Raw genomic sequence first — 144,179 nt, 5'->3', positions numbered from 1 at the left:
GCATATGGAATAGATTTTACATATCTGGGGACAACTTGGTTTTCATAAGCACCTACTATACTAGAAAAAAAAATGATTGACCAAGTCTCATACCCCACATTCTAGTTTATTTTGTTGATAGACTATTAAATCTTGAACTGGATGCAACTAGCATAGAATAAAGACCCTAAACCTGTTACTGAAGGCACAGCTGTCAAATGTGCAAAATGCATAGATATTTTGTCAAATCAAACGTAAAAATGTTGTGAAAGTAACTTTGCCCAACCAGTCTATCAATTTCTTGGGTGATGGAGAAGGAAATGGTCAAAAAAAGATACAATGGTGCATGGCGTAGAAAACAAAACCCAACCGGTAACCTTTCTCTTACATTAGTACTAGCATAACATAATTAGAGTTGCCACCTAGAATTGAAATCAGGGTCCAGGTGTTACGTACCTATATGGGTCCTACTTAGGGTAGAATAAATTAGTTTATATTTTTTATATATTGTGGAATTTTATCTCTAGTTGTTGGAATGGATAGGAGTATTAGAGATACGGATTGTCTAGATTGGCTTTGGTAGGAGTTTTAGAGGAAGTGGTAAAGTGGACTGACGCAGACTTAAGAAATTAATGAAGAATTTTATCCCAAAAATTGGGTCTTTAGCACAAAGGAGGACTGACCCTTCCCTGAGTTAATGTACAGGTTGATCTTCCCTCTAAAAAGATCAATCACGTTGGGAACCGATTCGGGTTCGTAACACTAGGACTCAAATTTTAGCCATATAGAGAACCAAGAATACGTTACCATATGGGTCCGTCCGTTTGTTGGTCACTGGATTTGGAAAGAGTTAGGCACCAAATCAATCCATCCGGAGTCTGTCACTACTTATACATGTGATCCATTTCAAATAGTTTCTTAAGGAGAAAGAAATATGAGTAGCACTTCCAATTTCTCTCAAATGCCCACTGGGCTCATAAGAGTCGAGACTTTGAGGACAAGCAAAATACTATCAATATAGGATGTAGTTCAGACATTTATATCTATGACAATGAATCAAATGAATGAATAAACCAATTCAATTTGTATAGATTTTAGAAGAAAATGGATAATTCCTCTCAGATCGATCAATTAGCAGCTATCCGGATTGATTGGCGAAGTTACAATTTAGTGTTGGCCTACACGTGGCACATGTGTCCCCTCTTTTGGGTTTGGCCATTGCATGTGGATTTTTTATATCAAGGAGGTTTGAACTCAGGACCTTACTCCAAAAGCTTAAGCTAATGGAAAACTTCTTATTTAATCTTTTATACTTTAACAGGTTTGAGCTTCACTTACGGAGAGGAACCGTTCTTAAGAAAAGGTAGAGGAATTAAAGGGTAAATCAACAGGAAAGTGAACCTATCATGCAATTCTACTACTATATCTAAAGAAATAAACTTATCTTAGCATACATTTAACCACTACACAACAATAAACTTGTCAGATTGGCATGGACTATCGAGGAAGAAGAGAATTAAGAGGTCATTCGAATTGTCTAAGGATGTTCTTTCAAAATGTGATCAAACATGACTGTTCTCTCAGATTGGTTCTTTAAATGTTTTTTTGAGCCAGCAAACCTAAGCCCTCTGTACACTATAGGGGGTGATTAGACCTAAGCCAGATGGGGTGCATTTTAGCATCCTAGAAAGTGGAGAGAGAAGTCCTGAAAAGACCATTCCAAGAGGAGAAAATAAACACGACCTACTTTTCTTTAGGGAGGGATAGAGCTCGGGTCCAGATAGCTTTTGCCTAGCTCTATTCCAGACTTGTTGAGATTCTGTGAAGCCAGATATCCTCAAAATTTTCAAGGAATTCTATGATGGCCTCATGTTGGATAAGGGAATGGGAGGCACATTGATCTCCCCAATCCCTAAGGTAAAAAGGCAGTTAGCATTGGCGAGTGTTGGCCAATAAGCCTAGTGGGGTGCTTGTACAAACTACTAGCTAAGGTTTTGGCAGAACGGCTAAAAAAGGTATTGCCAAGCATAAAATCCACTAATCCGCCTACTTTTGTTGGAGTGCGATGGCTTGTTTACTTCCCATTGATTTCTAATGAAGTGGTGGATCTTTACCTTAAAAATGAGAAAAGAAGAATTGTAAATACCCGAATTTACCTCTTCCTTTAAAATTCGTCCCCCCTTTTTAACCAAGGGTATTTCGGTCATGAAGAATTTAATTAGAATTAGGGCTTCTTTAGAAAGCCTATAAATAACCTCTTACGGAGAATTTCACAACCATTAAGAAACCCTAATATCTTCTGTAGCCCTAAAAGAAAGAGAAAACCCAATTGAAGGAGAAGAAGGTCAAGACCAAGAAATTGGAGAAGCAATCGTAGAGCCTTCAACCGCAAATCCGGGTAAGAACTTGGAGTATCCTTCGTTTGATACAAACTAAAAACAAGATTGATAGGTTTTGGTAAAGTTTAAATCGATTAGAACTTGGTGTATGATTGATCTAAATGATGAATTCTTGGATCCCTAAACGAACTTTGATTTTAGAAATATAGTTAGGGTTCAAATCGATCCCTAAAAAGATTTGATTAATTTTTGGTAATTAGATCTGAGAGTTTTCGAGAGTGGAATTGGATTAGATGGATTCCTCTCGTCGATACGAGTCCAACAGATCCAACCACGCGCGAATCGGATGTCAAACGAAGGAGTTACGGCCGTTTTAGTGACAAAAACAGTGAAAAATCGCGTTTCGGGGAAAACTGGGTCTGTGCATGGGGCGGACGTCCTACAAAAATGGCGGACGTCCGTATGTACCAAGTTTGGCAAACAGTAGATTCCAACCCGGACGGCCGGCGCGACAGTTCCCCCCCTAGTTCGAAAACTTCAGAAATTCATAACTTATTCGTTTCTCGTCCGTTTTCGACGCTCTTGTACTCTACGGACATGCCAGAAATAAGTACTTCTGTTAAAAATAGTTCCAAGAGGTTTTGAAAACTTTATAATGATGATAATCCCAAAATACTAAGAATAACCCTAGGACGGTTTTCCCATTCTTTCCCGAAGAGGCACCAAAGGGTCTCGTGTTAGTAGGAATATGCATATGCCTAATATGAGTGAAATTAGCGATATGACTCATGGAAATATTCGTACTTTTGATTGTAGGTGATTATAAAAAGGGAAGTAGTTCGATTTTAAGGTACGCAATTTCGTACTACTTTAGTGTTGTGATTTACCTTTTTGAATACTATATCATTATTGGATTACGAACCCTAAACTCTTTGACTTGTGAAGCCATTAATAAATTTTGATCTTTGTTTGGATCTTGCATGCTCAACCCCTTTATTTTCTCATGTTTTCTCAAATATATGAACCTTTGGAATATTGATTTATCTTTATTATGAAATTATTTTGGAATCAAATTGAAACACTTGCCTTGAACTTTGAACACCTTCTTTCGAACTGTGTGAACTTTGAACACCTATTGAGAGGCTTAGGTTATGTGAACTCAGAAAAGACCCCTGCCAGTGGGGCATAGGCATTAGTCTATATGTGAACTGTGATCCGGCAATGGGGGATAAACGTTGGCCCTGTCGACAGGTATGTGAACCTATGAACTAGTTCCGACACCGTGGGTGGTCGGTGTAAGCAATAACTCGCTTTGAGGACCCGTGGACAATCGGGGTGAAAATAACTTGCCTTGTGGACCCGTTGGCAGTCGGGGTTACAATAACTTGCTTTTTGGACAAAGCCGATGATCTCGGGGTGTTATCGTACCTATATGAGTTTTCCTTCTGTGAACCTCAGAACCTGTGACTCCCTTCGTTGTGACATTATGAGACATCTTTGATGAACTTTGCTTCTAAGCTATTGCTCTTGTGATTAGCCCCTTGTGTAGCTTGTGTCTACTTTATTCATTATTGGCCTTTGATCTTTTGAACAATGTTACTCTTTAGTTGTGACACTTTGATCCGTGCCTTTATGAACCTTACTCCTCAATATTGAACTTGCGTTAATTACTTCACTTGTGGCTTAAATCATTTTCAGTTATTCGTGAACCCTTCCTTTGTAGCATGCAATGACCCCACTTTTGTTGTGCGTTATTATGTACTGAGCTTTTCAGCTGACTGCGGTTACATTATCATTTCAGAGTTTGATCCTCATGGAACCGGCATGGAGTGACCCTGATTTTGATTTTGTTATTTTAGTGCTTTGCATTCTTTAGACAGTGAGTATTGTTAGGATTATTGAGACTGTGTCATTTGATTCCGTTACTTTGATTTTATGGGATATTGGGTTAGATGAGAGATTTGGAAAGAAAGTGAGATGCGATCATTAGATGAATGTAAGACATTTAAATTTGATTATTTAGATTATTACAGGTGGTTTTGAAATTTGCTTTGCTAGCCTTGTACGCTTGTGAAGCTTGCTTTGCAGGTGTACGGCGCTGTCACACCCTTAAGCCTTGTGTTATGAATATGTATGTATATGTGTGTGGCTTGGGGGCGTGACAAGAAAAGTATGTAAGCTAGATATGGAGAAGGCTTATGATCGGGTAGAGTGGAACTGCTTTGATTATCTATTGCAAAGAATGAGATTCGGTGGGTGATGACATGGATGGATTCAAAGATGTGTTTCATCACCCTAGTTTTCAGTTCTAATTAATGGCCACCATAGAGGGTTCTTAGAAGTGTTGAGAGCATTATGACAAGGTGATCCACTATATATCTTTGTTTCTCTTTGTGATAGTGGCAGAGACATTGGGCAAGTTAATTGACAAAGAGAAGGCTTTGGGTTTGATCGAAGGTTTTTGCGTGGGAAGTGAAGGGCTGGAGGTGTCCCATCTTCAATTTGCAAATGATACATTGATCTTTAGTTCAGTAGTGGAGTAAAAGATGTTCAACCTTAAGGTGATCCTGAGATACTAAGAGGTAGTCCACAAGTCAAAAGTCAAACTTCCATAAGTCACAATCCTAGCTTCCCATGTGGAACCACAGGAAATGGAGAGGTTGGCAGGGTTATTGGATTGCATGGTGGATCAGTTCCCTACATCCTATTTGAGTCATCCTTTGGTAGGAGGTAGGCCAAAAAAACATAAATGGAACCAAATAATAGAAGGGTGAAAAAGAGATTAGAAACTTGGAAACGAATGGGGTTTCTTTGCCTAGAAGAATAACATTGATCAAGGGAATCATTACAAATATGCCAATCTATTCGTTATCGGTTTTCAAATGTCCGATGAGTATGGTGAATCGAATAGAACAAATTCAGAGATGATTTCTATGGGGTGGGGCAAAGGATCAGAGGAAGATGCACCTGGTTCATTGAGAGGAGGTGTGCAAGCCTATCAAGTCAGGGGGACTATGGATAAGAAAGTTAAAAGTCGTCAACCAGGTACTTCCAGGGAAGTAGCTTTGGAGGTTTGGAGAAGAAGGCATCCTCTTACAGGTGAATGTTATCGATGGAAAATATGGAGCTCTTCCAGGGGATTGGTCATCGGACTATAAATTAAGGCATGGAGGAGTGACAGTTTGAGGAGACATCTTGAACAAAAAGAGGAATTTTGATGAATTTTTAAGATTTAGAATGTATTCGGGGACATGGTCAAGTTTTGGGAGGATAAGTAGCTCTCTGGGTAATCCTGGACCTGCTGGTTTTGGGGGTTTGATTCGTGATCACACCGGCAGAACTATAATGTCGTATTCCAGCACTGCGGGAACATGCGAGGCCAATGAAGCCGAGACTCGGGGGCTGCTATTTGGTCTCAGATGGTACACTTCTCATCAGCTAGGCCCACTGATAGTGGAGGGGGACTCATCTAATGTGATTGCTTGGGCTGCTAATCTGGGTGGAGGGCCATGGAGATTACATAACATCCTTGATGAAATTCGGGATCTCGTTAGGAGTATCAATCCTCAACTTGTACATTGGAGGAGATCTGCCAATTCTTTGGCAGACGTGCTTGCCAAAGAAGGAGTGCCAATTCTTTGGCAGACGTGCTTGCCAAAGAAGGAGTATTTGTCACGGGTACAAATGTATTTTGTATTGATACCCTGGGATCTGTGTAGGCATTATATTACCATATTAATTTTGACACTTATGTACCGGGGCATCTTGTCCCCATCTTAGATAAAAAAAATCCTTTGTTAATTTTCAAAAAAAAAAAAAAAAGTAGTGTGGGGAGGTTCCTCTAAAAAATTCCTTCCTAGACTTGTTTGCAGTAGGGGTGGATAAAGAGGCTTGGGTTAAGAATTGCCTGGAGAGAGAAAAGCGGATGTGATATCTTGGAATATTTCTTTCATAAGGAACCTCTTTGACAGAGAGATTGAGAGAGTGGCAGGGCTCTTAGAAAGTATGACGTCCTACAACATAAAAAGGTCTGGTGTTGACAAAAGAGTTTGGGTCCGATGCTCTTCTGTGTCGTTCCCTGTCAAGTCATTCTAAACCCTGATTGCATCCAATTTTCCACCCTCGACAGTGGCTAAAGTATGAAGCATTCTTATCACTCCTAGAGTTTGCACCTTTGCTTGGACCACAGTCGTATATAAATCCTTACAGTGGAGCAAGTTCAAAATCAGCACATATGAATTATTGATCACTGTGCACTATGAGTTGACTTAGGTGAAATACTAGATCGCATGTTCCTGCACTGCAGTACAGTAAGGTATATGTGTGTGTGGAGAAAAATCCTAAGTAGATTTGGTATAGCATGGGTGCTTCCATCTAAGATATTTGAGCTTCTAGAGAATTGGTTGTTTTCACCATGGAGAAAAAGAGGTAAAATCTTATGCAAAGTAATTTTGCCCATTACAGTTTGGTTGCTATGGAAATAGAGAAATGGCAGCTCGTAATACCAATCGTCTATGGCATGAGAAAATTCTTAAAGCTTGTTCAGAAAATAAAGGTTCTCTGAATGCCAGTTAACAAAATTCCTAAAACTTCTCCCAAAGAATAGCCCTTACAATTAAATAATCTCCCAAAGTTGATTTGGGTAATAGGAAGAAAACGGTTTGGTTAAAATTCAATGAAAAGATACCAAAAATAAGGTAGCAAATCTTGGAAACTTTTATTCAAAATTCAATCTTCATCTAAAACTACTTTTGATAACAACACCTCATACAAGCTTTAAATACTCATGCCCAGATTATTATAAAGACACCCGTTTAAAAATGAAACTTCCCAAAGGGGTCGGGTATTACAAAGAACACTAGATTACAAACTCTTGACAATCATGTTGAACAAAAATCATATTCACTAGCTAACAATTGAATCAACAAGATAGCTATGAATCATAAAAATAACACCCCCACCCACAACCCCAGAGAGAGAGAGAGAGAGAGAGAGAGAGAGAGAGAGCACTAGCAGGTACAGGATAAATGCTTGATTCTTAAAATTATCAACTCAATTGGGCCCACTACTATATACAGTTGGCATACAGTCATATGATCTTAGATTTCCATTATGGTGGGCCCATCATTGCAGATAGGGCCCTGTACCATAATCACACTAATTAGACTATCATAATTAACTATCTTATTAGTAGATTTTTACCCGTTGAATACGGACCATTTTTAGAATAAAAATCGAAAACAAACAGGGCATGAGGGAACAACACTATGAGAGGCTGCTAATATCAGAAGCTTGAATTGGGCCCACCCATGATCCGAGGGACTCTTCTCCTGGGGTGGCAAATCCTTAAAATTGTACCACTGGAACATTTATGCATTAATTCTAACCATTTGACTACCGAACTTGAATGTGGAACCTTACTCATTTTTTCTTAATCATCTTTTCGGAAGACATGGATTAAATAGGGGGGAACGTCCATTAATGCCTTGTTTGTTTTGGATTTTGAGAACGGATTGTGAGTCCAAAACTAATCAGTGGACTCAAAATTAAGGCCCTATTCGCTTTGGATTCTGAGAATCGATTTTGAGTCCAAAGCACACATATACGACTCAAAATTGCATTTAATTTTATGTAAAATAATGGGTTTTGGACTCAAAATTAATTCTCAAAATCTCAAACAAAGAGGGCTTAAATGAAATTTTGAGTCCAAAAATCAGTTTTTGACTAAAAAAAAAATTAATTCTCAAAATCTAAAATGAACTAGGCCTAAATGTGATTTTGTTGTCATGGCATCTCTATAATAGAACTTAACAAATGGAGGGTCTAGATCACAGTAATATTATGTGGGTGGGCCTCTGATTAGGGTTCTCATAATAAGCCTTCTCATAGTATCATTCCCCTTGTTTTGTTTTCACATTAAAATTAAAAAAAATATGAAAATTTTTACTCAAAATCATCAACATGAAAAATAAAAATAAAAAACGAAAAGCAATTTGCAAGCATTAGATGCCCCTCCCCATTGAAGTTTTCCAATGCCAAAATGGGCCTACTCCTTTTGCTAAGCATATATAAAATGAGCTGGGTAGGGTTGTTGAGAAGCATAAGCCTTTTTCTTTCATTATCTCTTCTAAAACTACATCATTCATGTATCAGTCCCCATCACAAAACCTCCCAGACCAGTCTACAAGAATCCCCTTGAAAATCTCACACTTCCACACCTTTTTCATCTATCATACACAAATAACTTGCACTACTTAGTTGAAGACATGACATAACTAGCTCACCCACCCCTAAAACTGTTGTAATTGGATTTTGTATTTTTGGATTTAGGAGTTTAAGCAATAAAAGTAAAAGGAGGCAGCTTGGATGCAGCATAAAAAAAGCAAACGGAAAAAATTTCTGTAAGGGATCTGTTTCTTTCAACATAAAATGAGCGTAAAACAGATTTAAGCCCACTTTTAAGTGGAAAAACTGGTGTAAAATTTGTTTTACAGCCCATTTTACGTTGAGAGAAATGATGAAAGAAAAAAAATGTACAAAAAAGAATTCCCAAAGTCCAATAGGTTTAAGTTTTTCCTAGAAAATAGAGAATATTTTTAAAAAAATATATGTTTCCCCAAAAAATAAGCTTATCAAACTCATTTTTGAAGAAACTTTAATTTGAAACATGCCCTTAATGATGAAATATTAAAAATTACATATACACTTTAGGGAATCTCCGGCAACTTCCAACCACGAAAAAAAATTTCATGGAATATTTGTGGAGAAGACATGGATGGAAGAGGGAGATTTAGAGTGTAGGTTAAAGTGTTGTGTAGTGTTGAAAATCCAGCCCAAGATTTTTGCGCATTTTTTTTATTTTTTCAAAAATGATATTTTAGTCAAAACTTGGCATATCATATACCGATGGAAAGAATTTTGAGCCTAGTTTCCAACAAAAGAAAACAGATTGTCAATCGGAGTTTTCTATAAAAAGTTATTATCAAAAGAGTGAAGGTCTGTTAAAGTGAACCGTTTTTCTGAAATCCAAATTTTCAATGAAAAAAATTCCTTCATGTAATTGGCTTACGCTAAAACTTTTATGATGATTATGGTCCAAATTTTAAGAGTTTAATGGAGTGGATTGACGAAATGAAAAGATGAGATGCCCCAGGCATCCCCATGTAGAAAGAAGGGTCAAAGGTTTTCTTCCTGTAGCTTTCTTCGTCCCCTTCGTCGTGTGGTGCCTTTTCTTAGAATTTTTTGTTAGAATAGAGAATGATACTCTTCTCTATATCTACTTGGATGTTTCCATTTGATGAGTAGTGCAAATTTCTAGTCGTGTGAAAAAGAGAACAATACTCTTCTCTTATTTCTCAAGATTTGGTTGAACGGACAAGTGTCCTCTTTTGTGTGCCAGGAAGAAGAAGAAATTTCTTTTTATCCCTATGAAGTTGCAAGAAGGTAACGATTATGATTTTTATTTACGCAAAAGTACCTTGAAAACTATTTTTGGCAAAGCTTCATTCAAAGTATTTCTAAATTAAGCTACAGAAAATTTAAATCTCAAGGCAGAGTTTACGGCGTTTGGAAAGAAGGACAAGATCACAAACCAATTTTTAAAGCCTCCGTTGAAGTTGGAAACCATGAGATTTTTCAATGAACTTTTCGAGAATACGGCAAATGCGAAGAAAGAAGTTGAAGAAAGCACAACACATGTGGCTTTTCATTTCTTGCCGGAATGCTACCCTATCGTGTACATGCTGATAAGAGATTTCGCGATTAGAAGTTTCTAATTATTTTTCGGGATTTTGATTTAAGGAAGGGTGTTGGAAATTGTATATCAAAATCAATATGGTTTTGTGAAAAGTCTTTGTAGTCTTCTGGGCAGTTATTATGTGTGGAAAATGTACGTCTTTTGTATTTTCTATAGTCCTTAATGTCTAGACTAGAAAATCAAAGAGTCAATGTGGATTTCCTCTGATGTTGATTAGGATTCCTAAAGGACTCATGGGGACTACAACAAGGTACTTAATGTATTTAGCTATGAGGAAAGTGTTCCTGCAGCGCAGGGAGCTCCCTGCGCTCTAGTGGCTTATAAAGACTCCCATTCGTCACTTTTTGTGGACCCACAAAGGTGGACCCTCTATACGAACCAATGGGAAGCTTTATAAGGCACTAAAGTGCAGGGAAGTTCCCTGCACTGCAGTGCATGAACGCTTTTCTCTTTAGCTATTTTAGTCTTGGGTCTATAAGTATGAAGTGATTTGTGTAGGGTTTGTAAGCTTAAAGAGATGCTTCAAGAGAGAAGAAGTGTAGAGATTCTATGGAAAAGGTGAAAAGAATACCAAATCTCTTGTAACTAGAACTAATTTTCTTTTTCTATCATTTCTCACTTTCTCACTTTCTGATCATTATTTTGGAAGGCCTTGTTATGATCAGACATTTTTTTTAAATGCCTAGACAACCATTGTTGGTATCGTTTCACGGGTCCCACCTTCTTGCCTTTGGTTGAGTCTATGGTAATAGTAATACATCTCTCAATGGCCATTATCTGGTCATTCTATAACAAACCAATCAAAAGTAGGAAGAAAAGAAAAGCTTTCCATCATGTTAGGGTGACCCTAATTGCAAAAGGAATCGTTGCTTTCTGCCCTAATATGCTGTAAACTGTTGAACGATCAATTCCAACCACTATTTGTAAAGTTTGATCAATTCCAACCACCATTTGCAAAGTTTTTATTAGCCAAATGTAATGAACAGAAAGATCATGTGCCCTTGATAGTCAAATGTCACTTTGGATAGCCTAGAACCTATAAATATACATATTAGGGTTAGGGTTGGAGAAATATTTGGTAGCTTTATTCTAACACCACTTTTCATGCCAATCTCTGGTTATGGATTAGGGTTTTGTAACATGAAGAAGAGCCAACAGCATTTGAAAAGAGGCGAAGGACCGCAGAGAAACTCTGGTAGTGGTTCACATGGGAAGAGGGTGGTCAGATATGGAGAGTGCCAGAAAAACCATGCAGCTAACATAGGAGGATTTGCTTTAGATGGGTGTAGGGAATTCATGGCGAGTGTCGGGGAGGGGACGAGTGGTGCACTCAAATGTGCTGCCTGTGGCTGCCATAGGAACTTCCACAGAAGAGAACCCGAAAGCGAGGACACGTCTGAGTGTTCTTCCCCTAGCTCTACTGCGAAATAGAGAGAACACAAGAAGTTCATGTGATGAAATTTACTGGTAGTTTTGCATGTATTTGTGGATATTTTTTAGTTTTGCACTTTTGCATGTATTTGTGGATATTCTTTTGGTTGTGTAATATTATCTTGGTTGTATGTGATACAGATTTTCAGAAAACAAATTGGATGGTTTGCAATTAATATTTGGTCTCTTGTGTGAGAGAGATCTAAAGATAGAGATGGTGAAAGTAGGGTGCTGTTAAATCTCATAGGTTAAGGATTTGGGATGATTGAAATTTCGTTTCCTGATGTGTTTATGAGTACCATACAGGCTGGATTTTTTTATATGTCTTTCATACTTTTACATAGTTCTTTAAGATTTACATAGGGGAAGAGAAAGATTGAGAGCAATTTTAGTTGTATGAAGTTCCTAATGTCCTTGGATTATGTAACATTCTATCATCACTACCAGATATGGGTAATTTAGAGTTATACATGGATCAATTGTGCAACCATTGAACATGAAAAATAGACATTGTGAATTTCTTGAGTAAAATAAGTGGTGTAGAAGGTCAGCAGCGATAAGATTATTGTTTACAAAACTACGGAATTAATAAACCCATCTGTCCACCATCTCCATTGATTTTTGTACCTTGGATGATAGAGATCTACTAATTAGAATCCCATTCAATGTTGAATCTTTAAACCATCTGAATTTTGGTAATTCTCTTGGTGTAGGAGATTAAATCAAATAGAATCACTTACAGCTGCCTCTTCTGGTTAGGAACTCACGAATGCAAGTGGATTTCCTTAATAGACTAGTTGCTTCTCTATTGGGAGACCAATTTGCACTTTAATTTAATCAAGATTTAAATCAGGCTCAAATCATCCATTAAGTATTTTAAGTGATCTTTTTTTTGTTGCTATAGCAAAAGCTTATCTTCAATAATTCATATTATATATCACTAAAGTGTGATTAGAATGGAATAATTGTTGTCATTATAGCTTTACCAGACCAAATCATCGTTCCACAACGTTGTCATTGGATTCCCCTTCTACATATGGTTACAACCAAGGTTTTAAATTTCGACCGAAATCCGAAATTTCAGACCAAAATTTCAGGTTTCGGTCGATACCGAAATCGAAATTGGGTAAACTCAAAACATTACTTTATTTCGACTGAAATTTCATTTTCCTGATTAGGGAGATCATGTTAAAAACTATATTTTATTCACTATTTAATATTTCACTGAAATTTCTGGCGAAAATTTCGGCAGAAATTCAGGTGGGAAAAATATTGGTTTTTTCATTTTGTCAGATTTCGAACGAAATTTCAGCAAAAAATTTCGGTTTTGGTGAGGACCAAAATGCATTCCGAAACCAAAATTTAAAACCTTGGTTACAACTTGGGTCTGGGTCGAGCTTTTGCGGAAGAAACAAACTGGATTCAACCAAAAACTTGACCGGATTGCAAGGTAAATGTCAAATGAACCCGAAAACTCATACCCTATTACTAGATGATTATCTAGTTGATTCTTAATCTTGACATAGATTTATGTTGTTAGACACTAATATTTTCTTGTCACTCCCATGCAACACATGCTAGTCCCATTGTTTGTATAATACGAAAGTCTAGTCAAGTAGTTAACCTAACATGTTGGTTCCCTTCATCCAGAGTAGTGAAACAAGAAATGCGGTCACCGTCCTTATCATGAATGTGGGTAACGCCATAGTGTACTTGAAAGAAGAAAAGATACAATCTGTCCATGACAAGGATTCATGCCTAACTACAAGAGCCAAATAAAAAAGACTACACTAAAGTACAAGTAAAAAGGCTTTATATGTTCCACCATAAAGTATTTTTAGAGAATCCTCATGTTAAATGAACACACCAATGTTATGATTTCCAAATGCAAAAAATGAAGAAAGAAGCTGTTTATGGATCCTAGATATCTATGGCTACCACATATGCATACCTGAGAGACAATACGTGCCATGGTGAGTAGGAAGTCAGTAATTCGTAAGTTTTATAAGTTTATTTGCGTGTTAGGGGGCGTTTATATATATATAATTTTTAATATATTTTTTGCGTAATTTTTTTATTAATTATTTATAGGACAAAATCCGAGAGGTCGAACTGATCCAGTAGCCGAGCCTGTCGGGAGTCTCAAACGGTCGCAGTGTCCGTTGAGACGATCTCATTGCACAGGTATTCGGTCCGGAGACACATGGACGAGTGCGGGGACTTGGAGGAGGAGTTACCTCGACAGCTATCTTCGGTTCCAGTCATGAAGGTACTACGCAAGAATGTAATACTGATGCCTGGGAAGTGGAATTTCTTTGGGCGGAATTTAAAAATAATAAGACTGAATTAGAAAATCATAATACGTGCGGACCTGAGGGCCAAAGTTGAGGTGATGTAGAGGATTATTGAACAAATTAATACGTGTATTTAATATTAATTTTTATTTACATTTAGCATTTATATCATTATACTAATATTTTATTATTTGATTATGTTGCACAGGCAGTAGAATTTTGGTGACCAGCTGGTAATTCTCTTTTTTTTTCTTAAATATATATATAACCATTGTCAATGATTTCATTCTGTCACCATATATTTTTTCTAAAAAATAATAAAATAATTACTGACGGTTAACCTCCATCTTGAATATTAATATTAGATACGGATAGTATAAACCGTCGCTATATTAGATATAGGACATCAAAATACGAGAATCGTATTTTAGAGGATTGATAACTCCATTTAGAGGATAGTATAACCCCATTTAGAGGGTATTAGATACGGATAGAATAACCCCATTTAGAAGATTGATAACCCCCTTTTAGAGACTTGATAACCCCCATTTCCTCCCTCTCTAACAATTTTTCAAAAGTGTGTCCCCTAATACGAGAATCGTATTTTAGAGGATTGATAACTCCATTTAGAGGATAGTATAACCCCATTTAGAGGGTATTAGATACGGATAGAATAACCCCATTTAGAGGATTGATAACCCCTTTTAGAGACTTGATAACCCCCATTTCGTCCCTCTCTAACAATCTTTCAAAAGTGTGTCCCCTGTTGGCAATTCTCGTATTTTGATGTCCCCCACTGGCAATTTTTCCTTAGAGATAAATTGTGATGGTTTTCATCCGACTCAATAAATTATATATTAGCGACAGATTCGTAATCATCCCTACTGTTTAAATGAATTTGTGATGGCCACATCGGTCTCAATAACTACTATTATTAACAACAGCTTTTTGTGGTGATGGATAGGTACTGCCACTAATTTTTTTCATTATTTATTTAAGAAAAAATATTAACTTTCTGCGGCGCTTAATTCCGTTGCCACGGCAAATAATAGGAGACGGCCATGATACCGTCGTGTTCTTGTCGCCGTAATTTTTTAGCGATGGTGAATTCCGGGATGCAATATTAACCGTTGTGATACAATATTAACCGATGCGATAAAGATGTAGCGATGGTTATTTTGTAATTAAAAGGTGTTGAAAATGAGCCATCATCTAGTGCAGGGGCGATGCCAGAAATTTTGCACTGGGAGGGCAAAAATTATAGTAATTTTTTATCTATCTTAAAATTAAGATAGAAAAAATTTCTATCTAAAATTTTGCACAAAGGGGCAAAAATTATAGTAAATTTTGCACAAAGAAGGGAGATAAAAATAGTAACATTAAAATTTTAAACTTATTTTCTATCTTAGGGATGATTGGAAAGGGGGGCATATTTTTTAAAAAGGGGCAAGTATAAAAATATATTAAAAAATTAAAGGTATATATTTTTTTTTTCCAAAAAATAAGGGGGGCAATTGCCCCCCTTTCCTTACAAGTGGCATCGCCCCTGATCTAGTGACTAAAACTACACCTAATGAAAAGTAAAAGACACTATGGAAATTTAAAATAAAGATAACTTATGACATGTTTGATTTTGGTTCTGGGACCTCTTCTCTCGATGAGCCATCATGTAGTAACTAAAACTACAACTAATGAAAAGTAAAAGTAATAAAGATAAATTATGACATGTTTGATCTTGGTTTTGAGACCTCTTCTCTCGATGCAGCCATCTCCTTATATAATTTCTCTCCCAAACTGTTTATGGCAGTTTTTTACAGCAGCAACATCCTCTTTGAATTTTAAATAAAGCCCCTCACAACTACTTACAACTTCCACTTTGAATTTTGAATTTCAAAGGTCACAACTACTTGTAACTTCTATGAAAGGTCGCTACATTTGGAAATAACGACCGTCATTCTTCTGTTAGTTGATAACGGCTAAGTAATTTCAAAAACGGGTGCAAACAACTTAGGGCACATTTGGCTTCCATGAATTTTTTTCATGATAATTTGGGGTTCTCCAAGTGGAGATGAGGGTGAAGTGGCAAAAAATCAAGAAACAAAAAACAGGAAACTAGTGTCTCCGGATAAGAAGTGGCAAAAATCCAGGAAACAGTCTATCGGATTTCGAGTAGTTTTTTTTTCCTGATTTTTAACCCCTTTACATCACTTGGAGACATTATTTCCTGTATATTGTTTCTTGATTTTTAGCCTTTTTACCCACGCAACCCCCCTCTCACCACTTGGAGGCGCTAGTTTATCATGAAAAAAATCTCATGGTCGCCAAACATGCCCTTAATGTTTTTTTGTTAATTTGAAAGACCAAAATCCCATATATGGTTGTGCTTGAAGCTTTTTGTGAAACAACCAATTACTTCAAAAGCTTAAGCTATTAGAGTTGGTGATATTTAATCATTTATTATACCTCAACACTCTCCCTCATGTGTGGCCCTTCTTTTTTTTATTGGCCATACACGTGGATTTTTAATATCAAGGAGTTGTTGGGTTTTGAACCCAAGACCCGCCCTAAGGCTATAGCTCTCATCCCATGTGAAACAACCAATTAATTCAAAAGCTTAAGCTATTAGAGTTGGTGTTACTAAATCATTGTTTCAGGGATTTGCTAGGGTCCATCGCATGTCAGACCAGCCACCTCGTGAATGGAGACCAGCCACCTTGGCTGGCCTTTGTCTCCATTCATGAGGTGGCTGGTCTGACATGCGACAGACCAGCTGTGAAATGCCTTTCGCGATGGACGCTAGCAATTCCCCATTTTTTATACTTCACCCCTTCTTGTATTTGTTTTACTATTTTTTAAACAGCCACTAGTATATTTCTACCTTGATGTCATTACCAATTTCGAGTCAATGTTTGTCAAATCTAGATCTAAAACGTAATGAGAAAACAAAGACTTAAATGATACAAGTTTAAGAGATTTTGCTTACCAAAAAAAATGATATTAAGCAGGCAACAACCCTTGAAAAGTTCCCAAGAAACTTACATAACAGAGTTGAATTTCTTGAAATCTAATCCATGCTGTTTTACAATGAATGGCTAAAGCATATTTGTTGGAGGGAGATTTTCTCACATAACCTTTCAATTTAAGCAATTAGGCAGAGAACCCAGCAGAAAATAAGATCAATGTAATGAAGGAACAATGAGAAGAGCTGAATCTTCAAAAAAAAAAAATGCTTTGAGATGTAAAACAGGTTGGAAACAGAATATTACATCAACCCTTGTCCAACTTTCTTTGAAATCTTTCATTCTTTGAAGCAACCAACATCTAACTATAGTCAATGTACATTAGAAGAGATGTAAAAACTAAAAACTGGAAAAATGAATAGTCCCACTACAATCTGCAAGAACTAAAGTTTCTGATCCAGACAGATTTAATTCCTTTTCCAAATAACCCACTAAACTGTAATTCTTTTAGGAGCCAGCACCATGCACCTATCAGAATCCTTGTCTTAAAACCTCTGTACACATATCTCTCTATTACAAAACCTAAAAATTATTAAATAAAATAGACACAACCAACCAACCCAAATGAAAAACTTCTAAAGCAATAAAACCTCTAAATCTGTGTTTGAGAAGGCTCAACAACCTCTAATATTTCAACACTAGAGATACTGACAAGCAATCTGTTTTGTTTGCTGATCAAATCCTTCCCAATCGACTCCGATAAGAAACATCCAAAAATATCAGCACTTGTTGTGAATGGGATCTGATCCTCTTCGAAATCTTCTTTTGCTTGACTGATTTGGATCCAACACTGGAGACGTGGGTCCCAGTTTCTTCTTGGCGTTCCGGTCCTCGACCGCAACAGAGTTCAGAATTCGCGTTTTCTCTTTTAGCCCATGTTCTAAATCCCATCTTATGGGAAGGCCCATCCTTCTCAAGCCAGAAACTTTTTCTGGTTGAACTGCTATAAACCCAATACAGACAACAATGATAAGGACTCTGTAAGAACACAAAACCATGGTTTCTTCACCCACAGAGACAAGTACAAAATCTCTCTGGTTACAGTAACAACAGAGTAAGTAGCTCTGATACTGTAATCCTTCTCTTCATATGGCTTATTTCTGTAGATATAAGTCTGTTGTTCTCTCTTATGTATGTGGGTCTTAAAAGCACAAAGCCAGTGGGCCCAAAATTCCTAAAGAAGTTAGATTCACTTCAATCATAAGCCTGTTATCCAAGCAAATTAAGGCTGTTTTAGAAGGTTCTGACAGTCTTGAATAAAAAGATTGGAACAACACCCTTGAGAAGCCAAGTATCTTTTCATTGGTTCCCTCACTCTATACCATTTTGCATGCCTACTAAATAAAGGGCAATCTCATCTGGTCCCTTGAACTTGTCACAGGCCGCCATGTCATCAGGCCATGCTTACGTGTACATACACCTCAACATACTATGCTGATGGTTTATCTTAGTGGGATCGGCTAAGCTCCGCTTAGATGAATTTTATGCTAGGCAATTTCGCGGAGAGCCATTTCGCAGCTGACTTTTACAGGAGAGAACAGCCACCTTAGGCAAATTAAATCAATAAGACAAAATTTGCTAAAAGTGAACCAGTGCGACTGTTCTCTCATTCAAAATTGAGCCGCGAAATGGCTTTCCGCGAAATTGCCCAGCAAATCCCATTTAATTAAAGGTCAGTGTGTTTATTCCTTTATCATTCAAAAGAAAAAATGAGTTTATTCTTTTGCTTTATTGGAATATTTACCAAAATCTTTTGATTGCTAACATGTGGAAAAAGGCCAGATGAGCTTGAAGGGAAATGACCAAGACCAAACTCCGCCTGTAAACTCTGTATGTCATTAAAAACTACAACCCAATAAAATCACAGTGCTAATCTGTAATTGCTAAATCAAGCCTAAACAATCGTTGGGGATTGTTGTGCCACATATGCATCAATTTTATAGGTCATTTGATCACTTCCAAGGGTAATAGTAGAAATTTGCAGAATGAATATTATGAGAAGCTCTAATAGGAGAATCCTATCTGGGCCCGCAAAGCTGGCATTACGAGCGATCTGGTCCCTTCATTTTCTAGGCCCTATTTGGAGATTTCATGATCAGAAAAGGTCTCAACCTTCCCACCAGTGTCATACAATTATACAGTATTAAGTGACTTTCACATTACGTCATCTACAAGTCTGGGCCTCAGATGAAGGGCCTAGATCACACATACCTCAGGTGAGTGGGCCCAAGTCAAGCTTCTACTAAGCTTTCCAAAGTAAATCCTTCATAGAGTATATCATTTCCCTGCCTATTAAAAGTGGTTGAGCAACCAAATCCAAGGCATGAGCTATGGTTAGATTGCTACAGTTGCGGCCAAGTGTTAAAGTAGAGATAGAAGAATGGGGAATAGAACCCAAGAAGCCAAATACTTGCTTTATGCCATTCCAAGATCCTCCCATCCCTACTTTAGAATTCACCTTTGAACCCTCAAAGCTCTCAAATCCATGCAAGGAAAAACAAGACTACTTGGTTTCATGTGCTACATGAGTTTCTTTATGCTTTTCTTTGCTCTTCTTGCATCTCTCTTTTCTGATTTTTTTTTTCTCATTTCTCTATGTAGTCTAGCCTCTCCTTTATTTTCTTTTCTTTTCTTTTCTTTTTCTCATTAATATGCATAATCACATGCTACAAAGAAATCCTCCTAAAGTATAAATTCTGCACTTTATGAAAATTAAGGGGTAGAATACTTCATGCCTAATAACCCAACTTGAATTTGCATTAGTAGGTGGGTCCATGCTTTATTACCTTTCAATTAAACTAAAAAAGGAAATTGGGTGTTACTTTCTAATCTTTCTCCTACACCACAAAAGACTCAAATGTTTGAATTGCAACACACATGAAACACGGGTGTAGTATAAATGCATGTGACCATGACCAAACCCATATTATAGAGATGTTATCTGTATACTCTAAAGTACCAAAACTCGGCCGAGTCCACTCAAAACTCAGTTGAATAGTTCGGCTCGGTCATTAATTGGGTCAAGGCGCAATTGTCTAATGAAAATTATATAAATCGTGTACAAATTAATGAAAAATCATGTGCAAACAAAATATTTTTTTTATGAAAGAGGGAGGGAGAGGGGGGATGTTGGGCTTAGGAATGTCTTATCATGCTAGAAGGGATAAGATAATGGAAAGAATAATTCAGTGTATCTGGCTTAGAAGTTAGAAGTAGGAGCCTTGCTTAGTTAGGTACATATATGTACATATACACCCTTTTTAAGGTTGTACTTGATAGATAACCTTCCTTGTAAAGTTCAAGAAGAGGTCTAAAAGACTATGAAATTAGGTTAAAGAATTAAAGTACATCGATGAAATTTTAATCATTTTGGTTCTCTTTGGTGATTCTAAAGAGTTAAAGCTGTGAACTTTTCTTTAAACAAGGCCATCTCAGTGTGGGAAAAGCCTATGGGCCACACCAAGGGCTCAACCACAAGATTAAGGGCTTGACCAGAGCTCAAAAACTTTAGAACTCAACCCAACTTGAAAGTGAGTTCAGTTCACTCATCTAAACGAACTCACTTCAGTTTCAGTGAAAACTAAAAGAATTTTTTTTTAAAGAAATACATAGATTTCATACAATTGTATATATTTACTAGTATATTATATTAAAATTTTATTTCTCAAATCATTTGATGACTCAGTTTTGAATCGACTCGTAGGGTTTTTTTGTATTATGGCTTAACTCCAACTCACCCACCAAAAAAGTAAATGAAGTAAATCAAATGAGGTGTGCTTCATTATAATAGATTTGTGCTTGATTATAATGCATTGGATCATACTTCACTGGATCATTCCTGTATTACTCCTATGCTTTGTTTTTTGCTTTTAGGTGTTGGTAGGCTCTGTTCACTTGCGTTCCTAGGAAAGCAAATCCCTGGAAAACAGCCTCTTTCTTCCTTGACAAGACCTTGACAAGATAGAATTCTGGTGTTCATTTGCTTTCCTGAAAAAGTAACAAGCCTAGGTGGAAAATGTCAAATAATGACATGAAAATTGCCAAAAATGATACGTAAATGTCTCTTTTCTCACAAGTGTGAGAAACCAAATCCCACTATTTTGGTGGGAAACCAAATCCCACTATTTTGGTCGGATTTGTTTTCCCGGGAAAACAAGTGAAAAAAGGTGGGCAAGCAATTTCTCGGGAAACTTTTTCCGACACAGTTCCTCCGCACGTGAACAGGCGCGAGAAACCTTTTCCTACACAGTTTCCCTGGATTTCTTTTCCTAATGCCACGTCAGATTCCCGGAAAACCTTTTCTTTTCCTTTCCCGGGAAAACAAGTGAACAGAGCCTATATGAAAACAAACATAAACAGAGAGTACATTGATTTCTAATGCCTATTGGATTGGGTGCCTCTCTAAATCAAAGATTATAAATAAACATCTCACCATACCTAAGGTACTAAGTGAGCTTCTTGCATTCTTTCTTCAACCTTTTCATGGTGAGTGAAACCATATAACCATAGGTAGAGAAAATCAACCTGAACAAATTGAATTTCGAAGCCTTATTTTCAGCAGAACGTGAAGAAATAATAAACCTTCTAAGAGAATTCAAACATTTCACTGCTTGATCTTATAAAGAAATTCCAGGACTAAGCATAGGAATCACCCAACACAGATTTCCATTCCTCCTAGATTCAAAATCCAAAAGGCAAAAATCTCCCAAAACTGAGGACTAATTGGACACTCAAAATCAAGGAGGAAATCATCAAGTATGATGGGGCTATGTTCTCAATATAGTACAGATAGATGGATTAATATATTTAAAGTTTTTGTATGCACATTCAAGTATTTTTTAAAAGCACTGTGAGGGACATATTATTGGATAATCCAAACCAATCATTTGTTAGGCTCCAACTTAAATAGGTCATGTGTTTAAAATCATCTCTATAAGATGACCTCAACCCTTCAATTTGTACAATGACAACACAGATTAGAAACCTCTACAGATAGTAGGGTTAAGAATTAAGATGATCCTGCTGAGATATCTTATGGGCATGGCCTAGTTAAGTTGGGGCCCTACAAATGAATGGTCTGGATCATCAAATAATGAGGACTCACTATATTTTTTAAAATTACTATCAACTGACTGATTTAGATCATCAAATAAGGTGAGCCCCACTTTATTTTGTAAAAAAACACCTGCGCATAGCATGCATTTTTCGCATGAATAATTTTAATTTTACACATACCGCATGTCAAGTTGCCATTCACCTTAACATTTATATAATACAAATTTTCTGAATTACACTTGAAATTCAAAATTATTTAAAAAGAAATTATAATGAGAATCTTTCCACATTATAATCTAACCAAACAGATGCAGTCAACCTTCCATGCTTTCATCTCAACCATCAATTTTGTCAGCCAATATGATCAATAAGAAACAATCGTTCGATTCATAACATTAATCGAGATTTAGCCTGAAAAATACCTATTTCGTATCAGGTAGGGACCGAGATAAAGATGCATGACATTAATCTCTTCAATTGATTTTTGTGAAATCTTGAGAAACAACATTATTCCATTGATTTTTTTACCTCTTCTAATGGAGCAGGAAGCCAGAGGTTGTTGAGTTTAACATATAGCTCAGCTGTTACTATTGAAGTGGGTCCTCATGGGGAGTCGGGGTGGGCCCGGGTGCTATGGTAAACTGTAGACCTCTTCTTTGCCCCGCCTGCAACACAAAAGCAACTTCTGCTCCTGCCAGTGCGGCTGCTTCCTGATTAAAAGAAGCAGCGATAATGAGAACAGTTTTTTTTTTTTTTTTTGAATGCTAAGCAATTTATTAGAAAAGGGAAAGGGGAAAACCCCACGACTTAGATGGTCGGGGAAACAACGATGCAACAACAAGCTGCCATTCAAAAACAAATCAACAACAAGCCAAGAAAAGGAAAGCATAACATAAATATAAGAGTAGCCAAGGGAGGAGAGTCAAAGACTCAAAATCCCAAATCTTGCCCTACTGATTCTTTAGAGGACAAAACGATCCGCCTCTCCATTGGCGGATCTCAGAACACGCTGAAAACAAACTGGATGCCCACCATTAAATAAAAATAAATTGGATGCCTCTCTATGATGTGAAACAACAAAAACTCATGTTACATCATTTTCCAGCAAGTTGCAAGAGAATTATATAGGGAAGGACTACAAATAACGGTTGAACACAGTGATGTGGATCTAGAGAGCGGCAGCGAAAGAGTTTTCACACTAGAAAATACGCAGATATACATGATATTTCATGGAGAAAAATTCAAGAACAAGCAGAAAAATGACAGGGAATGATATATTTAATGAGAAAGAAAGGGAAGTTGCTTCATTTCTACTATGAACTTCACTAATAGAGTGGAAAGAACATAAGAAGACTTACACAATTTCAAGGCTCCCTTTATTCCCCATGAAGAATTTCCCAAGAAATTCCAACAAGAACTAGACCCTAAATTCCCTCCCAAAACGTTTCAAAAGCTCATATTCTCCAAAACTACCTAAATCATAGCCCTATGGTCTATTTATAGAGAAAATGGGTTCTAGAATCTTCCACATGACATGTGGCCCACCTCTATGTGGCCCCATGTGATTCTCCAACTACCACTCCACACCATCACCCCCAATCTTTCTCCTTATTACAAATTTAACCTCACTACAAAAAGACCACTCAAACACTCAACATACTTCTATTACAAAGAGAAGACACTATTAAACTACTAGTAAGCCCCAAGTGTTTTGACCGGGACCCAGTCCACATCATTCTCTCCCCCGCGCCCCCTCCCCCCCTAGAAACCTCAAGCTCAATACTGTTGTGACGGAGGCGTAGACCAAAGTCGGGGCATGCAGGGATGTCGTCCCTCGCTAACCGGCCAAAGGCAACGTGATGTCGATGTTGGGGTCGAAGACGAAAGTGTCCAAAGGAAGGCCCTTCACCAGGAACCCATCGGCCTGCCATGATGAATGTCTAGGTACACGTGTCCACCACCGACTCAAGCTGAATGGTGATGGCTCATATCTGTCTCTGCCACTATATAATCTGCTAATTCCTGTGTTATAATCTCCATATGCCCATAGGGCCTCTGCTGTAATAATGTCCACTCAATAAACGGGTCCACCACTGGCATGGTGAATATCAAAAGATTTACTACCGGACTACAGTCATCCACTTCGATCTTTGTCGCGTGCACATCCTGATCAATCTGCTCAAACTGATCATCTGATTGGCTAGGAATAGGATCACAAATATCCACACAATCCTCTGTATCCAAATTCTCAACAACCATTGCCTCTACAACTGGGCTGTCAAGAGAAAGCTCAGCATTCTCCGGCTCACTGACTACCACTGGCTCATCATCAATTAGCTCCTCTGTCGGCTCAACACTCTTTATCACTACCTCATCTGCTTCCTCCTCACCACCGTCATCACCAACAAGAGATGGAGGAGAAGAAGGTACTCTCTGCCTCCACTGTTTGTCTAGCCGATCAATAAGAAGTTCCAACTCCTTCATCGAAGCCTTATATCGAGCGTTCCATGGTGGTGAAAAATTTCCCTGTTGAGGCTCCCATGGCGGTGCCTCTTTTTGGAACTTACCAATTAGTGCATCAGTCAACAATATAGAGTCATCTAGCTTCCCAAATGCTTTTCATATTCTCAGATCAGTTGGAAAGGGCCCTTGGATTTTCCCATATGGATCTTGATAGTGCCACAATTTATCCATCTCACCAACTTCTTCTCGCAAAATAGATCTTGACACAGGCTGACTATTCCAAGCAACACCCTCTGAAGAAGCTGTAATGGCTTGGTTTATTGGAGTCTCCATATTCGGGTCAGCATATAGTTCAGGAAGTTCTTGTAATCCGCAAGAGGGCTCCTCGGATGTGTTCAAGGGACGCAGTTTTCTAAAGCTCTTTTCTAAGACCTGTTTCACTTGCTCGATCACGAAGTTGACTGAACCGCAACAACGCTGTTTCCTACCAAGACTTGAAACGAATCCAACACGTTATATGCAAAGTTTGATCACTAACCTCTGGAATTCTTGATTCTTGCTGATGTGGCTCACGTGTGAAGAGAACACATAAGTCACTAAGATGTTGTAGCTACTGTCAAAAACCACCAAGCTGAGCAATATGTGCTAGAACTTTTTCCCTTGCTGGTATATACTTATGCCCCATTCCCAGTTTTACCAAACAATGCCTACGTTTCACCAATAGCACACTCACCGAAAGATGAAAATTCCTTTATGGCTTTCAAATGAGAATTTGATGTGGACTATGAAGCAATTATAGCTTGAATATTTGCAAGGTCTAAGACCAATTCAAGTTCAGGCCATTAATACACTCCAATCAATCTTCATATAGATGGCTGCAACCTTCTTTTTTTTATAGATAGAATGCAATTCAACCAATAAAGGGAACTTGAAATATTCAATACAGTTACCAAATCAAGATGAATTAGTGACTCATTTTCCACTCAATTGCGGTGCTAGCTGCATGCAAACTAAATGAAATAGGAAGTTTCTGCTTCTTGAGGGACATTCATCAAACATCACATGTGCTACCTTTTAAGGCTAGAGAACTATCCACAAACTTAAGTCAAATGCAGTCCACTAGGCTCTAAAGTGAGAATCCTTTAGGAATAATTCTCAATGTAGGAAATGTCGACAAATTTTCAAATAAAACTGATAGAATCGGTTTCAATTTTATTCAACTCCGTGTCACGAGCAATAATACAAAGATCCACCTAAACCAGAGGATGCACTCTTGAATATGAACTTGATTGGACGAACCAGTTATACCATTTCAAATGCATACGATCGGCTAGTTCATTTGGAATTTAATGATGCATGCAGGTAGGACTTTAATCCTCAAGATAAATTTGATGGAAAATTATCAAACCTCCTTTGGTACCACTGCTCTTGCACGAATTCAGGGAGTGGGTGGGTTGCAAATCAAGCTACTCAATAAGAAGATTCGATTCCCACAAAGCTCAAATTGGACAACATGTAAAAGTGACTTTCATCCCAAATCCTTCTCAAAAATCATTATTAGCAAGTAGGACGAGACACAACCAAGGTGATCTTGGACCTGCTTTGTTTTGTTTAGGAGCAACACAGGACACTTCCCCTTAGTTCTGAGTTTAGGGGATCTAAATGTTTGGCTTGCAGAAAGAACCCTCGCTTATGTTGCTCCGAAAAGCCATGCTCCAACCGAGGATGTAGATCAGATGAGTCACAGTAAGATGAAGATCAGTCAGATTTTCAATGTGTCTACAACAAAATTGTAGCTCATCTCCAATTTTTGCAACAGATCTGGACTCCTCATTTCATCAACAACAAGATATCTTGACGGGAGACATTTTAAACAAAACGAAATCAAATTTAGCCAGAAAATAAACTTTTGACAAAGATCTGAATTCAAATTCCAGGATTGCGGAAGAACGGAATTTCCGCAAGACTCAGCTCTGATACCAATTTTGATGTGGATCTAGAGAGCGGCAGCGAAAGAGTTTTCACACCAGAAAATTACGCAGATATACATGATTTTTCATGGAGAAAAATTCAAGAACAAGCAGAAAAATGACAGGGAATGACATATTTAATGAGAAAGAAAGGGAATTTGCTTCATTTCTACTATGAACTTCACTAGTAGAGTGGAAAGAACAGAAGAAGACTTACACAATTTCAAGGCTCCCTCTATTCTCCATGAAGAATTTCCCAAGAAACTCCAACAAGAACAAGCAAGAACTAGACCCTAAATTCCCTCCCAAAATATTTCAAAAGCTCATATTCTCTAAAACTACATAAAAAATACCCCTATGGTCTATTTATAGAGAAAATGAGTTCTAGAATCTTCCACATGACATGTGGCCCACCTCTATGTGGCCCCATGTGATTCTCCAACCACCACTCCACATCATCACCACCAATCTTTCTCCTTATTACAAATTTAACCTCACTACAAAAAGACTACTCAAACACTCAACATCTTAGATATAAATTCCGTTCCGTTCCGGCCGGAACAGACCGGATTCCGGAACGGAATGGGCATATTTTCCGTTCCGGCTGGAATTCCGGTCCGTTCCGGTCGGAATTCCGGTTTCCGGCAGAATTCCGTCCCTGTTCAGGCCGGAACGGTCTGGAAATGCGGAAAAATTCAAAAATAATTCAAAAATAATTACAAAAATGCCATTAAGGCCGTTGGGGAGTGTATTTTACAGATTTGCCCTTGTTTTATGACCATTTTATAGTTGATGGGAGGGCATTTTTCGTCTTTTTCCAAAAAATTCGAAATAAAATATATAAAAAATCCAAAAAATTACATAAATTCATTTATGGCTGTTGGGGACTATATTTTACACATTTGCCCTCATTTTGTGACCGTTTTATAGTTGTTAGGAGGGCATTTTTCGTCATTTTGCAAAAAAAATTGAAAAAAATAAAATAAAAATCTCAAAAATTACAGAAATGCCATTATAGCGGTTGGGGACTGTTTTTTACACTTCTACCCTCATTTTATGACCGTTTTATAGCTGTTGGGAGGGCATTTTGCGTCATTTTTCACCCCAAAAGCTATAAATAGCCCTCTAACCATTGTTTTTTCACAATTCTTTTTTCACAACTCATTTCCTCTTCAAATCTTCCCCTACAACTACAACTCTTTTATCTCCTACACTACACTACATACAACTATATCTACTTCTCCTACAACAACAAAGATCATCTCAAAGGCTTTTATTATTCCAATTCCACTACAAGCTCAAGAAGATCAAAGGCTTTTTTTATCTCCCTACAACAACAAGCTCTACCATACTAAAGACAAGAGCTTCTCTTCTACAACCTAAGGGTGGAGGTATTTGATTTAATTTCCTTTCATTCCTTATTCTCTCCATTTCAACTTTAAAAATGAGTTCTTCTGGAGGAGCCTCATCTATTGGTTCCGCACCCGCTAGATCGGATGACCCGGATGGGCTTATGGCCTAGTAATTCCGGGTCAAAAAAACTGTGTTAAATGCACCTTTTGTGAAAAAACTCATAAAGGGTGGAGGTATAACTCGGTTTAAAGAACATCTAGCTGGTTTTCCTGGAGATGTAGTGGCATGTAAAAAAGTCAATGCCGATGTAAAATGGAGAATGGCACAAATGTTAGGCGAAATGAGAAAAAAAAGGGCTAGGAAAAGTGTATCAAGGGCAGAGGCGGGTAGTTTTTATGCCGCACCAGAAGAAGAAGATGTGGACGAGGGGGAGAGGGATGAGGACGACGAACCGATGGGACCACCTCAGCCTAGGAATAAGGGGAAAGCAGTTGTTGTAGAACCGAGTGAGGCAAAGAGGAAAAAGAAGGGTCTTGTAGGGGGATTAAGAGATTTCTTTGCACCACGAACAACCCCTGAATCCCAGCCAAGCATTAAGAGTGCTTTGGCAACAAAAGAAACACTTGATCGGGCAGATATGGCAGTTGGCATGCTTTGCTATGATGCCAACCTGCCTTTCAATGTTGCTAATTCACCATATTGGCAGCCAATGTTTGATGCCATAAATGCAGTAGGCTCAGGTTATAAGGCGCCTTCTTTTCACGATTTACGAGGGGGGGGATATTGAAGAAAACTGTAGAAGATGTACACAACTACTTGGGGGAAGTTAAGAATTCATGGAAAACTAGTGGTTGTAGCATTATGGCCGATGGATGGACAGACACCAAACAACGTGCCTTAATTAACTTTTTGGTGTACTGTCCTAAAGGAGTAGTTTTCCTTAAATCTGTTAATGCATCTGGCGTAGTGAAGAATGCTGAGGCATTGTTTGCAATTTTTGATGAAATTGTTTTGGAGGTAGGTCCGGAAAATGTGGTGCAGTTTATAACTGATAGTGAGCCACGTTATAAAGCTGCTGGGAAGAAGTTAGAAATCAAATATGCCACATTCTTCTGGACTCTGTGTGCAGCCCATTGTTTAGACTTGATTTTAGCACTTGGGCAAACCAGATGTGTTTCCTCTCATAGGAAGCACAATTGACAGGGCTCGGAAGATTACGAGGTTTATCTACAACCACGTAGCTCTATTGAACTTGATGAGACAGAAATTCACGGGTGGGAGGGACTTGCGTCGTCCTGCGTGGACTAGATTTGCTACCAATTTCATTAGTATACAGAGTCTGGTGCTTCATAGGAAAGCCCTACAACATATGTTCGTGTCTGGTGAGTATGCTGCTAGTAGGTACATTCGACATGGATTGAGTGAAGAGATCATGAGTACAGTGTTGGATATACAATTTTGGGACAACTGTAAGCATATTCTAAACATCAGCGAGCCATTGGTGAGGGTGCTGCGTTTGGTAGACCGGCAAGACAAACCAGCAATGGGTTACATATATGAGGCCATGGATAGGGCCAAAGAAAACATCAAGGCTAGGCTAAAGAACAAGAAGTCATATTATGCTCCCATCTGGAGGATTGTTGATCAAAGATGGGACAAACAGCTTCACAGTCCCCTCCATGCAGCGGGATACTTTCTTAACCCTGCTCTCTTTTTCAGTCCTACATTCTCCAAGCATCATGAAGTCACCCGAGGTTTGATTGAATGTATTAATCGACTAGTACCTGATGAAGTTACATAGGACACCATCACCAGTCAAATTGAGAACTATTGGGAGTCCACTGGCATGTTTGCAATGAAGATGGCAATCCGCAACCGAGGCAGATTGGGACCAGGTATATTGGTTTGTTCATTTAATTAAGTATATTTTATTTAAAATTTCCACAAGTAAATGCTTAACTATTATTGTTTCCTTTACAGTTGTATGGTGGAACCAGTTTGGAAATGACGTCCCAGACTTACAGAGTTTCGCCGTCAGAATTCTCAGCCAAACCTGTAGTGCTACTGGATGTGAAAGGAACTGGAGCACTTTCGAGCACATCCACTCGGCAAAAAAGAAACAGGTTGGAGCACCAGAGGTTGAATGACTTCGTATTTGTCCATTACAACCTCAAGTTTCGAGAAAGGTATGCTACTTAATTGAATTAGAATTAATTTTCTCATATTTCACCACGTGCCTTTAAATTTTAAGTATTACTTATTAATTTATGTTGGACATTCTTTTCAGGGACTTAAACAGAAGATCTTCTACCACTAGCAACCCACTGAGTATAGATCACCTAGATGTTATGATGGATTGGGTTGCGGAAGATGAAGATGTCATTCTGACACCAGACGGCATTGGATGGGAAAATATTGAAGCGCCTTCTAGAGTTGATGCGGCCAACGACGAGGATGCAAACCTTGAGGACACTCCTCCAAGAGGTGGTGGTGACGGCGATGATGAGGGCTACCAGTCGGTTGAGTATGATGATCCTCAACCAGATTCACCACCATTTTGATTTAGATTTAAAGATGATATGAGATGTGGCTGGCAGCTGGCACTATGTATTTGGCTTTTGTTCTTCTATGTTCTACTTTTTTATGTCTTAGTTGTATTAAACTTTGGTTTTTAAGTAATAAATGTCTTTTAGTTCATTTAAGGGCTTCTTATATTTGTCTAACAATTTCTAATTTTTTAAGATTTTTTTCATATTTTTAACTATTTTTTTCGACCGGAACGAAAAGTTTCAACCGGAATGCCGAACGAAACGGCCGGAACACCGGAACGGAACGTTCCGGTAGCCAAAACGGAACGGCGACCGGAACGGAATTTATAACTAAGCTCAACATACTTCTATTACAAAGAGAAGACACACTATTAAACTACTAGTAAACCCCAAGTGTTTTGACCGGGACCCAATCCAAATCACACAGCTAAGAGTTTCACAGATTATTTCACGCTTGCGTTTATAGAAGCATATGAGATCTCTAGACAGAATGACAGGTGCAAACTGAACAAAATCATGGTTGCATGTGTAAAAAGTATATGGGATATCTCCAAACAGAAATGACCACTGCAAACTAATCGAAATCAGTTGAGGAGAGAAAATGCGACTTTGATCATGGTCATTGTGTCTAGTGAGAGAATAAAAAAGGAGTTGGGGAAACAGCAATGGAAAGAAGAACGGGTGCCGGAGTGAGACTCCATAGTGGGAGGAGTCTTTCAATAAAAATACCTGCTACCAAGGTTGAGATTGCATACAAGTGTGATTGCATCCAAGTGTGATCACCCCCGCATGACCAAACTAAAAGATTCCCACCAGACAACACCACGCCTAGGAAAAAAACTCAATAACCATAAGCTATGTTACAGGGATTCTTTTGAATGGGCGATGTACCTGTGTCAAACATGTGTGAGATTCCGGTAGTTCAGGATTCACTATGATACTTCTAGGTCTTTTTTATCTATTTTTTTTTCTAAATACTATTACAACAAATTTACAGTTATGGTAGGTAAGCTGGGATTGAACCTGTGATCCAGTGTTGCATGGATTCGGATTCGCGTGTCGGGATCCGACACGGATTCGAGGTGACAGATTCGGCAAACCCCCAAAAGTAGGATTCGGATTCGGTAATTTTTAAATAAAATAAAATTTTCAAAATTTAATATATATATATATATATATATATATATATTCATAAAAAATTTGAGGGTAGAGGGTGGAGGTGAGTTTTGTATTAAGAGAGTTGAAGGAGGAAGGGAGTCGATGTTCGAGGGTCGAGGTGTTAGAGTTTTTATTAAAAGAGTATGGGTTGTGCTTTCGTATAAAAAAAAGTTACGAAGAAAATACGTTTAAAGGGAAAAATACAGGATTTGCATTTCAAAAGAGACAACGATGAATTGGATTCGCCCGAGAAAAACAGGATTCGTGTGAGACACGACTACAACAAGAATCCGGGTGTGTCCCACGTGAATCCATGTTCGATTCGGAGACATGTCGACACAGATTTGGCATAGGGGGGCAAAGAATCCATGCAACATAGCTGTGATCTCAAGGTTGAGTTACAAAGCCTCAACCATTGAGCTACAGCCCCAACCCCTTAGTTATAAGTTTTTATATGAAAATAAAATATTATATTTATTTAACCTACCAAAATTCCTGAAATATTAGCTTTTATATTAAGGAAAAATGGGTAAAAGAGACAGAAACATATAAGTGTATTTGATGTTAATGGTTTTAATCTAAGTTAATTTATTTATGACATTTATATTTTGATGATGTAATTTGTTTTGCAGGCTCTATATGTCCCAACACGTTGTTCTCCTTCATGTTTTAAAATGCTAATAGATAGAATAAAGTTAGAGAAAGTCCATTATGATGGTCTAGTGAAGACTCCTTTTGCGGATTTGATCATCCTCAATGACATTGTGATGCACAAGCCTCTAATAAGAGCACTCCATAATAAGTGAGATCCTGCAACAAAGACTTCCACAATAGGGAGTATCTCAGTCCCCTTTCGGGCCGCCGATGTTGCTTTAAGATTAGGCCTGCCACTTAGGGGAGAAAGAATGGAGGTGGTGAGGAACTATCAACCGACAAGAGAAACCCTCCTCCTAAAGTGGCTGGTAGGCCATTTCTTAAAGCCTCTGTCATGGTATCCGTTCTTGAGGAGGAAATTTTAACATTAGTTCGAGTATATGAGCAACCCTCCATAAAGAAAGCCGTCAAATATGTACTCTTACACCTTTTTGCGACCGTCCTTTCCACCCAAAGTGCACATCGAGCTGATCAATTGTTCTGGCCCTTTACATACAATTTAGAAAAGATTGCTAACTACAACTAGGGAAAGACAATATATGTCTGGTTAGTAGATTATTTAAACAAAGTCAGCAAGGGTGACAAATATTTTGGCGGCTGCTCGTTGGCAATTCAGGTATGATGGACTCAGCCTGTTTAATAATTTAACTGTCTTATTTATATTACGACTGACACAGTGTGTCCTATGTTTGCAGGGGTGGTTATACGAGCATACCAAATTTTTGAATTCCCACTAATCCAAATGCCCGTCCACGTCTACTGAAGTGAGATTGGAAAGCAAAGGAATCGAGGAAATATCAATTAGTTGAGCATAAGCGGATAGAGAAATATGAGGTGAGACATAAAATTAGATATTGTATCATATCAATTCTAATATCTTGTGAACTATCTTCTCGAATCATCAGGTGGTGGTCACATTGACGCTACAAGTGGAGGAGTTAGATTACATAAATGATCAGGTAATGCAGTAGAGTACGCCTATGTTCTGTTATTTTACTTCTTAATCATTACAATTTGATTAATTTTGCCCTGTTTATATGTTAGGATCCTGAGGAAACAGTGGGAGAAGAGAGGGAAGGGGACGAAATTGAAGAAGATTTGGTAGAAGAGATGGAGGAATCACAAAATCAGTAGGAGAATTAGAAGGATGTGACACAATGCCCGGAGTCGTTGAAATATTATCCCAATTCTCCTATGAAATTGAGAGCTTTAAAGAAGCGTCACCATCTGTTGTCAATATACTTGATAGTCCTGAGCTTAAGAAGAAGAGGAATAATCAGATGACACCTAAATTAGGGAGCATGGAAAGGGGGGTGAAGAATGAGGGAAGGACTAGGAAAGCTAGCTACGTCAAACAAAGCCCCTACTTACCAAAACCACTCCAAAAGAAGAAACTAGATCGGGAGAAGAAGAAAGAGGAGGACCTCAACTAACCAAAACCACCCTCGAACGAACCTAATAGTGGACTACCACTATCCAAACCTTACGACCTAGATGAAAAGTCGATTGAGCCGAGACCGTTCCCAGAGGACTGACAGACCCGCCTAGTGGACTACGAACCTAATAGTGGACTACCACTATCCAAACCCTAACTCCTCTTTCTTTACCAATCCTAAGTTAAGGTCCTCCTCTTTCTTCTTCCCCCGATCTACTTTCTTCTTTGTGAGTGGTAATGGTAAGAGGGGCTTTGTTTGACGTAGCTAGCTTTCCTACTCCTTCCCTCATTCTTCACACCCCTTTCAATGCTCCCTAATTTAATTAGCACCCGGTTATTCCTCTTCTTTTTAAGCTCGGGACTATCAAGTATGTTGACAACAGATGATGACGCTTCTTTAAAGCCCTCCATTCATAAGAGAATTGTGATGATATTTCGACCACTTCAGGTATTATGTCACATCTTTCGCCTTCATCTAAGCCCTCAATTTCGTCGGGAAATTGAGATGATACTTCTATGGTGTAGTTGCTGCATCTATGTCGCATCCAACTACATCTAATCCCGTCATATCCTCGGGGAGTTGGAATGTTAATTCTACGACTTCAGATGTATTTCCATCTTTCAGCCCTTCCACCCCCTCCCTCTTTTCCCCTGATCCTTCTCTTTTCTACAACATTCCCATTATTTTTCCAATCCCTCCTCTTTCTTTCCAATTTCTTCATCTCTTCTTTTTATTGCATCCCAGGCTTCTCTTATCTTCTCCCATTGTATTTTAACTTCCACTCTGTCTTTTGCCAAAATTCTTATCTTCTCCCACTGATTTTGTGATTCCTCCATCGCTTCTCCCAAATCTTCTTCCTCCCTCTCTTCTCCCAAATCTTCCTCCTCAAATTTCAGCCCCTTCCCTCTCTTATCCCAATATTTCCTCAGGATCTCAACATATAAACCGAGCAAAAATTAATTAAACTGTAAAGATTAAGAAGTAAAATAACATAACATGGGCGTGCTCTATTGCATTACTTGATTATTTACGTACTCTAACTCTTCCACTTGTGGCGTCAATGTGGCCACCACTTAATGATTCGTGAAGATAATTAGTTCACAAGATATTAGAATTGATATTATACAATATCAATTCTAATATTAGATTTTGTGATTCCTCCATCGCTTCTCCCAAATCTTCTTCCTCCCTCTCTTCTCCCAAATCTTCCTCCTCAAATTTCAGCCCCTTCCCTCTCTTATCCCAATATTTCCTCAGGATCTCAACATATAAACCGAGCAAAAATTAATTAAACTGTAAAGATTAAGAAGTAAAATAACATAACATGGGCGTGCTCTATTGCATTACTTGATTATTTACGTACTCTAACTCTTCCACTTGTGGCGTCAATGTGGCCACCACTTAATGATTCGTGAAGATAATTAGTTCACAAGATATTAGAATTGATATTATACAATATCTAGTTTTATGTCTCATCTTAGATTTCTCTATCCGCTTATGCCCAACTAATTGATACTTCCTCGATTCTTTTGCTTTCCACTCCCATTTCAGCAGACATGGACGAACATTTGGATTAGTGGGAATTCGAAATTTTGTATGCTCGTATAATCACACCTGCAAACATAGGACACACCGTGTCAATCGTAATATAAATAAGACAGTTAGACAGGCTGAGTCCATCATACCTGGATTGCCAATGAGCAGCAGCCAAGATATTTGCAACCCTTGCTGACTTTGTTTAAATAATCTACTAACCGGACATATATTGTCTTTCCTCAATTGTAGTTGGCAATCTTTTCTAAATCGTTTGTAAAGGGCCAGAACAATTGATCAGCTCGATATGCACTTTGGGTGAAAATGACGGTCGCAAAAAGGTGTAAAAGTATATATTTGACGATTTTGTTTATGGAGGGTTGCTCATGTACTCGAACTATTGTCATAATTTCCTCCTTAAGAACGGATGCCATGACAGAGACTTTAAGAAATGGCTTACCAGCCACTTAGGATGAGGGTTTCTCTTGTCGGTTAATAGAACCCTCACCACCTCCATTCTTTCTCCCCTAAGAGGCAGGCCTAATCCCAAAGCAACATCGGCGGCCCGAAAGGGGACTGAGATACTCCCTAATGTGAAAGTCTTTATTGCAGGATCCCACTTATTATGGAGTGCTCTTATTAGAGGCTTGTGCATCACAATGTCATTGAGGAGGATCAAATCCCCAAAAGGAGTCGTCGCTAAAACATCATAATGGACTTTCTCCAACTTTATTCTATCTATATTAGCATTTTAAAACATGAAGGAGAATAACGTGTTGGGACATATATAGCCTGCAAAACAAATTACATCATCAAAATATAAATGCCATAAATAAATTAACTTAGATTGAAACCATTAACATCAAATACACTTACACGTCTGTCTATTTTTCCCCACTTTATTTTTTCCCTTCTCTCTTTTTAAATCTTTTTCGTTCTTTCATCGAGTCTTTCGAGTCACCTTCTTTGAAGGCTTTGCCATTTTACAAATCAGAAGGGGTTACCCACCAGGCACTATAAAAATGAATCACAAGTTTCTAGAAGGGGGTTATCAAGTCTCTAAGCGTTCTTAACTCCTAACAAGGAGGGGTTATCAAATCCTAAAGTGGAGGGTTTCCAGGCATCTGGAAGGGGTTTATCATGTCGCTATAAAGGACTTATCAAATGAGCTACTCAACTCCTAATTAGGGATGCCTATCAAATGGGAGTTTTCAAGCCTCTAGAAGGGGGTTATCATGTCGCTATGAAGTAGCTAAATGGGCTGCTTATCAAATCCTAAATAGGAATTTTAATGTCTCTAGAAAGGGGCTATCGAGTCTCCCGAAAGGGGCTATCGAGTCTCTAGAAATGGGCTATCGAGCCTCCAAAGAGGGTTATCTAAGTAGGGTTACTAAACTCCACAAAAAGGGCTTCTTAAATAGTTAGGGGGTTATCAATTTGTGAAGATGAGGTTTTTAAGGGGGTAACAAGTATCTAAACAGGGTGATCTAAGAGGGTTCTCAAGTACACAAGAAAAGCTTATGAAGTACCTAAATGGGGGTTATCAATTCATATCGGGTGGGGTTATCAATTCCTATAATAGGGTTTTTAAATTCTCTAGAGAGGGGTTATCGAGTCTATAAAGAGGGTTATCTAAACAGCAGTTTTCAACTCCACAAAAAAGGCTTATTAAGTACCTAAATGTGGTTATCTATTTGGAAAGAGGGGGTTTTGAAGGAGGTTATCAAAGAGGGGTTTTGAAGTCCACAAGACGGGCTTATGTAGTATCTAAACTGGGGTTATCAATTCATACAGAGAGGGTTATCAATTCGTACAGAAGGGGTTATCAATCCAAAAAGAGCTTACAAAGTAGCTAAAAGGAGGTTATCATTCCCTAAAGTGGGGTTTTGAATATATTAGAAGGGGTTTTTCAAGAACTAAAAATTAGGTTATCATGCACTAATAGAGGGGTTTACCAAGTCTCTAAAATGGGGTAATCAACCCTCTAAATGGGGCTTTTCAAATCTCTAAGGGTGTTTCAAAGTCTCTCGAAGGGGTTTTCAAGTATCTCGAAGGGGTTTTCACGTTTCTCAGAAGGGGTTTTCAAGTCTCTAAATAAGGTTATCAACCGAAATCTACCCTCGAAGGGGTTTTCAAGTATCTCGAAGGGGTTTTCACGTCTCTCAAAGAGGGTTTTCAAGTCTCTAAACAAGGTTGTCAACCGAAATCTGCCGAAAAAATACATAACCCGATACACTCTCTTCTTCTTCCTCCGACATAAACCACATAAACCCTAAATGAGATCACACACACACACACAGAGATATGAACGAAAAACGAGTGCAAAACCTTAAGAAAGAAAAGCTAAACTAAACCTAGATACAGAGAGAGAGAGGAAAGAACTCGCTTTTGTGATTTTGGCGCTGAACCCGTGCTTTCTGCGAACTTTCCGTCAACGACGCTGGCAACAATGGCGGATTGCCGGAGGAGGAAGGACGGTAGGGTTTGAAAAAAAAGGTGAAAAGTGAAAAGTAAATAATGTGTTACCTTTGCAAACAGGCATTTTGGTAATCTTTTCTGTCAGAATCTGTAAATCATCCTTCGTTGGTAACCTTTTAAATTGCTGGGACCCGTTGAAAATTCAATAGAAAATATGTCCCCCATCGGTCATTTTTCCTTATTCGTGTAAAAGAACTAAAATTAGAATTAATAAAAAATATTAGTGAATCTAAGGATCCATTTTTCTGAGGTTAGCTGAATATGACACTTGCTACTCGTTTTTCTAAATACTACTTACAACAAATGTACAATTACCTCTCTTGACCATCTCGGTCTCCTTTTTAATAAATATGCTACCTTTCAATAAAAATGTAAGTTTTTATATGAAAATAAAACATTCTATTTATTAAACCTACAAAAATTCCTGAAATATTAGCCTTTATAGTCATATTAATGTAAAAGAACTAAAATTAAAATTAATAAAAAAATATTGGTGAATCTACTAATCCATTTTTCCATTTTCCTTAGGTTTGCAGAATCTGAAAAGTTGCTACCCGTTTTTATAAATACTGCTACAAGAAATTTACAATTACCATATGTTTTGAGTTTTATATATTCTAATTGCAAGTTTTAATAAAACACTATATTTATTTAACCTACCAAAAATCCAGAAATATTAGCTTTTATAGTCATATTCATGTGAAATAACTAAAATTAGAATTAATGAAAAAATATTGGTGAATCAAATAATCCATTTTTATGAGGTTAGCTGACTCTGACACTTGCTACCCGTGTCAGGATTCCGATGCTCAAACCCATACCCATGCAAAGAGAAGAAGCTGCATATGGCCATACTAGAAAACTATGGATACCTTCCCTATGCAATCAGTTAAATTATTCATAGAAAAAGATGTTGAAAAATAGTAGAAAACTGGTTAATAACCTGTCTTTGCCTTCGACGCAGCAATATACTGATGGCCCATGCCATGATGTAGCACGGTAATAGAAACCCAGCGGCACGAAGCAAGAAAATCTGTTCATAATAGAAAATTTCATCATGAACTGGAATCACTGAGATAGATAAGTAGAAATAACGAAAAACAAATAAGAGAAAGAAAGACACATGACGTTGAAGGGCTGGGTTTCATAATCCCACTTACAGAGATGAAAGTGGAAGGATCCTCATTCTCATCAGCATTGGTGATGCTCAATGCATGCCTCAGGAGCAGAAGGGCCATTAACTGCAACAAAGAAAAACCAGTAAACATATTAGACCAGCCCACAAGGAATGATAAAATTATAACAAAACACCTCCAAAAGTCCATTCTTTTTCAATCAAAGTGTTCAATTTTTATTTGATAATTCAAATAAAAAAGTAACAACATTATCTGTGCATCCAAAAAGAGAAGTGAAGAAACCAATTCCTGCAAAGTAGGAATTGTTGCCATTTCATGAGTCTTGGTGATGCAGATAGTAGGCCAAATAAGTGGCATATTTGCCCATTAGGATTTATTTCCATGTTATTTAGTTTTTAGGCTTTTATTTTCCATGTTATTTAAAATTAGGAAGTTTAGTCTTTTAGGAATTCTTATTTTGGTAGGTTTCTATCTTTTAGGTTGTTAATTGCCTATTTATAGGCCTCTTTACATCTTTATTGGGAACTATGATGATTAATTGAATTGATTGAGAGATTCTCCCCCAGATTTCTATTCTTCCCTCTCTTCTTCTACTTTTCTTCCCCTATTCTTCCCTCTATTCTCCTCTTCTCTTATTCTTCTTCTACTTCTCCCTAATTTCGTCTCTTCTTCTCTACTTATTATTCTTCTCTCTTCTTCTTCTTCTTCCCCTATTCTTCTTCTATTCTCTTCTCTTCTTTTCTCATCTATTCTCTTCTTCTTCTCTCTTATCCCCTTTCTTCTATTTCTCTTCCCGGTCCTACATCAAATTTGGTATCAAAAATTTTTGCATCACTTGAGTACTATGCAAGCGGAAGAGATGTACATTCTTATTTTTCTAACTTTAATCCATCTTTCTATTTAAGAAAAAGAGCATTTTGTCCATTTAGTAGAATCTATGGACATCCTTAGGCTCCATTTGTTTAAGATTATGACAACCAATTGTGACTGCAAGACTGATTATTGGACTCAAAATTACGTTTAAATTTGAGTTCAATAATCAGTTTGTCACCCACAATCTGTCCACGATTTTAAACGAACAGATCCTTGGTGTTTAAGTGACACAGGGGCAACTAGAGTGCAACAATGGGGCTTACAATTAGAGCTGCAGAGCGGCAAAATGCAGCACCACTGGCATTTGTAGCAGCATATTCATCGTACTCAGCTTCCAGAAAATGGCGTTCAGCTGCCGCCATTGCCAAGAGCCGAGTCTCATGCAAATCCAAAGGAGCACCTGAGATGGTCCAACCTCCACTGAAAAAAAAAAATCATAAGAGCCTTGATGATGCTGGAATTTTCAATCAATAATTGAACTTACGAAAGAGATATTTCTCATTCATGATGACTATAAAGAAGATTATAAAGCCTAAGTTTAAAATCATAATCTCAAAGCCCTATAACAAGATAATGAATACATTCAAAGAGATCGAACTTGCCTTATATCAATGGTAGTATCATCAGAAAGAACTCGTGGGGGTGGAGCAGTATAACCAGGGCTGTAAGCCTGTTTCCATCAAAGAAGAAAGCAATCAGGCCCATCAAAAACAGTCGATTAGAAAGATATTGTACTAAAAGTCATTTTAAGATGATAATCAAGTTGTATTTTGTGATGCTGTATTCTATCCCTTTGGTTGTATTTTGACCATCTCGGTCCTCTCTTTTAAAAAAATTGGCTACCATTTTCAAAAAAAGAAGAAGAAGATGATAATCAAGTTACTAGGCATTTACTGATTAAAGAAATGTCACTTCTTCAGCATAATATAATATTCCAAAATACAAGATAGACAGACATACTGCCCTACGATTTGATCAGTACATCTTACAAAAACACAACTGAATGGTAATGATATTAACTTCATGGAGCTAAAAAGTACAAAGTGTACCAACTTCCAAGTATATTAATGAGGATATATTAGCCATACGCATCACATTATGGGGTATTATCTATGATACTCTTAAAAAGGCACACCCCTGAAGTACTTGTCAGATGCCACATTATGGGGTACTCTCTCTCATGTTCAACATTGGACAAATGGGTTTTCTAAAACCCTGAAAAGAAACCGAAGGTATGTCCAGATTTTACAAGAAAGACACCGGTTTTTAGGAGTGGCCAACCGGTTCGGTTCTCGGTTTTCGGTTACTTTTTTTTCGGTTCTCGGTTCCCGGTTCCATGAACCGTAAGAACCGAACCGTAGTACATAGTAGGACCGAACCGAACCGGACCGAACAAAATCGGTTCGGTCCGGTTCGGTTCTCCGGTTCTAATGGCTAATTACTAATTATAATTTATAAAAAACTTTTAATTAAAGTTATAATATAAGTTACTTTCTTATTATAAGAATAGTATTAACTATTACTTATTAATATTATAAGTAATTTATATTAATAAGTATATGTATAATAGAAATATAAAAAATATTATATATATATATATATATATATATATATATATATATATATATATTCAAAAGTTCGGTTCTTCGGTTCCAGAACCGAACCAAAAAATTCGACCCGGAACCGAACCGAATAAGTTCGGTTCTCCATCAGTGGAACCGAACCGGACCCAAAGTATTTTTAAACAGTTCGGTTCCGGTTCGGTTCTTCGGTTCCGGTTCGGTTCTTCGGGTCTGGTTCGGTTCTGGCCACCCCTACCGGTTTTCATCTCCTTCTGCCTGAACCCAAATCTATATCTCTTCATCAGTGTCAAAACTACTATGATTTAGCGGCCGACATTTTGAATTTATTGTCGACACAAGTGCCATGCTGTGTCCAACATGACACGCGTGTCCACACGTGTTGACACTCCTTTAGGCACTTTTAATTGTACTGCTCAAATACCGTTTTTATATTATTGCAAATTATGATAGTAATATGTAATTTTATACGTATGTTCGTGTATGGGCATTTGACCATTCTTAGATTTTTAAGAGTTGTCATGTCAGACACCTCGTATCCGTGTCGAAACTCAATACACGAATCTGTGTCTACAAAGCATGACTTGATGATGCCAAAATTCGAACCTGAGAATCGGGTACGAGCGTTGTAGACGGATCCAGCTGTTTGGGTTGGTAGAGCTCCGATCTGTGGGTGCCTACGGTCACAGAAAACAACGTTAGAAGGGCCCCCAGAGTGGGGACTCGAAGACACCCTCCGACGCTCAAGTTAGAAATCGGCATCAGCAGTATCTACGCAAGACTAGTTCACGGAGAAAGAGAGACTAAACGTTTATGGGGGAAGAAGATGATGATTACCTTTGAGTGTGGGGGTTCCTTTTTATAGGAGGGGAGGCCCATGATGGTACTGGTGTGTCGTGGATTGGGCGATGGTTACCATTGTGGGGGCATCATCTTAGGAATGACTAAGCGGGGATGGAGGAATGGAGGGCATGGTGGGAGCCCATGATCTCTCTCCCTCTTTCGTGGAGGCGGGATTCCTGCAACGGTCAACGGGAGTGTGCCCATTCTGGATGCGGCCTGGATTTGGGGGTGGCTAAGGGTCGGTACAGAATGTCCTGATTTTACCCCCAACATAGTGCCGCTCCTTGGGTCGAGGAAGTAGCTCTAGGCTTTGGAAATCTTTTAAGATCTTTCGGTACCGACCTTTACTGAGGTGGGTTTTAGATGCTCGGTCGAGCTTACTGAGTTCGGCGATATGAAGTTCAGAGTGGAGTCTATCCTTGGCGAGTCCAAGCTTTAAGAAGCTCGACGAAGATCCTTTGTATGAAGTTCGTGTATGAGGTTTGGATACTTGCTTCCGAGCTTGTTTCCTTTGCTAACTTAAACATAGGCAGGGTGAAACTTGTTCGTTGAATCTTGGAGATGTAGCCATGCTTTGAGACATTTAACCTTAAGAGGTTAAGGCTGAGCTTCTTAACTTAGTTTGCTTCTACGGGCCTTAAGAGGTTAGTGTATGGGCATCCTTTCTGATTCAGTTGTATCGAGGTATGAAGATGGTTGGCGATGGTGAGGGTCAGCGACTCTTACCTCAAGGCATCCCTTGGGTGTATGGTCAACCCGCTCTTACTCGGGTCGTCCCGAGGTACAGAGATGGCCGGCGATGGTGAGGGTCGGCGACTCTTACCTCAAGGTGTCCCTTGGATGTATGGTCAACCCGCCCTTACTTGGGTCGTCCCGAGGTACGAAGATGGTCGACGATAGTGAGGGTCGACGATTCTTACCTCAAGGCGTCCCTTGGGTGTATGGTCTACACGCCCTTAATCGGGTCGTCCCGAGGTACGGAGATGGTCGGTGATGGCGAGGGTTGATGACCGTCTACCCCCAAATCCAGGCCGCATCCAGAATGGGCACACGCCCGTTGACCGTTGCAAGAATCCCGCCTCCACGAAAGAGGGAGAGAGATCATGGGCCCTCTGATCTATAGAGGTACAACATATTATGGAAAGCTAAATAGATTGGAAGGTTGGGATCATCCTATGGAAATGAGTTTTTTGGGCACAACCTATTTCTGATGTGGCCCATCAAATGGATGGTTTAGATCATCCTATGATGTAGGCCGTACAGTAATTTTTGAAAATACAGGATCATCCATACTGTACTTTTTGAAAAACACTGGACTGTACATCCTTACACCATATAAAAAGTAAAACTCATGAATTCCCGCTTACGAGTTGATACGCCCATTCACACGGTGAGAGTCACATGTTCGAGTGGGGTTTTGGCGAATTTGAGATGTGCTTTTAAATATTTGTCGTTTCCACTAATTGATTTGAGATGTGATTTTAAATAATTAATTTTTACTTTGATTTTGATGGCCTCGTTGTTTTTTATAATATTTAATTGATTATTGTAGATTATCTTGCCATTGTTGTAATGTTGTTTTACACGTCAGGTTTTGTGAAATTCCATTAAAAGTCAAGCATGCGTGTGATTTGTCGCTTCCGTAGGGTGAATTACGGATTTCTATCCTGCGCTGGGATGCGCAGTGTAGAAAATAGATGCATTTGATTCCGGCACATTTGATTCTAAGAAAATAAAATGGAATTAAGTAAGCGTATGGAAATTGAATTGACACCTGGACGAAGGGGGAAATGCCGGAATCTCTTTCCGGCCCAAGAGAAGGTATTCTTATTCTGTCCCAGTCAGAGAGGAATATTTATTAGAACTTATTTGAATTAAAAAATTTATTTTAGTTTTTTCTCATGCATTTAAGAGAGAATCGGATTAGGAATCGGAATATGATGTCGATTCTGATTCCCGGTTTCGGCAATCGAAGACAGCATATAAGTACAAAAAATTGTGTGATTGGCTTTGCCAGAAATGGAGTATGGTTGCATGGGGTCAAAGCCACCGTTTTTATCATAAGTCGTCTGATTCTAAAGGAGAACAAAGCAAGTCGATTGCATTCGTGTCCTGTGGTGGCAGATACTATGGATAAGAAGAAAAGCGAGATATGGGTGACATGGAAGAGAAATGATGACAGAAAAATCCTACAACTCATGCTCTATATGGAAGCACCATGGGAAGGGAGGAGAAACCCAAAACCAAAAACACGTGTGCGGCAAAGATGAATAAACACCTTCAAAGTCAAAACGTGTATTTCATAGCCAAGACCACACACAGAGAGGGAGAGATGATTGGTCCGTGGCCATTAGGAACACTGACATATATTTATTAGTCAAGTACTCAAGTCTATTTCTAAAGCTGGAAGTGAGGAGTAAAGTGCCATTACTGAAAGTGCTAAGTGAATGCTTTTCAACAATCTGAACCGTTCACTACATGCTTTCAAACATCTTAATCCTTTATATGCTTGATAGAAGCTTGTTTCTAGACTCTCACAGTGTTGAACGCGAACCACCGTTGGCCTGTCTTTTTGAAGTCCATCAATCGGATGGCTTGTGTAGTGATGGGCTGTTCGCTTGTCAGCTGCAAGGAGATACTATTAGAGAGAGAGAGAGAGAGAGCTGTTATTGCCTTGCAATAAGGGCAATTTTGTCCCCTTAAAAATGAGATTGAGTGAGGAGGCCTGCTGGAAACTATGTTAGGGGTATGTCTTTTTAAAGGGTAGAATAGATAATACCGCTTAGTGTGTGGTATTAACTTTATATTAATATCATAAAGTAACTGATTTTAAAAATAAAATCATGTTAGCCCAGTGTAATATGATTTATTATTTTTACAAGAAAACATAAAAACCACTAAGAGTTAAATTGTAGATATTAATCATATAAGTAGCAACGAATTTTTTCTGTAAATAAAAATAAAAGGACACAATTGATAATAGGGAAATGATGTCAGCACAGCCATATTTTGATATTTTCACAAACCATCTTGTCATTTTGTATTTAAAGAGCTGTCAAAGGTTATTACATTTCCCAAAAAACTCTCACGTGCAAATTAAGGAAGAAAAGACAGCTGGGTTTGAATAAATATGAAAATATGGCTGTGCTGATAACATTTCCCTTGATAATAACTAAAATACAAATATCATTAGTGGGTCAGAACTTAACAATGAAATGGGGAGCAAGAAAAATCAGCAAATAATGTTCAAGCCTTGAACAGTACAACCAGTTCTATGATATAAACTAGGTAAGTAAATATATACTTGGCATGCCTATGAAGTGCTCAGTTGATAAATCCAGATAGATAGTTCCAACGGAAAAATAAAAAATATAAGTCTAGGACGAACTTGATAGAGAAAAGAAAGCTCCTGTAAGACATATGGCCAAAAAAATTATGTGCAACCAATTCCATTGTTGTAGGATTTCTCTTTACATCCTATTTAACAAGAAATAATTATATGACAAGACACAAACACACACTATGTACACAAGGTCATATAGCCTAAAAAGAGGAGCCAAACAATGATGTTGCCTGTATCATTCAAAAAATTAAAAAAACAATGGTGTTGCCTGTTACTTACGCTTAACAGATTTTTTTTTTATTCAACAAGAGGTCATTAATCAAAAATCACCATAGTAGAATCACAACTAGGCTGTTTGCAGACATGAGTGAGAAAGATCCTTATGATGTAAACAGATTTGTATGTAAGAAACAACCATTTACAAGTTGATGTATAGAGATGACCAAAAGCATTAAAAATTTCAAGAATTGTGGATGACGGTATTAAAAAATCCAAGAATTTTGGACTGACCTGATGGCATATCTCACAAGTTATATCTCCTTTCTCATTGCACCAATGCTGAACACAATTCCTGTGGGCAAACTGGACAAGGCATATTTCTAAATTCAGTCCCCCATATGAGCAATAAACCACTAGAATGCAAGAGAGAAACAAAACATAAGTAGAATTAGACTCTATATCCCAACATGAAAAAACAAAGAAGCAAAAAACATAAAAATGAATTTCCATTCCAGTTCATGCAACAAATCACACCAGATTTCACATGCCATCAAGAGTGTTTTTTGTATTCATAGTTAACCCCACCAAAACATATTTAAATCAGAAGTGTTTGGCAACTGCTTATCCAGAAGGATAAATACAATGAGATGAGAGTGTTGCTCATAACGAATAGCAGTGAAGGTTACCAAAATTATTTGTTCACCCCATCTATGAGAAGTGAGGGATTCTACCCAAACCTTGAGAATAAGAGTAAATAGCAATTTATTGGAATTTATAAAATGTCTAGACACAAACATGAAGTCAAGCAAGTGTTTTATCTCAAGTAAGTGGATACTCCTGAGACCAAAATTGCAATGCGAAGCAAATTGTAACAATGGCACCCACCAGTTTAATTGCCAACAAAGAGACAGTTGAATCCACACCCCAATACTTTTCAAAGGAAAATTCAATGGGAAGTCAATGAATGGCCTCAACATGGAGATATTTCTCATCCAGAAAGTAGATGAAACTAAATCATACCTCAGAAGGTAAGTACAAGGTTAGAAAATCCCTAACATATGCTTGCAAAATACTTTACAATCATTTCAAGAACTACAAAAAGTTGAATGAAAATATATATCAATTTATCAATTTCACAATTATAAGTGCTAAAGGGAAAGACCAGAATATGAAATGCATTGCAAAGCCATTATGGAGAAACAGATTAAGAGAAAGAAACCTTCAAACTGCCGCTGCAAGCACAAGGGGTCTCAAGGTTCCTGATGTGATCCTCCTCCTGGCAAATACGACATTCTACTGTCTGAATAAGTGGCTCTTCTTCCTCAGAGTCCCCACATACCTCCATGCTCTTCTCATCACCTGAATGTCCCATCGATGAAGCAGCAGCAGATGGAAGTGTGTTGTGTGTGGAAGAGCTTTCTCCGGGAGGTTTCGGTGCCTCAGGCCCATTTCGGGATTCTAAGTTCACGGGTGCTATGAGACGATCGACACACAGAACCACGTGATCTCCCATTCCTTAATAAACTTCTTTCCCAACAAAAAGGTGAAAATGGCCTCAATTCAACTGAAGCTTTGCCTCAATGGAAGAACAACTTCAAAGTCAACCCAAGGATCCCAACAAAAGAAATAAATAAATCCCTTGTGCCCTGTTTGGATTACAAGAATTCTCTGGAAGAGTTTGCAAAAGAAAAAAAAATACTTTTAAAAGTCCCTACTTTTTTTTACACGCGAAAACGATAACTTGAACTAATCCTATTCAAGTCTACTAGGAGGGGACCTTCAATTTATGATATTATCTATCTAAATTAACCATAATCATATCATTTCCCTCTAAATTGTGGAAAGAAAAAAATTTCTCATGAAAAAAAAAATTCCTTTAAAACTGTTTTTCTTGCAATCCAAACAGGGCCTTAAGGAAAACCCAATTGGGTGAAAATCCCCCTCTATCAGATGAAATATTTTTGTCAAACAGCTACAATATAACAACAGCTCTAACAATCTACAACCAGATTCACCTTCCTGCAAGCAAAAAAAATGGAAAAAAAAAAACACAAATTCATACATAAGAAATCAGAAACGCAAATCCAATGGCCCAACAAATTTCCACAGAATCCCAAAAAACATTTTCACTTTGATTAAAAAATCTTAATAATACAACACAATTTTCATCTAGAAACCCTAACGGTTTTTTACTTTTTTTCAATAAAAACAATGATTTGTCTTTTAAAAAAATGACAGTCATCGTTGATTCCCACAGCACATGAAAATCCAATTTGATAACATGAAAATCTTGCGAGAAATTAACAGAAAACAATCGGAACAAACCCTATAAACCCTCAATCACCATGAAATTAAAACCAAATCGAAGGATTTTTTTTTTCCAGCAGAATTCGAATCTACACTTTATAATGAAACCCTAGAAACCCTAGGACTATCCAATCAGCAAAATGAAGCCCTAGAAACCCTCAATGAAATTAAAACCAAATTGGAGGATTTTTTTTTTTCCAAGAAGAATACACAATTTATAATCCAAACCGAATGAGAAATAGCAGAATTCGAATCTACATTTTGCAATGAAACCCTAGAAACCCTGGGACGGTCAAATCAGCAAAATGAAACCCTAGAAACCCTCCATGAAATTAAAACCAAATCAAAGGATTTTTTCAGCAGAATCCACATTTTATAATCCAAATCGAATGAGAAATAGCAGAATCTAAATCTACATTCTATAATGAAACCTTAGAAACCCTAGCACTATCCAATCAGCAAAATGAAACCCTAGAAACCCTCAATCTCTATGAAATATAAACCAAATCTAATGATAAAATAGCAGAATTCGAATCTACATTTTATAATGAAACCCTAGAAAACCTAGGACCATCAAATCAGCAAAATGAAACCCTAGAAACCCTCCATGAAATTAAAACAAAATCAAAGGATTCTTTTAGCATAATCCACATTTTATAATTCCAATCAAATGAGAAATAGCAGAATCCAAATCTACATTCTATAATGAAACCCTAGAAACTCTAGCACTATCCAATCAGCAAAATGAAACCCTAGAAACCCTCAATCTCTATTGAAATATAAACCAAATCTAATGAGAAAATAGCAGAATTCGAATATACATTTTATAATGAAACCCTATAAACCCTAGGACCATCCAATCAGCAAAATGAAACCCTAGAAACCCTCGATCTCCATGAAATTAAAACAAAATCAAAGGATTTTTGTTAGCAGAATTTGAATCTACGTACCTCAAAAAGCTCTCAATCGTGTATTTCTGATTATATAGCTTAGAAAAATCCCAATCCCCACTTTATGTCAACGGCTCTTGGGGAATAAAAAGAGGGAGTCGGTTTTATACGTTCGGTATCAGCCTTTTAGGTTCGGGATTTCCGAGCCTATAGCCTCCGTAACGTCCGTTAAACGTCTGGTAACGGCTCTTTTGTTTAGCTCTCTAAATAGCCTAACGGACGTTAGTCTGGTGGATTTGTCCGTTTCTTTTCCCCGCGTTGCTCCACGCGCTCCTCCGCGTTGTTTAAATGAATATCGAGATTCGAGACTTTAAAAAATAAGAAATGATATCAGCACGATCATGTTTTAATATCGTTACAAATGAATCTTGTCTTTAGTATTTAAAGAGCTGAGGTTATTACAGTTCCCACATGGTTCTAACAAGCCCATTAAAAACGAAAAAGACAGGACCCATAAAAAAACTATTTCCATAAATTACTATCATATCCAAATTACGACTACTATACTGTGTAAGCCATGGTTTTAAATTTCTGCCCTCGCCAAAACGAAATTTCGGATTTTGCCAAAATTCGGGGCCGAAATTTAAAACCATGGTGTAAGCCACTATAGTTGAATATTTTTCAAAACTTAATGCACCGACCACATCATAGTATGATCCAAACCGTCCATTTGTTGGGCCACTAGGTTGTCCCGAAGAATCACTTCCATAGGATGGTCTTAGACCTGGAATCTATAGAGGAACCGCATATTTTGGAAACCTCTAGAGATCGAAGGGTTGGGATCATCTTATGGAAATTTTATTTTGGGCACAACTTACTTATGTTGTGGACCATCAAATGGACGGTTTGGATCATCCTATGGTGTGGACCGTACAGTACTTTTTGAAAGAAAAAAAATGCAGGACCGTGCAGGCTTACACCTTATAAAAACTCTCAATTTACATCAACTTTAGGGTGTGAACCAAGAAAATAGAAAGTGCTAAAAAGATTAAAACCATGCTAACGAGAGAACCTTTCATCAGAAGGCGCTTAGGAGTAGCTTGACCAAGGCCCACCAATATGTTCTCGATGTGATCCTGATCACTCATCGGAGGGTGCCTAGCTTATAGATGACATGATTTGAAAATAGCTCCCTTTGAATTTCTCTGGGGTCAGTCTGGTTGGAGTAAAAACAAAATTTTCGGAGAATGATGTGGCCTACAAGGAAACGAATATAAATGATTGTAAATGTAATAGCAATTTTGGGGAGAAAAATACATTTAGCTGCCATTTACTATTTTTGGGTGTCATTATAGGCCTTAATAAGCTTGGGATTTTTGCCGATTAGTCCTGCCTTTGCAAAATTATTGCCAGTAAATTTTTTTATCCTAGGAGCTTTTTAATCCCAACAGTGAAGTCAACGGAATTTGCTAGGTTTTTTTTTTTCCTACAATTCCTAAAATTCCCGCCAAAATTTAGGGGTGTCATTACCAAATATGGGAAGGGAAGGGAGAGAAAGAGAGATGACATCATTCCCTAGGAAAGAAAAAGAGGGGACAAGGAGTCCATGTCATACTCATAAGCAATAATTACAAGAGTGGGATTAAAAAAATCCTAGTGCTAAAAGGCAACCAAACATGGGATGGGACGAAAATTTTACTAAAAACTTCTTAGGTTTTAAATTTTACTGAAAGACCATAAGAATTTCATATTTGCCAACTAGTCTCTGCTTTTGGAAAATAATAACCATATCATCCAAAAAAACAAGGCAGATGATAAATTTGCACCCGCTGTAGGATGATTCGCACCGTGTTTAACGTGAATTGTGGCAGACTTTACCGCTTTTTTACGTGTAAAAAGGGTGTGAATCATCCTACAGTAGATGCGAATTTATCATCTCGCAAAAACAAACGAATTTATTTTCTTCCATTAAAATATTTAAATTGACAAAATTACCCTGAACCTCTCTTTCTCTCTCTCTAATGAAGCTGGCGGCTGGTCGGGGTCTGCCTAACCTCAGCTTACTTACCAAAAAAAAAAGGGAAAATGACCAAATAGAAGGGGTTTCTACTGACTATGACATTTCAAGAGGGGTGTTTTCTAAATCACCAATCAAGAGTGCATATGACTAAAATGCCCTTGACTCTCTCTCTCTCTCTCTCTCTCTCCCCATATCAAATCACCTTTTTGAAATGATTGCATTTAGAGAAAAACAAATCCCAAAACCCACATTTTTCCCTCTTCTTCTTCTTCCTCCCACCTACCAAAAAAACGTACGTATGAAAAACCCAAAAACCTCCATTTTTGAAACCCAAAAACCTCCATTGTTAGATGCCAAAAGCTCCATTCTATTGCTGAAAACCTCATTTTTAGATGTGAAAGCCTTCCTAACCCTTCATTGCATTGTACAACGCCTCCATTTTCAACAAATATTGGAAAAAAACGTTATTGGATTTGGAAATCTTAAAAATCTTCACTAGAAACCACCATTCCATTGCAGAAAGCTTCCATTTAATGGAAAGGTGTGTATTTTTACCCCTCTCCCCTCTCTTTCCATTATAAGGCATGTTTATAAACTTGAATGAAAGTTTTCCATGTTAAACTACTGTCTTCCATTGCAGAAAGCCTTCAATCACTATTTAATCTTATTTAAATTACTTTAAACACTTTATAATCATTGTTATTTTTCTGTAAACCACTAATTTCTTAAGTTTAACCAGTATTTTACTACCATAAACCAGTACTGAAGTGGGTGTTTATAAGTGGTTTATATAGCTTCTTTGGTTAAGAATCCTCCGTAGTGGTTTATAATCGTAATTAGTGGTTTATTAAGGCTTACCAGTGGTTTAGAGTGTTTATAATTGGTTTATAAGGATTTATAAATGATTTATACAGGGTGAGCAGTAGTTTATAGTATTTATAAGTGGTTTATATAGGCTTATAAGTGGTTTAGAGTGTTTACAACTGGTTTATATAGGGTAAACAGTGGTTTATATAAGCCTATCAGTGATTTAGAGTGTTTATAAGTGGTTTATGTAGGTTTATCAGTGGTTTAGAGTGTTTATCATTGGTTTATACAGGGTAAGAAATAGTTTATAGTGTTTATAAGTGGTTTATATAAGCTTATCAGTGGTTTAGAGTGTTTACAACTGGTTTATATGGGGTAAACAGTGGGTTATATAAGCCTATCAGTGGTTTAGACTGTTTATAAGTGGTTTATGTAGGCTTATCAGTGGTTTAGAGTGTTTATACATGGTTTATACAGGGTAAGAAGTAGTTTATAGTGTTTGTAAGTGGTTTATATAAGTTTATCAATGGTTTAGAGTTTTTACAACTGGTTTATATAGGGTAAACAGTGGTTTATATAAGCCTATCAGTGGTTTGACTGTTTATAAGTGGTTTATGTAGGCTTATTAGTGGTTTAGAGTGTTTATACATGGTTTATACAGGGTAAGAAGTGGTTTATATAGACTTACCAATGGTTTTAGAGTGGCTTATCAGTGGTTTATAGTGTTTATAAGTGGTTTATATAACCCTGTCAGTAGTTTAGAGTGTTTATAAGTGGTTTATATAGACTTACCAGTGGTTTTAGAGTGTTTATAAGTTGTTTATTTAGGATTACCAATGGTTTAGAGTGTTTATAAGTGGTTTATATTGGCTTAACAGTGGTTTATAGAATTTATAAGTGGTTTATATAGGGTAAGCAGTGGTTCATATTTCCTTGTCATGACTTAGTAGTGGTCTAGAGTGTTTAAAAGTGGCCCGAATTATCTTAGTAGTGGTTTATGTTGTTTTATGGAGATTTAGTAGTGGTTGAAGTTGTGCATAATTCTAAAATTGCTGCTTTACTTGTTAATTGGAATGATTTTTTTCAATTGGTTATTTTGACAATGGTTTAATTTTGTGTAAACAGAAGAACGGTAGAACGAAGAGTTTCTTTTATCTTACACGTCGACGGCTTTGTAAAGGATGCGGTATCATTTGAATACATCGGCGGGAAGAAGTTGTCCGTAATTGTGGGTCGAAAAAAAATTGTGAGAAAATTGGAAGCAATTAGGGGTTTAAACCAAACTTTAGGGCTCTAAACCATACAATTCTAAGAAATTAGGGGTTCAAACAAAACTTTACGACTTTAAACCATATATTTCTAAAAAAACATAACCAAACTTTAGGGCTTTAAATCATAGATTTCTAAAAAAAAATTAGGGTTTTAGTTGCTGATTTTCCAAACTGAAAGAGAGAGAGTACCAACCCTAACTTATTGGTTTGAGTCTAAACTGATTTGGGAAAATTATAGAGTTTTCTAAATTGATTTTCCAAAATATACGGTTTTCTCAACTAATTTGGGAAAATATAGGATTTTCTAAACTAAATTTCTAAACCAAACTTGGAGGTTTAAACCAATAATCTGTGAAAAATTTGGGAAAAATTAGGGGTTTAAACCAAACTTTAAGGCTTTAAACTATAGATTTCTAAAAAAATTTAGGGGTTTAAATAACTGAGAGGGAGAGACTACCAACCTGTGAGAGGAGGTTCACTCAGAATAAGAGGATACCGGAGAGAGGTGCACGAACCTGAGGGGGGCATTGTGACCCTCTAATGGACGGTTGGGATCATCCCATGAGAGAAAGAGGGCATTGTGGCTCTCTAATGGACGGTTGGGATCATCCCATGAGAGAGAGAGGGGCATTGTGACCCTCTAATAGACGGTTGGGATCATCCCATGAGAGAGAGGGGGCATTGTGGCCCTTTAATGGACGGTTGGGATCATCCCATGAGAGAGAGGGGGGCATTGGGGCCCTCTAATGGACGGTTGGGATCATCCCACGAGAGAGAGAGAGAGAGAGAGAGAGAGAGAGAGAGAGAGAGAAAGAGAGAGAGAGAGAGAGAGCCCTCTAATGGACTGTTGGGATCATCCCATGAGAGAGAAAGAGAGAGGTATTCTGACCCTCTAATTGATGGTTGGGATCATCCCATGAGAGAGAGAGAGGTGACGGTATTTTAAAAATGAGGGTATTTTTGTCCTAAACCCTTGCAAACCAGTCACCATCACTATAGATTGGTTATTTCCAAGTCTCCCCTCTTCATATGTCATAGTCAGTAGAAAGTCCTTTCATTTGGTCATTTTCCCAAAAAAAAAAAAAGAGTGGTGGTGGGCCCCACATGTAATCAATTCAAACTGTCTACCTAGCCGCTGTCTTTGGATTTGATTCTATGACCGGTATATGACGTGTACACAAAAAGCTCAATGGGCCCACATTATTGAATGATGCAAGCCACTCATTTGTTAGTCTTTAGCGGGGCTATATGTGCCCTAAAATCATCTCCATGGGCTTATCCTAACAGTCACTCTGATCTGTTGAGATTTCTATATTGAACAGCCCTATACAGATTGGAGGGTTAGGATCATCTCATGGAGCTGGTTTTCCGGGCATGGCCTAGTTACCCAACAATTGAATGGTTTGGATCGTCCTGCTTGGATCTTTGAACAAAGTGGGCCCAATGGATTATCTCAGGGCGTATTTAAGGTGAGACCCACCCCCCCAAAAAAAAAAAAAAAACACACACACACACCCCTCAAAACACACATGTGGCCCCTCTTTTTTTGGAGGTTGGCCTCACACATGCCACACATGTGGCCCTTCTTTTGGATTGGCCGTACACATGAATTTTTAATATCAATGGGTTGTAGGGTTTAGAACCGAAGACCAAACCAAGTCCAGCCCCGAAGCAATCGCTTTGATTCCATGCGAAACAACCAATATTTACTCCAAAAGCTCAAGCTGTTAGAGTTGGTGTTATTTTATCATTTATATTTCAACATTAAATCTGTTATTATGATCAGACATTACAACATCCGATTTCATAGCTATGTTTTTACCATCAAAGTGCATATTCGGGCGAATTGGTGGCTAACCATTTCTAATTTTATAGCCAAAGAACGTACCTTATGTATGCCTGGATTTACAGAGTATAAATTGTAACGGGAATCAGATATTCTGATCGGGGTTGATCAGGACGTTTGATTCATTGAATATTTTCTAGCTAGGTTTACTATACATAGAAGAGATTGTTTAGACACTCCTTGGATTTGGATATGGGTTGAGGATTTGAAATCCATAGATTTTAAATTTGAGCCAGGTTTCAATCAAAATGAGAGGGTAGATTTTCTCTTAGGAGTGTCAATAGGTCCAACATGTTAACTAACCAACTTCTCCAAAAGCTTAAGCTGTTGGAGAAAGGCGTTATTTATCTTTTAATTTTTAACTCTCCCCGCACGTGTGGCCCACTTGGCAAACACGTGGCACATGTGGTCCCACTTTGGGCCGACCATTGCATGTGAATTTTTTTTTGCTATCCGGGGAGTTTGAACTCGAGACCTTTGGCTCTGATACCATGTTAAATAACCAACTTCTCCAAAAGCTTAAGTTGTTGAAGAAAGGCGTTATTTATCTTTTATACTTTAACACAACGTACGAACAGGATCTGAACTCATTATTAGGATCTATGGACACATTTTCCATCCCAATCATATGATTCAAAATTATTTCCGATCGTATCCAGACAAATAACAAAATCGGTGGGATTTTTTTAATAAAATTTTATGAAAATAAGGCCCAAATTTTATAACTTTAAGTATTATTTCAAGGGTATTTTTGTAAAAATGAGTCATGCAGTTTTTTGAACAATTCCTACTTTGTCATTTTATCATTCATGCATGAGAGAGAGAGAGAGAGAGAGAGTGTGTTTAGAAAAGTTTTTCTCAAACCCCAAAAGAATAAAATGCATGGGAAGTCCTTTAGGCCACGTTTGGATACCTCATGTTTTTGTATTTAGATTTGGATTTGAGTTTCGGATACATATACATCAATCATCACGACTTGCTGTTACTGCATCAGAGTTGAGGAGCAGCAAGGGTGAAGGTAATTGCCACAAATATGGATTTCCAAATAATGTCTCCCGGAGAAGATTTGAAAATCAGATTTTTTTTTTTCCACTGTTGTAGCTGATTTGGAAATCTAAGGATCCGATCCAATTCCAAATCTCAACTGAAATGTGAGAAATCCAAATCTAAATCTTGTGGGTATCCAAATATGGCCTTATTTTTTTCTTTTCGTCAAATCCCCAAAGAACAACAATGCATGGGAAGTCCTTTATTTTTTATTATTTTCTATACAGGTTTTACAAGCACCCTCCCTAAGCATATAGATAATTACATGTTTAGTGAAGAACATAGCTAATTAAGCTAAATCATCATAGATTATCTAAAGGATCCCTTTCATCAGGTCGCCCATTTTCACTTTTTAGCCGGCGGATTTTGAATGATGAGGATCCCACAGAGAGGGCATGGAGTGGCTTGTCTGTTACACGTATAAAACTGTAGGACCATGCTCCTAGCAAAGTTCCCAACACTGGGCCCACCACATACACCCATATACCTCTGTATTCCTTGCTTGCTATTGCGGGTCCTATACTTCTTGCAGGGTTCATAGAACCTCCTGATATTGGCCTGCAATTCATTCTACATAAAGATTAATCACATCTTGATAGATTCTACTTTCACTAATGACCTCTTCGTTTTAGATTGTGGGAACCGATTGTGAGTCCAATACTGCTCTAAAATCATGTAAAATTACCGATTACTCCAAAAGCGAGTCGGTGTTATTTAATCTTTTATACTTTAACAAAATCTGTTGTGAAAAGTGAGCCTATGTGGTTACTCTCGTGCGCAACAGACCATCCGCGAAATGCCTTCTGCGATGGTCCCTAGCAAATCCCAAGACCAAATATTAGTTTGGTCTCGACTAATTGCCTTGTCCAAAATCAGGCCATTCATTTTTGCGTGAATGGCTGGGATTAGTTTTGGGCAAGGCACTTAGTCGCAATTGAGGTGAAAACCACTCAAAAGGGTAACTTAGTAATTTGTCTACCCTGCTAGGATGGAAGTTATTGTAACTGCCGAGCCAACCGCTATCCCTGCCAACTCTCCTATCTACAAAACAACATAAAAATAAAATAAAACTGATAAGAGGATTATGAGATGAGAAAATTAGAATTACTTTCTCTAATAACAAAAGTTTTGAAAGGACGAAAAAACCCTTGAGAGTTTAAAGAAATTACGGCTTTGGTATCAGTGGCAACAGCTGATGTGACGAACATCATCGAGAAAGTTACTATGACCTCCATAGCAAGGGCTTGGATTAGTGATCCCGATGGAGTTGTGGTCCCCACATTAGTTATAGGGTCCAATATTTCGCCAAGTGTGAATGAAGCAGTTATGGCTCCTGTTAGCTGAGCTGTTATATAGAAAGGAACCTGCAAAACATAGGCAAGTTTTATTTTTTTACCACATATCTACAAGTTATGGGTATTTTGGTCATTAAAAAATTATGGTAAGTTTGGGTTTAATCCAAGGCTATGGATTAATTACCCTCTTTACAAACTACTCTTAACCACACTTTACATTGGAAATGATATCTGCATTCTCTTGTTCTGATATTGGCACCCTTCACTTTTTAGGATACTCTTGATTCGTTGTCGATGACTTGGATACAAGTATCTAACACTAGTTATGTCACGCCCCAACCCCATTGTGTAAATATTGTCCGGTTCTGGAAATTCGACACTCTTCAATTTTATTTTCCAGCAGCACTAACCGTGCCTGACCCCACTCCATATGCAAGCCCTTTGGAGATGCTGAAAAGGCGTCTACACAGGAATATAGCACAAGAACTTTCTCTCCCTTTCAATGTGGGACCTTACAATCTACCCCTGTTAGAGCCCATAGTCCTCACTGGTATCCCGTACTGTGGGAGGTATGGCTCTGATACAATTATGTCACACCTTGACTCCACTATGTAAATATTGTTCGGTTCTTGGTGTTCTATCCTCCCTGGTTTTAGCTTCCGGCAGCACTAACTAGGGGTGGACATGGTTCGGTTCGGTTTTCTGGTATACCTAGAACCGAACTATTTGCAATCGGTTCCCATGAATTGGAACCAGAACCAAACCATTTATCCTTGGAACCGAACCGAACTAGAACCGAACTTGATCGGTTCGGTTCTGGGTTCACCCACCTTTACTTGAGAAGGGTCCAGCGCGAGAGAGAGAGAGAGAGAGAGAGAGAGAGAGAGAGAGAGAGAGAGAGAGAGAGAGAGAGAGAGAGAGAGAGAGAGCAAAGCAAAACGTTAGAGAGGGGTGAATTTATTCTCATGCAGTAAGTGTAAAGTACTAAAGTGTAAACCATTTTTTTCTCACGGAAACCAAAAAAGGGGGGGGGGGTGATTTTATCCGATTGTGGGGGATATGATCCCACTAGGGTCTCGGTTCCAGGATCCCAAACCCACAACCATACCGGAATTCCCACGGTTCCAAGATCCCAAACCGGAACCAAACCACCAAATCCTAGAACTGAACCGAACCGAACCAAATAGGCCGGTTCGGTTCAGTTCTTCGGGTTGAACCGGAACCATGTCAACCCCTAGCACTAATTGTGTCTAACCCACTCTGCGGGGCCCACCCTTTGGAGATACTGAGAATGCATCTACACAGGGAGAGCAAGAGTTCACATATATAGCCCCTAGAACTTTCTCTCTTTCCAATATGGGATCTTACAATCCACCCCCCTTAGAGCCCAGCATCATTGCTGGCTCAGTGGCACACCGTACTGCGGGAGGTATGTCTCTAATACCATTCTGTCATGTCTCGACCCCACTAAGTAAATATTGGCCTGTTCTATGTCTTCTGCCCTTCTCGGTTTTGTTTTCCAGCAATATTAACAGTGCCTGACCCACTCTGCAGGACCCGACCCTTGGAGATGTTGAAAATGCGTCTACACAAGGAGAAGAAAGGTTCACATATATAGACCAAGAACTTTATCTCCCTGATGTGGGATCTTACAAGTCAAGGAGGTGAAGGTACATGAAAATCAAGACATCTTTCTTCCTCTCCTTTTTTGGCGTTTTACAAAATGAAGTGATATATTTGCCCCCTTTTCTTTCATGGGCCACACCCCTGTAGTGTATTTATGACTACGACTTTTTACACTAGCCACTAGGAGTGGACCAAGGAAGAAAAGGAGGCTATTATATATTTACTTTTACAAAATATCAACTATGTTTGTCAGTGTCTTGTTTTAAAATTCTTAAAAGCCCACGTATGGGGTGGTTATGTGTTTATGATTATTTGCTTGGGAATATCCTTTCCAATTCATATAAAATGCTAGATCTAAGTTCAAATATTCAATTGAACCATTAACTCAATAACTCTGGCTTCGATGTCACCTTGATCTAATAATCCTAGGCTCTTGATCTATCATGCCTTGACTAAAGTTCCACCAAGAAAATTTAAACCGCTGATTTTATAGCTCTTTATCTTATACATGAGATGTGTGATCAAACACCATTAATTTGGTTTGCCACACCCACATGATGTTCTACAAGATCGATAGTCTTTGTTGAATATACACAACCAAGACTTCCACAAGGACCTAAATTCCCCTGCATGACCTAAAAATTATCTTTTGCCATTAATCGAATTTTTGCATACTTGTTCCCACATAGGAGAGACGGCATGATGTGGACTATTCATTCAGTGGGCCCCACCATAAAGACATGGGGCACATCAATTAATCTCAACCATCTGATCGACTAGGATTTGAATGTGGACCATGTTAAAGTATAAAAGATTAAGTAAGCCTTCTCCAACAGCATAAGCTTCTGGAATAATTGGTTGTTTTCACATGGTATCAGAGCCAAAGGTCCCGAGTTCAAACCTCCCGGATAGCAAAAATCCACTTGCAATGGTCAAACCCAAAAGAGGGGCCACATGTGCCACGTGTAGGCCAACCCTAGAAAGAGGGGTCACACGTAAGCAGGGTGTTAAAGTATAAAAGATTAAATAATGCCTTCTCCAACAGCTTAGGGCGTGTTCGGCAACTATTCTTGTACGGGATTTTCCCCTTTTTTAGGGGTGGAGAATGACGAAACCCAAAAATATCTCAAAAATCTTGTTCGGCTGCATGACCCGCTAAGGTCCGTTTCCAAAATTTCTACTACTTTTTTGACCCAAAAATAGGATTCCTTGAAGTGATAAATAACCGTTTCTAAAGTTTCTCATCACTCCGTTTCTGCCCGATTCTTTAGGCGAAAATGAGAAGTGTTGCTGAACATGCCCTTAAGCTTTTGGAGTGATTGGTAGTTTCACAGACCATAGATCCATTTTCGTTATCCGTCCATCTAACCTCCACCTAGGGCTGCTAACGGGGTGGGGTGGGGCGGGGCCGGATGTTGCATTCCCCGTCCCCGTCCCCGTCCCCGCCTCAAGGAAAATTCTCCATCCCCGCTTTAGGGATGGGGGGAATCCCCGTCCCTGCCCCACGGGGAATATCTAATCCCCATCCCCGCACACTAAAAGACAAGGGCCAAAAGGGCATATTTGGAATTTTAAAAATATAAATTCTTTTTTTTTATGCAGGTTATGTACATAATATAAGGTATTGAATCGGGGCGGGGCGGGCCCATAGCGATCCCCGTCCCCGCTTTCAGGGAATCTTCAAATCCCCGTCCCCCTCCCCTCCCAAAACGGGGAATCCCCGCCTTGTGTGGGGCGGGGCGGATCCCCTTTTTTACGGGTGAAATATTTCACCCCTCCCTCCACCTGTGAAGCTACCAATTACTCCAAAAGCTTAAGCCATTTGGAGAAGACACTATTTAATCTTTTATACTTTAACATTACCCCTCAAGTGCGGCCCCTCTTTTTAGGGTTGGCCCACACATGGCACATGTGGCCCTGCTTTTGGGTTGGATATTAGATGTGGATTTTTAATATCATGGAGTTTTGAAACAAGGGCAATTACTCTGATACCGTGTGAAACTGTCAATTACTCCAAAAGCTTAAGCCATTGGAGAAGGCCATTTAATCTTTTATACTTTAACACTACCAGAGGTGGGTAAATTTAACCTAATACATAAACTCCAATAGAGTTTGTATAATGTACATACCTGTTTCCAAGGGAAATGGCGGACAGTGGCGAAAGCTAATGTGACCGCAGGGTTCATGTGCGCCCCGGAGATATGGCCAACTGCGTATATCATGACTGTTACAATAAGTCCACCTGCAATTGAAGCTCCAAGCCTGGAAACAGCGCGTTCATTTCTTGTAGCCATAGCCGAGGAACCACAAGTCACAAACACCAATAAAAATGTTGCTATTATCTCAGCAATAACCTGCAATGCCATTCAAAAGATTAAGAAGAATACCAAAACATCAGTCATGAGAGTATAATTCTATGAAAGAGTTTAGAAGAGAAATCCACATAACAAAATCACATGTAATGTCTGAGAGAGAGAGAGAGAGAGAGAGAGGGACAAAAGACAATGAGTTTCATAGCCTCATGCACGGACCTATTACTAAGCCTAAAGGTTTTGGGAGACACAATTGGACCTCTGACTTACCTTACTAATATGATAGTTTAGGTGAGATATCAAGGCAAGTGTGAATGGAACATGTACATAAAAGAAGAAGATTGTGTTGGTATTTTAATACAAAAGTGGCCTTGTTGATATTTTTTAAAGTTCTTTTGTTTACAAACAGAAGCCACTTTGGTTTTGAAAAATGGTTTGCTCACTTTCTTCACAAAGCGAATAGTCCCGTATTGGAAAGTAGAGAAAAGCTTCATGTGTTTATATAGCTTTTCACTTCTTTAGTTTTGTGAATAAGAAGAGGAGAAATGGGGCCTACGCACATGAGCCACAAAGTGGACCCTGTGGGCTTTTGACTATACCACACGCGCGCCGCCTAGCCCGGCCGGCCGCGCGTGTGAGTCAAGGTTTTTTCATCCCCTACATTTTAATTTTTGTAAGCCGGCTTACTGGAACGCCAATTAATTGGGTAAATAATGGTGCAGTTCTCTGGTAAGCCGACAGACCTAATCGTTGTGACTGATGAGGAAGTGTCTCTTCGCATCAGTAACGTTTTTTAACAGCTCTTTCCTTAAATGTCGTCTTTACGCCATTAAAGGGAGCATTGAACAGATACGTTTTGGTTTATAAAAGAGAAGGTTCTCTGTGTTTTTTATATACAACAGAACAACGAAAACTACTATTTTCTTCTTGCTTTCTCTATTTTACTGTAAACAGAGATTTCTTTCTTCTTCTTTTATTTTACGTATTTTGTTGGGCAATTAGAGTATTCGGGGGTTCGAATCTCTGAGATCGTGCAGTTCTTGGAGATCGACGGTGCGTCGGGCTATTGTATCCTGGGGGTGATTGCGACCAGTAATCTGCTACATCAGAATTAGTTTTCGGAGAGGTGCAAATTCACCTTAAAGAGAGCGACAAAGTCCGTACCTCATCTCGCCGCATCGGAAAAGGTTTCACTAATATCGTTTGTTTGGTTGTTTCTGTTTCTCAACAGAAGTCTGGTAAGCCGTATTATTCTCTAAATCCACAACAATTTTAAGGTGAATTTGATTATCTCTATATAATATGGCATCACGCAATGAAGTTTTATCGGATTCCTCCAATCCGAATAAACCTTTTCGTTTTAATGGTGCAAACTTTAAGAGATGGAAGAAGAAGATGTTCTTTTATCTGTCTACGAAAAATGTAGCCCATGTTCTAACCGATCCTAAGACATGGAGATTAGAACTTGAACCTACTCGTTCCTTATTGAAAAAATAGTGGAAAGAATCTGATTTCTTGTGTCAAAATTTTATTTTGAATAGCCTTTCCGATTAATTGTATGATTTCTATAGTGACTCTCAAGACTCTAAGTCACTTTGGGATGCATTACAGAAAAAATATGATACTAAAGAGGCGGGTTCAAAGAAGTACGCTATTAGTAAATACTTTAGATTTTACATGGTGGATGAGAAAGCTGTTATGTCACAGACCCATGAATTGCAGAAATTGGTCGAACAATTTCAAGTGGCTGCTGTGATTGACAAGTTGCCTCCTTCGTGGAAAGATTTTAGAAACTCTATTTTACATAAATCTAAAGAACTTTCAATGGAAAGTCTTCTTGTCCGTCTTCGGATTGAAGAAAAGAATCTTAACCAAGATAAGAAAGAGGAAAATGTTAGTAATGTAAATTCTATTTCTGTTTTCCAAAGCTCAAACCAGAAACCACAAGTCAATCTGAAGCCTAAGAAGAAGTCGATGAAGAGGAAACAAAACTAAAACCGAGGTACCAATAAGAGTCAGAACCCGAACCCCCAAAAGAATAATGATTATTGTAAGGTTGTTTGTTACAACTGTGGGTTGAAATGGCATATTTTTCGGATGTGTCGGTAAAAGAAAGGTGCACAAGTCCCTCAGGCCAATGTGACTGAAGAGCCACTTGTGGCTATGATCACTGAGGTGAATTTCGTTGGTGGGTCTGATGGGTGGTGGGCTGACACAGGAGCTTCTCATCATGTGTGCTATGACAGAAGTTGGTTCAAGACTTATGCACCTGTTGAAAGTGGTAAGAATGTGTTGTTGGGAGACTCTCACACCACTATGGTACTCGGAACTGGGGATGCTGAACTCCGATTCACTTCTGGGCGGAAAGTGGTGTTGAAGGATGTTCTTCACACTCCTGAAATGAGGGAGAACTTAGTTTCTAAATTTCTATTAAATAAGGCTGGATTTAAACAAACCATTGAATCTCATCAGTACATTGTAACCAAGCATGGATCCTTTGTTGGGAAAAGATATGCTTGTGATGGGATGTTTAAACTTAATGTTGAAATGAATAAAATTTCTTCTTCTGCTTACATGCTATATTATGTCACACAAATAAGAAATATGTGTATGGTATGAGTGCACTTGGTTTAATCCAAAAAATAAAGTTAAAAGATTTTCAAAAGTGTGAGACTTGTAGTATGGCAAAAATAACTAGAAAGCCTTTAAAAGTGTTGAAAGAAATTCAGAGTTATTAGAGTTAGTCCATACTGATATCTGTGAGTTAGATGGTATCCTAACCCGTAGTGGTAAAAGATACCTCATAACTTTCATAGATGATTTTTCTAAATATTCAATCATTTATTTGATTAGACAAAAGAGTGAAGCCTTGAAAATGTTTAAGGAATATCTGTTAGAAGTTGAGAATCAGTTTTACATAAAAATCAAGAGACTTAGAAGTGATAGAGGTGGTGAGTATGAATCACTAGAGTTTACTGATTTTGTGAAATATCTAGGGATTATGCATGAAACCACTGCTCCTTACTCCCCCGCCTTTAATGGGGTTGCAGAAAGGCAGAATAGAACATCAGTTGAACTTACAGATGCTTTACTCCTAAGTCCAGGAGCTCCTTCTAACCTATGGGATGAAGCAATTCTAACTTCAAACTATGTTCTTAATAGAATCACAAACTATAAAACTAAAGTTTCACCACTTGAGTTATGAAAAAACAGGAAACCTAATGTGAGTTACTTTAGAGTATGAGGTTGTTTAGCCTATGTGAGACTTCCTGATCTTAAAAGAGCCAAACTAGGAAGTAGAGCCATAACATGTGTCTTTATATGTTATTCTTTAAAAAGTAAAATATATAGGTTCCTTGACCTCAAAAATAATGTAATTGTTGAGTCAGTAAATGCTAAATTTTTTGAGGACAAATTTCCTTTTAAATCTAGACATAGTGGGGGTACCAAAACTATTGTAAATAGTGGGGGTACTAAACATGGTTTAGATGAACACACTGAAATTGAAATTGAACCAAGGCGAAGTAAGAGGGCTAGAATAGCCAAAGATTTTGACCCTGACTTCTATGCCTTTACCTTAGAGGGAGATCCATCTTCCTTAGAGGAAGCTTTATCCTTTTCAGATGCTGATTTTTGGAGAGAAGCCATCAATGATGAGATGGAATCTTTGATGTCTAACCAAACATGAAAATTGGTAGACTTGCCTCAAGGATATAAAACTATTGGTTTTAAGTGGGTTCTTAAAACAGAAAGAGAACATTGCGTGCTTACATGTAAGTGCTCTATATAAGCACTAACCTACTCTTTGTAAGTCATCCAAGAATGATAAATTTAGAGAGAAGATTTCACTAATTCTTGGATGCAATTACAAGAGGATCATTGCGTGCTTATATAGAGCACTTACAAGATAAAGATAGAATCAAATCAAGATAGTTATGGAGGGAAAGAATCCTAATCAAATCTACCTAATCGGATCCACTTTCTAATCTCTCTTGCTTGCCTCTTCTATCCATTGGCTAATTGATTTATCTAATCTCTCTTGCTTGTCTCTTCTATCCATTCCCTAACTTAGCCAACTTACCCAATTTACCTCCAAGATGATCCAATGGTGAGATCTTAACCCAATCCAACCGTTGGATCTCACATATTCTAACATGCCCCCTCAAACGTGTATGTATTGAAAATCGATATACATTTGGATACAATAAAAAAATTCCCAATACAATAGAATTCCCCAAATTACAAAATCAACCGATTTGATGCACATTTTCAAAAGTCGATGACGAAAATCCTTTGATGAAGACTGATGTTGCTGCCAATGATCATTGATGATGGTTGCCGAAGAAGATGTCATGTGTCACGACGAGGGCTTATAAGCCAATAGATCATAGCCTCGATGGGACTAGATGATACTCAAGCCTTGATGAGTGAGTAGAAATTGGTAACTATCGACCAAAGCCGGAATGGGCAAGAATTGGGTCGCTATGGACCAATGCCGGAATGGGCAAGAAAAGGCCTCGATGGGCAAGACAACATGGGTCAGTTTTACCGATCCTCGTGGTATTGAAAACTCCCTTTTATGCACGCACTTCAAAAAGAAATGAAGCACCTCCACTGAAAGGAGATAATATTTCAGGCACACACCTAAATAAGGTATCTCAACTGAAATATATCAAATGTGAAAGGAGCTTAAGATTTGGGAAAGAAGAGAGAAATTAAGAAATTGAGAGGCGCAACAAAAACAATGGCTAAGGACATTGATGGCAAGGAACAAAGATCATAAGAAACCCTTGGACATAAAAAGAGGGGTGCAAATATCAAATATGGGGATCTTTCACAAACAACAATAAAGGGGATGTTTGTAGAAAAATGAGGGCAGCACCTACTGGGGAAAAAACTTGGGAAAAAGTATGAGAGAAAGGGGTGGCTGTCTTTCTCAACATAGGGGTGCTATTATCAATGTTTGGGCAATAGATTGGATAAGATAGACGAAAGGGGTGTGAAGAAGAAAAGGAGATGAGAGTGGGTTAAAACATGGGGTGCGACTACCAATATCGTGGTTGCTGTTTTGCAAAAGATAAAGACGAGATTTAAGGATTAAAACCGGGTGTTAATTTCCAAATCTCATAAAGGAATGAAGAGGCTGTGGATTTCAATATTGAGGGATGTTAATATCTCAAGAAAAGAAGAAACATATACAGATTTGACATTGCTTGTAGGATGCCTTTGGAAGGCTTGGACAGAAAAGAAAGAGGAGATTGCCCAAAAGTTTGGACGGATTCGAAAACTCGAATCAATGTGAAGCGAGATGATTGGTGAACAAAGATCAAAGGAGGTTGTAAGGTGAAGGACTATAAGGTGAGGATGCAGTGCCCGGCGTGGGAGATTGTAGGAGGCCTAGCGGAAATGAAGAGTCCGAGGAAGAAGAAGAAAGAGTAGCATTTTGCAGTGGTGATTGTGACGGGAGTGATGGCCACCAGTGGAAGGCTAGACCGCCCGTCCGCTGGAGGACGGGGACTCTCTCGTGTTGTGCTCATGCCCTAGTAGGATCTATTGCTCTGATACCATAATAAATTTAGAGAGAAGATTTCACTAATTCTTGGATGCAATTACAAGAGGATCATTGTGTGCTTATATAGAGCACTTACATGATAAAGATAGAATCAAATCAAGATAGTTATGGAGGGAAAGAATCCTAATCAAATCTACCTAATCAGATCCACTTTCTAATCTCTCTTGCTTGCCTCTTCTATCCATTGCCTAATTGATCTATCTAATCTCTCTTGCTTTTTGTATTCTAAAGTTAGAATACATAAGGCAATTGCTCTTTACCTAATTGATCTATCCACTTTCTAAAGTTAGAATATGTGAGATCTTAATCCAATCCAACCGTTGGATCTCACATATTCTAACATTGGATCATAATACAAATATCTGTTTAGTCGAATATGGTACGATATGTGGCTCCCTTTGAAAACAAATAATACAAATAATAAAAAAAAAGGAAAACTATTATGCATACATTACCAATATAGTTATTTTAAAATATATCGGCATATCTATATATGCAATAGAGAGTCAATGAAAGAATATCATTATGTGTATCTAATTAAGTCGATGAATTACTGCCAAGGATTCGCATCACAACAATGATAGTTGATGAGAGTTGCTTTGGGAGAAAAGTCTGAATTAAATATAGTTTGCTAGGAATTTTTGTTTCTTTTGCATCTTTATATATAATATATAAAAATAAATAAAATAATAATAAAATGTCACTAATTTTTTTTTGTTTTAATGACGAATTTATTATTAGCTAGTATATTTTTTAAATTCATCTTTCGTAAATTTAAATCCTGTCACTATTTAATTAGCCTTAGAAGTGTTTAATAAATCCTGTCACTATTTAAAATTATACGGGATTGAGTAGGCAATTTCACAAAAAGCTATTTCGCGGCTCACTTTTCAAGGGTGAACAACAACCTAATTTGAAATAATTAAATGACTAAGACAAAGTGAGCCACGAAAAGGTTTTTTTTTTTTTTTTTTTTTTTTCGAAATTGCCTGGACAATCCCAAATTAAAGTTAACCCTATAGATGCATGATTTTGAATATCTCCATACTCATCTAATCACATCAAAATTAATGACCATCTCCATTTTAGAAATCAGAAGATCGGCTTGCAGATTTTCTACCTATGAATAGCCATCATAGACTCCGTTTTTCTACCTAATATTATCTAAAGTATAAGAAAAACATGAAAACAAAGGTGTGATAAAACTGTAGAATTTTATGAACAAGAATACATAAAACAAGAATAATATAAGAGAGTTTTTCTTTCTTAGAGGAAGAACATTGTTCACAAACTTTTCATATCTCCATTACTCAAAATAAACACAACAGCGGCCCTTTAAATAGAATTGTGTCTGTACGTACAACACCAACCAAAAAACTCATGTTTCACTCTTGAATCCTAACAACACATGACTCATGTGGATAAAGCTAACTTCCTACAAAATAACTAATAAACTTTATCAAGATAACAACTACCAAAAGAATTCCACTCGTCCACCTACTTCTAGAACACCAAAGAGATAAAAACTAATTTGGGTTAGGTAGACCCCACTGGTTTGTACTTATTAATTCCAACAAAAATTTGCTATAGAAATCCTCAAATTAAAATAATTTCAAAATATACATGTCTACTGATAAATTTTGAAGAGAAGATTTTCTATTAATCTTGGATGATTTACAATAATCTTAGGCGTGCTTATATAGAGTACGTACATGATAAACATGGAATGGAATTAAGATAATTATATAAGGAAATCTAACTAATCAAATCTACTTTCCTAATCTCTCTTGCTTGCCTCTTCTAATCCACTTGGCTAATTTATCTAGTTGCTTCATTTAGCCAACTTACCCAATCTACGTCCAAGATGATCCAACGGTGAGGTCTTAACCCAATCCAAATCCCACATAATCTAACATGCCCCCTCAAACGTATATGGATTGAAAATCGATATACATTTGACAAAAATTTAAAAAATTCCCCAATACAATAGAATTCCCCAAAAATACAAATGTAATCAAAATCAACCGATTTGATGCACACTTCCAGAAGTCGATGACGAAGATCCTTTAATGGAGATTGATGTTGCTGCCAATGATCATTGATGATGGTTGCCAAAGAAGATGCTGCTTGACATTTTGTTACGAAGAGGTCTTAAAAGCCAATAGATCATAGCCTCGATGGGGCTAGATGATACTCAAGCTTTGATGGACGAGTAGATATGGGTCACTATGGACCAATGCCGGAATGGGCAAGAATTGGGCCACTATGGACCAATGCCAAAATATGCAAGAAATGGGTCGCAATGGACCAATGCTGGAATGGGAAAGAATTGGGTCAATATGGACCAATGCCGGAATAGGCAATAAAGAAAAATAAATAAAGAGATGGGCGGCAATGAATGACATGCGGCAACAAACAGCGAAATATTTTAATGACAAATATCGGCGATAACACATAACTTTTAAAAACATTGGGCACTCCCTGAAAAAGAGTGCACATATATCAAATGCAGGGACTCTTGTAAGAGAAGTGCAATAAAATATGCAAGGGCCAAGGGGATGAGAAATTAGAATGAAGGAGGTGCCCGTATCAATTTTGAGGTAGATATTTTTCAAAGGACAAAGATCAATGGTGTGGTGAAATAAAATTGGGGTTAGATGAAACGAGAAGAGAGACTCCATGTGAGATGATTAAAAAAAGGAACCACTCAACCATAAGAAGAGATGACAGCCTTTCCTTTTGGCTGATTTTACAACCACAAGAAAGGGCTGCTAATATCAAAACAGAGGGCTGTGGAGATCTTTCCCCAAGATGGAAAAGCTTAAAATATGAAATGGGGCTGGATTTGCAGCAACTATGCATGGACTGGAAGTTTGTTTTTCCGACAGGTTTGGGTGCAGATAGGCACATAAAGATGGGTGCTAAGGAAAAATCAAAGTAGGTTAAGAAGTAAAAGAAGGAATGATAAGGATTTACCGTGGCCGGGCGGACAGCGACATCGGCCGTCCGCCGGAAAACGAATCAACTTGGGTTGTGATCAAGGCGGCAAGGTCCGATCGACCTGCTCTGATACCATGATAAATTTTGAAGAGAAGATTTTCTATTAATCTTGGATGATTTACAATAATCTTAGGCGTGCTTATATAGAGTACGTACATGATAAACATGGAATGGAATTAAGATAATTATATAAGGAAATCTAACTAATCAAATCTACTTTCCTAATCTCTCTTGCTTGCCTCTTCTAATCCACTTGGCTAATTTATCTAGTTGCTACTTTAGCCAACTTACCCAATCTACGTCCAAGATGATCCAACGGTGAGGTCTTAACCCAATCCAAATCCCACATAATCTAACATCTACAAATTCATCTAATAACTTCTCCACTAATTACCATGTCTATGTTAGAGATCAGCTTGCAGATTTTCTTTACCTAAGAATAGCCATCACCAACTCAATATGTTAAAAACATGAAAACAAATATGATAAAACATGTCACATAGATATCCTAATTTTTAAAGAAGAATCTTCTTCATAAGCTTATATATTGAGGCACAAAGAGACACAACAAGAGACAAACATAGGAGAAATGGGGTCTTCAATATTCTTGTTTGTGGCCCTCCTTGTGGCAGCCATTGCAACAAAAGAGGTTGCTGAAGCAAATAACCGCTTTCCATTTCCCGCCGAGCTGAACGGCATCAAGACACCTATTATTATCAATCAAGAGTGTAAGCATCCTATCCCAATTTCGTTTTCTATTGCCATCACGAGAAAATGATAGCCTTAAAGACAACCTTTTAGTATTTGTTTTTGAACTTAGTTTGTATATTTTTTGAAACTATAAGGAGGAGGGCTTATAGTTGGATTTTTTTTTTGTATGCAGATTGTGATTGCGGAGAAGGTTACAGGTGCTGCTTTTGTACTCGCGTTGGTTTTACTCCTCTATGCCAACACTGCTGTAAAAAAGGGGAAGAACCCTAAGTATCCCCAAGTATTTAGGACATGTGAATGGAGGTTGTGGACAAGCAGCAGCACTATTGCTTGTATGGAAATTGGATTATAATATAAATAAAATGGAACAAGGAATGATCAGATTCTTCCCATATTTGTTCTTTCGTTCTTCTTTTTGTCGTTTGTGTCTTCTTTTGTCTTTTTCATGTGTTTGAGATTCATTTGCCAAAAGCAAATATTATCATGCAAGGAGAGAGAGAGAGAGAGGTGGTGTGATTCTCTACGCCAAATTGCTTTATTACTTTTTTTCGTTTTCATTAAAGGTCCGTTCTGTTGCATATCTTCGTGGGGAAAGGAAAAAGGAAAATACTCTTTTTTTGGTAAAAGACCAAAATTTGGTTGTTCTGTTGATGCTAAAATGAGAAGAGGAAAATAACATGGATTCCCTACTGGTTGACGTGGCCATCATCTTTCTGCCCACCAAAATCCATCTTTGAGCAACGGATTTTGGTTGTTTTGGTCGGTTGGAGAGGCTAATAAGCCCAGAGAAGTGAACCCTTTTCTGGACAAACCCCGATCTCCATTGGCCTTCAATTGGAAGATTTTTAAATGAAGAAAATGGTACTGTAGGTTGTGGGTTATAGGATTAAAAAGGATGGAAAATGTAAGAAGAAGGTATAGGGGGCTGGTTTTTACTTGTACGGTCAAAACAGTCGTGATATTTATGTTTTTGTGAGTGTATGCCATATGCCACGAACGCAAATGCTAATGAGGGGGCTTTAATTTTAGGGGTTTCCCATCTCCAAAGCCACTCTTGAACACCCTTTTCACCCTTCATCTCTGCAAGAACAGCCGGAGAAGCTAATAAGCCCATAGAGAAGCCCTGATCTCCGTTAGGACCTAGATCTCCATTGGCCTTCATATTAATCGCCACTGGCAAAGCTTATTTTTTCATTTCCATGCTTTAGATTCAGAAATGTTACATGCCTAGATGAGTCCCGCAATAGTAGAATAAATTAGTTGGATTTTTCATATGTCAAATCTTCGAAGATCTGTTCATTGGATTGCTTGTACGGTAGATTAGGCAAGTAGGGTGGATTAAGTAACTAGAATTAATTTGGATACTAGCCAAGATTAGATTAGTCTTTATCTAGTTATTTCCATTGTTATCATAAGATCTTTCTATGTTTATCAATAAAACACTCATTTGCTTTTCTATAATTAATGAATAAATTATCTTAGAATTGTGTCTTTTTGCACAAAGGAGGATTGATCCTTCCCTCGAAGTGGATCAAGAGGCTGATCCTCCCTCTAAGAAGATCAATCATGTTATGAACCAATCGGGTTCGTAACAAGAAACCCCAATATGTGTTGGTTATGGAAGACTGAGTCGGTCCCTATTTACATTTTCAACTCAAATTTTCTTTTCTGTTGATAACCGAACACATTTCTTTTTTCTTTTTTTAATTTCTTTTCTTTTTCTTTTCCTTTTTTGCCACGTCACTTCCGAGGGATTCTGACCCAAGCAATGCAACAGTACACACCCTGAGGAAAAAGAAATCGGTATTCGGTATTTGCCTTGCCATGTAGCAAGGTTCCATAGATATGCATATCTCCAAAATCATCTAATTATCTCAAAATTAATTATCATTTCTATTTTAGAAGCAAGAAGTGTTAGGATTTAATTTTAAAATTAATTATTCCTAAAGGTTTTGGATCCTTCTGAACCTATTTTTGGGGTCATTTTTTACATTTGAGGGTTGATTTGTCAAGTTACAGTGTATTTTCTTCACTTTTGAGTTTCTAAGATAGGTTTTGAGTTTGCTTTTGTTTTCAAACTCTTGTCAAACTTGACCAAATGTGATGATGCATTTATTTTAGCATGATTTTGTTTCTGATCAACGGTTCAAACTATATCTGGTTGACCCTTTTGGTTTCTATTTTTGAAATCTAGAAACCCTAATGCTATTTATATGCATTGTGCGTTGTATATAACTTAAAGTTTAAATTGATTAGTCGAAATCATATATGGGACTAAACTGTTAACTTGAAAATATATTATTCCAAATATGGTTGAAACCCTAAGCTAATGGTTATAATAAACTGATTGTGTATATTTTCAACAACCCTAAGATATTGATTTGGTTTAACAAGGAAGTTGAAAACTAGTTTTATATACACATGTTTATACATATTGTTCATCATTTCTAGTTGAGAATAGATTGTATCTTCTTGTGGTTAGTCATTACATGGATGAACAAAGGACTGATTCTGTCTGGAAACAGAACCGCTTAGGGTTTGTGGTTAAATTAACCATGTCACTAATTGTGGCACCTTATGAATTATGAAACCACATTCGGTTGCGTCTGTTTGTCCAAGAGTAACACTCAGCCCAACGGATGACTTTTACTTTGCACAAATAGACGGTGTGAGGAGGCTAGGCCTGGGTAACTTAGTTTGGGGTTGTGCTTCTGCCCAACGGTGATGTGTGCTCCTAGTACTAGGTTATTTGGCCCTAGTCTGTCTCATGGGAGAGCCAATTGTGTACCGTGGCATGGCCCAACGGACGGACTACAGTGACACGCTTGGTGTCTCGCCAGAATCACAGTATTGTGATTGTCTGAATTAAAAATCGTTTGTGTGTTGTGGCACGGCCCAATGGACGGCCCATAATGACACGTCTGATGTTTCATCGGGTCACATTTTTATTTTTCTGTGATTCTGGGCAATCCAACTAATTTTTCCTAAAGATTAATTGACTAGATTTTATATGAGAACCAATTGTGTATCGTGGCACGGCCCAACGGACGACCCACGGTGACACACCCAATGTCTCTTTATAATCATGGTATTGTGTTTTCTAAAGATGAAACCAATTGTGCATCGTAGCACGACCCAACGGATGGCCCACATGGCACCTATGGTATTTAATTAGAAGCACACTTATGTATCATCATAATTTTATACATTTTAGTCATTCTTTTCAGTTGGATTGATTGAAATCGTGGATGGAGTTAATTAAACTCCATTTGTGGACTGAATAGGTGTTATAAGAAGTGAGCATGTTTGGAGCTGCAAGTCTGTGTCTGTGACATTGAAGTTGTTGGTATCTTAGTGTTTTTTCTAGATACCGATTATGTTGAGTAATTTAGTAGGTCATAAACCTTAGCAAGTGATGGACTAGATCTGCATAGTTCAAGACTACAAAAGGCTAGACTGTGCATCATTGAATGACAGGCCCACTAAACCCACATCTAAAATATGCTTATGAATAGTGGGAGTTCAATGTTAATATCAGTCTTGTAGTAATGGTAGAGCTCCATTTCGGTATGCAATTCGAGATATTTTTAAGACTCAAATATGCGAAGGAGTTCTTGAATGTAGTTAGTGAATATTTTAGAAGATCATTCGAAGCACTTGCAAGTACCCTTATGATGTGTTTTGATAACCTTAAAGTATATTAACCAAAGGAGTAGTTTTGAGCACATTTTGAAAGGCTTAAGATTCATAACCTTGGCTGTGCTCATTTTACACCTCTTGGTTCTTCTAAAGAGCAACATTAAGTAAAGTGGTCAAAAAGTGTTTTACCAAAGGCAACATTTAGTATCATGCAGATGTATTTGCTCGATGATTCAATTTAGAGAGATCAAACTAATTGGTATCAAGTGTCATCCGAGTGTGTGACATATGACACAAAATGTATAGATACCCTATGTTTGTAATGGCTAAAAAGTTAAGGTAATATCCTGTATTATGATTCCTATTTAGTAAGTGTTTCGGAAAGGGTTGGTGGATAGATTAAGGCATTGCTATTCACATTTAGAATTCTATGTGAGGTCTTCTTGCGAGTCAGGTGCTTAGTAGAAGAGAGTATACTATTATATTGGGAAATAAAATAGAGATGGTTGTTGAATCCATTGTTACTCGCCACTCTTTTCTGAATATTGGCTTCATATGGACTAGAAACCTTATTCTAGAAAACTTGATTCTTTCGGCTATGAATCAAGATTTGGAAGTATGATGGATTCTCTCTAGTTTTTTTATTTTCATTTAGTGATTTTGGTTCTGTTCAGGGCAATCCTTATTGACTTGGATTGCACTTCTCTCAAGGCCAGAGTTAGCTCACCTTGCATTAGAATGAGATAATCAGTAATGTTAGAAATAAACGAAATCGAGTGACAAGAATTCATCCAATCAGTGGGTTAAGTTTTGAACCACATATCTGAGGATAGTTTGGTAAAAGAAGAATTCTAGATTCACTTGATTTTACTGATTCTAATAATGGTATGGGGTACATTAAAGGAAAATATACAGAGATTAATTAGTTTAGGGTGTCACCTTGAGTATCGGTCCGTTAAAGGTCATTCACAATGACATCTTGGATCTTTTGACTCTGACAGTTGGTGATGGAAGGCGTTACCCTTTTGGATAAATTTTTTAGCCATAGTTACGTGTGTGTCTCTCTAATCAGCGGCAGTTGGCCCTGTCTTTGTTTGTGATCTATAAGGTTAGAGTCAAGAACTAACATGACTTTAAAGATCAAAACAATGAGGATCAATTATACAACTCTTTGTTGCCTAAGATTGTGGGTTAAAGCTTTAAAACACCCGTGCATGTTGTGATCAAAGTAATGCTGTGCCTAAGACCCCTTAAGATTTATGGGTCATAAGGAAGCTGAAATTGAGAAACAAACAACTTTGGGTTGTTTATATGAGAAATTTTTTTTATAACTCGGGAATAGAGGGATTGACCCCTGTGACCATAAGTTGCAATTGCATAGGTTATCTTAAAATATTTAACGGTTTTAGGTTCTGTTGTTTGACCCATAGTACGTATTGTCAGGATTAAATGTGCCAAGATTTCTAAAAGGTGGTGACCTCAGTGGGAGTGTAGTGCCTTTAGTAAAATCATCTTTGAGGAGAAGCAGGTTATAATACTATATTGGTGATCTAAGAGAATGTGGTACCAATGTTCGTTGGTGCATCAGAAGGCAAATATCATTAACAGCCCACATTATAGATGTTGGTGGTGACAACTACCGAACAATCCATGGTATGGTCACATTAAGTGAGAATGTCAACTTTTACTAATAACTATGTCTTTCTGAGTGGGTGAGAAATGACTAAGTAATTTCATTTCTTTCAAGAAAATCTTCTTGCAGATTTTCTATCTTCTTCATAAGCTTATATATGGTAGTACATAGAGATTGTGCAAGACACAAACTTAGGGGAAATGGCGTCTTTGAAAATTTTCTTTGTGGTATTCCTTGGCAACTAATCGCCTTCCATCTCTTGCTGATCTCAATGGTGTCGAACTTACAAAAATCGATTCAGGTACTAAAAACATCCTATTCTAATTTCATTTTCTAATGTTATATTTAGCTCGATCACACAAGAAAATGATAGCCTTATAGAGAGCTTTTTAGTATTGGTTTTTTTATGTAGTTTGTATATTTTGTGAAAGTAAAAGGACGAGGGCTCATTGTTGGATTTGTTGTTTTCAGGTTGTGCTGCAGAATGTCGAATTGGGTTTGCTTGCTGCAGTTGCAAGAACGGACATTGCCAAATGTGTTGGAATGAAACCAACTAGGTTGGAGGGAGAAGATGAGTTTCAAGATAAGAAGATTGTTCTCTTGATGCCAAATACACAAAGAAAGTAGCCCAAGATGTTATACTACTTAAAACCCTTTTTCTTTTACACCAAGAACTTACATATGAAGAAGATGCATAGTCTAAAACATAGCCTACATTCCAGGTCCGAATTTAACAAGACTTAACTAATCTTAGCTTCCCTAAGTACCACTAACACATTAACATATGAAAACTAAATGAATACCACAATTCCAAAACAAAGAAATAAGTCCCTAGGCCATTAACTCCCACAAAGGAGATTTCCAATGTGGTCAAGTCAAGTCAAAGTTGTATCTTGCAAGCTTCCAAAATAGAGAGTTCCAAAATCATGGAGAATCCAAGAGCTAAGTAAATAGGTGGTCAAGCTTAAATTTCCAATATCCCTCCTTAAGTTAGACCACTGCCATACCGAGTTTTGTCTTCATCTTGATGAATGTATCGGTCTTCAAAGTCTTTGTAAAAATATCAGCAACTTGATCTTGAGTTTTACAAAAGCGAACGTTGATAACTCCATCATTTACCAAGTCTCGAATGAAATGATACTTGATCCTTATGTGCTTGCTTTTGCCATGAAAAACTGGATTCTTTGTGAGAGAAATCGCCGAACTTTATCAGAAAATAAATGTGTACCACGTTCTTGCGAATGTTTGAGTTCTTCTAATATCCATCGTAGCCAAAGTGCTTGACAACCCCCCGAAGATAATGAAATGTACTCTGCTTCCGGCGTAGAAAGAGCAACAACCGATTACTTCTTTGATGCCCATGAAACTGCACCCGAACCAATGTTAAAAACATAGCCGGAAATACTCTTGCTATCATCAACACTTCCACCCCAATTACTATCACAATAACCAACTAAACTTGAATCTTTAACTCTTCCATAACATATCCCATGATCAACCGTTCCACTTACATATCTTAGAATTCTTTTACCGGCTTTCCAATGACTTCTTTTTGGTGATTCCATAGATCTACTAATCATACTCACCGTAAACATAAGATCCGCTCTTGTAGCCGTCAAGTACATGAGACTACCAACAAGACTTCTATAAAGAGTTGCATCAACTCCTTTCTCATCCTCATTCTTGCATAGTTTCAAGCCAACTTCGATAGGTGTGCTAATATGTGTAGCACATTCCATTCTAAACCTCTTTAACAAATCTTTTGAATACTTCTTTTGAGAAATAAAAATTCCATCATTTCTTTGGTTGACCTCAATATCAAGAAAGAAATGGAGAATACCCATATCGGTCATCTCAAATTCTCGCATCATATTTCTTTTGAATTCTTCACACATACTTGAACTATAGCAGGTAAAAACTCAAATCATCAACATATAAGCAAACAATCAAAATCTCACATTTAGTGTCCTCTTTGGTGTAAAGGGTGTGTTCATAAGGACACCTTTTGAAACCATTCTTCATGAAATATCTGTCAATGCGACTATATCATGCCCTTGGTGCTTGTTTCAAGCCATATAAAACCTTCTTCAATCAGCACACTTTACTTTCTTCACCTTTCTTCACATAATCGGAAGGTTGATCAACATACACCTCCTCTTCAAGAAACCCATTCAAGAATGCTGATTTGACATCTATTTGATAAATTTTCCAACTATTTTGTGCTGCCAAAGCTAGAACCATACGAATTGTCTCAAGACGAGCAACGGGAGCAAACACTTCTTTGTAATCAATGCCATACCTTTGCTTGTAGCCTTTTACTACTAAGCGAGCTTTATACTTTTCAACTTCACCACTTGCATTCAAATTTGTCTTGTATACCTACTTCACACCGATAGTCTTTTGCTCATTTGGAAGCTCCGTTAGCTCCCAAGTATTGTTCTTTTGGATTGTACACATTTATTGATTCATTGCTTGCTTCCACTTTTCTTCTTGACATGCCTCCTCAAAACTAATTATCAGCATCGGCAAACAAAGCAAAATTTGCTAACTCTTCATCGGTAATTCTTCTAGACTTTTCATAAATTTCTCTTATGCTTTTTATCTTCTTTGGATGAGAGTCGGGGCTTGTTGAAGACAATGAAGATGATGGAACCGAAGAAGATGGAGAAGAATATGGAGTGATAGGAGGAGCCATATCCTCTTCATTTTCTTCAATTCCACCATCATAAGTATTTTTGCTTTTATCCATATCTACCAAAATGTCTTTCTTCTTCTCGCTTTGATACCACTTTGTTGTAATGAAACCAACTAGGTTGGAGGGAGAAGATGAGTTCCAAGAGAAGAAGATTATTCTCTTGATGCCAAATACACAAAGAAAGTAGCCCAATATGTTATACTACTCAAAACCCTTTTTCTTTCACACAAAGAACTTACATATGAAGAAGATATAGTCTAAAACATAGCCTACATTCCAAATCCGAATTTAACAAGACTTAACTAATCTTAGCTTCCCTAAGTACCACTAACACATTAACATATGAAAAGTAAATGACTAGCACAATTACAAAACAAAGAAATAAGTCCCTAGGCCATTAACTCCCACAAAGGAGATTTCCAATATGGTCAAGTCAAGTCAAAGTTGCATCTTGCAAGCTTCCAAAATAGAGAGTTCCAAAATCATGGAGAATCCAAGAGCTAAGTAAATAGGTGGTCAAGTTTAGATTTCCGACAAAATGTGCTGTTACAAAAGCCGAAACCCCTAAGTCTTAGGACATTTAAGTGGAGGTTGTGGACATGGAAATGGGATTATAATATAAATAAAATGGAATAAGGACCGATCAGTTCTTCCCATATTTGTTCTTTTCTTCTTTTTTTGTCTTTAGGTTTGCTTTGTCTTTTTCGTGTGTGTGTGTGTGAGAGAGAGATTCGTCTGCCAAAATCATATATTAACATGCAAGATTCATATGCCAAAATCAAATATTATCATGCAAGGAAAATTAAGATGGGGCGTTTTTGCCAAAAAGTCTCCAACTATGGCGTTTTTACAAAAAGAATCCTATAGTCTGCTAATTTGAAAATCACGTCATGACATTTGGCCTTGTATTACAAAACAGGTCATGCGGTTTTTTATTATAAAAAGACAAGAATACCCTTTTGTTTGTTAAAAGACAAAAGTACCCTCTGTTCTAGTTTTAGGTACTATGACAATTTAAGAATTGTTCAAGTGCTATATACATGTAAAATGCAGTCATGCAAGCTATCTGCGATGCGATGTACATGTGGCAAGCATTGTGACGGTTTCGGTTTCGGTTTCGATGATGGGCCTTGCCTGGAAACCCATGTCTTGAGATGAAATGGTTGGAGCCATTCAATCATTTGTAAAATAATGGCCTTCCACATAGCAATGTGTTCTCTAGTGTTGAGCATTATATATAAATGCACAACCCTGATCGTAGTGTTGAAACCTAAAGATCATCATCGGGTCCCACATGAGACATGGTGTTTAATCTAGATCATTGATCTTGTGGGCCATTACAAGGCACCTCACTTGGTCCTGTTCACATGCCTACTAAAATCAAGGGTTAGGATCGTCCGATCAAGGTGTGATTAATGGTAATAGGCGGAATTTGTAATTTCTATGATCAATGGCAAAGGACCGTTTTGGGTCTTACAAGGAGCATTGAATTCATATATGTGATAAAGATTGTTGATCTTAAACAAAATGGTCACCTTACAAAAAAGCAGGACACAACTAAAGGGTAATTTTGTTTGCTAAAGGGTATTTTTGTCTTTTCAAATTTAAAATTATCTTCCTTTAATATTCCATCAAGAGACTCTACGAATGATTTGATTTGCAATGAATGCCCAGAATTCCATGACCTGATTTACTAGAGGACTCTTTTTGCAAAAAAAATTATAGTTGGAGACTCATTTTGAAAAAAAAAACTCAATTAAATTTAAGATAGGCAATAGAAGAGGAGATTCATAGGTTGGAATCAATATGAAAGATTGCAGTAAGAAAAAAGCCAGGCATGACCCAGATCAACCTATCACTTAAAGACATTAGAGGATTGCAATTCCATAAAAAAAAGATTAGAAAATGAGATCACAATTCCATAAGCAAAACTACCATAACAATTAATCAAGGGAAGTGATATTTTCCCTCCTCAGAGGGATAAAATCACCCCCTTTAACATTATCCATTAAGTTTTAAAGGCAAAGAAAAACGTTATAGAGGGTGAATTTATCCTCAAGTAGTGAACCATTCTCACAGAAACTGTTAGAAGATTACAATCCCATAAAGGAAAAGCAAAGGGAAACACATTAGCCAAATACACATATATACCATCCAACAAGAAATAAGAAATTGCAGTTCCATTTAACATGCTTAGAAGGAGAAGAAAGAATAAAGTAAAGAAACCCATGAGCCAACTTAATTGACATATTGGTCACCTAAAACTCTTTGCATATGAAATTTCATACATAAGTAAAGGGACAAGAAGCATATTCAGCACAATATGTAAGTTTGCAATCAGATTAAATAAGACCCAAAAGCAAATATCATGAAATTAGAGTGACAAACAAAAATAAATCATATGTATGAGAAAACTAAAATAAAGGGATTAGGAATGGATTTTATACAACCTTTCTACGAAAGCTTGGAGGGAAATATTCTTCGTTGAATTTCCAAATGAAACTGAGTGTTGAATTTTTAGGTGTATTTTCTTCTACTTGGATTTCAGTTGAATGGTTGGGCTTTGGAGTTGAGGCCATTATCTGGTCATAAAGCTGAAATCCGGAAAAGGATGATCGTTATATGAAATACCCAAGATGCAAGAACTAAAAATTTTAATGGGTTGAGTCTCTCCCTATCTCTCATAGTCAGTGTATAGTTTCAGGAGAAATGAATACAATGAGGAAACGTCAATTCCTAGAGACCAAACTTTATGTCTCGGGGGTCCACATGGTATAAGAAATTAAGAATTACAAAGATGCATTTTTCTTTGGCTACTAATATTGGCACTATCATGTTTTAATAATTGCACAAACGTTAACTCGGCTTTTCTTCTCCTTTTTAATGAGCCTATGAGAGCTTTCTGAGAACTATAATAGCCTTTCTTTTCTTTTTTTGATAGGCAAGCTGGGTTAGGCAGGGACCCCTACCGGTTTATTTGATATATAGAAAGACAATAAAAGGCACAAAACTATCCATGACTCGAAACATGCAGAGATGGAAAACCAAGGCTAAGAGCAAATGGGCAACAAACACTAGGCCTAAGAGATCTAAAAGCTTAACCCTTGTGATTTACATAATCAGCTAATTTGGTGGGGTATATTGGGCTCTTCGTGAGCGTCTTGGCCAATTTTTCTTCTAGACTACCTGACATGATTAATTTGATTTCTCAAGTTCTGGGTTCTCTTCTTCACATTTATCCTCTTGCTCGGCTGGGATAAGGTGGACTTGATTACGTTCGTCCGCAGGAAACTTTCTTTTTTTGAGATTCTTTGGGACCATTTGTGATTGTTGGATCGTCTTCCTTGTCTGAGGAGGATTCAAATGAGGCATCTTCAGGGTTGGTATAGTCTTCTGATTCAGTGTCGTCTCCACTCTCTATTCCTTCATCTGTCAAAGGTTAAATACTATAATAACCTTTGACAGCTCTTTAAGTAATAAAAGACAAGATGAGCTAGTGTAATAAATTATCAAAACATGGTGGTGCCAACATCATCTCTTTTCTCTTCAAACATACCCATCTCTCTTCTCCCTCCCCCCTCCACCCGGCATCGCAAAAGAAAGTTTCTATTGAATGACGAAACTAGACTTACATGTTGTCAAGGGACAAGGGAATGATGTCATCGCAACCATGTTTTAATAATTGCACATACCCTATTTGTCTTTTATTTTCCAATTGCCTTTTGAGAGCTTTTAGGGAACTGTAATCACCTTTTGACAGCTCTTTAAATACTAAAAGACAAGATGCATTAGTGAAAATATCAAAACATTGGATTGAAAGGATTTTATGGAAAAGTTCGGAAAGGAAAATGTTCTGAAATTTTCCTACTTTCTTTTCCACATGAAAAGAGATAAGTTGTACCGATTCTATTCAATTTTTACGTAGCGGGGCCTTCAATTTATGATAGTTCCCTAAAAAATAACCATAATAATATCATTTTCCCTCTAAATTGTGGAGAGAAAAATTGTCCTAAGGAAAAAATTCCATTAGAAATGTTTTTCTTGCAATCCAAACAGGGGAAAAGAAAAAAAGCCTTAATTTGGTGATGTGGGTGTTTGGGGTCCTTTTGGAAAAAAAATTAATGGGGCTTTTGGTAATTTGAACCTTGAATTATGAGACGGCAGCTCACATTCGAGACAGATGAGGAAGAGCCCCCATCAATCATCAATCAACATAATGAAGAGAGAGAGGAAACAGCCACAACTAGACCTAGACCTGGCAAACGGGTGGGCCGGGCCGGGTCAACCCGCGGGTGATGCGGGTGCGGGTCATACGGGTCGGGTTATCAAATGACCCGCATTTTTGCGGGTCAAAATTCTCGTGACCCGCGGGGGGCCCGTGGGCACCCGCAAATATGCCGCAAATAAGCATATAATTTTCCTGTAATTGTCATAACATTCTACAAGTTATTTGTATTTTTTTGGTAATTTTACAATCTATCACCATTTCTACGTAATTTTTCATTTAACACTTTATAGTTTCGCTATTTTACTTTTTGCTGGTGTAATGATTACTTTTTTTTACCGTATATGTGCACCCACAATGCCCACTTGCCGAGAAATTACCAAAAGAGAAGCTTGATAGCAAATTATAATAAAATAAAAATCACATTGAAATGTTAACAATACTACTGGGCACTCTCACTTTATTAAAAGTATGGTATGGCCCACACCATAGGATGATCCAAACCGTCCATTAGATGGGCCATAGCCTAAATAGGTTATGCTCCAAAAATCATTTCCATAGGATGATCCTATCCCTCCAATCTTGATGTTAGAGGGTTGATCCTAACCCTCTATAGATCGGAGGGTTAGAATCAACCGATGGAAATAATTTTGGAGCATAACCTATTTAGGGTACGGCCCATCTAATGGACGGTTTGGATAATCCTAGGGTGCCGGACATACCGTACTTTTTATAAAGTGAGGAGTTCCCTCATAAAAAAACAAACAGCGTGAGTGACGATAACATTCTCACAAAAATTTAAACATAATGTAAAAATGCGGGTGCCCGCTGGTTGACCCGACCCGACCCGTGTTTTTGCGGGTTGGGTCACCCGCGGGTTGATTTTTCACGGGTCACGAAAACTTAGACCCGTGCCCGCAAATTTGCGGGTGGGCCGGGTCAACCCGCGGGCACGGGTCACTTTTGCCAGGTCTAGCCACAACCCACCTTAGTGTTGCCGTGTTTGAGTGGGATCCGAAGGAGGCGGTGATACCACCAAAGAACTGTTTTAGTTGGGTAGAGTGGGGGTCACCCAAAATACACACTATGTGGACCATTAGTTTGGGGTGACAATGTAGTCGCTTGAAAAGTACACCCATAAGCAATATAATTGTGTCCAGGGCTCCTTTTTTTGTTTGTTTTTGGATAGGTAAGCTGGGGTTAGGCAGGACCCCTACCGGGTCTTTTGGGGATGCGTTGAAGGAGGGGCTCTTACCACTGCCATGTGACCTGAAACCTCAAGATTGAAAGTCACCTCAGTGTTCTTGGTGGTTTAAGGCAGCGTGTTCGAGCATGAGATTGGATCAAAGATTGATCCTCGTCATCCGTTTGGAGTAAATGGGCCCCATCCCATCCTATGATGGCTTTGGATTGAGCCTTATACCTAAAATTGAACATGGGAATTGGATCTCCTCCGTCAGATCGCACTCCAAATTAGATCAAGTAATCCCCACATCATAGCAAGGATTGATCTTGGCCATCAATTCACATTGATAGTGTTTCTTCGTTGGTTTTGGACGGATTTCGAACTACACTAATTATTACATCGTGGGAAATAGAACGAAACATACGACTTAATCATGTATGGAAATAAACATGCAGAGATTCTTCTTCGTCAGTGGGAGGTAAATAAAACCTCTTAGACAAAGTGAACGGGAATATTATCCTATTAGGTATTTTACCTTGTTATGTGAGAACTCGAGTGAGGAACCTATTACTTGCTCAGAGGAAATTGAAAGTTTTAAAAGTCACTTTTTAAGATGGAAACCGTGTCGGAGGAAATAAACTCCATCATGGAAAATGAAGTTTGGGAATTTGTTGAACCACTTCTAAATTGGAAATTTAAAGGTATAATTTTATTTTCTTCTTACAGATCGATGGAAGTTTTTCGGTATTATTATGGACGAAAGGGATCGTTGCATATACACAAAGGTGAGTCGAAGGAATAATGTACTTCTATTACTTTACATGTACAACAACTTGATTGCTTGAAAGGACATGGATTTATTGTTGGAAACAAATACGTGGTTATCACGGAATTGTGAAATGAAATACCTAGATAGGGCTATGTACATCTTGGACATTAAAATGCATACAGCACTTTCACTAAAAAAGGTACTTTGGTACTGTACTAAAGTGTTGTGCAATGGAAGGGGAAAACCTATGAACGCCTACTTGAAAGGCGGAAAGCCTCAGTATGAGTTTTGTGCTAAAATTCTTGAGGAAAAGGTCCAGATGGAAAAAGTTTAACATGCCTCAGCTGTGGGAAGCTCTGTGTACACTATGTTATGCTCATGACCAGACCTCTGCTTTGCAGTGGGAATGCTTGGTACTTACCAGCAAACACCCATGATCGTTACACTAGAATTTTATGATAAAGCACTTAGATACCGCAAAGGTACCAAGGAATACGCACTAGTTTACAAAAGTGTGGAACTAATACGGTTGTAAACAGTCTTGTGGGAATTAAAGGTCGTGGAGTCAATAGCGGAATCTATTACATTGTATTGTGATAGTGTGTACTGAGACCTAAGTTTTAAAGAGGAAGCGTTTGAAATGCATGTTGGGAAAGTGGGTCTAAGGAAATTAGAGGAAATTGGTCTTTTAGGCCAAGTGGGAGATGTTAGGATTTATGGCATTTTGTGTGGCCTCGGAAGACCATTTTATTGCCACTAATCTAATTTCACCCTATCATACTCTAATGTACATCATGTTTTTGATGGAATCTTGAAAAATCCCCTTAGCTGGTTTGGACCTATATTTCCACGGTGAGTGGGGTGTCAGGAATGTGTACTGACGAAATTGGTGCTGGGACAAGACCGCGGAATACATCGGGCAGTGGTGATAGGACCATGGGACTTGCCGATGGAATTAAGCCCTAAACATGGTACTTGGAATGTTTCCGCTAGGGTCTGTCTGAAGGGATCGGCTCTGAAGACTGGTGGCTCTATATGTTTGAGGAAACATGTGGATCATGTGTTGGTATGTCTCACACTGGAAGGTACTCACACAGCATGTGGAAATGTACACGTGCAAGGGATCTGAAAGTAATTCGACGGGATTGAGCTAATGTACGTTTTTCTGGAATACATTCGAATTACGTGCACTGTGTTACGATAGTGTGTACGCAACACACTTAACTAGAGAAGCCGTTGTGATGAACTCTTTGGTATGGGACATTAGGGCACTACACGGGACAGAGTGACCAATGCTCATGCTGGGACTCATTGCAATGAGCTGACGGAAGTTGAGGAATTAGCTGTGGAATTCCCGATTAAGTTATATTTAATTATATTCAATTTGAGTGTGTTTAGAGGCCTCAACAGATACACGATAATTGAATATAATTACCCTGATTGTACTTGATGATAGATTGAGCTAAATTGGAAATTTTATCGGAATATTTTTGAAGAAAAATTTAGCGATGCATTTTTTTGTAAAATAATGTGTATAATTAATTTTTTTATTTTCTCAAATAATTACATCGCGGAAATTTACAAAAACGATTTACAATTTAGCTAATCAAGTCGAGGAACATTTTGAATTGAGGAAACCCGGAAATATATGGAGGAATTGGAAAAACGGAAAAATCCCATATTTACACTCGATTCAAAGTGAGGGGTTTAATAAATGTAATTGATTGGGAAACTATCTGAGGTTGTGCACACTTTGGCTTTGTTGTAATTACCGATTGATTATGGTTATATTGGTAATTATGTAATGGTGATGGGATGACCAATTTGCCCCTCACAAATTGGGAATTAACCAGGGAGACTTAACCCTAGGCATTGGGTTTTAGGGAAGCCTATAAAAGCCATGAGATCCCACTCCCTGGCAACGGTTCAAAACGTACAATCTCTGGAATTTAGAGATTGAAAGAGAGCATCATCGGACTCACAGTTGAACAGGGAGTGGATCAAGAGTGGTCAGCACTTCGGTTGGCGATTCATCTTCTCCAAATCCATGGATTGATCGTCCGCTACGCACACGAATCGAGGTACGATTTTCAGATTCAGAAACACAAACATTGCCATACGTAGGCAGGCCCCACTTAGGATCCAAAAATATGTTTGGACGTAGGTATTTTGCTTTCTCGGAAAACATTTTCTTCATAAAATTAGGTTTCCATCATTTGATAATGAGAAATTTTCTTTTCCCAGGAAAACCAATCTGGCAATCTTCAAAAAATAAGGAAAGTAAAAAAGCCTACTAAGAGCTATTGATCAGCTGATGGCTTGCCTTTTTGAACCAATAAAAAAACCCTAGAAAATCTGGGTTTCAGAAACCCCATTACAACAACAGTGATCTGTTGGATTTATGTTGAACCCCATAACAAGCCATCAAAATCAGATTTCAAAAACCCCAAGGCATGATTGGCATGTGTTTTCTTAGGTTTATGGACCACTCAAGGGTGGTTTTCTTCTTCTTGGGTATCTTCTACGGCGATGGTGCTTTTCATCAAAAGGAGTGGAACCAAAGTTTAGAATTTAAAATTCTACAAAACTTACATTAACCAAAGTATAGAAAAAGAAAAGGGGAGTGATAAATCGAAAGAAAATCTAGAAAATAAAAACCCATAAAGAAGTTTTCTAAAATATAGTAGTTTCCGCAATTTTCTTTTCCCTAGATCCAAACATGCCCTTTGGCTCGCTCATTTATAGGGGTGCAACTTGGGCGGGCTCAACCTGAACCCGACGGGTTTAACCCGGAAAAAAATCGGTTTGGGTTGAGTTCAAGTCGGGTTCGGGTTGAGGGCTTTGGCAACCCGACCCAAGTGAACCCGACATTTTTAATAATTTTTTTTTTTTTTAAGCTTAAAATCCCGGGTTGGGTCGGGTTGAACTCGGGTCGGGTCGGGTTGAACCTCGTCGAGTTGGAACTCAGGTCGGGTCGGGTTCGGGTTGAGCAAATGGTTCCTCGGGTCGGGGTCGGGTTCCGGTTGGCCTCAACCGGACCTGAGTTGCACCCCTACAGTCATTTATGATTGAGAGGAGTGAGGGTAATCGCATGCATAGTACTTCCTGATGTTTTGGAATATTTTTCTGCTATTAAAAAAGTAGTTTTGAAGTTGCTTGGTAGACTTTCAGCTTTTGGAATTGAGGAGAAATCTCCTCTTAGTTTGACTGAGTGTAGGTGCCGATTCAAAGATGGGCTCATCCTAGTCAGCCTTACCATATCTATTCAATCTCTTTTTCTCTTGTTAGTTTATTCTTATCTCCTCTTTGGAGTTTGCCTAAAAGAAGTCTATCTTATTAGAAAACATGTGATGATTTGTTTGTTAGTTCTTATCCCATGATTGGGCCTGTCATTCAAGTTGAAGATTAATTTTTAGGAAGTTTGGGTTTTGGGTGTTTCACATTAAGTAGCATTTGCCTCTCTTTTGTTATGATAATTATTGTTTAAGGTGAATAAAAAAAGTCAAGGATTTTGTGTTCTTCCAAGCAAAACCTCTCCTATTCTTTTCTCTTTTGGTTCTTCTCTTAGAATCAAGAAATCAATCTATCCCTCCCCTTTGTCTGTTACTGCCCCTCTTTCTCTAACTGTACTGCTATACATCTGTCATCTGTCAGGATCTCAATTTGAAAGCCACACTAACGGGAAGTGTCTACCGGTGAACTTTGACTCGGATATGTTAAATGACCCCAGCAAGCTCAAATTTCTTAACCATATAGTAGGCAAAATAATTAGAGCATAAATCCAAACAAATAATCCCTAACCCCAAGTCCAATACTTGTAACTTCTAAAAAGTTGCATTTGGAAACAAAGGGAGATGATATTTTCACCACCACCACCCCCGCCCCCGCATTACGCATGCGCTCCCTTGTAAGGTGATTTGACGTGAACAGTGTGCAACTTTAACACTTTTTGACGTCAAATCACCTTATAAGGGGAGCACTTGAGTAATGCAGGGGTAAAAATATCATTGCCTGCATTTAGAAACTTTATATATTAAAAAATCATTTGCAATAAGGCAAAGCAAAAGCAAGAAGAAAAGGGAGACATCCCTTATCCCCAAGTGTAAGTTTGCCTATGTAGCAATTTACTAGTGTCAGAATGAAAAGCAATATTAAGCTGAGCCACCCTTTTCTGAGAGAGCAAATGAAATTGATAATATTCCAACCCCAAGAACAGAAAAATAAGATTACAAAGCATCAGTGTGTAAATATAAAATACTCAAAGCTCAATCTACACTTAGTTCAACTGACTAGGCCCTGTTGAGCTTTGAAAATGTACATACTGATGCTTGGTATTATTTTTCTTTTCCTCAGGAGTTGGTATACTATCAATTCTATTTGTTCCCTCTCAAGTAGAGTGTCTGAGCTTAATTGTGGCGGTAGGCAGTTGCTACTTATGTCAGCTATTGAGGTGGTGTCAGTATGAATGTACATCCACAAATAAATGCCTACTCGGACATATGCAGATTTACATTTGTAGATGGTTGTTTGTCATTTCTTTTATCCTAAGCTTTGCCTTATTACAATCAAAATTTTCATATTAGAAGGCGATAAATTTTACAAGTTGTTTTCAAATACAACTGTAGAAGTTGCGGGTATTATATATGGGGTGAAAATTGTTTGTTTTGCTTTCTACTACGATTGTTTTAGTGACTACATGGTTAAGAACCTTGAGTTTGCTAGCCTATGGCTATGCTGGAGGGATTTTGGCTTCCATCATTATGGTTTGTTGCGGTTTTTGGGTTGGTGCGATGGAGTTGGCTTTGAAGGAAGAGGAAGGCCATTGAATATCAGTGGAGTTCCAACTTCTGTCAATTTATATGTGTTTTGTTAGTGTGGTGATGCAATGTTCCCCACGATATATACTTCTATGAGAAATAGAAGTCCGCTTTCTAAGGTAAGTAAGATAATGAAAGGTATACACTATTTCATGAGCTATGTTTTTCCATCATATTGTTAAGTTGAATCTTTAGATTGTTTCTATTGCTTCAATCAATTGTACTTAACTTCGCCTTATGTTTTCTCTCATTGCAGGTGCGCCTGGATCATTTGCTTTATTCTGTTCGCTTTGAAAATCATTTGCTTAAAAGAAGTCTCTTCTAGGCTTGCTAGGCTAAATTTAAAAAAAAAAAAACATTCCTAACGATATTTAAGTTGTGGTGAATGAAAATTCAACCCCTTCTTGATTGCAACTCAAAAGCATCAATGATAAACAGAAAACTAAGGTTAAATCCCAATCATGGAGAATCTCAAAACCAACCGTCTTCCATGATTGTTAGGAATCCTGGGATCGGCTCTGAGTTGCAAGAAGAGCTGCTAGAGCTCCCTTGTGGTCTTTAGCTTCCAACTTTAGCACTTAGTTTGGTTTCTCTCCTTTTGGGTTTTGTGGCTAAGAGGCTTGTCCTTCGCTTGTATATAGTTTATCATATATAAAATTTTGAAGGTCTGCCCTGGGGCTGCATTCCTTTCCGCATTTTAAAAAAAAGCTTTTATTCAATATCCTGAATTAGGTTTTTTCTTGAATTTTCATGAGAAGTACTAGAATAAGTAGAGTCCTAATAAACATTGGAGAGAGACCCATATCAGAGATGACTATTATGCAAGACTTCTAATTTGGATGCGGCATAATATGAAGTTTGTTTTACATCATGCAACTATTTCTGTATTATGAAATACAGTGGACAATATGAAGTTTGTTTTACATCATGCAACTATTTCTGTATTATGAATTACAGTGGAACTTTGTCTTTTGCACGAACTGTACATACTGCTCAAGCTGTTACAGGCTCACAAACAGAGTTTGTATCAATTTTAGTTAATGGAATGTAAGTAAACTCTGATAGGATTGCTCTGAACTCATCCCCTGTGAGAGTTTCCTTTTCTAACAGCACCTCTACTAGCTTGTCAATGGCCGCTCGGTTATTTCTTATGTGGGTCTTTGCGATTTCATATGCATTATCTATGATTGCTTTTATCGATTTATCAATATCTTCAGCAAGCTTTTCGGACATTGAATTCCTTGCTAACATTCTCAATACTACATCACTACTTTGCACTGCTGGATCCATCAGTGCCCATGGCCCAATCTCAGACATTCCGAACATTGTTACCATCTGTCAAGAAAATTATGGTACACAATCACCCGTTAGCTATCTTGCACTGATGGAGAAAAGATGATATATTTCACAATAAAAATGAATACAATCTTTTTGGACCTATCCTTTACTTCCAAAATGAAAATAATTTCTGCAAACCAAGTTTGTCTTTCAGAATATGCATTTGTTCATTGGTAATGGCAGCGGTCATTTTCCTTCCTTTGATTTATGTTGAATTCTGTTCTAAACTATGAAACCCAGCTGTGGAAGTGATACTTATTTTTCACTTATTTTATGGATATTCGATGGGAATATGTGATTCAAATGAGGTGGAAGCATAGGTACTGATTTATGGCTTTAAAAACCTTCTCTTCAATACAGGGAGAGAGTTTGATAAGTGAAGGTAGTTCCTCAAATTCTATTTGGTGGGCAAAGAGAGAGTGGGATATGGTTGAATTCAACCACAGATATCTGTCAGAAAATTCAGTGGCAGATGAAGTGGCAAAGGAAGGAATCTGAAGGAGCAGCATTTTCATTGGAAATATTGTTTCCCTAAAGCACTAAGAACAATGGCTACTTGAAATGTAGCTGGAAAGATTTGTATGGGATGGGAAATCTAATGTAAGGAGACATTTGCATATTACGCATCTAAGAGATTGTTCAAAAAAAGTTTGCAAAGATCATTTATGGAACATGCCTGTTTTGCTATCTGAGTGATCTGTTGCAAATCTCCAGCTGCACCAGTAGTAACCTCTGGTTCCCCAAATATAACTTCCTCTGCTGCCCGCCCTCCAAGGCCTCCAACTATTCTAGCAAAGATCTGTTGCTTAGAAACAAGAGTTGGATCTTCTCCTGGCATGAACCAGGTAAGCCCACGAGCTTGTCCTCGAGGAATTAATGTGACTTTTTGAACTGGGTCATGGCCTGGAGTCAGTGTCCTGTAATTAACAGATCAATACAAACATTAAATCTATATAATTATATAATTACAGTATACAAGTGAAGAAGTTACCAGATCTGTTTTAACGATTACTGATCGCTTCCCAATTGAATATAGCTTGATTTATCACTTTGTATTTAGAAATATCCTCCTCCTCTAGTATATCTTTGTTTTAATGAAATTACGATTTCCAATATATATATATATATATATATGCCACTGATATTGGCACTACCATGTTTTGATAATTGCGCTAACTCATTTTGTCTCTTTATTATTTCAAGAGCTATCAAAGATTATTGCAGTTCCCTAAAAGCCTTCAGATCCTGATTAAATAAGAAAGACAAGCCAATTTAATGCAATTATTATAACATGGTTGTGCCAATATCAGTCGCACAGGGAAATGATATCAGCACAACCATGTTTTAATAATTGCACAGACACAGCTTGTCTTTTCTTTGGCTTGTGAGAGTTTTTTGGGCATTGTAATAACCTTTTGACTGCTCTTTAAATATTAAAAGACAAGATGGGTTAGTGAAAATATCAAAACATGGTTAAGCTGATATCATTTCCCTGTGTGTGTGTGTGTGTAATTTTACTGCCATTGAAAACTTGAATCTTAAATTCTAGATGAATAACAAGCAGGTAGCATTTCCGAACTCAAAATGTATGTAATCTCATTGAATTATAATTCGAAAAGACTTACGCACAAACAGCATGTCCAATCTCATGATAAGCCACCAAGATCTTGCTCTTTCCATCTGTTATCTTGGTTCCCTCCATTCCGGCCATGATTCGATCAATGGAATCGTCTATTTCTCGTACTGTTATTTTCTCTCTACCTCTTCTGCCTGCTAGAATGGCAGCTTCATTCATGAGGTTTGCCAAATCTGCTCCACTGAACCCTGGTGTTCTCATGGCGATGACGCTGAGAGAGACATCCTTATCAAGCTTTTTGTTTTTGCTGTGGATCTTCAAGATTTCCTCCCTCCCTCTTACATCAGGCAATCCAACAGTCACCTGTTTATATAACCAGAAAAATAGGTTACAGTTGGGAATAAAAGTAAAAAACTGCATTTCACCATACAAGCAACAAGAATATCTATTGCTAAAGTGACATGCTTTAAGAGTATTCTAGTGATTCTACATTGGTAAATGAAAGCAGGAGCTAAAGTAATCATGGAGGATACTCCAAAAGCTTAAGCTGTTAGAGTTGGTGTTATTCATCATTTATACTTCAACAGTTACTGCAGCTGGGATTGGATCTTACTATTTCTGGTTAATTGTCTTCATAAAATTGTTAAAGGTTTAAAATCAGAAGGATTTCTTAAAGTGGAAAGGCAAGTAAAATCATAAGGGTTTGTTGAAGTATAAATGATTAAATAACACCAACAGCTTAAGCTTTTGGAATAATCAGTTGTTTCACATGGCATAAGGGCTATTGCCTCACGGTAGGTCCTGGGTTCATAACCCAACAACTCTTTGATATTAAAAATCCATGTGTATGGCCAACCCAAAAGAGAGGCCACATGTGTGCCAGGCCAACTGAAAAAAGAGGGGCCACACTTGAGGGGCAGTGTTGAAGTATAAATGATTAAATAACACCAACTCTAACAGCTTAAGCTTTTTGAGTAATTGGTTGTTTCACACACGTGATTGGATTTACAGAAATCCTTACCTGTCTGTCAAACCTTCCTGGCCTAAGCAAAGCTAAATCAAGTATTTCAGGCCGGTTAGTGGCTGCAATCACTATAACTCCACTATTCCCTGTAAATCCATCCATTTCTGTAAGCAACTGGTTTAGTGTTTGTTCCCTCTCATCATTTCCCCCTCCAATACCACTCCCCCTCTGCCTCCCCACTGCGTCTATCTCGTCAATAAAAACCAAACATGGTGAATTCTTCTTTGCATTGTTGAATAAATCTCTCACTCTAGAAGCCCCCACCCCAACAAACATCTCTATAAACTCTGACCCAGATAACGAAAAGAATGGGACCCCTGCTTCTCCAGCGATGGCCTTGGCCAGCAACGTTTTTCCGGTCCCAGGTGGTCCCACTAGCAACACTCCTTTAGGAATTCTTGCTCCGACTGCCGCGAACTTTTCCGGGGATTTTAAGAACTCAACGATTTCTTGGAAATCTTGCTTTGCTTCATCAACTCCGGCCACGTCATCGAAGGTGACTCCAGTGCTGGGTTCCATCTGAAACTTGGCTTTGCTCCTGTTGAAGCTTTACAGAATAGTTAGTATCAATTGAATATGAAGGTTCCCAACAAATCATAATTCCATGCATAAAGTAAAATATAAGAAATGTTAACAAATAAACAACATTGATGAATGCAGACATGGTTGAGAAAGAAGTATTATGATTTCATTTTAGTGAAGGGCTGTGCAACCATTCTTTTTCTTTTTCTTTGTTTTCCTGATATTATTTGTATAACTATTTGTGAAGTTTTGGTATGTATCTATTTACCTGGAGACACTTTTATATAAAATAATGTTTTAAGATAATATGCCAGATGATAGTGGCTCCACTTTATTTTACATTTTTCATATTGACTTGCACAATTCTTAATAAAAAATGTCACAATATTATCACATATTTGCATGGAAGTCTCATTTTGTAGTTGACATGGATGTCTCAGTCACATTAGGTGGATTCATTAAGAGAATTCAGTACTATATTCTAGTGATCACCTTGATGATAAGTTTTTTTCTACTCTCCTGATCCGAAAACCTTTGATTTAACTATTACTTAGTTTTCAATTGCTTAATTCAATGTTTCATATCATCAGTATCCAGCAAAAGATTTCAGTGCTATATTCTAGTGATCACATTGATGATACTATTCCTTCTGCTTTCGTGATCCAAGATCCTTTGATTTAACAGTTGTTTGGTTTTGGTTTTTAGTTGCTTTATTCAATTGTTTCAGATCATGAGTTTACAGTAAGAGAATTTAGTACTATGTTCTAGGACTGGTTTGTTTTGGATTTTGAGAACCGATTGCGAATCAGTTTTGGACTCGCAATCTGTTCTCAAAAAACCAAAAAAAAACAGGGCCCTAGTGAGCACCTTGATGATATATTTCTAACTCGCCTGATCCGAGAGTCTTTGAGCCTTTGATTTAACAGTTATTTGGTTTTCAGTCACTTAGGCCATGTATGGCGACCATGAAATTTTTTTTCATGGATTGCTAGCTTACCCAGTAGAGGGAGAGGGGTAGGGGAATTGAGAGGGGACGAGTGAGGAGATGGTGCAAAGTGGCTGCAAATAAGGAAAACAAACTCTATTTTTGCTTTTTAGTTTCCATGTTTTTTCAGCTAATTTTCACCCTCCTCAGTCCTTACTCATGCCCTCTCAATTCTCTCCCTCTCCCACCCGCTTTGTCCCTCTACCACCACTTGATAAACTAATATTCCATGGAAAAAAAACATTCATGGTGCCAAACGTGGCCTTAGTTCAATTGTTTCAGATCATGAGTACACATTAAGAGAATTCAGTACTATATTCTAGTGATGACCTTGAAGATCATGATTATACAGTAAGAAAATTCAGTACTATTTGCTACTATATTCTAATTGTCACCTTGATGATAAAGTTTCTGTCTATTACTCTCCTGATCTAAGAGCCTTTGATTTAACTGTTGCTTGGTTTTCAGTTACTTAATTCTAGTTTCAGATCATGAGTATACAAAGTCCTTCAAACCCCTCATCAAATGTTAGGAAAAATTGTACCCATGAAGAATATAAACTGATATTGATGATAGTCTATTACCTTCCCAAGCCAAATGGCAAGTTGGATCTTCCCGGAGTATTCATCGAAGCTCCTCTCAAGAACAAAGATCCAAGCAAAAGCAAGGGAAAAGCGAAATTCCCCAACAAATAAGGTATAGCTGCTCCCATGTTGATTTCCATAGGATGGGCAGCAAAGTCAACTTCTTTTTCTTTCAGTTTCCTCAATAGCTCTTGTGGCAATCCAGGCAACTGTATTTTGACTCTCTGGATTTTGTTCAATGCAGGATTTGAGATCTCCGCGATGGCCACGGTGCCATTCTCAAACAGGTCTACCTGTTGAAGAATAAATGATTAAATAACACCAAATCTAAAAGCTTAAGTTGTTGAAGTAATTTGTTGTTTCACATGGTATCATAGCTATTACCTCGGGGCAGGTCTTGGTTCAAAACGCAAAAAAGGGGCCACATGAGAGGGTGAGTGTTGGAGTATAAATGATTAAATAACACCAACTCTAAAGGGGCCGTTTGGATATCAATATTTTAAAATCTTGGATTTCCTTAAAACCCTGGATGGGTGATGAGAGGAGATTGTCCGTCGCTTTATGATTTCTCGCCCTTCTTTTCGTGGAGCAAGAGACAATAGGAGATCAGATGGTCCTGTGTATCCAGGTTTTAGAAATCTCAGGATGGGGGAGAGATTTCTAAAACCTCGATTTCTTACTTAAAATCCTGGATAATGGATTGTAAAATCCAGAATTTTAGACCTCTTTCAAACTAAAACCTGGATTCTAAAATCCTAGTATCCAAACAGCCCCTAAGGCCATATTTGGATACCTCATGTTTTTGTAATTGGTTTTGGATTTGTTTCGGATATATATATATATATATATATATATATATATATATATGAGGAAACTGTTTGTGCGCTTAAGCGCATGAAAAAACTCGTGCGCTGAAGGGGTTTGAAGTGGGTCCCACTGTGTAACGAAACAAGAAATAGAGCCTTCTTCCAAATCGATTTCCTTCTGTGAAAAAACCCAAATCCATCGCTACTCTCTCTCTCTAAGTCTCTCTCTCTCTCAGTAACGAAATCTCTGCTGTAAGTGGGTGGGTTTGAAAACCAGAAAAACCCCCTTCTTCCAAATCGATTTCGATCTGTAAAAAAAACCCAAATCGATTTCGCTAAGTCTCTCTCTCTCTCTCTGTAAGTCTCTCTCTCTCTCTCTCTCTCTCTCTCTCTAAGTAACGAAATCAATTTGCTGCAAGTGGGTGGGTTTGAAAACCAGAAAAACCCCCTTCTTCCAAATCGATTTCGATCTGTAAAAAAAACCCAAATCGATTTCGCTAACTCTCTCTCTCTCTCTCTAAGTCTCTCTCTCTCTCTCTCTCTCTCTCTCTCTCTCTCTAAGTAACGAAATCGATTTGCTGCAAGTGGGTGGGTTTGAAAACCAGAAAAACCCCCTTCTTCCAAATCGATTTCGATCTGTAAAAAAAACCCAAATGCTCCCATTTTACTTGTTATCATTTTGTTTCTCCTATGTATATTGCTTTTAAAAAAAAAATTCTTATTATTGCCCTTTTTTTCTCTGCAGATTCTCAGCAAGATCAGCACGTTCTGTCTCACAAGATCCCTTCAGTAAGTTTTCTGATACTTTTCTTTTAGACCCACTTTGGATTGCAGGAATTTTCTGGAAAAGTTACAAACAAGAAAAGATAACTTCAACAGGCCCTATTCAATTTTACTTAGAGGGACCTTCAATTTATGATAATATCGCTTTAAATTAACCATAATCATGTCATTCCCTATAAATTGAGGAAAGTTTCAGAAATGTATATGTTGCAATCCAAACAGGACCTAAAATCTTTACTAAGTTGCATTGAGATATAAACCCAGATTGCAATTTGGGCCTTTTTAGATTCCAGGCAGAAGTGCCATTCTACATAGTAACAAACCCATATGGAAGAGAAAGATTTTCTGTTTAATTTTTTGGTTCTTTTTTGGGAACAAAAACTTATGGTATATTTCATTGTACTTAATTTATTTTGAAAAAGAACAATACATTGCTGGTCTTAGATAATAGTCTATTGAATTGACTACGTTTGTAGGACTTGTTTTGATCCTTTTTGTTATTTTGAACCTTCTTTATTGTTAGGCTTAGGCAGAGCAGCCTCAATTTGTTTACAGTGTGTATAACTAAACATCTTTATTCATGAAAATCTGTTAATTGTTTTTTTTTTTATAATATGTAAAAAACTTCACTGGTTTCAACTTAGAAATGAGGAAAACCTCAATTGAGCACTTCTCAGGTACTCGTTCTTTCATCCTCTTTTTTTTTTGTTTGTTAGTTAAAGAAGTTTTGAAATAATCTTACCCCCATTACCTTCAACATCTAACCCTCCTGATATCTCACCCAATGTCATGTTTTTGTTCATAACAGCTCGGAGGACCATCTTATTCAGTCCCACTGCGGAGGAGACACGCAAGAAGTGCGAACAGGAATGCAGCTAACACTGACCTTGTTGCCCCAACTGAGAATCTTGATTCAATCCTCCAAGAATTTAGAAACAAAGGATTCAGTCCTAGGGAGACAGTTGCCTTGTCTGGGTCTCTCTATCTGCATATCACTGCTCACTGAGTGGGTATATTTATCTCTCTGCTTTGTTTTAGTTCCTTATAATTGAATCTTCTTATCTTTTAAGAGAATTTACCCCTTTCTATCGGTACCATACACCCCTTCTTAAATGACGAGATAGGGTGCAATGTACAAAAATAAGGGGGTATAAATATCAGCTCCCTTCTTAAAACCTTCTACATGTGAATACTTGGAATTTTCTAATTAGAGACTACATGTGGTTGTGTATGCAGGTTGCTTAGATTTATCTCTCATGGAAAGGTGCATTGATGGATGGATGACTTGGACATGAAAGGATGTCCAGTCTCTCTAATGTGTTTTTTTCCTACGTTTTTTTGTGTTTTGCTTTTTGCTTCATGTACATTTATTTTATGCAATTGTTGCATATGTGTGTTGGGTCGTATGATGTAGTGGGAGAGTATGATGTAGTGGGAGAGGTGTGGCTTTCTTCTGTTAGGTTTTGTCAAAAAGCTTTGTGCTATGAAAACCAAGGAAATAAATTTGCTTCTACTTTTCGAGATCTGTTCTTACTAGAGAATGTTAGTTTCTTTCTAAGGTTTTGCTTGTGGTTAGAACAACCTTCTAATAGGAAAAAAAACTCATCACATTCACTTTACCAGAGAGAGAGAGAGAGAGAGAGAGAGAGAGAGCTTTTTCTTTTACTTGTGATGGCTGTCAATTACAAAGGATATTCTAAGAAAATGTAAATAGACGTGGGACCTTGACACATGCATTATTTTGTTTCTCCTTATTCTTGTGCAAGGACAAACAAAATGATAGTGGCCTATGCAATTTAGTAACCCCTCGTTCTATGCAATTTAGTAACCCCTCGTTCAGGTTTACAAATGGATTGTCGCAAATATGCAATTTAGTAACCCCTCGTTCAGGTTTACAGATGGATTGTCGCTTGACATGCCAAGGTAACAAATACCCACTAGTTTGAGTCTTAGAAAAAAAAAGAGAGATCATAAAATGCAAAAAAAGAAAAAAAAAATGAACCACTTTTTTTTATTTTTTGAGACAGAGGAAGAGTACAAAACAATCCCGTTCTTGCTTATCTGTTTATGTACAAAACAATCGTCTTTTTACGTGTGCCACTAACAGAGCCAGACCCTTCAATTTATGTACAGAATGCTCCCTTTTCCAAATGGCTTCTCTCAGCAACAACAGAAAACCTCATGATGCAGATAACCGGAGTACTACAACCAAGTTGAATGACATTGCAGAATGAATTCAAAACGGCGATCTCATCTGCACGACATTGCAGAATGGCACACGTGTGACTACAACCAAGTTGGTGGATGCATAGGAGTATAACCCATCAGGGTCACGGCCCATATTGGCTCAGCCGCTGTAGTGTGGTCTCTGGTTTTGGGAGCTTTGTCCCTGTTGCTGAGGAGCATGCATATTCAGTGGCTGAGTGTTATACTGTGTGAAGGGCTGGGAGTAAAGGGGATTCATCAAGCCCTGTAGAAGTATAAGAAACTTAGGCTCAAATGTTTCCAAAGTAGAAAGCTAAATAAAAGCAGATGTTAATACATTATACCTGTGATTGAAGGGGACCGGGTCCAGCCACACCAAAGTGGCTCTGTGAAGAGTCATCTTGCGACGGGTCACTGAATCCAACTTGAGTAAACAGACCTTGTGGTCCATGAGGCATGTAATCCTATGTAAAAGTTATAAAAAAAAAAAACAGCAAATGGATATGAAAAAACACAGGTAGAAATTGAAGCAAGAATGGCATGGAAAACAGATAAGTTTACAGATAAGCAAGAAAAAAAGAACAAAAATAAAACCCATAAATTTTCTAAACTGAGAACCAACCTACAAATCAAAAGTAGCATTAGAAGAAAAAGAGAAGGTCATATCTCTACCTATCAACAAAACAAAGATGAGATAAAAGAGCAAGAGCTTCTCTTTCTCCATCAATCCCACTAAGAAACTGCATATTATGGAAACCTCTATACAGATGAGGGTTGAGCGAGTGCTATCTTGGGTTAGGCTAGGGTTGGTGACCCATATATCAAACTTAGGAAAGGACAACATTAGTACATAACATGAGACCACCAACATTTAGTAACCCCAAGTCCCCAACCTTACAAAAATAAGAGATCAACTCTAATTAATCCTTTTACAATTAACTCGAACCTCACCTTGGGTTCCAGTGAGGGGGCTGAAATTGGACATTTTTAGCATGGCATTAGCAAAATCGGTCGAGAAAGCCCTGGGGTTGTCGCCATACATGGTTACGATGGAATCAGTAGAGTTACGATGGGGCAACAAGGTCTATATATGTGTAGTCTCTGGCAGGTCAACACCTCTGCCAGCTAATCTGTCGCTACCAGTAGACAGCCTCCTTGTCTTACTTCCTGCATTAAAAAACATCAAATTCTTTGACCAAAAGCAAAATATTGGTTATAAGAGCTGATTCTACTATTCCCAGGCCAAGAAGATTAGAAGAATCATAAACATAAAGAGTAGCACTAAGAACAGAATTATCCATCATCGCTGCACCATAAACAGACATACTTGGAACTCAAAACCACAGAGAAAGGAGACAAATTTCCAAGGTTAGGATGTAAGGGTCTAAACATTGAGGTGAGAGGATCACTCCAAGGCTTGTTAGCCACCATAAAACAATAAAAAGATAAAAACCATAAAAGTTATCAAATGAAAAATTTCTTTGACCTTGACAATAGCATAAGGCCATCTTTGATTTGTTCACAGGGACAGAAGCAAAAAGCATGATCTCATCAGAAAATTGATGGCAGGTATGAGGTTAAATTGAAATTTTGCAAATCAGGTGTCAAATGTCAACAATCTTCATGAAGGCCTTGAGAAAAGAAAAGTTACAATATTTCATAGGAAGTGTTAAGTGGAGAATTGCGTTAAAGGGGAGTGCTGAAAGTTAATAGACTTTTGGGGCATGAGAAATTCTTTAGGCTGTTGTTGCACGGGTGCCTGTTGCCATGTGTATTGTAACATAATAGAGTTGTAACTTGTTGATGAGCATGTTGGAAAGTGAGATGGTCATGGAAATATGCCTTGACAAGAATCCAACAGAAGCTAGCTGCTTAGATGAGGAGAGAAATTTTAGTTTTTGAGTCATAGTCAAGTTCTAACTCTGTTTTTTTAACACACAATAGATTGAACTACCAAAATGACATAATTTCAAGTGAAAACTTCAAGAATATCAAGGAAAAATATTTTAAAAAAATTCTACATTCATTACTTTTTCTTAATAAAACCAATTCTCACGTATAAGCTGCCTTCTGTTTTTTATCAGCACTATCCTCCACCTAGATTTGGCTTTCTCAGAGACATACTCAGAGTACATGATTTACTTCTCATAATTTACCAAAGTCAATGATATCCATCTTAATCCAACAGGTATAATGAAATTTAATTCAAATCAGGGTTGCCTCCTAGGCTTTAGTATTTCTTTAATTGTAAACAGTGTGTATTGTGGTAGCCAGACTTGCAAGTTTCCTGTGAGAAAACTATGATATTTAGAGTCCAAAGAATACAAAATATCAGTCATTAAGCTGAAGACTACTTACATATAGTGAAGCAGCTCGGGCATTGAAATTCATTTCTTCCTCAACAAGAAGGATCTCTGAACAATCACTATATGAGCGTTCCAAGAATTCAATTACAGAGGTTGTTGGAGGAGGATTTCCAGCCTTGCAGCAAATCGATTTGGGTTTTTTTTACAGATCGAAATCGATTTGGAAGAAGGGGGTTTTTCTGGTTTTCAAACCCACCCACTTGCAGCAGAGATTTCGTTACTTAGAGAGAGAGAGAGAGAGACTTAGAGAGAGAGTAGCGATGGATTTGGGTTTTTTCACAGAAGGAAATCGATTTGGAAGAAGGCTCTATTTCTTGTTTCGTTACACAGTGGGACCCACTTCAAACCCCTTCAGCGCACGAGTTTTTTCATGCGCTTAAGCGCACAAACAGTTTTCTCATATGAGAGAGAGAGAGAGAGAGATGCTGCTGCAGCAAGGTCGTAGAGCAACGAGGGTGAAGGTAATTGCCGCAAATATTGATTTCCAAATAATAACTTCATATTTGAAGATGGGATTTTTTTTCACTGTTGTAGCTGATTTGGAAATCTAAGGATCTGATCCAGTTCCAAATCTCAACTACAAATGTGAGAAATCCAAATCTAAATCTTGTGGGTATCCAAATGCGGCCTAAAGGTTTTTGGAGTAATTGGTTGTTTCACTGTGGTATAGAGCTATTGCCCCGAAGCATGTCTTGGGTTCAAAACGCAACTACTACACGTGCCACAAGTGAGGGGCACTGTTGAAGTATAAATAATTAAGGGAAATGTTATCAGCACTACTGTATTTTAATGAGGGCACTCCTCACTTTATTAAAAGTACGGTATGGCCCGCACCATAGGATGATCCAAACCGTCTATTAGATGGGCCACAGCCTAAATAGGTTGGGCCCCCTCTAACATTCAGATCGGAGGGTTAGGATCAACCTATGGAAATGATTTTTGGGCACAACCTATTTAGGCTGTGGCCCATCTAACGGTTTGGATCATCATATGGTGAGGGCCATACCGTACTTTTAATAAAGTGAAGAGTGCCCTCATCAAAATATTGTAGTGCTGATAACATTTCCCATAATTAAATAACACCAACTCTAAAAGCTTAAGCTTTTGGAGTAATGGGTTGTTTCATGCTACCTTCTTCACAGCTCCTTCCTCCAAATACTGTAGGAATCTTGAGTATGACATTCTGCTGGAAATTGCATCTTGTGCGCTCTCTGGTTCAGCTTTAACAGACTGAATTACAGAGAACCCTCCTCCTAAAAGCCCCAGACCAGAAGATTTTAGCAGCTTTCTTCTGCTTTGATTTGTATTTAAAGGTTGTTTCTGATCTGGGTTTTCTCTAGGAATGCTTTTGGGAAGGCTTCCCTTTGAGAGGTCTTGAGATTTGCAGATGGGGAGGTGAGAAACTGAGAGAGATAAGGTGGGAGACATTTTTTTGTTTTGAAGATTGAATTAAGTAAGCTCTTGTGAGTGAGCACAAGCCTGATGGAAATGAAGAATTTGAAAAAGTAGGTTTTGTTATATAATGCAGTTTTGAGTGCAATCAGTTAATGGGTTTGGGGTGAAAATGCAAAAGGAGTTTAAATAGATGGAAATAGAATTTGAAGCTTCTAGCTCTTTCAATAGATTTTGTGTAATCTTTCTTTTGTGTCATGATTCATGAAGGATCTAAAGAGATGCTAATGCTTATGTGGAGAGGATGTGGGACACTGTATTTAGTCTTTGTGAGACCATGCCAAGGACATTGACATATGGGGGTCCAAGGAAATGATTTTACGCTCTAGCGGCCATACACTTGGAAGGTTTTTTTTTTTTTTTGGCTCTATTAGGCCTTGTGTTTCTCATAAAAGAGTAACACTTTGAAACTGGAATGGGAAGCTTCCAGCTCATTCATTAGATTTTGAGTTGTCTTTCTTTTGTGTCATGAAGGATCTGGAGAGGATGCTCATGCTTATGTGGAGAGGGTGTGGGACGCTGTATTTTGTCCCAAGGACAATGATACATGGGGGGGTCCAAAGAAAATAATTTTACACTCTGGTGGCCATACACTTGGAATTGGTTTGTTTAGCTCTATTGAGTCTTGTTTCTGATAAAAGAGTAACAGTTTCCTTCAGTCATTGTGGTGGGAAAGCTAGGATTGAATCTGTGGCTGAGACTTTTGTGTTTGCTTTGATTTTCTTTCTCTTGCCTTTGATGGATTTTGTGGAGACACGTGTTTGGGTTCAGGTAAATAATCGAATTAACAACATTAACAATGTGGCAAGATCATATACCACCAAGTTTGGGCAGGGGGGAACAATCCAACGGTAATCATCGATCGTGCCATATGTGTCATCAACGGTCAGATTCTCTATATGGACTGGCCATCATTGAACATTCAATTTGGGTTTACTAATCTCCTTCATATCCAGATAGCCCAAGTAGACTCATCCTTGTCACTGAATATATGTTTAGATATCATGGCCCTCTTCCATTCAACAACGCTTTTAATGCCTAAACCTCCATCACTTCAACATTTTGCCACTCAGCCGTTAATTTAAAAGAGCACTCACATGTAAATTAGGGATTTGAGGCCGAATCAATGTTAAAACTCCAGAATTTATATGATCCAATCATATGAAAAGGCATACTACATCAAACACAATACATCGGCACTTTCGAGTATGCTAATTGACTATTAAATCCACTTGATCGGTTCGAGATTAGACTCAAAAGCACCAGATCAAGAGAATCAATGAAGAACACTCCAGATTTATCAGAAACTACGAGCAATCACGTTCACAGTGACGAATTCCCAACAATTCTCATCACATTAATGGAATCCAACGGTACGGATCAAGTTCGATCCCCAAGAACTTTGACAATCGTATCCGATGCTGAATCGGAAAGATCCAATGGATCAATGCAGAGATATGAATAAATTGACGGCTGGGATTGGATCATCACATGAACTACAAGGCAATTGTAGTCCAAAATTGGAGAAATATTCCTCTTTTCCTTCTTAAAATCCCCAAAATACCCATAAAATTCTCTTTTTAAAAATACCCACATCTTTCAAGACAATTCCCACTCTATCCCAAATGCATTGTGATTTGTGATATCCTTCCCAAATCTGCAACAAAATTTGATATTTTGCTCTTAATTATAGCTAATTAGGAGCCAACATGTGTGAATTTCCAAATTTGCATGAAATAAATTTGATATTTTAATCAATGGGATGATGCCAACGTTCAACCCTAATTCCATAGGTTTGATAAACTCATGATCAAGAGATAAGGTTGTTTTGAGTTGAAATAACCAAATTACATTCCAAATTAAAACCCTGTTACAAGCAATGACCTGCAAATTTCTAAAGCTACACTCTTTTTTGAAGGTCTTTGCTTGTAATCACTGACTCACCGGAGTCAACTCCTAACTTGGCCGAGTTGCTGTCCGAATCGCATTTCTTTCTACCAATTCAATCAGAACTCCTTTAGCTCAGTCTAACAAAGAGTTGGTGTTATTTAATCATTTATACTCTAAAACTCCAAATCACGCGGGGCCTCACTTTTTTGGGTTGGGCGTTATTTAATCATTTATACTTTCCGGAAGCAGATGACTCACGTTCCGTGAACTGACGGGACATGGAGGAATATCCAGAAAGGCATTTCGAGGTGACGGTGCCTCTCTTTTCTTGAGTTGGTCGTACACATGAATTTTTAATATCAAAGAGTAATTGGGTTTAGCACCCTGACCAGCCGTGAGGCAATGGCTCAGATACTACACAGAAGAACCAATTACTCCAAAAGCTTAAGCCGTAAGAGTTTGTGTTATTTAATCATTTACTTTAACACAGTTGAAGCATCGGCCGATACCAAGATGTAGGATCGATAGTGTTCTTTTAGTTACACGAATAATCATCTATGACCTGTAATATTCATACAAAAGCACAATACTAGCATTTTGAGGTGCCTAGAAATCGGATCCTTTAAAAGTTTAAATCATGGGTAGGAAGAGTGTGTTTCTATGGGATGAGAAATCATCAACAAACAATGTTTCTTGACAACCATGACCACCTTCAAACCTGAACTAGATCTTCCCAGAGAACATAAATCGATTCAGGAATTCAACAGGCCGAGAAGATCATAAACTGTACTTATTCAAAGATACCTTGGATTCAGAACATTGAATTATAAGTAGAAACTGAGTTGCAGGAAACTCCTATTCCAAGATGCATTCTCACACCAACTCCCGCCCCAGCTTCTAAGAGTGTAGGAAAGATAACCACAGATCATTGCTTGAGAGTGCCCGTACGCTAGAGAGGCAAACTAGGAACCAGTTGCTTCTTCCCACTTCTGATCCCTTTGAGTCAATCCTTATAGAGAAAATAGGGGCCACGAAATACCATCCTCATGGTGTCTTCTTGGTGGGGTCTTCTTGGTGGATTTCTGTCTATACATCTGAATTCAAGGCTTGCCCTTACTAATAGGGCCCTTGAAAGAACCAATGGTTTGTATCCCTTACTCTGCTCCTCACCCTTAATAATAGCCCCCCCAAAAAAACTAGTGAAGCAACCAGTCTCCCTTTGCTCCTCTCCTTACCAATGTGGAATTGAGAAAGAAAAGCTCCGTGACATGAACAAGGCCCTCTCAGTAAGAGAGGCCAATAAATCCATGTTTCGTAAGGAATTTCATGTATGAAATCTATATTTCCTCGGGGGCTGGCCCGTGAGGTATCGAGGGTCTTCGTTCGCGAAGGGACAACAAAGCCCTAAATGTAAGGGCGCCCTCTTCATGATACTAGTATTATATTAATATTAACCATTATTTTCAATTTAGAAAAGACAATGAAGCTCTTCCAAATATAGAGAAATCTGGAAAGAAATTAGTTTTCAGCATGTACCTAGAAGTGCAAAGGAGACAGCAGAAGGAACGATAAGTGGGGAATCAAATCCTTCCCCATGTTGATTGGAAGTGTTGAAGTGGTGTAATATTGTAAGAGTTTGTCTCTTTTTAGGCTTTTTCTCCTGGTTGTAATGGAGTAATCTCGTATCACCTGAAAATAAATTACACAGCAAAATGCAGAGCCGAAAACCCTCCGAAGAAAACAATTTATCATCTGAAAACCCTCCACATTGTATTGAACTGGCTGCAAACAAGCTGTTCTTTAGTTTTAACAACACCAAATTGCAATCCAAAAGAAAGGAATAATAGATGAAAAAAATGCGAAATTCACAACCACAAAAATGGTCTTGATTTTTATCAACTGAAACTGCAACAAAACAGTGATATTGAAGAGATGCACAACATTCTTTGGGACCCAAGAGACATCATATCCTAAAACTCATTTTTCAAAAGCATATTCCAAAAAAAGAGTAACAGAAAGTACTTCTACATTACAAAACTGAGATGCTAATGCATGAATTACTCGACAAATACTCCCCCTCACAGGTTTTGAATCCTGCAATCAAACAGATGCTACTTGCTTATGTGCAAATGCAACACCCTTCTCAATGCTGGCCTTGAGCTCCGGTTTTAAAGCCTCTAAAGCTTTCGCCTCATACTCCGTCAGCCCTTGAAGATCAGCAGATATCACAGCCTCAACACCTTTCTTCCCAAGCTTAACCCTAGATGCGAAAAATGGAAGTTCAGTCAGCTCTGATTGAACAAATGAGCACTCATAAACATCATCATCTCCATCCAACGCACGAAGAGCTGACTCTAAAAATCTCGCCGCTGCATATGCCATAGACAGTGTAGCGGACCCCGCCCCTGCTTTTGCCTCTACAACCTCTGTCCCCGCATTTTGAATTCTCACAGTCAGTTCTTCCACTTCTTCAGCTGAGAAACTTACAGATGGTTTTGTTTTTGACAACAAGGGTAAAATGGTAATTCCTGCATGCCCCCCTACAACTGGGACATCTACATCTATGAGCTTAAGGTTTTTCCGTTGAGCGACAAATGTGTTTGCCCTAACAACGTCCAGAGTTGTAGCACCGAAAAGCTTCTTAGGGTTATATACACCTTTCTGTTTGAGAACCTCTGCAGCTATTGGGACCGTAGAATTTACTGGGTTGCTTATGATTTGGATAAAGGCATCTGGGCAATTATCTGCAACTGCCTCGACTAGTGTTCTGACTATACCAGCGTTTATGTTGAAGAGGTCATCTCGAGTCATCCCTGGCTTTCGTGGAACTCCGGCAGGAATGACAACAACATCCACTCCTTTCAGACAGTTTCCTAATTCGGAAACCCCGGTGAAATCCAAAACCTGGGACGGGGTATTGCAGTGGCTGAGATCAGCGGCAACTCCTTTCACATTTGCAATATCGTAGAGATGTAAAGCGGAGACTAATGGAGACATTTTGATCAAAAGTGATAGGGGTTGACCAATCCCTCCTGCAGCTCCGAGAACGGCTACTTTGAAAGAGGAAGCCTGAGGTTGGACACAATTATTGGATCTCTGCTTTTGTTTGCTTGCTCTTGGGATAAATGATTCTCGAAGAGCAGTAATGCTTTCCTTGCCAAAGAAGGATGTCTCCGATTCACAAATGAGTGATTGGGAAGCTTTGAGACCACTAAAGGTTCTAAGATAGTTTGGAGAATTGAACCTCACGAGCGTGGGTTTGGATTGCAATCCAGGGAATGCCCTAGAATCATAGGAAGCAACTGAACCAATGGAAAAAGATGCCGCCACTGTTGCTGCCATCTTTCTATTTGAAATGGATCTCTAGAATGCGCTAGCTGGAGGCACCAAAAATTCGGAGTCAGTGAAGATCTATGTCACAAATAAACGGTAAAATTAAAATTATTTAAAAAATATAGAAAAATATTAAATTTAAGAAAAAAATTTAAAATAAAAATATCGGGATAATATTGCGATATTATCGGGAGATTTTATGATAAAAACGAAAATATCGCTATATTTTTAAAATCTCAGGATTAGTTCGGGATTTTGTCGTTTTATCAAAATCTCGCGATAAACACACTATATTTTGAAAATATCGGAGATATTTGTGACATATGTGAAGATAAACCCAGGATGGTCAATCTCTTTGTCTAACAGAAATGTTAAAATATTTATCTTTGGAAACAATCACCCCATGCTAACCTGATATTTGCTAAGTTATTACTAACAGAGTATTTCAACATATGTATACTAGTAGGACTCACATCGAGGGCCGAGGATCAAATAACCAAGAAAAGCAACGGATCCAACATGTGTAATAATTAATAGTAGATCACATAAGACCAAGCCGGTGCCATACATAGATTGATGCTTTTGTATTTAATAGGCCTTATTTTCATATTTTTAACAATATTTATGATATTTATATTTAGCTAAAATTGTTATTAGGTTAACATTAATTTGTTACAATTTTCAACTTTTTTGATATGTTACTTGCATTTTTGTTGATTTAAATACTTTATGTTTTTATTTGATCACCTCAGATAGGATAATCAAGTCCAAAGGATTCCAATAATTTTTATCTTTGTCCCCAACTAGTTTGGGACAAAGGCTTAGTTGAGTTGTAGTTCTAATTCGTGGGAGTTAAGTAGGTTATAGAGAGTATCTAGATGATTTTCTTAGAAAAGAAAAGGCAGTCTCATATTGTTGGTATGAGTGAGACATAAAGAAACAGTTTCTGAGATTGCAGAGTCTAATTAGACAACTCTTATGCAATGAGCATTGAGAGCAATGGCAAAAGAAAAAAGGACTAATACGAGAAATATTTGAGAAACATATTTGAAAACCAGAGGTATAAAATATCATGAAAATCGCCACACTTCATATAATAGACAATTCAGTTAGTAAAGTACAAAATTATTAGCTGTATTTAGACTCATACTCTTGCTTTTTGCAAGTTAGATCATGGTATTTGTAGAACATAAAGATTCTACTAAAGACCTGTAAATCAGTCTGCTACTTAGGGCAAATAACGAAATTTTGATGGTAGGTTTACTAGGAAATTAGATTAGATTATGATCTTTCTATTCTTTATCTCATTACATAATCAGGGCTTATCTTTCTATGTATATTTTTTTAGTGTTCTATTTAAACACTCATTAGACTCATTGTAATTCATCCAAGATTAGTGAAATCCCTAATTTTATCACATAACTTCATTTTCTGTCACCTGAAGTTCCTACCAAAATCCACAAAACTCAGACCAGAATCCAGATTCACGACACAAGAAGTTATTAAAAGAAGAAAAAAAAGTCACAAAAACAAGCTTCTAGTTTTCAGGTTCAGACGAAGGAAAGAGAATTCTAGGGAGTTTGACCAATCAAATTAAAACAAAGAAAAAAAAAAAAAAAACTTTAGTAAATATTACACCAGACACAGAGTTTACTCCTCAAATAGTAGATTCTTAGTAACCTTGTCCTTAGCCAATGAACCAGTAACATAATTCACTTCCTTAGTCAAGAAGGAAAGAAATTTCACCACCCCTAAAAATATGAACAATCAAATTTATAATACACCCGAATTGAAAAGGTTCCCTACATTTGAGTGTTGCCCATTTGATCGTGTTTCCCGAATCCCCTTCCACTATATGATTCACCCCAATCCTACTGATAAATAAACACAGACCAGTAAGCAATGCCCTCATCTCTGCTTCATGAGGTCTCAGCACCCTATTAAAACTTATAAATACATCACTTTATTCAATTTCAGCTACCTAAGATTTCAAGAATCTGAATAGAGATCTCATAACACCGTTCATTTTTGTTGTTCGGAGAGATAATAAAATGTTATTAGAAGAAATACATCATATTACAAGTAGAACAATGATTGTCCCACTAGTCATACATCCCTATGAACACCCACCTTAGCAACAAGTTGGGAACATCGTTAGCCTCTCTATACATGAGAGAAAAAGGCATCTCCCCTTACATAATGCCACAAACCTATCCAATACATGAAATAACAATCATAGGCCCAAAAACCCAAGATATGTATTGCATGAGTTGCCTCCTACCCACGATTTTCCCATTCTCCATCGTTGAAAAATAATAAAAAAGGCCACACTAAGCAAAACTCAGAACACCAGAATTCCACCAAAGTTTACAAAATCCAGAACTTAATTTTGTCTTCAGCTATGAAATAGCTCAACGATCTTAATTCAGACTTCAGAGCATTAGAACTTTACTCCAAAAAAATAAAAGAAAAAAAAATCAAGCTTCTAGCTTCAGTTTCAATCACCTGAATTCCACAAATCTAAATCCAGAATAAAAAAATTGAGGGAATTCCAGAACGAACCCTATAAAACAAGTCGTAGCTTTCAGAACCCTATCAAAATCAACAAATCCAACACTTAATTTCATTTTCAGCTACATGCGTTTCAACCATCTAAATCCAGGCCTCAGAATACAAAATGTTACCCAAAAAAAAAAACAAAGAGTTCATTTTCAGCAAATCAACAATCTTCCAAGATCCACAAAATTAAGAATTTAATTTCATTTTCAGCTAGGTAAGGGTTCAAGCATCCAAATTCAGACCTCAGAACAATGAAATTTTATCAATAAGGGACCAAAATGTCAAGCTTCTAGCTTCAATTTGTCACCAAAAATTAACTGATCTGAGAAATCAGAAATTACAAAAATTAAATAAAACTACGAACGATCTGTAAAACTAACGACACAAAAATTATATAAACACCTACAAATCCAGCATCTAACTTCATCAAAATCTACAAATCAAGCACTTGATTTCAATTTACAGTTCAAGCAACCAAATCCAGCATCTAACTTCATCAAAATCTACAAATCAAGCACTTGATTTCAATTTACAGTTCAAGCAACCAAATCCAGCATCAGAACTACGAAATTTTACCCTAAAATCAATGCTACTAGCTTCAGTTTCATTCACCTGAAATTCAAAAGAAACCCTATAAGGCACAGTTTGGATTGCAAGAAGAAAAGTTTGGAAAGGAAATTTATTTCTAAAATTTCCTAATTTTTTTACATGCGAAAAAGGATTACTTTAACCAATCCTATTTAATTTTTATTTAGAGGGACTTTCAATTTATCATAATGTCCCTCTAAATTAACCATAATAATACTATTTCCATCAAAATTGTGGAAAGAAGAAAAAAATTCTCGAGAAAAAGTTATCCATCAGAAATATTTTGCTTGCAATCCAAACACAATAAAATTCTATCAAATCCACAAAATCTGTGACTTAAATTTCATAAAAACCACAAAATCTGTCACTTAAATTTCATAAAAACTACAAGTCCAGAACTTCATCACATTTTCAATTACACAAGACTACAAGAAACCAAATCCAAACCCTAAGAACAACAAAACCTTACTAAAAAAAAAATCAAACTTTGTAAAGCTCCCGTTCCAGACACCTCAAATTAGCAGATCCGAATCCAGATCTCCTATTCTCAGCACCAGAGAAAGAAAAACGAAGAATTAGGGCAAGAAATCTGAGGAATCATAAAAACTACAAATCGGACACTTAAATTTCATAAAAAACTACAGATCAAGCACTTCATCACATAACATTTTCAGTTACACAAGACATCAAGCAACCGAATTCAAACCCTAAGAAGAACAAAATCTTACAAAAGAATCAAAGATCCCGTTCCAGTCAGCTGAAATTCACAGATCCTAATTCAGATCTGATAACACGAGCTCCTATTTTTAGTTTGAGAGAGAGAGAAACTAAAGAATTAGGGCAAGAAATCTGAAAAATAACGTGGCTTACAGAGGAACGAAGAATTAGGAGAAGAAATCTGAGGAATAAAATGGGTTCGAGAAGAATCGCCTTTTTAAATATCCTTTGTCTCTCGTCTATTCCCTCTCCATGACGGATTAGTCGAAGTTCAGATGAACCACACAAAACCCTAGCTTTAAATAGCCCGCCTTACAGCCACGTGGAACAGAGCAATGGTAAATTCGCACCCACTGTAGGATAATTCGCTCCCCTTTAAGGAGTTAAAAAAGCGTTAAAGTCTGCCACATAGTACCTCCTTTACAGTTGCATGTATTGTAGGCCATAAAATCAAAGCGGGCCCCACATATTTGAGCACGATGATAAATTCGCACCCCAGATAGCGTGAAAAGACGTTAAAGTCTGCGGTCTGCCACCTCAATTCATGTTCATGGGGTGCGAATTATCCTATAGGGGGTTCGAATATACCATCACCCTTTAATCATTCAATTTTTGGGCCGTGTTGGTGAACTTGCGTTGTTCATTTCAGCGTAGCAACAAAACACAGTGGGGGCCACATATTTGTGTGGTCTAAACAATTCATTTGTTGGGCCCGATCACACGGCAACTCAAATGGATGTGGGACCCAAAAATTGATTGTTAGGATTGATCTTGACAGTGACTACTGGCCTAATCGGGCACACAAAATGATCGAATCAATTCAATTTTGGGTCCCACTAATAACGCCTTTCTCTAACAGCTTAGGCTTTTGGAGTAACTGGTTGTTTCACAGAAATTGCCGGAATGTACCAAATTTCCATCGAATTTTTGGCAATTTCAGCCAAAATTTCGATAAAATACTTTTTTTAAATAGAATTTCAGCCAAGATTTACGCCCAAAAAACTGTCATTTTTATGGGCTTTCTACCGAATTTTTGCCGAAATTTCAGTTTCAGCCAGGACCGAAATTTATACCGAAATCGAAATGTGAAACCATGTTCTTAATAGAAGTAGGTGACACTTGCACGGAGTTGATGTGAATATCATACGGTTGTTGAATGTTTTATTTTCTTGGACATTTTATGATATATTTTCCCAAAGCATCAAATCTACATTGCAGTCATTCCTAATGTTTACTATAGAAGACTTCCTTGCTTTATTTAACTTATTTAAATTTAAGGACTTTTGCTGATTAATCCCTACATGGTAAAATAATTGCTTATTAGTCCCTAAGAAAAGCATATTTGCTTAACGGTCCTACTTTCAGAAAATATTTGCTAAAAGGTCCCTAAAACTCATGAACTTCAATTTTCTCCGTTAAAACTTTTAAAATGGCAAATTTACCCCCAAGCCCATTTAATCATTTTTAGCGTTATTGGATTTCCCTTCCAATTTTTTAGGAAAAAAACTAAGAAATAAGCAAAAATATTATCTCTTCCAATATTCTTGTCAAAAAATCTCCAACAACAAAATCGTTTTAGGAATTAAAAAATAATTGAAAATCCCTCTAAAATAAATTAAACAGGGTCGGTTTGAGTTCTCTTTTCTTCATAGATAAATAAAGAAAGAAATTTTATGAATATTTTTCGTTTCTATTTTTCCTAAGAAATTCCTATCTTGGTTGGATTGCAAGAAAATATCTCTCATGGAAAATTATTTCTATGGAAATTTTTTTCATTGAGGAATTATGTCTGATTAATTTAGAGGGATAACATCATAAACCAAAGGCCCCTAACTGAAAATTTGAATAGGGTTGGTTTACCTTATCTTTTTTTTGTGTAAGAAATAAGAAATTTTAGATTTTTTTTCCTGTCTGAACTTTTCCAATAAAATTCCTACAATCCAACGGGGCCTAAGTAGAAGGCATTTTGTAAGAGAAGCACTAATCCATCTTGCTAGGAAAGAGCTGCAGTTTCAAAAAATTTCTTACAAACCAATTTAAAAATAGGAAAACACTTCTAAAATGTGATGCCGTATTCAAAATAAAGGTGTAAATATGACGAATCGATTTGGATGTTTTTTGCATTTCTCAAGGTACATGCCTCTCTTTTTTTGGTGTATGCACACATGTAACAATAGATGATCCCATCTTTTTCTTCAGCACGGGATTCCGTTTTCCTTGGTGAAAAAACCGTCTTTTTTTTTTAATTCTGATGAAAAAACCCACTTTATTTCAGACTTGAAGTTCTCACACAAGTGGTGCAAATTCCTTGAAAAGTAAATATTGGAAGAGATAATTTGCTTATTTCCTAGTTTTTTTCCTAAAAAAAATTGGAAGGGAAATCCAAAAAACGATAAAAATGATTAAATGGGTTTGGGGTAAATTTGTCATTTTAAAATTTTTAACAGAGAAAATTCAAGTTCGTGAGTTTTAGGGACCTTTTAGCAAATATTTTCTAAAAGTATCACTGTTAAGCAAATATGCTTCTCTTAGGGACTAATAAAAAATTATTTTGCCATGTAGGGACTAATCAGCAAAAATCCCTTAAATATAATTCTTTCACTCACCACTTAATTTGATTCCTTCATCCATCTCTTCCAGCAACCATAGTTTTAAATTTGGGCCTAAACTTGTTCTTTGGGTGGAAATCTTTCGATTTCTGTGTGGAACGAAATCAAAAGTACATGGAATAGGACATTTACATCATTTGGGCCAAATTTTCCCGAAATTTTGGTTGAAATTTGGTTTTGTCGCCTTTTTGGAAGATTTACTCCTAAATTTTAGGGATTTACTATGAATTTTCTGGATTCCACCAAAATTTTTAGGATTTCCATGACTTCCACAAAATATTAGGATTTTTACTGAAAAATTGGGGTTTTTTCACTAATTTTTACCTGATTCCGGCTGAAATTTCCACCGAAACAAAAAAAGAGGTTGGCTGATGGCGAGGCTGCCAGCAATGGGCTGCGGCTGAAAAATCACCTATCAACTCAACTCAGTGAGTGGCAATCCGAGTCTAGTTCCGCATTTCAATCAACAAGAATACTCTATAACACCATTGCATTGCATTAAAAACAAACCAACTTAGAAATTGTCAACCTTCAATAAGGATCTTATTATAGTAAAATATAAGCCCAGTAATATAGATTATTCATTGAAGCAACAGCAGCCATTTTTGCACGGTTTCCCCCAGCAGTTATCTTTTACACAAACCCCACCCGAGTAGACCATTCGATTGCACTCTTCCATGCAATTGAAATCCGGTTGGCAATCACGAATGCATTCGAACGGATCCTTCCCTGTCACTTTTTTCACTGCATGCACAATCAAAAGAAAGAAAAGGATGTTTACACACTTCAGATATAGCACAAAATGAAAAGTTAAGGCTATGGATCCGAAGGAAATTGGATCTAGCCGTGTCTATTGAGTGTCCCTGGTCTGAATAGAGGGTCCTAGTGTATGAAAATACCCTTCATATTTTCATTTATTTATGTCTATTCGTGAGGGTATTTTCGTTACACGAAGAAACCTACTCAAAACCACAAACATTTCTTTTTGCCCCATTTATTTTCAATAACTATTCGCCTCTCCCTCTTGGGAATTCCTTCCATCTTCCTTGTACAATGTAAGAACTAGGATACTCTGGATGGTTCGATTTGAAATGGATTGTGACCCAGACTTTAATCAAAGAAAGGCGAACTGCTGAGCATAGTAGCCCATCTTATTTGAACGGTGAAATGCTAGCATAGTAACCGTAAAGTAAACTTTAATCAAAGAAAGGCGAACTGCTGAGCATAGTAGCCAAGAAATAAACTAAATCAAAGAATAGTGAACTGCTGAGCATAGTAACCTGTGGGGTCCACATGAATAGTAACATGTGGGGTCCATATGAATAGTGCATGTTGGGCCTCATGATCTTAAAAATTTAATAGAAAGAACACTGAACACAGGGAACATTATTTTGGACATAGATGGACATTACCTGGACAGAAAGGACACTGCCTTAAAACATGAATTTGATAAAATTAGAATATATTTACAGGTTATCCACTCCAAGGTGTAAGCTCAAACAAACCTGTGACCGGAAAAGTATATGTAAGGGTTTTCTTCCATTGATTCTCTTTTGCTATATGTAAGGGTTTTCTTCCATTGATTCTCTTTTGCTATATGTAAGGGTTTTCTTCCATTGATTCTCTTTTGCTATATGTAAGGATTTTCTTCCATTGATTCTCTTTTGATATACTGGATGTGAATATTTCATATTCTTCGATTCTCTTTATACGCAATTGCTATAAGAGTTTCTATCCTTCTAAGATCCACAACTGATGAGAATCCAAGGGGGATCCTTTCTTTCAAACCCCATTCCTTTCAGATAAATGACTTTACTGATAAAGCTATAATTCTATTTTGTATCCTTGAAACTTGTTTCCGTGAGATATGTTTATGTTTAGGGTTTATCTTGTGATACCCTAATTCTGAATATGGACTGAGTTATGATATGACGACGGGTGGACGCGTTATAGTCCTCCATGTGCACGTGGGTAAAGACGACTCTAGAGAGTGTAAATCTAGAGGATTATGAGCCGAGGTATGGCTATGAATGGGCCGAGATATGGCTATGAATGAAAGCATCTATGCTTAATGAAGTCTATATATATAATTCTTGATATCAAGTTCTGTAAGTTTTCTCTATACGTTTGGAAAGTATGTTGTGCTTATTCTTTCTTTCCATGTTTATAATGTGAGATGTCCTATCTGCAAAATATCATGTTCTTATGAGCTTGACAATTCTACATCACTTGTTGTTTATACCCTACTGGGCTATTTGAGCTCACCCCTTTTTTCTTGTTTTATTGTTCCAACTCCCAGGTGAAGTATAGATGAGAGATGATGAATGCTAGAGTTGAATGCAGAACTGTTCTAAAGGACAAATATGTTTTAAACTATGTCTTGAATTAAGATGTAATAAGTTAGACCTAATTTCTGTAAACCCTCTAAACGTAGTTGTTGTATTTGAGATCTTGGGAATAATAAAAGTTTTTGAGAAAGATGATGTAATATTCTTCTACGCACCGAGTTGGTATTTCCAAAAATCCGGGGCGTTACATTTGTTTCTTATTTAAGATTAGTGTTTGTGATTGATAGAAACCCTAAATCCATTAATTAGCAATACCTTATGATAATGTAGGAAATGAGATTTGTGGGTTTATCTTTGTGGACTTGGTTCTGAATGATTATTTTATCTTGGTTTTTTATTGTTTTATTGTATTTTGATGGGATTCCGGGGTTTTCTCAGAAACCGAAAGTAGGTTTCTACACTGTTGTTACAAAGCTGAACACAAGGAGATTTCTGGTTGTTTGCGACTCTCTCATGTGGCTTTTTACCCAATTTCAGTTCTGACTGCATGTTAGGGTAAGAAACTTAATTCTTGTTTTTCACTTCCTATAAAATTTCATTGGGTATGGAGAGATAATTTGTATATTTGTTTAATCTAAGATGCAATTCTTGTTCTTGGTATGGATTCCCAACTATAGTCATTAGTAGATATCATGAGTTCATGACAACACTAGTTTTATATTTTTTATTTGTTATCTATATGTTGTTTATGGGAAATTTATTAGTTGTTTTGCTTTATAAATATCTAAATCTCTGCAGTTTCAACACCAACGCTTAAGTAGACTCATTTAAAGATACCATTATTACAAGAGGGTTTCACTTACATCTCTCCAAACACTCACCTCTCCAAACATCTCATACATTTTCATTTTCTTCCTTTCTTTCTTTTTTAATTTTCTGTATGGAATGGACCCTATTCATTGGAATCTGTGAGAATTTATATGATGGGTGGCCGTGAAAACACGTGAAGTCTAAAAAAAGTAGGTACGGCCCTCTTTTTTTGATGATCCAAACCGTTCATCTGTCTGGACACAACGTAAATAGGTTGTGCCCCAAAAATCATTTCCATAGGATGATCCTAACCCTCCGTTCTGAACTGATTTGAATATGGAGATTTCCAAAAATCATATATTGAATCTTCTACAGATCGGAGGGTTAGGATCATCCTATGGAAACGATTTTAGGGGCACAACCTATTTACGTTGTGCCCAAATAGATGAACGGTTCGGATCATCAAAAAATGTGGGCCGTACCTACTTTTTAGACTTCACGTGTTTTCACAGCCACCCATCATATAAATTCTTGGAATCTGTAATGGCTACAGAATTTTATATGCAATCAAGTATGTATTATCTTCCTATAGTAAACTTGTCATTTTTTTCTTGAACAGTGGCAAAAAATGATTTCATTAAAAATGCAACAGAGAAATGGATACTCACAGAACTGAGATGGTCATGCAAGTGAGAGATACGAAATGAGTTAACAAAGAGTAAAACAATTCATTCCCATGTGAACTCAGTTAGTACATAGGATTCTTATAAGTGAAATGGTATTTGTACTCCCTTGTTTTGATAATTTAACTCACTACTTTAATAGCTACTCTTTTTATTTGCTGTTGAAAGAATCAAGGGACTTGTAACAGCCTTCAAAAGCTAATTTGTCATTTTTGAACTAAGAGATTGTGGGTATATGTTCCCTTATGAATCCAATTTAGTTGTAATAATGATGATCATCAAATAGTTCTTAATTTGTTATCTCTTGCAATACCTATGCTTATGTTCTCTCTGCTTTCCTCTCTTTATTTCTTCACCAAGTATGAACACATTATGTAAAAGGCTCATAGGAATGCATTGCAACAGATGACTTCCTTAAAACCTTCTTGATTTACATCCAAGTGTGGTATGTTGTAGTGTTCAACAATTGTTTCCTCTATGAAGATAATAGTCTCATATGCATAATAGAGGTGTATCACCAATTGCCTTTTTTACTACAAGTACGTGCTAGTCCCCAAGCCCAGTTGAATACCGATAGTGGTCAGCAATGCTTGACATCTTTACACTTTTCACTTGCCGAGTCCGTTGAAGTCACTTCCCCAGGACTATAAAGTCTAACGGCATTTCTTATTGGTTCCACAATAAGGCATCCAGCAATCTTCTGACTGGAAATGAACAGATACACCTTTCAGAGCTTATGATGCCATCCATCACTTCAGACAAGTTCCCACTCCATGATCTTCAAAACCTCTTCAACCTTGGCTCTTTTTGGATACATGTACTTACCTTGTAGATTAGTGGTATACATAGTCACTAGGGAGGATACAAATACTTGATTTACCTAGAATATACCTTGTGGAAAAGTGATAAGTAGTGATTGGTTGCCAACCTAGTAGAGCAGTGGGAGGGAGTGTAATTACCATTATAGAAAGAGAAGACAGAGAAAAGAGAGAGAGAAAGAGAGAAAGCCAAATTTGGCTTGGAAAGTAAAGGGAGGGGACATTGATGCCATGTCACTAGACATGCAATTATTATCTCTAAAATTTGTCTCATAGTTTCTAGGGATTTTGATGCTACATTGGCAACCAAGTACCATAAAGTTGAAGAAAAACTCATTTTTTTGCTTGGCAAATCCTTGAGGATACCGGGCATGTGGCATCCAAACAAAGCCTTATTTCTATGGGAAAGTGGGTCGCCATCTAAAACCAAAGTGATGTGATCCCCGTCACTCCAAGGAACACAGACGACCCTCGCAATGCGCCAACCCTTGAATTGGATCCCTTGATAGTAATTCTTATTGAATTCCTTGTGAACCTTTTTATTGTTTTCATCTCCACGAGCATACTTTAAAGTTTAAACCACATACCGAGCTGCTGTGGAGAAGGAAATTAGATTTCCCCAACACCAAATGATATTGAGCGTAACTTCTCTTCGGTGGATGGTGAATTTGAAGGACAATTTGCTAAATGACCATTTGAATGTGATGCTTCTGTAGCCATTGACCTTCATGCCACTTGCTGGAATTTTCGGCGTCTGATTGGTGAGCATTATATCTTGGCTACCTATTACTTCGTGGTTTTTATGGCACGACTGAAAGTGGCAGTTAGATGAATATAAGGTCACTCTAAGGGTTTAGTCATGAGTTGTATATTCACCACCTACTCCCAATTAAACATAAATTGATAACGATTTCTCCAAGCAGCAATTAAACATACTTTTAATGGATATGCTAGCGTCCATCGCAGAAGGCATTTCTTGGGCAGCTGTTGCATGTGAGAGCAGCCACAAAACCTGTAGTTTGCTATACTTCTATTCTTACATGTTTTAAAATGTCTTAGGAGTGCATATGTGGTTATAGAGGAATTCTTCAGTAGGGCACAACATTTTTACTTGTAATATTATAATAGGGGCAGTATTCTCTCTTTCTAATTTCCTAATTAGCTGCAAAAAGGTTGTTACATTTCCCAAAAATAAATATCAACAGCTGCTTTGGCCAACGGTATACAAATAACCATGAAGTTTATTGAATATTAAATATATATATATATATATATATGAGGTTATTAGTTTATAAAATATTACTCATTCGAGTTATCAATGAGTAAAACATGTAGACTTCTTTTATATAATGCAACATGCTAAAGTTCAGTTGGGAATACTCAAAATCTGTGATGCTGGAACAAGGAACTCTTGAATCCAAGACAATGACATGAACTGCTCAACATCTCTAAGCATCAAAATTCCATCTGATAATTTGCTAGTCATCTGTCGACTTCTTATTCTTCAATTATAAAAAAAAGACTTTTTCTGCAACTCCTATTTTCACTCAAAACGAATCACATAATAGAGGCTTAGTATCTCAACAGATCATGTACCGACCATTGTGCTTTTTTATGCCCTGGCCTGGATTCAATTCTTCTTCAGCCCAATGTCATTTGAATTCAATTTCCAAGATAGCTTAATGAGAAGATTAGACAAATGAAATTTAAATCCTGATTCAATATTGTTGGTCCTTAAGTGTACAATTATTTTTAAATGGCAATCTAAATTCTGAAAATGGATTTACTATATATGCACATGTTCATTTATCATTAATTTATATATGGCTTGTGTTTCTAGGTTAAATTGTTAAATCACAAATGATAATGAGGATCGAGGAGATGATAAAGAGGAGATGATGAAGACGATGAAGAGGAGATGATCGAGGATGTCGAACAACGTAGTATTTTGTTTTGATATGGGTGTGACCAATGTAGTATTTTGTTAATGAAACAATTTCAAGATATTTGTCATGGATGGATTGTGATTTTATAGATATTCTAAAGACAACAATTTTTTATATTTATATATGTTGTTGTGGAAATGGATGTTATAATTGTAAAATTTTTGATAGTAATTATAAATTGTTTATGGAAAGTACAGGTACATTAGGTCACAGGAATTGGTTATTTATAATGGATTAAATTTTTTTTGAGAAGGCTATCCCTACAAATTCTAGTTTGAAATTCCGTAGGAAAAAACACCTTTACAGAGGGATCACTTTGATTTGTCCGTAGGGAAAAGTGCCTTTTACCTACTGATTTTTTGAAAATCTATAGGAAAAAGCATTTTCTCCCTATGGATTATTTGGGAATTCCGTACGGAAAAACACCTTTTGCCTACTTACTTTTCAAAATTAGTAGGGAAAGACACATTTTGCCAACTTATTTTCTGAAAGTTAGTAAGGAAAAGGACCCTTTTCCCTACGGATTTTTCAAATTTGTTAGGGAAAATTACCTTCTACCTATTGATTGTTTGAAATTCAGTAGGAAAAGGCCCCTTTTCCCTACGGTTTTTCAAAATTACGTAGGGAAAATCACCTCTTACCTACTGATTTATTGAAATTATATATGAAAAAACACCTTTTACCTATGGTTTTTTAGACATTTCGTAGGGGGAAGCACTGTTTTCCCTACGGATTAATTTATATTCCGTGGGCAAAAGCACCATTTACCTACTGATTTTTCAAAATGCTATGGGGAAAAATATGTTTTATCTACGGATTTTCAGGAATTTCAGTAGGGAAAGTGACATCTTTAGCTTTAGACTTGTTAACTTCAATAGGGAAAGTTCAATACTGCCCCTACGGAATATTCCGCAGGTAAAGGTTGCATATCCCTACGGAACTTCAAATCCGTAGGGAAAAGGCTTTCCCTACCCCCACCTAGCCTACGGAAGTTGAGCACGCTAAAATCCGTAGGGAAAAGTCTTTACCTACGGATTTTGGTACTTTTCCCTATGGATTTGTCCGTAGGGAAAACCTAGTTTTGGTGTAGTGTTTGGTGAGGGCAAACACGTAAAAACCCACAACCCAAAAACTCCTTTCAAAATGGCGTTTTGCAAACGGACCTCCCCCCCTCCGTTTGCAAAACACCGTTTTGAGGGTTCAAAATGGTGTTTCAAACGGCATTCAAACGGTGGTTGCGCACCCAAACACTCCCAAACGGCCGTTTCGCCCCAAAACGGTGATTCAAACGCCAAACGGTGTTTTAAACGGTACGCCAAACACGCACTATAACACAATTGCATTGGATTAAAAACAAACCAACTTAGAAATTCTCAACCATCAATAAGGATCTTATTATAAGAAGGATCTTATTATAGTAAAATATAAGCCTTGTAATATAGATTATTCATTGAAGCAACAGCAGCCATTTTTGCATGGTTTCCCCCAGCAATTATCTTTCACACAAACCCCACCCGAGTAGACCATTCGATTGCACTCTTCCATGCAATTGAAATCCGGTTGGCAATCACGAATGCATTCGAACGGATCCTTCCCTGTCACTTTTTCCACTGCATGCACAATCAAAAGAAAGAAAATGATGTTTAGACACTTCAGATATAGCACAAAATGAAAAGTTAAGGCTATGGATCCGAAGGAAATTGGATCTAGCCGTGTCTATTGAGTGTCCCTGGTCTGAATAGAGGGCCTAGTGTATGAAAATACCCTTCATATTTTCATTTATTTATGTCTATTCATGAGGGTATTTTCGTTACACGAAGAAACCTACTCAAAACCACAAACATTTCTTTTTGCCCCATTTATTTTCAATAACTATTCGCCTCTCCCTCTTGGGAATTCCTTCCATCTTCCTTGTACAATGTAAGAACTAGGATACTCTGGATGGTTCGATTTGAAATGGATTGTGACCTAGACTCAAAAAGTAAGACCCAAAAAGGATCAGACCGATAAGGAATCTGAATGGATCATGATCAAGACTGGTGAATCCGATCCGAAGTGGATCCACTGACACCCCTAGTTCCGCGCCCTTTGGAGCCACCAAAATTGCTTAATGAGAGAGAGAGAGAGTACCTGACATGGAAGAAGCGATGAAAAAGATGAGCACAACGGCTACAAAGAGTCGCTTCACTAGTCCGAAGGAGGCCATTTTTCAGTGTCAATGGCTCTTGACAGAAAATTTATTGATTCGAGGGGAGGTGCCATTGAGACATTTTTAATGCTGCCGATAGGGTTGAAGGATTTTGATTTTCTTTCCCTTCCTTAAAGAGACTTGGTTGATTTCTCATTAAAGATAATACCATATAGAGAGAGAGGTAAACGAATGACCATATATATCTTAGATACATCAGTACCCACTTGGGCCTGTTCGAATGGAAATCTACAAGAATCCCCCAAAATTTTCTTAGTTACCAATAGCACCTTGATGCCTTTTAATTTTTATTTTTTTTATCCATTTTACCCATAGTTCTAGATACTTAGAAATCCCTAAAATCTCTCATTTGACACCCTAAAAATCTCGCTTACTAATGCAACATCTCTTGCAAGATTTTATATGGTGTAAGCCCGTATAGTCCATTATTTTTTCAAAAAGTATTGTACGTGTCACACTGTGGGATGTTGTGAAGCGTCCATTTGATGGGCCCACCGTAGTATGATCCAACCATTCATCTGATGGGCACACTGTTCTATGATCCAACCATCCATTTGATGGGCAACGATGTAAATAGGATATGGCCCAAAAATCATTTGCATAAGATAATCCCAACCCTGATCTATTGAGGAACTGCATATTATGGAACCTGCTATAGATCTGACGGTTGGGATCATCCTATGGAAGTGATTTTTGGGCCACAATCTATTTAAGTTGTGGCTCATCAAATGGATGGTTTGGATCATACAACGGTGTGCCCATCAAATGGACGGTTAGATCATACTATGGTGTGCCCATCAAATGGACGACTTGGATCATCCAACGGTAGTGGTACGTACTGTTTTTGTTTTTTTTGTTTTTTTTAATAATAATGGTCTGTTCGAGCTTACACCATGCCACCATCTTGCCTTTATAAGAGAGAGAGAGAGAGAGAGAGAGAGAGAGAGAGAGAGAGATTTCCGGACAATTTAATTTTGCTTTAGTGATGGAGAGATTTTAGGGATTTCTAAGGGTAATATAATGAAGGGTATAATGGGTAAAAGAAAAAATAAAAAGCTATTTTAGGCTCAAAATTGTATCACTGGTAATTATGAAAATTTTGAGGGGATTCTGGTAGATATGTTTTAATCTAGGGTGTTCTTAGTAGTTTTCCCAAAAAGTAATGCTATCTCATAAAAATGACAACCATTCATCCTTAATGAAAATGGACAAAAAACCCATATCTTATTAAAATTACCCAAATCACTTATTTCAAAGAAAATGATAAATACTCATTATAAAAATATTCTTATCTCAAAAAATAACAAAAATACTCATACCTTATGAAAAATAAGCTCACCCTCTCTCCCTCCAGGAACCTTTGGTGGGCCCAACAACTGAATTGTTTAGATTTTTAAACGAGGAGAAGGCCCCACCTACACTTATTCTCACAACTAGTACTCTCTCCTCTCTCTTTAAATACGAATCCTTAGTGGGGGCCCAACATACATAGGCCTTGCCCCAAAAATAATCTCCCTAAGATGATATTAACTCTTTGAACCGTAGAGATTTTTATGATGTGTCATCAAAATGGATTGGAGGGTTAGGATCATCCCATGGAGATGACTTTTGGGGAACAACCTATTTGCGTTGAGGCTCAACAAGCGAATGGTTTGGATCTTCCAACAAGTGGCCCAGTAAATTTTCTAAATAACATGCGTTATATAATGTAAGTACGTGGGTTTGTAGGTGAGCCTATATTTTAGAAAATACAATGAAGCCTACATGTTTTTTCAAAAATCCAAACCATTCAGTTGTTGGGGCGGCCCAATGTTTGTAGACCATGCCCAAAATAATCTCCATTGGATGATCCTAACACTTAATTTGTAGAAAAACAATTCATTTGTTGGACCCGATCACACGGCAACTCAAATGGATGTGGGACCCAAAAATTGATTGTTAGGATTGACCTTGACAGTTACTACTGGCCTAATCGAGCACACAAAATGATCGAATCAATTCAATTTTGGGTCCCATATTTGGGTCAAAACAAGGATTTAGCCATTCTGGCTTAGTCTTAAAAGATGATCGTTAGATCAAGGATCTGGGATAATCTAATGTAAGAGTTCTAGCGAGACCTCAATGTCTTTAGATTTGGCACTATAGGCTGGTTCTTAATCACGGTTTAAATTTTGGCCGAAATCTGAAATTTCAGTCAAGACTGAAACCAAAAAATGCTGAAACCAAAATTGTTAAAGTATAAAAGATTAGTAACGCCTTTCTCCAACAGCTTAAGCTTTTGGAGTAACTGGTTGTTTCACATGGTATCAGAGCAAATGCATGGGTTCAAACCTCCTTGATAGCAAAAATACACATGCAATGGCCAAACCCAAAAGAGGGGCCACATGTGCCACGTGTAGGGCAACCCAAAAGAAAGAGGGGCCACACATGGCGGGGAGTGTTAAAGTATAAAAGATTAATAACTCCTTTCTCCAACAGCTTAAGCTTTTGGAGTAACTGGTTGTTTCACAGAAATTGCCCGAATGTACCAAATTTCCATCGAATTTTTGGCAATTTCAGCCAAAATTTCGATAAAATTTTTTAAATAGAATTTCAGCCAAGATTTACGCCCAAAAAACTGTCATTTTTCTGGGCTTTCTACCGAATTTTTGCCGAAATTTCAGGGTTTCGACCGAAATCGAAATGTGAGACCATGTTCTTAATAAAAGTAGGTGATGCTTGCGCGGAGTTGATGTGAATATCATACGGTTGTTGAATGTTTTATTTTCTTGGACATTTTATGATATATTTTCCCAAAGCATCAAATCTACATTGCAGTCATTCCTAATGCTTAATATAGAAGACTTCCTTGCTTTATTTAACTTATTTAACTCAGTGAGTGGCAATCCGAGTCTAGTTCCGCATTTCAATCAACAAGAATACTCTATTACACAATTGCATTGGATTAAAAACAAACCAACTTAGAAATTCTCAACCATCAATAAGGATCTTATTATAGTAAAATATAAGCCTAGTAATATAGATTATTCATTGAAGCAACAGCAGCCATTTTTGCACGGTTTCCCCCAGCAATTATCTTTTACACAAACCCCACCCGAGTAGACCATTCGATTGCACTCTTCCATGCAATTGAAATCCGGTTGGCAATCACGAATGCATTCGAACGGATCCTTCCCTGTCACTTTTTCCACTGCATGCACAATCAAAAGAAGTAAAAGGATGTTTAGACACTTCAGATATAGCACAAAATGAAAAGTTAAGGCTATGGATCCAAAGGAAATTGGATCTAGCCGTGTCTATTGAGTGTCCCAGGTCTGAATAGAGGGCCCTAGTGTATGAAAATACCCTTCATATTTTCATTTATGGATCCAAAGAAAATTGGATCTAGCCGTGTCTATTGAGTGTCCTGAATAGAGGGTCCTAGTGTATGAAAATACCCTTCATATTTTCATTTATTTATGCCTATTCACGAGGGTATTTTCATTACACGAAGAAACCTACTCAAAACCACAAACGTTTCTTTTTGCCCCATTTATTTTCAATAACTATTCGCCTCTCCCTCTTGGGAATTCCTTCCATCTTCCTTGTACAATGTAAGAACTAGGACACTCTGATGGATGGTTCGATTTGAAATGGATTGCTTAATAAGAGAGAGAGAGAGAGAGAGAGTACCTGACATGGAAGAAGCGACGAAAAAGATGAGCACAATGGCTACAAAGAGTCGCTTCACTAGTCCGAAGGAGGCCATTTTTCAGTGCCAATGGCTCTTGACAGAAAATTTATTGATTCGAGGGGAGGTGCCATTGAGACATTTTTAATGCTGGGGATAGGGTTGAAGGATTTTGATTTTCTTTCCCTTCGTTAAAGAGATTTGGTTGATTTCTCATTAAAGATAATACCATATACAGAGAGAGGCAAACGAATGACCATATATATCTTAGATACATCAGTACCCACTTGGGCCTGTTCGAATGGAAATCTACAAGAATCCCCCAAAATTTTCTTAGTTACCAATAGCACCTTGATGCCTTTTAATTTTTATTTTATTTTATCCATTTTACCCCTACTTCTAGATACTTAGAAAGCCCTAAAATCTCTCATTTGACACCCTAAAAATCTCGCTTACGAAGGCAACATCTCTTGCAAGATTTTATATGGTGTAAGCCCGTATAGTCCATTATTTTTCAAAAAGTAGTGTACGTGTCACACTGTGGGATGATGCGACCCGTCCATTTGATGGGCCCACCGTAGTATGATCCAACCATTCATCTGATGGGCACACTGTTCTATGATCCAACCATCCATTTGATGGGCAACGATATAAATAGGATGTGGCCCAAAAATCATTTCCATAAGATAATCCCAACCCCTGATCTATTGAGGAACTTCATATTATGGAACCTGCTATAGATCTGATGGTTGGGATCATCCTATGGAAGTGATTTTTGGGCCACAATCTATTTAAGTTGTGGCTCATCAAATGGATGGTTTGGATCATACAACGGTGTGCCCATCAAATGGACGGTTAGATCATACTATGGTGTGCCCATCAAATGGAGGGCTTGCATCATCCAACGGTAGTGGTACATACTTTTTTTTTTTTTTTGAATAATAATGGTCTCTTCGAGCTTACACCATGTCACCATCTTGCCTTTATAAGAGAGAGAGAGAGAGAGAGAGAGAGAGAGAGAGAGAGAGAGATTTTCAGACGATTTAATTTTGCTTTAGGGTCTGTTCAGTTGCGACGGGGAAATGAAAACGGAAAGGAAAATAGGTACATATTCTACGGAAACGGGCTAAAATCGACGTCTTGTTGCGTGGATAATGAAAGCGTGAGGAAAGCGTTAGAGGAATCATTAAAATCTCGCATGTCATTTCCGTTTCCGTGGTTCCAAATCCATCGCAAACGCTCGGATTCGAATTATTTTCCCCGTATCGAGACTCACGAAACTAACATCATCGAAAGAAAAAAAAAAAGCCCTAAGACGAGCTTCTACCCTCTCATCGTCTCCACTCTCGTCCGACTCCTTCGCCACCGTCGTCTCCACTCTCTGGCTACTCTCAAACAAGGTACTCCCTCTCTCTCTCTCTCTCTCTCTCTCTCTCTCTCTCTCTCTCTCTCTCTCTCTCTCTCTCTCTCTCTCTCTCTCTCTCTCTGCCGTAATGGAGATGTAGGGATCGAACCTTGTACCTCTCTTTCTCTCTCTTTCACTGCCATTTTTTCATTTTTTTAGAAGATTAAACTCCCATTCAACTCTGATTTTTGTTTTTTAGAGTTTCATTGAATCTATTTCTATTTCTTTTATATTTGCAAAAACCCCTAATCCGGTTTGATTTCTATTTCTTTCATTGAATCTATTTCTATTTCTTTCTCTGCCATTGTTTTGATTTTTTTTAGATTGGGGTTTTTGTTTTCGTTGAATCTATTTCTATTTATTTCTCTGCCATTGCAAAAACCCCTAATCTGCTTTTGATTTGTTTAGATTTAGCTTTGGCTTGCTGATTTTTTAAAAGTTCTTAAATATGATTAGGGGTTTATATGATGGTTCGGATTAGGGTTTAGATGAAACCCTCTTTCATACGTTTTGATTATTTCAGATCTTATGTGAAACCTTTGATTTTTGAGCTTAATTTTTTAAACCCATTTCAGATCTTGTGTGAAACCCTTGATTTTTGAGCTTATTTTTTGAAACGCATTTCATATATTGTGTGAAACCGCCTTTCATAATGTTGTGTGAAACCCATTTCAGATCATGTGTGAAACCCCTTTTCATATGTTTTGTGAAACCCATTTCTTACCTGTTTCTTTTCCATTTCCTGGCAATTGAATGCACACACATGCATCTTTCTTAGCTATTTCTTTACCTTTTCTTTTCCCACTGCCACATCATTTCCGTTTCTTTTCCGTTTCCACTGCACAACTGAACAGACCCTTAGTGATGGAGAGATTTTAGGGATTTCTAAAGGTAATACAATGAAGGGTATAATGGGTAAAAGAAAAAATAAAAAGCTATTTTAGGCTCAAAATTGTATCACTGGTAATTATGAAAATTTTGAGGGGATTCTGGTAGATATGTTTTAATCTAGGGTGTTCTTAGTAGTTTTCCCAAAAAGTAATGCTATGTCATAAAAATGACAAAACCATTCATACTTAATGAAAATGGACAAAAAACCCATATCTTATTAAAATTACCCAAATCACTTATTTCAAAGAAAATGATAAATACTCATTATAAAAATATTCTTATCTCAAAAATATCCCTCAAGGAACCTTCGGTGGGCCCAACAACTGAATTGTTTAGATTTTTAAACGAGGAGAAGGCCCCACCTACACTTATTCTCACAACTAGTACTCTCTCTCTCCTCTCTCTTTAAATACGAATCCTTAGTGGGGCCCAACATACATAGGCCTTGCCCCAAAAATAATCTCCCTAAGATGATATTAACTCTTTGAACCGTAGAGATTTTAATGATGTGTCATCAAAATGGATTGGAGGGTTAGGATCATCCCATGGAGATGACTTTTGGGGAACAACCTATTTGCGTTGAGGCTCAACAAGCGAATGGTTTGGATCTTCCGACAAGTGGCCCAATAAATTTTCTAAATAACATGCGTTATATAATGTAAGTACGTCGGTTTGTAGGCGAGCCTATATTTTGGAAAATACAATGAAGCCTACATGTTTTTTCAAAAATCCAAACCATTCAGTTGTTGGGGCGCCCCAATGTTTGTAGACCATGCCCCAAAATAATCTCCATTGGATGATCCTAACACTTAATTTGTAGAAAAACTATATGATGGGATTTGGTAGGGACCATTGATGAAGGCATTTTGTCGACTGGCTGTTGCACGAGAGAGGAGCCACCTCATAGAATAAGACAAAAGCTGTTGAAAAGTGAGTTTATGTGGCTCCTCTCTCAAATCTCGATGATTATCGTGGGACGATGTATTTACTTTGAGGCGTAACAACTACGTTTTATGGTTCGCCCGACTCTATTAGTACAAATACTATATAATGGATATTTAGGGAGATTTTAAATTCGCACCCACTATAGGATAATTAGCACCCAACATGAACTGTGGCAGACTTTAACGCTTTTTGACGTGTGAATTATCCTACTGGGGGTGCGGATTTAAGACCTAATAATCTGCACGATCCAATCTCGACCGTTCATTTTCCTTCGACTTGTCAAGGAACTGGGGAAGATAACGTATCTAATGTCGTTTGAACTTTGAACTCCTCTTTATTTTACACATTTTTTTTTTGGATTTTGGAACGAGCGAAAATTTTCCAAATTTTTCCGAGGCGGGAAAATTTCCTTCCATTCGAAATAAAACAAACCCAAACCCTACATATTCTGTTTTCCTCTCCCCCTGTTTTTTTCTTCCACCAGGGTTAGGGTTTTGGAGCTAAGAATTCTGGTTCTAGGGTTAGGGTTTTGGAGCTGAGAGTTTTTTGTTATAGGGTTAGGGTGCTGAGGTTTTGTGATCGAGAAATTTCAGAGATCGAAACACCTTTTCTCTTCTATTTGATCAAAATTAGGGATTTCTTAGTTTCTGGTTCTAGGGTTAGGGTACTGAGGTTTTTTGATCGAGAAATTTCGTAAAATTGAAACGCCTTTTCTCTTCTATTTGATCAAAATTAGGGATTTCTCAGTTTCTGGTTCTAGGGTTAGGGTTCTGAGGTTTCTTAATCGAGAAATTTTTGAGATTGAAAGGCCGTTTCTCGTTTATTAGATCAAAATTAGGGTTTTTTTTTTCCAGTATTTTTTAGGGATCCATGGCTAGGGTTGTTAAACGCGAGCCAGGGAATAGTAGAAATAGAGAGGAGACAGGGTACGACGAAAGACGAGATTCGAATCTGGATGGAATGACGCAGAGGAGATGTTACGTGCCTAATTGGTTGTAACGGAAATAAATAAAATAAAAGAGAAATAGAGGGGGGGAATGGTTGATTCGAGGCAACCGGACCTCCTAGCGGCTCGATTATACACTTCGTCATACATCAGAGGGCTAGGATCATCCTATAGAAATGAATTTTTTTTTGAGCAGGATCTATTTAGGTTGTCACCCATCAAATGAACGGTTTGGATCATCCTATGGTGTTGGCTGTACAATACTTTTTGAAAAATACTGGACTACACAGGCTTACACCTTATAAAAACTTTTATTGTTTGTTGTTCTTACTTGTTTTTGGTGTTTAGTTATGGCTTTGTTGCAGATGAGAGAGATGATATTTCTAATCACTTGTTTTTGGTGTAAGTTTGTGTAGTCCAGTATTTTTCAAAAAGTATTGTCCGGCCCACAACATAGGATGATCCAAACCGTCCATTTGATGCGCCACAACCTAAATAGGTTGTGGTGAAAAAATCAGTTCCATAGGATCATCTCAGCTCTCCGATTATGCACTTCGTCATGTTAGAGTAATTAGGTCAAGCAAGAGGTTGCTTGAAGCATGACACCCAAGGTATCTAATTTGGAATACCAAGTTTGTTGCCTCCAGCCCCTATATATATTAGATACACTAGGATTTTAATAGGTTAGTGGGCTCTAGCCCAAATAGGCCCACTACACCGGTTCATTATCTTATTGGGCTTATATTAGAACATACATGGGTTATATTATATACCCAACAATCTCCTCCTATGTTCTACATATAGCACAATCCAATAGATAGATAGTGTAATGTTCACAACAAAATATTAAATCATCCACATCATCATATGGTCTATATCATAAAAGATCTGTAATCCAACTGAAAACACGAATCCTTTTATGACAAACCAAGAGTTTTAGATATACAACAAGCTAAACTCAACGAAAAGGTAGTTTCACATATAAGTGAACCCCACTGATCTTAGAGGAATTCATTCATGGGGTATGATTCTCATCGAGATCCAAAATAAAGTTCCACAAAAAAGTGAACTCTATACATACTGAAATAAAAGCATAGTCTTTATGACTTTAGAAGATTTAAGTAAGTCATCTTCATCAAAGTCCAAATCAAGACAAGCTCCTCATTTTTCGCCAATCCCTGTGAATTACCAAATATGGATTTCATAAAAATGAATCCAATCATTTGTGTAAAACACTAAAGTATCTAGTTCTACCTGAAGAAGAACTTAGTACAATTCCATAATTCACGAAAGTATCTAGTTCTACCTGAAGAAGAACTTAGTACAATTCCAAAATGACTGAAAAAGTATCAGTATCACTCTCACCATAAGCATCATTGTCAAGTTTTAATAAAGAACAAGACCTAAACAGCTTCATTTGTAAATAACCATTCCTGATTGTCAAGTTTCAATAAAGAACAAAACCAAATAGTTTCTTTTGCAAAGAACCATTTCATGTTTTTTTTTTTTTTTTGGAATGTTACAGTCATCTTATCCATATTTGAGTTAAGCTGTATCATCAAGTTTGGAATGTACAACCTTTCCCAAAAAAGGACATGTCATCAAATGTGGAATGACATACAACAACTGTAAACATCATCGAAATATATCAAGTGCCTATCTTAGCCAAAACAGAGGGAGATTCGAAAAATTCAAAATAACATGGATGTAGGTTAAGACATGTCTACACGGTCTTTAACCCCATCACCCCCACAATTTTGAATATTCGATCTTTTGGTCAGTCCCTGTTGTGAGAGCTTCGGCCTATTATCCTTCGATTTTGAATCAATCAAAGTGATAATCCCGTGTTCTTGAGATAATTCAGCATATGGCCTGTTGCAGCCTAAGATGTCTCCTCTTACCATTAAAGAGTGAGTTCTTCACAACCATTGTTGTAGCTTGATTATCACATAACACACATAAGGAACTAATCCTTAACCTACTAAAGAACTAATCTTTAATCGGGTCAGTGGAATGCCATAACCATAATCAGATTCTTTATCCCTTAGCTTTCATCTATAGCTGAAGTTAGGGCATAAAGTTCCAATTCGACTTCCACACAACAACAATAAATTTGCTGTCATCTGATTCTGAGCCCCATGATACATCAGAATAAACTTCCACAATAAGTGGATGGCCATCATAGTTCAGAGCATACTCTTGAGTACACGAAAGGTATCTCATCAGCCTCATAAGGGCATTTCTATGCTCATGGCCAGGAGTGCTAGTAAAAACGAGTCAGCATGCCAACTATAAAGGCTATGTCTGGGCTGGTGCAACACAAAGCAGACATGAGACTACCTATCAGTTTAGAATAATCTAACTGGCTTACACTGTCTCTTCCTTAAAGATCAGCTTCTTGGTATAATCAAAATAGTGTCTCAATCGGTTTGCACTCACTGCATCCTCAAAAGGAAAGTAGTTTTTCATATAATGGGCTAGGCCAAGGGTGATTCCTTGCCTTTCAAAACTTACTTTCATATTAAGAATGGTGTTAACAACACCCAGATCTTTTCATGTCGAATTCTTTACCCAAGGTTAGATTCACATTACTCATCACAGAGAGAGATTGGAAACAAGAATCAACATCTACATACAAGCAAATAATCATGACCGTATTTGACACAAAACGATAGTAAAGGCATTTATCCGAGTAATTTGTCAGAAACCCAAAGCTCTTTACTACTTTATTAAAAAAAATAATTTATGCCACAATTTAGGTGCTTGTTTAAGACCATAACAAACTTTATATAATCACATAAAAATATCTACTTACAGCCCATAGTCTTAGCCTCTTTTGGCAAATCGACTAGCTGTCAAGTTAGATTTTCTAACAGAGAGCTCATTTCATCATAAATGGCTTCTCCCACAACATAGAGTCCCTAGATCTCATCACGTCCTGATATGATGATTGATCATTCTCTAATTGGTAGGTCACAAAGTCCTCACCAAATTCTTGGGTACTCTATCACATGGAGGAGCATATAGAGATTTAGGATGTGATTTGCAGTCAAAGCTGCCTCTCCCCAAATGCAACTAGGCATGCCAGCTAACATTAACATGGAGTTGAACATTGAAGTTAACGTCATGTTCTTACACTCAGCTATGCCAATTGATTGAGGCGAGAGATGAGCAGTAGTTTCAAGGATTACGCCCTGAGAGGCACATAATTCCTTGAATCCTGTCAATGTGTATCTTCTCCTTCTCTATCACCCCTAACTCTCACACTTGTCAAATTTAATGGACATATATAATGGTATCTTATGAGTGATAGTAAGGTGGACCATTTTCTAATAGTGCACATGTCCCAATTGGTAGTGTAACAACTTAGGATCAATGAGAGGTGAACTATCATAACTAACAGTTTCATGTTCTAAACTCAAACCATACATACCATGTATCAAATATGCACAATCAAAATAGTATGAGTTAACAATCAAAGTTACTCTACCACACATAAATGAAGTACATATGCCAGCATAGTCTAAAAGACTAATAAAAATTAAATTCTTTTGAAGAGCAAGAACTACTTTAACAATTTTTAAAGTCAGTATTTGTCCAGAAGAAAGGACCAAGTTCGCAGTACCAGTGTGAGTAATTGCTGCCTCTACTCCACTAGCCATTGTAACAGTCTCTTTTGCGGCAACAACATCAACTAGTAGTTTCTTGGAGTTGCAAATATGACAAGTGGCTCTTGTATCTAACCACCAATCTGAAGAAGTACTGGCCTTACTGTTGCCCAACATAGCAACAAAACTCTTAGGCTCAGTCTTACCCACCATTATATGAGCTTCCTTCTGTGGTGTGTCAGATTTAGACTTGTTAGGTAGCCTACAATCTGCCGCAAAGAGATCACATTTCCCACAGTTGTGGCACTTGCCCTTCTTTTTTGGAAGATAGGCTTTTTGGCCTCCAACTTGGGATTGTCTCTTTTAGGTGACTTGGATTTTCAAGGAAATTTCTTGAGATTTGTTACCGCGTTAACAGTAGACTGTTGCTGTCTAACCATCTCCAAGTTATTCCTGGCTCGATTCTCATATTCGATTCGAATGAATCATTTGAGATCATCTAGTCCCACTTGCACCATTTTCCTATACATGTTATTTTTAAAAGAATGCCATTAAGATTCATCAACTTCTTCATTCGTGTCAGCAAAGGTACTCAAAATGGTGTAAAAACAATTCATATATTTTAGACCGAATTGATTCTTTCACTTCCATGAATTAAACTCAGATCCACCAAAGGATTGAAGTTTGACCATCTCAAAGGGAATAGTAGTCTTTTCCATTTTAGACTAACTACAAAAGTAAATATGGAAAGAGTGCACCTGATTTGTGTATCGCGAAAGCCGAAGCCAAATGGGTGAACCAAATCGCGTACCAAATCCAACAGCCAAGGTGAAACCCTTCAGCAACAGATAACCACCAAGGTAATAACCCAAACCCAACTGACAAATATTGGGATTTACAGGGGTTGAACCAGAGAACAAAGAAACAGCCAAGGCCAAACCCGAGGCATTTAGGCTCATGCAAGAACTGGTGGCGAAACAAACAAATTCAAAAGAACCCAAACTGTCAACAAAACTGGTTGAAGAGAACTAGTCTAAAACCAATTTCACAAACTGAACCAGTTGTAAAGTCTGAGAAAACTAGTTCAAAAAAAAAAAACGGTCACAAATGTCGCGAAGGTAACCAGTTAGAAGCCGGCAGCTTGCATCAGTTGACATCAATTTCTGAAAAACAGATTTCTCGTCCTACTGTCTCAAACCAATTATGTCTGAGAAGATCCACAAGAACCAGCTTACAAGACCACTTGGAACTGGCGGTAATTACTCTCACGAGATGAGTGAATCAATCAACGGTTACAGCTTTCTCTCATAAACCAGTTTCCAAATCGCAAAAACAGTTACACAAACTAATTTCTCGCTCTTGTGCCCCAAATATCGCATAAAACCCTCCTAGGCACAGAATATCCCAAAAGGTGACAACTGATATAGCGCATAGGTATCCTGTCCAAACAGGTGACAAATATCTCTGGTTCGAACCAAATAGCTCCAATAGATCAATCCACCAAGGAGTTTCGGCTCCAAATTTGCACCAACAGAAAATCAGTACCAAATTTGTACCAAAGAGGATCCAGCTGGACGAGTAGGATTGTTTGGCAAGAGTAAGGCTCGACCACAAGATCTGTGCAACAAGATACGGCACCAGGGTTGTACTCCACCAAAGCAATTTTGTCCACAAAAGGAGAAACCTTTCCAAAGGTTGGATCAAATAGGGTCCAGTTTCAAAGAGTGCACAACACAAATTCGGATCCAACAATGAGAGCAGTGATTAGGTTCGACCCAGATTATTTGTTTTTTACAGAACCCTCCTCCAAAAACTTGCATCCCAACAACCCCAACACTACAAATCGGGCACAAAGGTGCTTTATTGTTGTTGTTCTTTGGGTTTAAGCGATCACCTAACGAAAACCCTCCAAACAGATGGAACAAATGGATGTATCCACGGGTTTTCCGGCCCTGGAACTGAAACAGGAAGGTGAAAAATGTGATATCCTCTGTCTTATAGTAAGAGAGAGACAGAGAGATCGGTTGAGAGGGCTGCCAATAACAATGGGGAATTTAGATGCTGTTGATGGGGTTCTTTACAAACAGATCTTGATTCGTCAAAAAAAAAGGAGTGGCCATTGCAATTGGGAAGGAGAGAGGGTGACACGATCTGCAAGAAGAGTTTTTGATGAGAGTGATGCACTCTCGTTGTTTTTCAACAGATGAGAAAGGAAGGCTGCCCATATCAATCGGATGAGGGGCTACAAACCTCCTTATTCAATTCAAACCAAAACTAGTGGTTTGGCTTCTAGGTATGTGGCTATCAAATAAAACCAAAACTCAATAACCGACTTGCAGAGAGATAGACACACGACAACCCTAAAAAGTTACTCCAAAATTAGCCACCAAACGCCCAAATCGTTTGGGAGGGAGAAGTAATTCACGCCCAAAATCGAATTTTGAGATTTCTATGTGAGAGGCAGACGATCCAAAGATAGCCACCACCGTTTTCTTCAAAGATAGCGAGCACCGTTTTCTACCAATCAAGAGGGAGGCAGAACTATCCAAAAACAATTCCAAGAGAGGAGAACAAAAACCAAAAACGAATTTAGGGTTTTTCTATAATGCTTTAAGATTGTTAGAGTAATTAGGTCAAGCAAGAGGTTGCTTGAAGCATTACACCCAAGGTATCTAATTTGGAATACCAAGTTTGTTGCCTCCAGCCCCTATATATATTAGATACACTAGGGTTTTAATAGGTTAGTGGGCTCTAGCCCAAATAGACCCACTACACCGGTTCATTATCTTATTGGGCTTATATTAGAACATACATGGGTTATATTATATACCCAACACATCATACATCGGAGGGCTATGATCATCCTATATAAATGATTTTTTTTTGGGCAGGATCTATTTAGGTTGTGACCCAACAAATGGACAGTTTGGATCATCCTATGGTGTGGGCCGTACAATACTTTTTGAAAAATACTGAACTACACAAGCTTACACCATATAAAAACTTTTAATGTTTGATGTTCTTATTTGTTTTTGGTGTTTATTTATGGGGTTGTTGCAGATGAGAGAGATGATATTTCTAAAGCAGGGTCGGATACATTCAATTCAATTATCAGCGAAGTAGAAACACTGCATCAGCTTGGTATATTAGAAAAACCGAATTTTTGTTCTTCAGTTTTTATTTTATTTAGAATGCTGATAGTAGCAATTTATTTTTTATACAGTTGTGTAACATTAAAGGAAGTGATTGTGGACCCCGATCTTGAGAGAGGCGGGAGGGACGAGCCCCCACACGTTACGTCTCATGATCATCCACGTGAATGGAGAGCTCTACCAAGAAACTCTCGAAAGAAAATACCTCTCATAGCATGAGTGGCGATACAAAGGTGAGATACCTCTCGATTCGGGGACTAGCCCAGATTCGAGGCGTACCTTAAACAAAGAAGAGTCGTCATCCAAGGAAGTGGGGCAAGGATCCCATACTATGCTCTGTTGCAACGGATAACCAGAGATATAAAAGAAGGTTCGTGCCTGATTACGAATTCGGAAGGTCTAAAGAGCACCTCATCCGCCCAAGTGCAAACACCTGGTCTCTTATGCCATTTACTTAATAATTTTGAAGAGTTTTGGGCGAAAGTCATATGAAATGGGAACGAATATCTCCGAGAAGACGTCTATCTAATCATGCATGTCTCGGAGATGAATAATAAGCACACATAAAAGAAATGAAAGAAGTGTCGCCTAATAATAGTTAGGTTATGAGTGTCATACCTAATTGGTGTCTGAGTTCTGGTGTGCAAACACATGCATACTACAGCTAAAGGTATAGGATCTGTACATGAAAGTAAGAAAACACAGCAAAACACACAACACACAACACAATTCAATTCTAAACATAACTGAATCCTAAAACTCTAATGCATTGACTCGGACCAAGATGGCCGTCCATCCCAGCTGCTCTACATATCCCGGCCTCGGGAAGAATCGGAGTCAACGTAGTTCGATGCCCTATTCCAAACTACTATGCCTAACCATCTAGAACCGCTATCCTAGACTCGATCCACTAGACTCAACTGATTTTTAAAGCTTTTTGTACGATTGCTTAAGTTCAAGTGAATTGTAATTTTTTAGGACTCTCTATATGCCTTAACTAATGCAAGTTTGATTAGCCTTAAGCTAATGCAGGTGGGCCCTACATCCTATGTGTAACTAGGCTGTGCATCCTAAAGAACACCACAGGCTGACTATATGCTTCCTAGTCTAGCCATCGGTTTGACTAAATGTCTAACCGATCGACTCGAGGCCTCCTAACTCTAGGGACACTCACACGACAGGACACACCATATCAATACAAATCAGAACAGACTCCTAACTCTAAAACACCCCAAACAGCTAAGACAGATTCCTAACTCTAGGGGAAGATCTTTTTGAAAAAAGGTTTTTGAAGAATTTTTGTATTTTTTGGAATGTTTGAAATGTTTATTTTTAAAGGTTTGGCTGGACTTGGGATAAAGATCCCAAGCTGCACTACGTACCCTGTAGAAGGGATCAAGCCAACGTAGTTCGGAATAGAATTTCCTAGCTACTCCTAATGACTCGAGAATTTTGAGATTTTTGGTTTTTCAGGATGTTTTTGGGATTTTTGACACAAGATGACAGAATCCTATCATCATAAGGGTAGGACAGACTCCTGAATATCCCGCAAAGGTTGGACAACATCCTATGCTTTGCAGGGGGAAAATGACAGAATAACAACTCTGCAAGGGTTGGACAGCATCCTATACCTTGCAGGAGCGGATAAAAATCACATGATTTGACGAGAGGTTGGACAGAACCCTAACCCCTACGATGATAGGACAGACTCCTGAAAGATTGACTCTCTAACTAAAGACATACTCTTATGCTAATGGAGTAGACTCGAAAACAAATGACTCTAAGAGAGGTGCTAATGAGACATGTCATGTCTCCTAAGGATGGACTCACTAATGAGACAAAGCTTGTCTCTAAAGGATACAACATTCTCTGCATGAGACATAGCTTGTCTCCCTAAAGGGTATTGACTATCTGCTGAGACGAAGCTTGTCTCCCTAAAGATGGGCTCAAGATATCCCTTTCATTGCCCTTGCAATGAATGGGTTTCTAATGACAATGTTTAAGGGTATCCCAAAAGACTGGGCAAGTCTTAAAAACAAACGAGGGGAAGGCTACTCGGACTAAGAGAGTCCTCTAAGGATGGGCTTGGGCTAGCGCTTTCATCGCCCTTGCAATGAGATGACAAATTATAAGGGTTTCTAAACACTGAGTAAGTCTAAGAAAATAAGAGGGTAGATAAGAAGGGGTGTCAATGAGACTAAGCAAGTCTCCAAAAGAGAGGGGCTCCATATATCTCTTTCATTTCCCTTGCAATGAAAGGGGATTCTAATGATGAGGCTAAGCAAGCCTCCTACGTGCGACTCATTAATGAAAATGCTATTGGCAATGAGAAATAATTACATAACCCACGTTACTATCATCAGCACATAAAGAAAGAAGTAGAACGTTACCTGATAAATATAATTACAGCCGAATGCTTCCTTTTTCTTAACATCTCCTTATAAAATATATGAAGAGATAATAGATAAGGGGAAAATCTAAATGATGAAACACTAACCAAAAATATGATTTTGAAAACATGGGAAATGAAATAATGTAGGGAAGGCTATTGACGTTCATGATATTAAATTTTCAATGGTTCAGACTCAACTTGTCTTATGTTATTCAAAGAATTATCAAGTGGTTTTTACCATTCCTAAAAAGGATTCTCACAAAATACATTTGGAATTAGTAGAAAATATCACCAACTCACAAACAAATATTGAAAGAAAACAGAGTGGAGCTTATACATTTATCAACATATGGGTGAACTGACATCACTTCTTTCTAAAGATAAGATAAGCTAGAACTGGATAAGGGATAAGACATGGTTGAATTGATCTCATTATGTGGTTAAGCAACTTAGATCTTTGCAAGCTTCTGAACACGATTTCGCCTAGGTAATCTTCCAAAAGTAATGAAGTCAGCAAAAGTCCTTTAATTATTCGTAGGCTGATTTTTAGGAACCAGAAAACAATGATACTAACCAATTCCCTGTTTGAAATTACACAATACAACCTATTGACATTCACACTGTTATATGTTTTTTTTTTTTTAACATTTGCACTAAAGCCTTTTTATCTCTTCCATCCAACACGAATATAAAATCCATCACATTTTAATAGAAAGGACAAGCTAAGATAATGTAAATCTCAGTTTGCAAAGGCGTAGCTACGGGCATTACCCTGTTTCTCTCATAATAATTTTCTTAACTATATATACACTATATCTACTAAAGGATAATTGGGTTAAACAAAACAAAAAATGACACTAACACCTTCACACTGACACCCGTATATTTCATTGTCAATGTGATCACTCAGACATACGACTCATTTCCTTTATAAATACAAAGACCAAAATAAGTACATGTCTATGCCAACTTGCTGTCTTACTACTACCCCTTTTAACAAATATTGATATTTTGAAATTTCAGGGTTTTTCAAAGTAACCTGGAAAACTACGGACTACTGCTTCAGTTTAGAACATGTTACTTTTAGCTAAAACTATTAACAGCTCTTTACTATGAAAAAAAAAATGAATATGATATATAAAAGAAGTTAAGCTAGAGTTGACAAGAACTGAAATAGAGGCATTGAAACAAGATATAAGATTAACAAAGTTCAATCAAACGAGACTAATTGTCTACAGATATATTTACACTTTAGTGACCTAGTAAGTGCACTGACTTGCCTTGTTCTCTTTTTTTTTTCAACAGAAACTTGATTTCCAACTTTAATTAATTTCCAAGCAAAAATCTATATCAAATTTCAATCAAATATTAGCAACTGAAACTTGAAATTGATATAGAGAAATCTATACAAAGAAATAAACACAAATCAAATGATCACCTCAAATCAGTGTAAGGAACAACAGCTTGTTCATCAATATGAAATGTAAATTAGGCAAACCATAAGGTAATCAAAATTATAAACCTATCTTCTAATTGACAAATAAAAAAAATAAAATAAAAATAAAAATAAATAAATAGAGAATTATCTGAGCAGAGAATTGATCTGAAATTAAAAGAGGTAGAAGTAACTTACTTGAGTAGGTTTTGATGTATCCTCTTCTCTTCTTATTTTACTTTTTCTTTTCCAAAATCAGAGAAAGTTAGGGGCAAAGAGATCGACAATTCTCTTCTTCTCTTATCCTTTTCTTCTCCCTCTCAGAGCTTTGCCTCTTCACTTGAAAAATTACCTTTAATCTTTCTTTTCAACAAACACAGAATCGGAGAAAAATGAATGTTCGATCTGCTGAATAATGATCTTAGCCGAACAGAGTGTGACTAGTGCTTAAGAATTCCAAATTTTTAGCCCTAAAAATAAGGATCTGATTCGGATTTGTAAACAAAATGGCCGGAGCTTTAGAGATCTTGCCGGAGAAGATGATCAGAATAAAAGGAGAAAGTTTAGATTTGCAAGGTCAGATGACATAGAAAAGAGAACAAAAGTCAGATTGTGGCTTATCAAAAAAAGAAATGGCAAATATAGCAGATGAAAGGCCGGACGGATTTCTAGCATATGCTTATCAGAGCAAGCCGGAGAAGATGATTAATGGATGAAAAATGGCCGGAATTATGAGGAAAATGATCGGAAAGTTAAGATTTAAAAGTAAAAACAAACTAAAACTGAAATGATTATGATCTAAAGCTTTAAAACTAAAGATCTGTAACAATAAAAGGAAAATTACAAGAAATCGACCGGAGATTTGGCAAGTTGCCGGAGAGGCAATCAGAGAAGATGACCGGAGCCTTGCCGGAGAAGAAAAAAGGAGGAGACGAGACCCTAGCTCTCTCTCTTTCTCTCTCTCACAGATCTAAGTAAATCTAGGGTTTCTAAGCTGTAAAAGAAAGGAAATAGCAGCAGAGGCTAACCAAGGAGGAAGAAGAAAACTTGCCGTCGATGAGAAGTGGCCGAAATCCGGCCAAGCTCGCTGGAGGAAATGAAAAAAAAAATTGAGATCCGTTTTCTCTCTCTAGAAAACGTAGAGTTTCTCTCTCTTCTTCCTTCTCACCGATTTTCTTCTTTTTTAGAAAATGAGAGAAAATTCGTATTTAAAGACATTTTCGAGAATTGATATTGGCACCCCCAGATTTGATGAGCGCGCGGTTGCGCGGAAATTGATAGGCGCACGATTGAATCGTGTCCTATTCGGAATCCGCTTGGTACCGTTCCAGGATAATCCACCCCCCTTTTTGTGAACTTGTATTATGACTTTGCTCGAACCGTTCGCTAGGCAAACGCGCTCGGAGTTTGACGAAATTTCGCAGGGACCTAGCTGGGGCCTTAACCTAGCTTAGGGTGAAGTTTGGGACCCTAGGTGATTAATTTGGTTGGATTTTTGCTCAAACACAGGAGGCTCAGGGTACGGTAAAAATGGGGTGTCTACAGTGATATATCTGCCTTTATTTTTGGCTTGGGACCACCCTCTCTTGTGTAAAAGAAATGAACTTTTCTCTCTCTGCCTCCCTCTCTCCCTCCCTCCATCTAACACACACAAAACACAAATAAAAAAGAAAAAGAAAATACAAGCAATAAAAACAATGAAGAAAAGAACAAAAATAAGCGGAAACGGTCATTTCTTATTACATTTTATTATATCATAATCTCATTTCAATGCTAAGCAAAGAAAGGTTAAAGGACAAAAACAGTGCTACTGCTTGTCCACAACTGCTATTAACATGTCCTAAAAATACTTAGGGATATTGGGGTATTTCGCCAGGTGGACAACAACGCGTGCATATTATTCCGATGAAGTGTTTGCAGCACCCGAGTGTACCACAATCTTGATTAGGTCCTGAAAACAACAAATCCAACCATAAGCCCCCCTCCTTTAACAAAATATACAAATTATGTACAAAAACCAATACTAAAAACACTTTCCATTGCTATAGTTTTCTTGTAGTAAGGTAAAGATCACAATAGCAAATGAAATTGGAATACAATGTTTATGGTCTGATTCATTACTGATAGGCGTGACGCTGTTGAGTTCATCGACTAATGGAAGGCGATTAGTTGATTTAGCAACCTCTTTGGTTGCAATGGCGGCTACGAGGAGTGCTACAAAGAAGAATTTCAAAGACGCCATTGTCCTAATCTTGTGCCTTGCAGTGTCTCCGTGTGCCCCATATATAAGTCTATGAAGAAGATTATTCCTAGAATATTCGCTATCTATGGAAAGTTTTATCTTCTTTGTTTTCATGTTTTAAAGATGAAGTTGGTGATCGATGTACAAATCAGGCAAAAAATCTGCAATCTTATCTTGCTTCTAAAATAGGGAAGGTGATTAATGTTGACGTGAATAGATGAATTTGGAGACATGCATTAAATCTTGGATTTATTGGAATAATTTTAATTTGA

At 37.6% G+C, this 144,179-nt stretch overlaps 4 protein-coding genes, 2 long non-coding RNA genes and 1 pseudogene across 16 annotated transcripts; 1 reads left to right on the top strand and 6 right to left on the bottom strand.

Annotated features, from left to right (window-relative positions):
- Positions 1-22,058: 22,058 nt before the first annotated feature.
- Positions 22,059-48,988, bottom strand: LOC143858097 (uncharacterized). Of its 2 annotated transcripts, XR_013238860.1 has the most exons (9): positions 48,720-48,988; positions 46,682-47,481; positions 45,754-45,825; positions 40,080-40,147; positions 39,741-39,897; positions 38,629-38,709; positions 38,412-38,501; positions 22,403-22,584; positions 22,059-22,285 (listed from the first exon to the last, which is right to left on the bottom strand). XR_013238860.1 is itself a non-coding variant. In XM_077368713.1 (8 exons), exons 2-8 carry the CDS (start codon positions 46,973-46,975, stop codon positions 22,462-22,464), a joined length of 885 nt encoding a protein of 294 aa, XP_077224828.1. In that variant the 5' UTR covers positions 46,976-47,481; positions 48,720-48,988; the 3' UTR covers positions 22,059-22,461. The 2 variants fall into 2 exon arrangements, 1 of the variants encoding a protein (XP_077224828.1); XM_077368713.1 differs by having other exon boundaries at positions 22,059-22,584.
- A 6,849-nt stretch (positions 48,989-55,837) lies between these two features.
- On the bottom strand, positions 55,838-80,827 carry LOC143857892 (aquaporin NIP2-1-like). 2 transcript variants are annotated; one of them, XM_077368425.1, is made up of 6 exons: positions 80,584-80,718; positions 63,153-63,278; positions 60,701-60,925; positions 56,820-57,014; positions 56,630-56,691; positions 55,838-56,208 (listed from the first exon to the last, which is right to left on the bottom strand). In XM_077368425.1, exons 3-6 carry the CDS (start codon positions 60,863-60,865, stop codon positions 55,953-55,955), a joined length of 678 nt encoding a protein of 225 aa, XP_077224540.1. In that variant the 5' UTR covers positions 60,866-60,925; positions 63,153-63,278; positions 80,584-80,718; the 3' UTR covers positions 55,838-55,952. The 2 variants fall into 2 exon arrangements, with proteins under 2 accessions (XP_077224540.1, XP_077224539.1); XM_077368424.1 differs by lacking the exon at positions 63,153-63,278 and having other exon boundaries at positions 80,584-80,827.
- A 9,120-nt stretch (positions 80,828-89,947) lies between these two features.
- LOC143857546 (ATP-dependent zinc metalloprotease FTSH 6, chloroplastic-like) lies at positions 89,948-102,884 on the bottom strand. 2 transcript variants are annotated; one of them, XM_077368015.1, is made up of 6 exons: positions 102,451-102,884; positions 95,160-95,452; positions 93,066-93,606; positions 92,094-92,407; positions 91,145-91,385; positions 89,948-90,465 (listed from the first exon to the last, which is right to left on the bottom strand). In XM_077368015.1, the coding sequence occupies exons 1-6, from the start codon at positions 102,745-102,747 to the stop codon at positions 90,124-90,126; spliced, it is 2,028 nt and encodes a 675-aa protein (XP_077224130.1). In that variant the 5' UTR covers positions 102,748-102,884; the 3' UTR covers positions 89,948-90,123. The 2 variants fall into 2 exon arrangements, with proteins under 2 accessions (XP_077224130.1, XP_077224131.1); XM_077368016.1 differs by lacking the exon at positions 102,451-102,884 and adding an exon at positions 95,544-95,622.
- On the top strand, positions 96,054-98,269 carry LOC143857548 (uncharacterized). Its single transcript, XR_013238719.1, has 4 exons — positions 96,054-96,322; positions 96,711-96,754; positions 97,557-97,758; positions 97,985-98,269. It is a non-coding gene; the product is annotated as an uncharacterized LOC143857548 (long non-coding RNA).
- On the bottom strand, positions 98,735-101,694 carry LOC143857547 (regulator of nonsense transcripts 1 homolog). 3 transcript variants are annotated; one of them, XR_013238717.1, is made up of 4 exons: positions 101,312-101,694; positions 99,905-100,120; positions 99,298-99,417; positions 98,735-99,218 (listed from the first exon to the last, which is right to left on the bottom strand). XR_013238717.1 is itself a non-coding variant. In XM_077368018.1 (3 exons), the coding sequence occupies exons 1-3, from the start codon at positions 101,342-101,344 to the stop codon at positions 99,096-99,098; spliced, it is 276 nt and encodes a 91-aa protein (XP_077224133.1). In that variant the 5' UTR covers positions 101,345-101,678; the 3' UTR covers positions 98,735-99,095. The 3 variants fall into 3 exon arrangements, 1 of the variants encoding a protein (XP_077224133.1); XR_013238718.1 differs by lacking the exons at positions 99,905-100,120; positions 101,312-101,694 and adding an exon at positions 99,626-99,898; XM_077368018.1 differs by lacking the exon at positions 99,905-100,120 and having other exon boundaries at positions 101,312-101,678.
- A 3,641-nt stretch (positions 102,885-106,525) lies between the features above and the next one.
- LOC143857551 (malate dehydrogenase, chloroplastic pseudogene) lies at positions 106,526-112,221 on the bottom strand (annotated as a pseudogene). Of its 5 annotated transcripts, none has more exons than XR_013238722.1 (3): positions 112,012-112,125; positions 111,870-111,925; positions 106,526-108,072 (listed from the first exon to the last, which is right to left on the bottom strand). The product of XR_013238722.1 is annotated as a malate dehydrogenase, chloroplastic pseudogene, transcript variant X3 (transcript). The 5 variants fall into 5 exon arrangements; XR_013238723.1 differs by having other exon boundaries at positions 106,526-108,038; XR_013238721.1 differs by lacking the exon at positions 111,870-111,925 and having other exon boundaries at positions 106,526-108,038; positions 112,012-112,167.
- A 13,919-nt stretch (positions 112,222-126,140) lies between these two features.
- LOC143857764 (uncharacterized) lies at positions 126,141-127,014 on the bottom strand. Its single transcript, XR_013238751.1, has 2 exons — positions 126,894-127,014; positions 126,141-126,411 (listed from the first exon to the last, which is right to left on the bottom strand). It is a non-coding gene; the product is annotated as an uncharacterized LOC143857764 (long non-coding RNA).
- Between the last annotated feature and the right edge of the window lie 17,165 nt (positions 127,015-144,179).

The sequence above is a fragment of the Tasmannia lanceolata genome, unplaced genomic scaffold (assembly GCF_043159265.1).
Source record: "Tasmannia lanceolata isolate RefF3 unplaced genomic scaffold, GAP_Taslan_0.1 ptg000025l, whole genome shotgun sequence".
Lineage (NCBI taxonomy): Eukaryota > Viridiplantae > Streptophyta > Magnoliopsida > Canellales > Winteraceae > Tasmannia > Tasmannia lanceolata.
Note: the sequence above shows the minus strand (reverse complement) of the source record. Positions and strands in the feature narration are given on the sequence as shown.

Excerpts from the sequence above, each read along its gene's own strand:
- LOC143857547 (XM_077368018.1), bottom strand. The coding sequence starts at position 101,344 with ATGAATTTCAATGCCCGAGCTGCTTCACTATAT. Across the intron at positions 99,418-101,311 it reads CCCGAGCTGCTTCACTATAT|GATTACATGCCTCATGGACC; the intron begins GTAAGTAGTCTT and ends ACTTTTACATAG. Across the intron at positions 99,219-99,297 it reads CCGGTCCCCTTCAATCACAG|GGCTTGATGAATCCCCTTTA; the intron begins GTATAATGTATT and ends ATACTTCTACAG.
- LOC143857546 (XM_077368015.1), bottom strand. The coding sequence starts at position 102,747 with ATGTCTCCCACCTTATCTCTCTCAGTTTCTCACCTCCCCATCTGCAAA. Across the intron at positions 93,607-95,159 it reads TTGCCATTTGGCTTGGGAAG|GAGCAAAGCCAAGTTTCAGA; the intron begins GTAATAGACTAT and ends AAGCTTCAACAG. Across the intron at positions 90,466-91,144 it reads TCACTCAGATAGCAAAACAG|ATGGTAACAATGTTCGGAAT; the intron begins GCATGTTCCATA and ends TTTTCTTGACAG.
- LOC143857892 (XM_077368424.1), bottom strand. The coding sequence starts at position 80,712 with ATGGCCTCAACTCCAAAGCCCAACCATTCAACTGAAATCCAAGTAGAA. Across the intron at positions 60,926-80,583 it reads CTCCAAGCTTTCGTAGAAAG|GTTATTGCTGAGATAATAGC; the intron begins GTTGTATAAAAT and ends ATGGCATTGCAG. Across the intron at positions 56,692-56,819 it reads TTGCCACTGATACCAAAGCC|ATAGGAGAGTTGGCAGGGAT; the intron begins GTAATTTCTTTA and ends GTTGTTTTGTAG.
- LOC143858097 (XM_077368713.1), bottom strand. The coding sequence starts at position 46,975 with ATGGGAGATCACGTGGTTCTGTGTGTCGATCGTCTCATAGCACCCGTG. Across the intron at positions 40,148-45,753 it reads CTTGTGAGATATGCCATCAG|GCTTACAGCCCTGGTTATAC; the intron begins GTCAGTCCAAAA and ends TGATGGAAACAG. Across the intron at positions 39,898-40,079 it reads GATACTACCATTGATATAAG|TGGAGGTTGGACCATCTCAG; the intron begins GCAAGTTCGATC and ends TTTTTTTTTCAG.